General features: G+C 33.4%; 13 protein-coding genes and 1 long non-coding RNA gene across 20 annotated transcripts in view; 7 read left to right on the forward strand and 7 right to left on the reverse strand.

The window, feature by feature from the left end:
* LOC133670875 (mannose/glucose-specific lectin-like) overlaps positions 1-1207 on the reverse strand; it is a 2828-nt gene extending 1621 nt beyond the window's left edge. Inside the window, exons 1-3 of the mRNA XM_062091469.1 lie at positions 1074-1207; positions 779-988; positions 322-558 (exon numbers count right to left, since the gene is read on the reverse strand). Of these exons, the coding sequence (XP_061947453.1) occupies positions 322-558; positions 779-988; positions 1074-1076 (450 nt within the window). The 5' untranslated portion in view covers positions 1077-1207. The remainder of the gene's footprint in view (positions 1-321; positions 559-778; positions 989-1073) is intronic.
* Positions 1208-7106: 5899 nt separating this feature from the next.
* Positions 7107-8587, forward strand: LOC133670568 (putative F-box protein At3g24700). The gene has a single exon (XM_062091083.1). It carries the CDS (start codon positions 7236-7238, stop codon positions 8397-8399), a length of 1164 nt encoding a protein of 387 aa, XP_061947067.1. The 5' UTR covers positions 7107-7235; the 3' UTR covers positions 8400-8587.
* Positions 8588-10633: 2046 nt separating this feature from the next.
* LOC133671085 (early nodulin-like protein 4) lies at positions 10634-11688 on the reverse strand. Its single transcript, XM_062091716.1, has 2 exons — positions 11307-11688; positions 10634-11215 (listed from the first exon to the last, which is right to left on the reverse strand). The coding sequence occupies exons 1-2, from the start codon at positions 11482-11484 to the stop codon at positions 10755-10757; spliced, it is 639 nt and encodes a 212-aa protein (XP_061947700.1). The 5' UTR covers positions 11485-11688; the 3' UTR covers positions 10634-10754.
* A 4118-nt stretch (positions 11689-15806) lies between these two features.
* Positions 15807-20869, forward strand: LOC133671306 (switch 2). Its single transcript, XM_062092024.1, has 8 exons — positions 15807-16453; positions 16849-16955; positions 17286-18213; positions 18319-18566; positions 18881-19007; positions 19085-19360; positions 19473-19746; positions 20300-20869. Exons 1-8 carry the CDS (start codon positions 16010-16012, stop codon positions 20617-20619), a joined length of 2724 nt encoding a protein of 907 aa, XP_061948008.1. The 5' UTR covers positions 15807-16009; the 3' UTR covers positions 20620-20869.
* A 167-nt stretch (positions 20870-21036) lies between these two features.
* LOC133671308 (uncharacterized) lies at positions 21037-25320 on the reverse strand. The gene is made up of 13 exons (XM_062092025.1): positions 25035-25320; positions 24788-24847; positions 24389-24556; positions 23908-23974; positions 23291-23574; positions 23097-23180; positions 22526-22567; positions 22343-22420; positions 22177-22206; positions 21995-22069; positions 21781-21810; positions 21621-21692; positions 21037-21541 (listed from the first exon to the last, which is right to left on the reverse strand). The coding sequence occupies exons 1-13, from the start codon at positions 25245-25247 to the stop codon at positions 21485-21487; spliced, it is 1260 nt and encodes a 419-aa protein (XP_061948009.1). The 5' UTR covers positions 25248-25320; the 3' UTR covers positions 21037-21484.
* Positions 25321-28732: 3412 nt separating this feature from the next.
* LOC133671395 (transmembrane E3 ubiquitin-protein ligase FLY2-like) lies at positions 28733-35289 on the forward strand. The gene is made up of 15 exons (XM_062092157.1): positions 28733-29397; positions 29992-30064; positions 30298-30425; positions 30589-30704; positions 31062-31122; positions 31679-31745; positions 31827-31904; positions 32302-32459; positions 32554-32613; positions 32714-32807; positions 33557-33724; positions 34017-34345; positions 34584-34700; positions 34790-34957; positions 35110-35289. Exons 1-14 carry the CDS (start codon positions 29227-29229, stop codon positions 34889-34891), a joined length of 1722 nt encoding a protein of 573 aa, XP_061948141.1. The 5' UTR covers positions 28733-29226; the 3' UTR covers positions 34892-34957; positions 35110-35289.
* Positions 35290-40674: 5385 nt separating this feature from the next.
* Positions 40675-41641, reverse strand: LOC133670580 (pollen-specific leucine-rich repeat extensin-like protein 1). The gene has a single exon (XM_062091102.1). It carries the CDS (start codon positions 41553-41555, stop codon positions 40989-40991), a length of 567 nt encoding a protein of 188 aa, XP_061947086.1. The 5' UTR covers positions 41556-41641; the 3' UTR covers positions 40675-40988.
* Positions 41642-45002: 3361 nt separating this feature from the next.
* LOC133671398 (ADP,ATP carrier protein 3, mitochondrial-like) lies at positions 45003-48100 on the reverse strand. Of its 3 annotated transcripts, none has more exons than XM_062092161.1 (4): positions 47961-48100; positions 46372-46861; positions 45882-46253; positions 45003-45534 (listed from the first exon to the last, which is right to left on the reverse strand). In XM_062092161.1, the coding sequence occupies exons 2-4, from the start codon at positions 46840-46842 to the stop codon at positions 45235-45237; spliced, it is 1143 nt and encodes a 380-aa protein (XP_061948145.1). In that variant the 5' UTR covers positions 46843-46861; positions 47961-48100; the 3' UTR covers positions 45003-45234. The 3 variants fall into 3 exon arrangements, with proteins under 3 accessions (XP_061948145.1, XP_061948144.1, XP_061948146.1); XM_062092160.1 differs by having other exon boundaries at positions 47892-48092; XM_062092162.1 differs by having other exon boundaries at positions 48003-48080.
* A 14333-nt stretch (positions 48101-62433) lies between these two features.
* Positions 62434-68591, forward strand: LOC133671184 (putative E3 ubiquitin-protein ligase RING1a). The gene is made up of 10 exons (XM_062091842.1): positions 62434-62881; positions 62997-63066; positions 64025-64083; positions 64837-64918; positions 65068-65188; positions 65318-65359; positions 65841-66350; positions 67030-67137; positions 67805-67984; positions 68117-68591. Exons 1-10 carry the CDS (start codon positions 62599-62601, stop codon positions 68153-68155), a joined length of 1494 nt encoding a protein of 497 aa, XP_061947826.1. The 5' UTR covers positions 62434-62598; the 3' UTR covers positions 68156-68591.
* A 21-nt stretch (positions 68592-68612) lies between these two features.
* LOC133671183 (protein TPX2) lies at positions 68613-73904 on the reverse strand. 2 transcript variants are annotated; one of them, XM_062091841.1, is made up of 20 exons: positions 73537-73904; positions 72771-72853; positions 72524-72676; positions 72366-72436; positions 71952-72188; positions 71763-71859; positions 71550-71666; positions 71334-71453; positions 71039-71215; positions 70869-70931; positions 70705-70785; positions 70450-70608; positions 70214-70345; positions 70037-70117; positions 69834-69953; positions 69568-69734; positions 69376-69484; positions 69217-69276; positions 69050-69144; positions 68613-68976 (listed from the first exon to the last, which is right to left on the reverse strand). In XM_062091841.1, exons 1-20 carry the CDS (start codon positions 73724-73726, stop codon positions 68856-68858), a joined length of 2433 nt encoding a protein of 810 aa, XP_061947825.1. In that variant the 5' UTR covers positions 73727-73904; the 3' UTR covers positions 68613-68855. The 2 variants fall into 2 exon arrangements, with proteins under 2 accessions (XP_061947825.1, XP_061947824.1); XM_062091840.1 differs by having other exon boundaries at positions 72521-72676.
* A 4910-nt stretch (positions 73905-78814) lies between these two features.
* On the forward strand, positions 78815-81834 carry LOC133670927 (probable protein phosphatase 2C 58). The gene is made up of 6 exons (XM_062091530.1): positions 78815-78928; positions 79770-80021; positions 80340-80616; positions 80941-81095; positions 81255-81456; positions 81575-81834. The coding sequence occupies exons 1-5, from the start codon at positions 78890-78892 to the stop codon at positions 81390-81392; spliced, it is 861 nt and encodes a 286-aa protein (XP_061947514.1). The 5' UTR covers positions 78815-78889; the 3' UTR covers positions 81393-81456; positions 81575-81834.
* Positions 81835-85082: 3248 nt separating this feature from the next.
* LOC133671648 (zinc finger CCCH domain-containing protein 2) lies at positions 85083-86929 on the forward strand. Its single transcript, XM_062092458.1, has one exon. The coding sequence runs from the start codon at positions 85417-85419 to the stop codon at positions 86563-86565; it is 1149 nt and encodes a 382-aa protein (XP_061948442.1). The 5' UTR covers positions 85083-85416; the 3' UTR covers positions 86566-86929.
* Positions 86930-90884: 3955 nt separating this feature from the next.
* Positions 90885-105168, reverse strand: LOC133671232 (phospholipid-transporting ATPase 2). 2 transcript variants are annotated; one of them, XM_062091919.1, is made up of 24 exons: positions 104836-105168; positions 104392-104605; positions 104183-104299; positions 103203-103295; positions 102936-103110; positions 102564-102730; positions 101775-101879; positions 101074-101171; positions 100832-100974; positions 99462-99558; positions 99189-99298; positions 98940-99104; positions 97697-97851; positions 97506-97586; positions 97297-97417; positions 96841-96947; positions 96249-96380; positions 94828-94981; positions 93783-93900; positions 93473-93646; positions 93313-93364; positions 92606-92733; positions 92009-92159; positions 90885-91484 (listed from the first exon to the last, which is right to left on the reverse strand). In XM_062091919.1, the coding sequence occupies exons 1-24, from the start codon at positions 104964-104966 to the stop codon at positions 91149-91151; spliced, it is 3324 nt and encodes a 1107-aa protein (XP_061947903.1). In that variant the 5' UTR covers positions 104967-105168; the 3' UTR covers positions 90885-91148. The 2 variants fall into 2 exon arrangements, with proteins under 2 accessions (XP_061947903.1, XP_061947904.1); XM_062091920.1 differs by lacking the exons at positions 104392-104605; positions 104836-105168 and having other exon boundaries at positions 103203-103323.
* Positions 105169-105431: 263 nt separating this feature from the next.
* On the forward strand, positions 105432-108776 carry LOC133671013 (uncharacterized). Of its 3 annotated transcripts, none has more exons than XR_009834197.1 (7): positions 105432-105671; positions 105762-105956; positions 106275-106452; positions 106581-106668; positions 106847-106934; positions 107023-107091; positions 108281-108776. It is a non-coding gene; the product is annotated as an uncharacterized LOC133671013 (long non-coding RNA). The 3 variants fall into 3 exon arrangements; XR_009834196.1 differs by having other exon boundaries at positions 105762-105948; positions 108253-108776; XR_009834195.1 differs by having other exon boundaries at positions 105762-105948.
* The last annotated feature ends 10268 nt before the right edge of the window (positions 108777-119044 follow it).

Here is a 119044-nt window from a genome sequence, read left to right on the forward strand (position 1 = left end):
GCAATAGTCATAGTCAATTATTTCTGTTGTTGCTAGCCATATGGCTCGACTCACCTGCATTGCCACACTTGCCGAATGTCTCAAAAGGATACATGTCTAAGAAATACTAGACGAGGCTGTAAAATGTCACAGCAAAATGTCGTACTGATATATAGAAGAGGACGCTAGCTTAAAAGAAAACAATATTCATAAAATTCATCTATATATATTCATCCAAAGAGAAGTGTAACTTTAAGACTCAGACGAGGACGCATCCTTAAAAAGAAAACAAGCAACAATAATAACCATATTTACTGATAAAATATAGTCGAATGAGCTTACCGGTGTCACAAAAACACCGAGTGCATCAAGGTAGTAACCACATCTCCCATGGAACCCAACCACGACGCCATCTGCTATAGGGATAGAGAAAGGTTCACCAGGAGCTGTTCCAAAAGGTCCATATGTCGTGAGATTTGTAGTGAACGATAGGGAAGTGATCACTGCTAATACTCCTTTGTATCTTCCATAAGTTCCGCTTATAGATTTCAAATACTCTGTAGGCCATTGGATTGCAATCTATACATGACACAACGCATAAAATACAAGGTAAGTAAAATATCCAAGGGCTGCTGATCTATTATTTATTTAAAAAAGCATAACGCATTAAAATTATAAAGGGAAATGAATTACAAAAACATTCAGCAAGAAACATAACAGACAGACTATAAAGGATCTACAAAAATGCTATGGAATTAGCCTCCCTGTAAATGTCTTAATATATGAATAGCTAAGTCACCTTTTTCTCTTCACCCCTGTCATTAGGGTCGTTGCCAGTGCCACCGAATGTCCCAGAAACCAGGCCTCTGGTATCTTTGAAGGAAATGGACTTGATATTTCCTTCTACACGGAGGACTATCCCAGTTATCCCATCGCTTGCCCTGTAACACCAGCGGTCGCCACCTAAACCTCCCCATGGTCCCAATTTAACGTCTCCTCCCGAGGATGCCTGAGCGCAAACCAGCAGTCATCATCAAAACACATGTATCTATTAGCATTAGATGAAAATATACCTTAATTAGATAGTTTCATACCATTTGCTTAGACGAATCTGTTGAATGTTGGAATGTATCTGTCCTTAATTTATGTGGTTAATGCAATTGTGTAGGAGGTATATATAGACAGATTAGATACGGAGGGGGGTATATATATTTGTTTATTTCAAATATCCAAACAATGAGGAAAAAAACAAAATTATCATACTGGAAGAAAAACGTGCAATATAAACTTTAATAATGCAATCCAAAAATTTATATGTCATGGGCCACTACAGAATATGACAATTAGCATTGTCTAGGACTTATCGTCAGAAAGATTTCTTACAATATGTGTTACTAGATGATAAAACTTGAGTAGTACATCAAGCGATCTAGAGAGACTTCAAGCGCTAAATATAGTGATTGATGTAACACAATTTGGATTAAAATGATATTAAAACCGATAAGGCGTTTGAGTGTCATCACTGATATTGGTGTACGTGCTTTGTTAAAAAAAAAAAACCAATTCTTAGGTCAAAATGATGTCCACTCAAGTGAGCATTTGGTGCACTACCAATTCTTAGTTTTACCAATAGAATTTTTCTTTGATATTTATATAATCATTCCACCATCAATGAATTTATTGACAAGCTTATGAACAGAAATGATATGTTGATAAAATCTTCATCTGTAATATTTTATATGTCGGTAAAAAATTACTAATGAATTTACTGACAGAAAAAACATGTTAAAAAAAATTATTAGGCATAAATAATTAAATATTAATATTTTTAATCATTCTATTGGTGATTCTGTCGGTATTATTTAATTTAAATTTTTAATTTAATCAAAAATTTTTAAAAACCTCTCAAATATCACCGACAACTTTTCAATTTGTTAGTGATTCTATATGTAATATTTAATTTAAATGTTCAATTTAATCAGAAATTTTCAGAAACCCCCCAAATATCACCGATAATTTTTCATCAATCCGTCGGTGATTTCATCTGTAAAGGATGGTAATTAACAGTGCAAATGAGAAGTGAACAATTCTAGAGTTCTCTGAAAAATACCGACAGAGTTAATCCATAGGTGATTCTGTATGTAATTGACAACATGAACAATGGCAATTGATAAGTGAACAGTTCTAGAACCCTATGAAATGTACCGATGGAATTAATCCGTAGGTGATATCATCTGTAATTAGCATAATGAACATTGTCAGGAAAAAGAAAACAAGTTACCAACAGGTTTACAGACGGATTTTACTAATGGTATTTAATATTGTTCGTAATGTCGTCAATGATATATCATTGTACTTTTTATTTTATTTTTAATTCTTTTTTTCCCATTGTAATTCCCCTAGTATATACCGAGGGGATAGTTCTGTCGTTGTTTACCAACGAATATAGCGAGGAAATATTATGTTGGTAAAATTGACTACAAACTACCGACGAAAACATTCCGTCAGTGTTTCCGTATGTATTTATCAATTTTCTGATAGTGTGGTTCGCTCAAAATATACCCAAAAACAAATTTATTATTAAAAAAATTAAACAAGTCAAAAATATCAATGAAAACCAAATGAACCAAATCAAATAGGGTCGGTCGATAGCATAATTAACCGATCAAAATTAAAATACCTTATATTTTTTAATAAATAATTATTTTTAATAAAAATAATATAAATAAATTAAATAATATATTTTGTTCATTTATTAGTCGGTTCGGTAGCAAATAATTTACTCCAAAAACCAAATAAATCAAAAATTAAAATTATGCCAAAATCGAACAAATCGAACCAATTTAACTGAATTTGATCAATTTTTTCTATTGGTCTTAACTTTTGTTCACCTCACACACAATTGTCATAGATTCTTGACATGACATCACTTAAACCGCAAGTCATTGCCTATGATAAATGACAACATATCAATTATATTAATTTTTGCTTGTAATCATTTATTATACCCAGCCTGTAATTACGAACTCATGACAAAATGATGTTAAGATTTCATGGTGTTGAATCATTATTAATCATTTTAACCGAACAAAAAAATGAAAATGAAAAATCAAAGAACACAAAAAGAAGTAAAATATATAGTATATAATATAAATAAAATAAAATAAAAATCCGGGGGAGACCATTGACTTTGTGATTTGACGTGGTCCCATTCGGGTCCCTATTTTATTTTTACGCAGAGAAGAGAATTGACTTCACGCCAGTGTAACAGTTTTAAACTAATGCCCAGCATGTGAATCCAAGAAAAATAAAAAGAGAGATTCCCACTAGTCTTTTTAGCGATACAAACTAATTCACATGCTTCAAAGTTTTTTTCAAGCAAGAATTCATATATTTAATGGAGTCATCAATAAAATTCAATTATTAATAAAAAAAGAGAGAGAGAGAGATTCTCATGATTTCTGCCTTAGCATTCATGATTGTCTATTTCAAACTACTGTATAGCATGTGAATGCAGACTCACTTGCATTGTATCACAAATCTCAATCAGGTTTTAAAGCCATGGTTGGATCAATCAAGCATCAAGGGTGGCTCACAAAATGAAGTAAAACTAATATATTGACACGCATTTTACAACGAGTCAATCAAGCTTTTATGATTGTTGATTTCCAGCATATGAATGCAGACTCACTTGCATTGTATCACAAATCCCAATCAGGTTTTAAAGCCATGGTTGGATCAATCAAGCATCAAGGGTGGCTCACATCAAGGGTGGCTCACGAAATGAAGCAATATTGTTTTCAATGGTGGCTCACAAAAATGAAGTAAAACTAATATATTGACGAGTCAATCGAGCTTTTATGATTGTCGATTTCCAGCATGTGAATGCAGACTCACTTGCATTGTATCAGAAATCAGTCAATCAGGTTTTAAAGTCATGGTTGGATCAATCAAGCATCAAGGGTGACTCACAAAATGAAGCAATATTGTTTTCAAGGGTGGCTCACAAAAATGAAGTAAAACTAATATATTGACCCGCATTTTATAACGAGTCACTCAAGCTTTTATGATTGTCGATTTCCAGCATGTGAATGCAGACTCACTTGCATTGTATCAGAAATCAGTCAACCAGGTTTTAAAGCCATGGTTGGATCAATCAAGCATTAAGGGTGGCTCAGATAAGGGTGGCTCCTAAAATGAAGCAATATTGTTTTCAAGGGTGGCTCACAAAAATGAAGCAAAATCGTTGTAAAGCCAAATCGTTTTTTAATAATTAGAAGAAGTTTCAAACTGCTGTCCAGGATGTGAATCGAAGAAAAATGAAAAGAGAGATCCCCACAATTAGTAGTACTGCCCCAGCATTCATGATTGTCGGTTATTATAATATTAATATTATTATAAAAAAAATATTAATGTTAATGTTTATTTGTACATAAATATTTTGAGGTCTGATTATTTTAATGAGATCTTTAATGAGAGGGTAACCATATCTCCAAGAAGAGGTTAATTTGATTTTACTATTTAGGTGGTGTTCCAGTGGTAAGAACTTGAGATTAAGAGATTTGTTTTCTTTATAGTCTCAGGTTCGAACCCTGTGGTTGCTCATATAATGACCACTGGAGGCTTACATGGTCGTTAACTTCAGGGTCCGTGGAATTAGTCGAGGTGAACACAAGCTGGCCCGGACACCCACATTAAACTAAAAAAAAAAAAATGGTTAATTTGATTATTTTGGAAGAACTTTGATACCTTTAATTTATGCAACTTCCTGCTTGTTGTTTTTTTTAAAAAAAAAATATTATGAGCTCTTAGCTAACTAAAATTACCAGGTAAAAGATGATAATAATATTATTTAATTATTTCATACTTCAGAACTGACAAGTTACGACCTCTGAAACCAACTTATTTTGTTCGGCCCTTATTCATCATGACATGACATTATTGTAGCAACCTTAATAAACACGTTACATAATTTACTTAGGAATTTATCTTTTTCACTATGTAAAAACCTCTCTTGATGACAAATATTTCGGGTTGATGTGAACACAAGTGTTCATAATCAACTAGAAGCCTTTATTAGCTTAAAAAAGTAGGTGTCGTGAAGGATACATGCCATAAATCTGTGGTCCTTTCTCCTTGTTTTTCCATGGTGACATTGAAAGTACCATGCATCATGTGTCAATTTTAGACTTATACCACATGATAATCATGGATGGTTCCCAGTCCATGCATGTCCATATTTTATTACTGCTAAATTCTTAAGATTCTTTTTCTTCATTGATACACTAGTAGTTAGGTATGAACATATATGATTTGATTTGAGATATTGGTTTAAATTTAAAATATGCTCTGATGAAAATACCATTTTGTTAATACTGAAGTTAGCACTCTAAAGTAAGTTGAGTAAAGCACTCTTAAGAGAAGCCAGATATATTAGCTCCTCCATAACCCAACATGCTAATGAGTGGAACTCAGAAACAAATTAAGTGCTTTCCAACATGCTAATGGTTTAGGATAAAAGAAGGGTGTTTTTGGATTGAGGAGGGGGTGGGCTTACCAAAAACGTTCTTTTTTGGATGGAAATCTTATCAAATGACAGCGGTTTGCGACGATGAACGACACAGAAGCACCATCATTGTTTTCTAGGTTTAAAGAAAGAAAAGAGAGAAATCAAAGAACAAGAAAGAAAGAAAAAAAAAGATATTTAAATAGTGGTTAAACAGCACCGTTATTTAAAAAACCCATTAATTATATATGTTGTTGATCTGATTTGATAATTTATGTTGTGTTTATTATTGAAATAAGTTGAAAAAGACTGGACATTTATGAGTAGTTGTTAGATGTGTAATGTAAGTTTTGCGGGCATTGTCCTAGTAAACCCTCACGAGTCTACAATTCATCCACTAAATCCACGTGCTCAGTGTCACTGTGAGTCCTACGAAGATGGAGCAGTTTAGGTTAGGTAGTCGTTCTTATTTTGTTTTCTCATTGCCTTGAGGTTCTTGTGCTCGAGAACAAGTAAAAAATAATCTTGAAAGTCATAGATTAATTATTAGGTTTTAAGTTTGGTTTTTAAAAATTATTAGTTCGAATCTCAAAAATTTAAAATCATTAAAAGTTTACATGGTTATTAATTTCAGGATCCATAGAATTAATCGATATATACGCAAGCTGATCTGAATATCCACATTAATAAAAAAAATTACAAAATGACTGAAAAATATACATATTTTAAGTCCTCTATACTTAGTATTTTGATTGTCTTATCATCAATTTTGTGCATATTTATGCTTTATTTTGTGTTTTGGAGGTGATATATACTTGAGTGATGGAATCAAAAGGAAGGAGGAAGATGGGACTCAAAACGAGAAGGACTGGACACAGAACATGTTGTGCCCTAGCTCGAAAGAAGTTGTGCCTAACTCAAAGAAAGTTGTGCCCCGGAACAACTTTAATATTAGATAATATTAATATTTTTAAAATTCTTAATCTGCCTTTTATTCCCTCAATACCTACTATCTATTCAGAGAAATTCTATTTACTACCGTTCTTTTATTCTTCAAAAGAGTTGTTTAATTAAATTGTTTTTCAAACCTTAAATTGAAAGAAATAATCGTATTCTAGGAAAAAGAACAAAACAATAGGAACATATACGGGAAAATACTCTCAATCTCTATGTCAATGGAACATATACGGGAAAATACTATTTTCTATGGAAAATTGATGGAATGATTATAGAGAGGCCCATTGAGCTCCTATCTTGTCTTGGATAACATGTAGAAAAATACCCTTTTCTTATTCGTTTGGTTTTATGGGCTTACTACTAAAAGTCCAAAACTGGGAGACAATGAGACAAACTTTTTTTAGGGTCTATAAAAATAAGCTACATATTAGGGTATCCGGCATGGGAGCCTTGTTTTAACTATCAAACTCGGAGGTTTGTTTCCTTCAACCTTAAATCTGTCTGAGGTTTGCTTTCTTTAACCTTATACATTAATTTTTCACGTTTCAACTTCAATTTTATTCTTTCTTTTTTTTGTTATTACAATATTACGTACGTTTGTTGTTTCGTTCTCTTCTTCTTCGTACTTCTAGGACATAATTGTGAAGATTATAATTGATTGTGTAGGGTGTAGGGTGACACTTTCCTTAGATACGTTAGCAAAAGGGTTTTCAGTTATATTTTAAAAGCAAGGTGACAATGATTTTATCTCTGACTTTTATATATACAAGGTTGCAGAAGCCAAAAGGGAGAGATGTTGAAAGGAAAGGCAATCAAGATCGAAGATCCATTACCTGAAGATTTGATAACTGAGATTCTATCATGGCTGCCGGTGAAAGCTCTACTGCAACTCAAGTGCGTTTGCAAGTCATGGTATGCGATCATTACAAGCCAAGCTTTCATATCCAAGCATCTTAATAATTACTATGACAACTATGACGATAGTGATACTTTCCTTGCTCAGTATTTCGTAACGAAATTAGGAGAACTTGCGTTGTATGAATTCTTGGTAGATGAAACATCTACAATTTTATCATACGAAGAACTGCGTGATAGGCCCATATATAATTCCTTTATCTGTGGTCCTTGCAATGGGATATTCTACCTGGACCGTTATTCTTATAGGGATCATCGTGCTCTGTGGAACCCTGCAACCAATGAACTGAAAACCTTACCTCCACTCATAAGGAAACCCAATCTCCCATCCCTTAGCTTTTATGCTGGTGTCAAGGAAGTTTTTGGCTTTGGATTTGATAGAGTAACTAAAGATTACAAGGTGATTGTTATTAAAAGTTGGAGCAAAACAAATAGCAAAATTCGTTATCCTTTATCAGTCTTTGTGTACTCATTAAGTACTGATTCTTGGAGATATTGGGGAGATTTGCCACAAAATTACAAGTTATTGAGCAACAATAAATGTTACATTTGTTTGGATGGAGTTTGTTACTGGTTGGGATCAGATTATTCTGGTGGGAAAACTTATGACGAAGCCATTATTTCTTTTGATATGGCTACTGATTTGATCCAAGATATGCAGCTACCAGACTATGACAAGCCAGCCAGGGAAACTGTTCTTTCAGTATACCATGACTCCCTTGCTTTGCTTACTGTCCATGACATCAAGCATTTTCTTGAGATATGGACATTGAAGGAGGGATGTTGGACAAAACAATTCACTGTTGGGACTAGTTCATATGAACGAATTTCACCAATTGCACATTGGAAGAATAGTAACTTTATCTTTGAATGTGGCCCTTGTAAGGAACTAACCTTATTTGACATTATTACCCAAGAAATAACCTATCTTGGATATATAAAAGATATTCATTCGTGCGAAGGAATTTTCGTTTATCGGGAGAGCCTAGTCTCATTCAAGGATAGAAATGAACACTGGGAAGCTGAAGCGCTAGCACAATAGACTCGCATAAAGCTGAAGAAAGCATCGCAAGGTATGAAACAGTTTTTTTATCAGTAGAATTTAGAGATTTCAGTTTGAATATGTCGTTGACAAAGAGATGCAGAGTAATATACCGTTGATCCATGTAACTCAAAAGGAGGAGCAGTCATTCTCTGTTTCCTCACATAATAATCAAATAAGAAGTTTCTTTGAGTAATGAATAATGTTTTGTATTTTATTGTGCTATTTATATAATTCTATGATTAATTGTCTTCCTCTTCTGGAAACGAAATCCCATAAATATAGTTGTGGATTCAACACAAACTAATAAATATCAATGAATGTGAATCAAATTTTCTACTATATTGATTGTGATACCCAAATTTCTGAATGCTGAATTTTGAGATCATCAAAGGAGACTGGGTGCACCATTCAATTCTTTGCTTTTGAGCATCTTTCATATATTGTGATTTGGAAAGGAGTATATACTGCAGGCATATGAAAGAGGGTTGATGATGATATTGGTTGCTTGAGAAATCACTTGTTGCTTCAGGATGAAGGTAGCCTAAGTTGTAAAAACTTCAGGATTTGATTGGGTTTTTCATGATTGTATCCTGGCTAAAGTGTGTAGGCTAGAACTTAGATTTTATCTCTGGACTATGTTTCTTATAACATGTTAGATTAAGGAAATCTTTAATGTAACTGTATGAGTAAAAAAATATATAAAAGAGTAAAGAAAGTGAGAGAATATGTGTGAGTGTTCTTGTTAGAACCGAATGTTCAACCATGTTGCTCAGTTGATGTGAAGCAACTTCTGATCATTCAAAGGAACATTCTTTCGAATGCTAGTGCTCTCACATGGTCGATATTGTCCGAGAAATTGAAGGGTTAATCTAATCTTCTGCATAATATTTGTGACTTCCTTTTGTGCCTCTCATTTCAAACTCGGACAAGGTGGAATACAATTTTTCCGACATTAAGTTTTAATATTTTGAAAACATAAAATTATTTTAGTACTGTTTAGAATTGTTAATTTAACAACCCAGCATCCCACTTCTCTCTTCCATCACTGTAGCGAACCCAACACAACCACAACCAGCCCAACGCCCTTCGCTACAATCAGCCACCACAACCCCATAGCCACAAACTCCAATTGAACTAACACCGCTAGATATGACTTGTACACAACACCATCCGGACCAGCAACACCCCCTCTCTCCCTCGCTGGAAAAACAGCTCCAAGCTCACCTGAAATCAGCCACCCTACTTCTCTTATTCGATTTTAGAGGTCGTGACTACTAGGAGAAGGAGATTAGAGGATGAGGTTTTCAATTTAGGAATTGTGGTGGTTCTCTGATTAGAATTGAACTTATTCTTATTATACCAATTGCAATTCTTGAGTTGCTTGCATTCTCGTTTCAATAGCATGTATTTGTTGGAGTAATTGTTTAAGTTGATGTATGAAATGGGGGAGGATTGTTTTTTAAAAATATATATATTAAAATAATATTATTTTTTTATTTTTAACAATAAAATAATCGGAAAATATAAAAAAAATTAATTTAAAATAAAAATAAATAATTTTTAAAAATATATTTTTAAAACACATTAACCAAAAAGCTTAAAGTTGCCTGGTTTTTTTTTAGGTAACGTGTAATTGCATCATGTTTGTGCTCCTTCTACTTTCTCTCCAATTTGGTTTCATTTTGGTGACCATAACAAAATTATTTAGTTTTTCATATAGAAACAAAATTAAACCAATTAATTCTTGAGATCATATTAATCACTGGATCAGAGAATTATTGGGTCTCGCAGAATCAAAGAATTTTGTTAATATTCCTTTGATAAATCAGTGAGGTTAATGTGAAATTAGTATAGATTGAACAAGGTTTAAATTTTATTTCAAATTCATAATTGATCACGTAGAAGCTCATGTAAATATTAAGATTATTAACATTATATTTTAAGAGGTATAACTCAATTGGTTAGATTTTAAATTTATTATCTAGACGTTATCAGTTTAAATTTTACAAACTTCAGGGCCAGACTTATATGATCATTAATTTCAGAACTCATAAGATTAATTGAAGTACGCGTAAGATAGTCCGAACACTCATATTAATTAAAAATAAAAAATAATAATTTTGTGGAACGCCATTTTATATATATATATATATATATATATATATATATATATATATTCTCAAACAATATTGTTAAAATAACTAAAATTTCATAATTGAACATCAAAAATGTGAAAATAAAACAGACACGGTTTTTATTGATAAACCAAACTACAAGAAAACAATAAAGAACAAAACAATACAGAGCGACCCTTGTTCTAACTTCAATCCTCACTAACATCAAGAAACCAACTTAAACAACCCTAAGAAAGCCACCCAATATGAAGCTAACCCCTATGCTAGCACCCAAAACCAACCCAACTGACAATGAACCAGCAGTAAAACCCGACGAACCCGATTTACTATTAGTCGATGGAGCCTGCGCAGGACCAGCGGAATCCGAAGGACTCCGGGCATCCGGAGACACAGCCGGTGGAGAACTAGTAGGTTGAGGTGAAGAAGCTGGTGTTATGGGAGAATAAGGAGTGAGAGGGAGGGGTTTTGGTCTCACAGCCATGACAACGATTATCAGTTTCTTACCCTTATTGCAATCATCAGCATTGCCACTAATAAAACAGAAAGGACCAGAACGATCAAAGATGAAACTTGAGTCACCATCTGTTAAGGATTTTATAGGGTTCTTGGTGTTGCATGAGTAGTAATCATCTTTGCTTACTATCAAGACTGAATCCGTTCCTTTCTTGTACTTGAAAACTGCACCATAAATAAAAGAATTAATTATTTTCTTTAATTCGAAATAATCTTAACATATAATTAGTGAACAATTCGAAGGAATTGAGCTTACAGAGAGTATCATTGACTTGAAACCTGTTTCTTTCAGCCCAATGACTGTATCTCTCAGAAGGGTTTGTAGCCCAACCATCTCTACCACCAACATAGAATTTATAACCCCGAGAAACCCCAAGAAGAAATCCCAAGACCAGCATCACAAACAAAGAACCAGAAAATCTCTTCGACCCCATTTTCGAACAAGAGAAAAATATACTAGAAACCCCACAGCAAGTGCTCAAGCAGCAACCCAAGTTTTGCTAGAGAAAGAATGAGAAAGAATTGATGGGGATTGAGGGTGTGATTGGTGTGAATTATATAGGGAGATTGTGATGATTTTACCGTTGTAAAGCATGAGATCGTTGGTGTCAATGCTTGGCTGGTTTTTGAGTCTACGTGTTAATTAATAAATATTGCATGCGTTTCAGAGAAAAAGAAGAAACTGTTATTTTCTTAATTTCATAGCTAGAGAGTGATTACACGTCTCAGCATGCAAGGGACTTAACGGTTATGAGGTTTAGAGGTATTTTACTGTAGATTGTTTTTTGCTTTTCTTAAATTTTCTTTTTCCTTTTCTTTTTCTTTTTCTTTATCTTTTTCTTTTGCTTTTGCTTTTTACAGAAGAAGAGAACAAGTTTGTGAATTGTAACGTTGTATAATTTTCTGAGCAAAACGGGTTTAGAAGAAGACAGAATTAGTTTTGTTGGGAATGCATGCATGTGATGATTTAAGAAGAACAAATTATAATAAATCAATTGATTTTTTTTATTTTCTTTATTAAACTTTGAAAAGTTTCAAGGTGTTTTCTTCAATATCTTCTTGAAAAGCATTGAAATTCATTGAATTGGAAGTTTGAAATATTCGATACATTATCTAAATAATTTTTTTTATCTTGCAAAAAGGGATTTCTTTATTTATTCATCAACTAAAAGCTAGGAGTTACATCTGTTACGTACGATGCAAGGAGTATTGATTTTAGTTAATTATGGATTTCTAATTAATTATTATTTTTCATATACTAGCTAGTTAGGATACCAATAAAGTATTGGTTTAACGGTTAAAGTACTGTTATATCCCTATAAAAGTGAGAACACAAATTCAATCTCCAATAAGCATACTTATTGGGAGGGGCAGCCATGAATTCTGAACAAAATTAGTCTCATTCTTTAAAAGGATGTGAGAATACCAGAGTAAAAACATATATATATATATATATACACACACACACATACTAGCTAGCTAGGCTCTTCTAATGATTAAAAAAAACATGAAAAATTAATGATTATTTTTCTTCAATTTTCATATAGCAATTAATTGGTAGGAAAGAGAAATTAAGGCTTCCAATAATTAAAATCCCCCTCTTTATTATTGAATTGAATGTGTCATAAATTATCAGATTAAATGATGAAGTCTCACTTATTCTCATATTTGAAAAATTAAAGCTTCCAATAATTAAAATTAAAGCTAGATAAGAGGATGTGTTGAGCGCCTTTTTCTGCAATATTGTGTGATCAAAAGGCAAGTAAAATAGGAGGTTATAAGCAAGGGCATAATGGCCATCGGTCCACCTAGTCTGCCTCTTGGAAATCTCCTGCATGCATGAGAGACAGGCGAGACACGCAGATGGCTAACACGGGATTTTGTGATTGAAGAGAATTGAAGGTGAGATTTTATGTTTTAACTATTAATAATTATGATTTTATCACTATAAAAATTTTCAAGTTGGACTTTATTGAACAAGTTAATAGAATTGGGATCAGCATGGAGAAGTCCGAACCTAGTACGGACTTGGGAGGGGGTAGAAGCTATAGTTTTAATTTTAGGGACCATTTTGTAAGAATGTCTTAAAGATTTTGATAAGTTCTAGGGGGGTTTTCAAAACCCTTAAAACTTTCCTTGGGTCAACTTTAATCACTTGAAACAACTTTAGCTATGAGGAAGATAATTAACTTCAAGATCTTGATTTTGTTCAATTTTGTATTTGCTTTTGTTTTCATGAATGAAAGAAGAGAGGCGAGCACCAAGTTTGATATTATGGTAGATTTTGTGTTTGATATTATGGTAGATTTTGTGTTTGAAATTTAAAAAAAAATAGTTATAATTTTAAAAAAACTATTTTGTTAAAATTATTATGAAATGAATTCTTACATATAAAATAAATTTTTATGAATAAAAAACACATTATTTTGCTTTTACAAAATTAAAGTTTGAAATGTAATTAATATGTGAAACAAGTGAAAAAACATAAATAAACAAATAATTTTTTCTATGTGATTGAGAAAAAAAATTATCAATTTAATGAGTTTGATATTGAAGTAAAAGTGTTTATCTAAAAAAATAAACAATATGATATATTAAAAAAATAAACACATAAAAAAATATCTACAAACAAAATTACCGCAATTTTAATTGAAAAGAGGTTTAGAAGGAGAAAAAGTTTTGTTGGAAATGGCTGGTGATCATGATTGAAGTAAAAAAATAATGCATTTCATCATTGGAATGAACTTTTTTTTTTAATTAGAGACTATAATGAAATTTAATTTGTAATTAAACACTAAATTAATTTGAAATATTCAGGTGAACGCAGATGGATTGGTATTTGTTTTTATACCAATTGTAGCATTAAATTATATTATGATATTGAAAATTCAATTACTAATTTTTAAATTTTTCACATGGATATTGATTTTTACAATTAACATTTTGATCTCGTACATGCAGTTCGATCAAAGCTGGAATTCAGGTCACCATAAATCTTGTTTATTGTAATCTTAAAGTATTAGTCTGATAGAAATTTCTTTCTTGTTGGGAAATTTAAAATTATGATGGAAATTATTTTTTAAAGTGTTTTTTATTTAAAAATATATTAAAATAATATTTTTTATTTTTAAATTTATTTTAACTTTAGCACATCAAAAATATATAAAAATATAAAAAGTTAATTTTTAATCAACCGTCATTTAAGCCGCAATCACAAATGAAGTTATAATCTATTAGCTTAGAATTTTGAAATTAATAATTATAAGAATTTATTCTTCTAAATGCACTAAATACATTAGGGGATGAGTCATTAAGATGGATGGTTAAAAAAGAAAAAAATTACTTTGACCATAGTATAATATAGTTGTTTTTACTTTTACTCTACATGTTTTGAAAAATTATCATTTAAATCATTAATAAATATAAAATAGACTAAACTATACAAAAATTTAGGATGTAAACCATACAACCGTTATAAAGTTTAGGGTATAAATTATAATTTTTTAAAATATAAAGGGTAAGTGTAAAACCAACCAAACTATAGGATAGCTAAGATAAATTTTTTTAAAATTAATTTTAATTCATGAATAAATTAGTTTGAGAATACCATTCACCTTAATAAAAAATTGTTTTTATCATTCATATTGCTATGTTACTATAAAATTGTATATTATGCAAGAGGATAGGGTATCATATATACTTAGCGTTTAGGAACGTGATTGAAATTATATTTTTTAAAAATAATTTTTTATTGTTTTTAAATCATTTTAATATACTGATGTTAAAAATAAATTTTTAAAAAATAAAATAAAAATTATTTTGATAGGTATTAAAAAACAACAATTATGAAACTCTCAAACACCATTTTATTCGTATTTTTTATCGTTTGACAGCTTTGATTAAGAAAATTACTTCTCATGAAGGGGAGATCTTCTCCATGGTAACAAGGCAGGAGTTGCATGTAGCTAAGAGAAACCATAATAAAAGGGAATACGCTACAATATGAGAAGGATTATTGATGATCGATGCTTTATCATTGACTTCTTCGTCACTGAAAAATATGGAAATTGTGTTCTCATAATGGGAGGTAAAAAGTGTATACACTTTTGTTCAAGTGCTTGCCTATTTAAAGAGCTTTAAATTGTACTTTTTTTTAAATGCTTTTTTATTTGATAATGAATTAAATTATTATTATACATTAAAATCATCGCAAAACATTAAAAAATTATTAATTTTATTTTTTTAAAATTAAATATATTTTTAAAATACAATTCTAAATACAAAAATAAACAATGATTCGAACCTTCTATTCAAAATAATGTAAATAATTAACTCAGGTTATTTATAAATTCTAATTTAAAACTTAATTTGAAGTTTTTATAATATTAGTATGATGATTAAAAAATTATATATTCTTACTAGACTTTTTATGTTTGAAAAAATGAAATTAAGATTTAAAAAATTCTATTTTTTTAATAGTAACATAAAAAATATATTATAAGATCATTATTGTTAAAACAACAAAATTATTCACTGTGTAATTTAATAGGATCAAAACTCTATTATTTTGATTAAAAAAAAAGATTTTAACTATGTTTGGCCGAATCAACTAAATTAGCAAGTCAACACTTTTTTTTTTTATCAAGTTAGTTAATTTTTTATTTTTTATTTTTAAAAAAAATTCAGCCAGGAGCCGGTTTAACTTGGTCAGCCGGTCCCCGTTTTGCAACTATAATCGGTACAAGAATACCCGACGGCTGGAAGGGGGAAAAAAGTTGCATGTTCAGCGACGCCGTTCCTCTAAAAACCGGCCCCTCAATCACGAATCACCGAATCAAATAGCTGTTGAGTCTGTTTTCTTGATTTCAAAACCAAGGAAACCACAGACATCAAAAGTACTCATCAGTTCCCACGAACATTGTAAGATTTGCATCAAATTCCTCTCTTTCAAGTCATGTCATGTCTCTTCTCACGAGTTTCAAGGCCTTGAAAGAAATCCTTAAACCCTGCTCAAATCTTTCAACAACAACAACAACATCATCATCATCCTCTTCTTCTTTAACACAGCCATCATTCTCCCAAGAACCAGAACCAGCACTAACCATCTCAAGAAAGCCACCAAAATCCTCTCTTTCAAAGCAACTCCAACGTCTTGGAGAACCTTTTCGTCCTTTATCACAACAGAATGACTCACTAAATGCAAGAACTCAACAACCCCAGAATTCACAAGGGCTTAGAAATGAAGCCCAAGTTGTAAAATTTGAAGATAGGCAGGAAGAAGAGGAGAAGGAGAGGGAGTTTGAGGATCTTGGGAGAACTAAATTGGGTCAGTTTCAGTTTGAACATACTGGACCCTTTGAGCCACTAGTCCTTTCTTTGCTTGGAGAGGTTCCTGTCATACGGGTAATTGATAATTATGCATTTTATGCTTCGAATTGTTTTGACCCAGTTGTTTATTTCTTTTGTAATTGCAGTTTCTGGGTTCGAGTTTTGTTTTTGTGTTGGAAAGTATGTGTCTTGTTGTTGTTTGAATTAGAAAGTTCACTTTTTTCTATGTTAAGGAGTTGTTTCTTCTTTTAGAAGTATGTTATGTGTAGTGCAATTGTTACAGAATTTGATTAACTTTGGAGAAGAGTAAATTTTGAATTGTAATAGCAAAATTGGATTATAGAAGTTAAGAACACATAAAAAACTTGCTTAATCTACATTTAAGAAACACACACACACACACACACACAGAGTTCTTTAATTTTTGGGAATCTGTGGATGATTTTTTTTCCTGCTAATTTTGATTGCAGGTTCCTGCTTCTATTAACTGCAGGTTGCTTGAACATCAAAGGGAGGGAGTAAAATTTTTATATAAGCTATACCTAGACAACCATGGAGGTGTTCTTGGTGATGACATGTCAGTATATTTGTTGTGTTGAAATATGTGATTTCTTGATAAGTTTTGTATTTCACATGTGACAGTTTTACTCTCAGATGATTATGCATGACCCATTTTGACAACAATTTACAGTCCTTGTCAGACACTGAAAGTGTTTTCTTGCCTGAGTCGTTTATCACTTGTAGATATTTGACCAACAATAATGGCATTTTCTTGTTAAGCTAATTTTGAGTTTATGCATGTATGGAGTATGCATTTACGAATTTACATATTATTCCTTGTATGAGTACTCCTGAATTTTCTGGTGGGCTGATATCTGTTGACTTTGTTTTTGAAAAAATGGATCAGGGGACTAGGCAAGACCATTCAGACAATTGCTTTCCTGGCTGCTATCTTTGAAAAAGATGAAGAATCCGGTGAGTCCATAACATTAAAGGGAAACCAAGTAGGTAAAAAAGGCCCTGTCCTTATAATTTGCCCCACTTCTGTTATCCACAATTGGGAAAGTGAATTCTCTAGATGGGCAAGCTTTAGTGTTTCTCTTTACCATGGGACAAACCGTGATTTGATACTTGAGAAACTAAAAGCTGGTGGAGTTGAGATACTGATTACCAGTTTTGACACGTACAGAATTCATGGCAGCATTTTGTCAGAGGTGGATTGGGAGGTTGTGATTGTTGATGAGGCGCATCGGCTTAAAAATGAAAAGTCAAAATTATATCTAGCATGTTTAGAAATTAAAACGAGAAAACGTTTTGGTCTCACAGGAACTGTTATGCAGAATAAAATTATGGAGCTGTTTAATCTCCTTGATTGGGTTGCTCCTGGGTCTCTGGGATCAAGGGAACACTTTCGAGAGTTTTATGATGAACCTCTCAAGCATGGCCAAAGGTCAACTGCACCTGAAAGTTTTGTCCGGAAAGCTGATAAGCGCAAAGAGCACCTGGTGTCAGTTCTTCGTAAGTACATGCTTAGAAGGACAAAGGAGGAGACCATTGGACATCTTATGATGGGAAAGGAAGACAATGTTGTGTTCTGTTCCATGAGTGAATTGCAAAAGCGGGTCTATAGGAGCATGTTGCAACTGCCAGACATCCAGTGCCTTGTAAATAAGGATCTTCCATGTAGTTGTGGCAGCCCTCTAAAACAGGTGGAGTGCTGCAAAAGGATTGTGCCAGATGGAATTATATGGCCCTACCTTCATAGGGATAACCCTGAAGGTTGTGATTCGTGCCCCTATTGCCTTGTTCTTCCCTGCCTTGTGAAACTCCAACAGGTGAAAGGATTTTTCTGTTTTCTATTTCTTGTTTTGTGATGAGTGATCGTTGGAAAGTATACTTCCTGTCTATTTCCTCATACTCACTTTTGGATCCAACAACAGATAAGCAATCACCTCGAGCTGATTAAGCCAAACCCTAGGGATGAACCGGATAAACAGAAGAAGGATGCAGAGTTTGCCTCTGCTGTCTTTGGTGCTGATGTAGATTTGGTGGGAGGAAATGCCCAAAGTGAAAATTTCATGGGCTTGAGCGATGTCAAACATTGTGGGAAAATGCAAGCATTAGAAAAGTTAATGTTTTCCTGGGCTTCACGAGGTGACAAAATTCTTCTCTTCAGCTATTCTGTCAGGTAATGCTTCATAACTTTGCAAACCTGCCTGTGGTGCGACTATTTATTTTTCTCGTTATACTAGATGTTTCTCTCATAGTGACATAATAAATTTGATCAACACATGTTTTTTTCTGTTCAGAAATTCAATATATAAATCTAAGAAAATAAAATTTTTCATCTTGCCCGTTGATGTATATTATTCTGTCATAAAGTGACTGTTTATGTAGTTAGTATTTGATTTTGTAGAATAGCTGTAATAAATGATTTTCATAACTCCTATTGTTCGAGCATCCTGGTTTTACCACTTCTAAAGTTAAACTCTTTTTTTCCAGGATGCTGGACATACTGGAAAAATTTCTGATACGCAAAGGGCATAGCTTCTCGAGACTTGATGGTTCTACTCCAACTAACTTGCGTCAATCTTTGGTTGATGACTTCAACTCTAGTCCAAGCAAACAGGTAGCTTTCAAGTAAAAAGATGACTAAAAAGTTTGTTCCCCAAATTTCTTGCAACTTTAATCCTTTTTTTTTTTCAGGTGTTCCTTATATCAACTCGAGCTGGTGGGCTTGGATTGAATCTTGTCAGCGCAAATCGTGTAGTTATATTTGATCCAAACTGGAATCCTGCCCAAGACTTGCAGGCCCAAGACAGGTCGTTTCGTTTTGGACAGAAGCGGCATGTTGTGGTTTTCCGCCTTCTTGCAGCTGGTTCTTTTGAGGAACTTGTTTATTCCCGTCAAGTGTACAAACAGCAGCTGTCAAATATTGCTGTTTCAGGGAAGATAGAAAACCGGTATTTTGAAGGCGTTCAGGTACCCTTTTTTCAATGGAAAGGCTGGTGTGTGGGTCTCATATTTCCTTGGGGTTTTTCTATTTGTACTGAAAAATTCAGAGTTTCTCCCTTTGTTTTGTTGGGATTTTCAGGATTGCAAAGAATTTCAGGGTGAGCTTTTTGGTATCTGCAATCTGTTCCGTGATCTATCTGATAAGCTTTTTACCAGTGAAATCATTGAACTACATGAGAAACAGGGAAAGGGTGATGGACAATGCTCTACTACAATGCAAGAGTTGCCTGAACTTGGGACCTGTTTCCTTCATCCTGACCAAGCAGCTGTAACAACTTCATCAGTATGCGAAACCAGTGACAATGGGAATCATGAGAGTGTTACAAGGAAGAAACCTGTTCTTGAAGAGTTAGGTAAGTATATTTGTTTGTATCTTCTTCTACTTATCATTTGTTTTCTTCAGATTGGTTAATATTCAAATGCACTGCATCAATCTATACCTCAAAATGTTGTTATAAAGTTTTACACTTAAATTCACATGGTATTAGATACTACTGCACAATTTAGCAGTCATTTTCATTCAGCAGTGATTTTTCTATGAGAATATATTGGCATAAGAATAAAGCTATCTGTAAAAAAGGTGCAAGTTTTGCTGCAATTGAGGTAGATGAGAATTTGCTAAGATGGATTTGTCATAAATGGCCATTGATTCAAGTTTTTTAACTGATATAGTTCTTAGATAAGAACTAAAATAAACCGATAAAACAAAAAAAATAAACTAGAAGATAGTATGTAAGGGATGAAGGTAGCCAACCGCAAAAGTTTTGAGTGTTTCGTATCCGGAGAATTTCCTATTTTACTACTAGATAGCTTGCGGATTTTTTAAAGAATGTGCACGTACACATGCATGTGAGAGAGAGAGATGGTACAAGCTGTTCAATGCGATATAATTTCCTTGCTGTTCAGGTATTCTTTACACTCATCGGAACGAGGACATTGTCAATATTGGACCTGGAATTAGAAAGAACACAGAAGAAAGCATCCCTGGTAAAGATAGCATAAACAACCCTCCTGTTAAGCGGCGAAGGAAACCAGATGATGTAGGTGGGAAAAGGAATGATTTGCCATCCAAGGATTGGAAAAAGATCCAATATAGTCTCCTTGCTCAGTTCATGGGAATGGGGGAGGTTGAATTTAGCAAATGGGTTCTATCAGCAACCACTTCAGAGAGAGAAAATGCGCTTCGGGACTACAAGAAGAGGAAGGAGAAGATGCCTGACGGTTGAAAATAGCAAAATAGCTTCCCTTGTAAATTTCTACTCTGCATATTTTAGCAATATTGTACAGGTAGATAGATGTAAAGGAAGAAAAAGATGGTGGAAGTGAAAAAGCATTGTTTCATTTCCGCCCTCTGTATTAGCTGTTAGGTTGCCATCAATTAAATATATTAAAAGTTAAATAATGAGAAATTGGTGGCATTTCTAGCTTCCTTCCGAAGACAATAGATTCAGAAGATATGATTGACTTGTGTTTCAAGATATTTGTATGGGATTTTGGGATCCTGGGTTGATTTTAAAATTTGTCCAACTGGCGGATGTGATTGTTCATCCAATTTCAGAGGAATTGAAGGAAAACCTAACAACCAGATAATTTACTTTCTTAAGTTAGGTTTGTTGGACAGGGAACAGCAAGGCAAGGAGGCATGAGAAAGCTAGGCCATCACCATTAGGCACCTTCCATTAGACCAGTCATTGGTATGACGATCAATATTACACTATACCAGTCATTAGTATGACAAAAAACAAAAACAGAATTCCATTAGACACAGCATAGCGTTCATAGACTAGCCAGAAGCATGAGGCATCTATAAACACATCAATATTGTACTACACTATCAACAGCACTTCAACTTGCCTCTGGTTTCCGGAGCCGATGACCCATGTCAAGTTGCCAACTAGAACAAAATATACCAGCGGAGAGCAGAGGGGTCACACGAGAAGCCTTTCACGCAAATATCAAATACATGCAAGGATGGATTCTGTTTGGACCATTAATGTTGTTCTAGCTTAACACAAGCGGATCTCCAAAAACTGCTCAAAGACAGAATATGCGTGTGGTTTCTCAATTTACACATTTCTATAACAATGGCAGCTAAGATCTCCGTATCTTGAATCTGGAAACTGGCTTTGAAGGTTGAGAGCTGGATGACTGCAAAGTTCAATAACAATTGTGATCGGTAGATAATGGCTTGTTGTACAGCATTGTTATCCAAATAGATCAACAATACCTGTGATGAAATGGCATCTTGTCCTGATGTTGGTAAGTTGTATGTGCGCTCCACAACAGAACCTGTAAAGGCCTGTACAGTAGATGAATGATCGATTAGGGCTACATAACTACTAACTACAGTTCACTTCAACCAACTGACAAGTTAACTGTAAACAAACCTTGGAACTGTCAAATGCTGGTTTTGAAGCCTGCAGGTGTGTTTGATGGAAAAAACACATTAAGCAATTATGATTAAAAACAATGAAAAGACACTTGATAGGGTGTTATTATGAACCAATTAGTGACACTCATGATCATCACATCCCACCCCCCACAACCCCAACTTCTCACAAACACACACACACACACATTTTAAGAAAGAAAGAAACATACCTGGGATGAAGTCGCAGCCTGTTGTGAATTTTTGGGAATAGTGTCAGCTCTCTCCACAATGGAACCTATGATAGCCTGCATGGTAAATAGTAAGTAGTGATAATTAGCAAGGTCAGCTAATAATCAATTTGTGTTCATTTTAACTAATCGATGAGACAAGGATTGCAATTGCAAAAGGATACCTTGGAACTGTCAAATGCTGGTTCTGAAGCCTGCGTGCGTATTTGAGGGGGAAGGGGGAGACATATTAAGCAGTTCAGATTCAGATACGTGAGCATTATCATGGATCAATTTGTGCCCGTCTGCCCAGTGCCAACCAAAAAACATATTAAGAAAGGAAGTCTATACCTGTGATGAAGTCACAGCCTGTTGTCTGGAATTTGTTGAAACAGCGTCAGCACTCTCCGCAATTGAGCCTGTGAAAGCCTGCACAAGAAATAGTGTGTAATAACTAGAAGATGCCAGCTAATAATCAAATACTATTCATTTCAACCAATCAACTAGACATGGTTAAGAGGTGCAAAAACATACCTTGGAACTATTGAATCCTGATTTTGGAGTCTGCATGAGCACCTACGAGAAAGAAAATAAAGATGCGTTGTTAAGAAGACTGTATATGCAAAACTGGGAATGCATATTATTGTGGAAACAGCATTTTTGTTGGGACAATCAAATTTCTTTTTTTGTTCCCTCCCAGAAAAATGCTTGCTGAAAAATGTCCATTAACAATATGACATGCAAATTGTTCTAATACCACAAGACCGTTGCCACATTAGGCTTGCAATTCTAGCATTTGCACTAGCATAAATCATCTTCCTATCAAACTTTACACGACAAACATAAAAAGCAAGGTTTCACTGAGAGAGAGCATCCATGACATGTTTCACCATTTAGAGAGATGTGAAAAAAAAGTGGTTTCGATGGAAAAAGGTGTCTCACCACCTCTTCCTAAAATATTTGAAAACCATATACTTCAAAACAAGAAGTCAATGGTTGAGAGATTTCTCATAGCGCACCAGAGCCGCATACCCCATATAGAATAATCACACTTCACGTAATGCTAACTTACAAGAAAGAAAGAGGAAAGGACTTTATCTCTTACATTTGATGTATCAGTAATACTTTGTTGAGGAAGATACTTATTTGATAATGCTTCGGCAGTTGTCTGCTGCAGTGGTTTCCTTATCTGTAATTCATATTAGTCAAGTGATTGAACTACACTCGTATTTAGTTAATGAAACATGGCAACAATATCATTGAGTAATTAATTCATCAAAGCCAGATACTAACACTTACCTCTGAATGAATCTGATGCGGAAATTGATTGAATTTAGCTTTAGGTTGTGTGTTATCATGGTTTTCACTATTACTTTCACCTGCATCAGTTTGTTCATCCGTATCACTCTCATCGTCGTTTTCAGCTGCATCAGGTTGCTCAACAGCACTCTCATCATCATCTTCAGCATCCACTTCTTCATCTTCAGCTTCTAGTTCTTCTTTCTCCAGCTCATCCAACCTAGACATTATGCGGGCATATTCATCATCTTCAAATGCAACTTTTTTGTCATTATTCTTGTCATCTGCGTCATGAAAAGAAAAGTTGATATCTCAAATTTAGAATGGTGAATCGGTGATTAAATGTGATCTATTACAAATCATCAAAACAACAGCAGGAAATCTTTTAAACTGTAAGTATAAATTCTTGTGTAGAGAGCATGAGTTCTGTGTGCCAACAGAAAGCAGAAGCAACATATAACTTGAAAGTTACATGGACCAGACAATAATAATATATCAGTTCCAAGGTGATCCAAAACATGAGAATTTATCTTGTATGCCAAAAAAACTTTAACTTGCATTTGTCACTCCACCGAAACAAAGCTACTGATGAAAAGGTTGAGAAGCAAGAGACTTGCCTGATATGGAATGTTTTTCCCAAGAATTTTCCTCCACGTAATCTTCCCTTATTTCCACAAGACCCTCCTTTTGCACATATTGAAAAAAAAAAGAAAAAAAGAAGAAGAAGCAATTAACAAGTAGCATAGAAGATATACACATGTTCTAAAAATGGAATAAAAAATAGCATACAAATCTATGAGTTTGCTCCAAACAGATATTGGTAGAAAATGGAAAAACTGATGCTGTTGTAATGTTTAGAATAAAATGCACACAAATGCAACACCTGTATCTTTCTTTCAAAAACCAACCATATCAAAAGAACACTTTACAGACTAGCTACCCTAAAATGAATTATTTTGGAGCACATTTGTATAGGATGACAATAAAGTATTCAAAATGTTCAGAAAGATCATGTACTGTAAAATCTATTCATGGTTCTTTCAATTACAAGCATGGATTAAGCCTCATAAAAAAATAATCAAATTCTGCAAAACCTACAGCAGCCTCAGAAGCCGTAACATCAAAAAATGAAGCCTCGGCTTTAAGATCCTTCATATTTGCCATAAGAGATTCAACTTGAGAATCCAAAGCTTTCCCTCTCCTTGTCAAAATCTCCACAGTTTGCTTAGCTGTTCTTTCAGCATAATAACCATCTCCTAAAAGAACCTTCACACAAAAACAACACATAACCATCACCTCTAAATTCACAATGTTCATAAACAAAAAAAAGGTCTTCCTCTAATCATCTATTTCAACCAAAAAATACGAAAGGATTCTCTTCTAACCCTCTGATTCAAGTAAAATCCGCATAAAACTACAACAGGGTTCTCTTATTATCATCCAATTCAACAAAATTCTCCATTATCTACAAAGCAAAAAAAAAAAAGCTTTGCTTACCATGAACTCATTAGTGTGTATCAATCTACCAGGAAAAAACGCAGCTTTCCCAAATGGCACCTATAAAAAAACAATCCCACAACAAAAACAACATTAACTACACAAGAAACTAAAAGATTGTTCACTCTCTTTCATTTCAAAAAAAAGTTCCTCTTCTTTTTGTTTTTTAAGGGAAAGAAAACAAGAAACTGAAAAGAACCCACACAAAAAACTATTGATTATTAAGTGATTAGTGATACTTGCTTACCATAATATCATGATTAAGTTCTTCAGGTAATCTAGAGACAAGGTTAATAAGATTGGTGTTTTCAGTAACATATTCTTTGATACAGTCTAACTCTTTTTGCTTCTCTCCAATCTTCTCTTCAACTCGTTTCGCTGCCTTTTGTGCTTCGTTCACTGGAAACATTGACGCTAATGGCGTCACTGTTCCCTTCCCTCCTGCTGCTGCCTGTTCCATTTTTTTTAAAGAGAAATCAAGCAAGAGGGATAGGGGGAGGGAGGAGAGTTTAAAGGGGAAGGGTTTTGCAGGGGAAAGCGAGCTTGCAACGCTGCGTTTTATTTATGAAAGCAAACCTTTTTTCCCTAATTTTTCCACCCAATTTATTTTCCACGTGATCAACTTATATATCTAGTAGGGGTATTTAAAAAAACCGATCAACCGATAAATAAAAAAAACTGAATCGATAAAAAAAACCAAATAAACCAATTAAAAAATAAAAAATCACCCGATCTAATTCGGTTTCAGTTTAAAAAAGCTTAAACCGATTGAACCAAACCAAACCGAACCGACTTAATTGAATCTAAAAAAAAGTATAAAAGGAAACATCCTAAACCTAAATAACCTAACCCTACCTTTCCAGCTGCCCCACCCCTCCCTCCCACTCCCTCTTCTCTGTGCTCTTTTCTCTCATATTGTTGTCTTTCTACTCTCTACTTTAGTTTCTGGCAGAAAACTTGAACAAAATCCTTGTTTTTGGTTTTATTAACATGTAGCTGTACTAATGAGATTCTAGTATTCAGCCCAATAGTTTGTGGGATGCTATTGGAATCTTTGTTAACATGTAGATGTGCTAACTTGGATAAATCTAGTGTCTTTGATTCGGCTAAGGGAGGTCTTTCAAATCTCAATCGAATGGCCCGAATTCAAAGTTTTTAACAAGGATTTTATCCAAGTTTTCTTTTATTTAATTGGTTTCGGTTTTCTGGTTTTTAATGCTAAAAAACCGAACCAAATCGAACAAAACCAGTTTGGTTTGAACCAGTTCTCAGTTCGGTCCAGGTTATATTAACAAGAAATACTATTTTCCAGTTTAGTTAAATTTTTAGGTTAAAACCGGACCAAACCAGACCATAAACACCCCTAATATTTAGTTTTAAAATTTGGAATAGCTTGACAGGGCAACTTGGTATATAGTTGATCCAGGATTTGAAAAAGTCCAGGTTCAAGAAAAAAATTTTAGTTAACTTGATCAAAAACTTGGATTAACATAGTGATCTTGTTGACTAAAGCTTAACCCGATCAAAACTCAACTATTAGCTCATTGTTTATTAAAAAAAAACATAGTTAAAATAATATTGTTTTGATTTAAAAAAAAAATTAAGTCAATCCTTCCAATACATGACATTAGATTTCTCTGGATCGAGTTTTAAAATTATACTTATATATATTAAAAAAAATCTTTAATGTGTAGGGGTAAGTTTGAAAATATATGGAAATTACAAGGATTTTATTATATTAAATTTTAGAATAGAGACATAAATACAATATTCTTCAACTTATGAAAAATTGTCTTTATATTATCATATAGGATTTAAATTTTAGAATATGTTATATAAGATAGGAGTGTAAAGATATTGACGAATATATATAAAATAGACTTGAAAAAACCTTCAAAATAGACTTAAAACATTCTCCTAAAATAAACTCAACAAGAACATTCATTAGACTTAAGCTTGGTATCTTGAGCCTAAAGTACAATAGGGAGGGGCAATAAAAGTGGGCTCGGGTATGGTAGCTCGACCCCAACTCCCTAAAGGGCATGAGCTCAGGTAAGAAGTCCGGGCCCATACAAGGGGGCACGCTATGCTTGGTGTACACACATTTTAGGTATGCTATCACGCCTAGCGCATGTGTGACATGCCCAAAGCCCTTGATATAGTTCCTTAATATTTTATATTAATCTAATACATATTATTTTAATTAGAATAAAACTTAAAATATAACAAAAGTAAAATTACATTCCAGCATCTCTTCTCCATAAAAAGATAAGATTTATGGGTTATAAATATACTATGAATCTTTCAAATCAAAGGTTCATAATCTCTTCATTTTCTACTACATATATATTTTCAAAGCACTTCTCTCTAGAATATTATTATATTTTCTCTCTCTATAAAGTTATTGACTTTATCATCAGAGAGTTCCCATGTTCATTAAAGGAGATCTTTTACAGATACTAGTTACCGGTCACCTGACTTACCAGACATCAATTGCTATCTATTCCAACCCTATAAACTTTTCATATCAATTCACTAGATACCTTAACCATGGAGAATGAATCAAATTGTTTGAACTAAGAGATCAATTAATTATCCAACAAATCACCTTATTTTTAAGCACCTTAAATTTTATGACTCATCAAATATCATATTAAAATTTTAAAAGAAATGACTATATTTAATTCATAAGAGTTGATTTTGAAATTTCAATGCTTGAAAAAACAACAACTTGATTCAGCAACCCTGATTATAAGACTGAGATAGCCCTGTAAAATAAAAAAAATAACTTGAACAAAATTCTTAACTATAAAAAAAGAAAACAAATAGTAATTAAAACAATGAGGCTCAAAACTAGTATAAAAACTAATAAAAGAAAATAATAAAACACTTAATCAAGAAATAAAATAAAAAGGAGCAATTAAAAGAATGAGGATCAAAATTAAAAAAAATAAATGAAATAAAATATTGAGGGATAAAATTGAAAGAAAAAACAAATTAGAAAAGGGATAAAACAGAGCAATTAAAAGAATGAAGACCAAAATTATATAAAAAACAAATAAAATAAAATGTTTTAAGAAAAGGATAAAAAAGAGTAATTAAAAGAATGATAAATAAATCTAGAAACAAAAAAGAAATGAAATAAAATGTTGAGAGACAAAATTGAAAGAAAAAAAAAATCAAGAAAAGAATAAAAAAACAACAATAAAAAGAATGAATGCCATATTTGATATAAAAACAAAACAAAATCAAATGGAAATGGATAAAATTTTAAAAAATAATCTAAAAAGGAATCCAAAACAAATAAAAATCAATCAAAAGAAAGAAAAAAGAGCATAATTGAAAGACAAAATAAATGGAAGGAGAATTCTGATCTAACTGACCTAACATGAATTCTAAGAAAAGAAGAGAACAAATAGAGAAGGAGAAAAACTCAATCGTTATTACACTGTCGTGATTTGAGCAACACACAATGCTCTAACAGCTACACCTTTATCTAACAACACGATAGTAGAGAAATTTTGGTCGTCGTACGATGTTAAACGCGCTGCTTAAAAGGCATGAGTGACGTCCAATCATTGACACATGTGACGCAAACACCAATAACTTTTTCTTTATGATTATTTTTTTATTTATAAAAAATATTAATTTGCTCTTTATCTAAATAGAGTATATAAAAAAAATCATACGAAAAAAAACTAATAAATTATCCGTAATTAATTTGAAAATAACTTTTGAATCTCAAAAAACACCATTTTATCCCGCTAGCTGGGCAAAAAAAATTGTATTAAAAAAGGCAAAATAATAATTATATTGTAGAATTACATTACGGTACCTTATAGAGTCTTTTATAATTTATAATAATGATACAAACTAACTTATTGCCTTATTGGATGCGGCTAGATTGATACACAATAAAATTTCTCATGTTAACCCCGATGTGGTAAGAGCGTGATTCTCACCTCCCATTTTCACGCGTAGCCCGACCAGAAATCAAACAGAACACAGAGCCTTCAACCTTTTCTCTTGACCTCCATTTTACCAAAACAAAACACAAGAAATTGACATGTCAACATTTACGAAAATCTTCATCTTTGTTTCTTAATGATCGCATCTTTATCAGTCTTACATGGTTTTTAACTGGTGAAGGGCTGCTAAGTATTGTTTGGTGTGCGTTTGTTTAATTAATTAGAGGAGTTAGTATTTTACTGTTTGAGGGATTAATTTTTTATTAATTTCAGAAGTTTTATTTAAGTTGTTGAGCTCTCACTTTCTTGTTCAGGTTGTTTGTTAGTACTTCTCTACAAAAATGGGGGTTTGACTCCATTTGAAGCAAACCCTTTTTATCTTGTTTGTTTTACACTCATGGGTTGTTTTCGTTTTGTGACTAAGAGTCATTTTGTGGAGAAAGTTTCAGTCTTTGAACTTAATTGGAGTTGATGGTTTTTGGGTTTTTTGATATGGTTAATTCAGAGGGATTTTCGTGGAGGAGAGGGTTAGGGTTTGTGGTTTGGATTGTTTTTTGGTTATGGTTTGTGTTTTTGGGTTTGTTACAGCCTGTGGTGGGGTTAAGGCCATTGAGAGAGCGTGCTCAGTCATGGGGCGATGAGGTTTGTATTGGAATTTGATGTTTTTGTTTTTGATTGATTGTGGGTTGGATTTTGATTTTGATTGGAGTTTGTTAGCAAGAATGTGAATTTGGATTCTAAAGAATGTAACTCTGATTGGTGAAGTTTGTTGTTGCTTTTGCTTTCATGGGATTTTCAATGAGATTGAGTGATGATATTTGTGTTTAGCTTTGTCGAAGTTAGCTCAATTGCTTTCTTGACGTGTAGTTTTGATGGGGTTTGACTTGTGAATTCTATTGTGCTGCATTTAGGTGTTTGTGTTAGTGTATCCTTGAAAATGATCTAAGGCAGTGAAAACAGGAAGTGACATGTTTGATAGCTTATAATGTAATGTTGTAGTGTTGATCATCAAAAACCAATGAGTTTTTCACAGTGAAAGATGGTAAATAAGAACTAAGGTCATGTTGCGTGAGTAGGATTGGCACTTGATGTCTCAGTAATTCATTGAGTAGAATTTATTACTTAGCATGAAATTTAGCTCAATTTGATTGCCAAGGATGCTGAAATGCAATTATTTTATATTATGACTATAATTGGTCCTAATTTTTTTCTTGTCAATGTTTTTGCTTCTCACAGTGGTTATTTATTAGAAAAGATGAAAATGATTTGGGTCCATTTTCTATGTGGAACATAACGGGAACTTACCGAGGTTTGTCTTCAGTGACTCATGCACTCACATACTTTTGAAAATTATTTGCATTCATTGATGTAGAACTTGCAGAAAAGTAATTGACTGTTTTTTCCTTCATGATGCATTCACAAAATTATAAGTTAACTTGGTTAGTTTCATAAATATATTTATCCTGTTCAGCAATGCACACTCAATTGGTTTAGGTCTTCTATGCTATCTCAGTGAACATGTTTTGGACATGTGAATTCTAGGGTCATGGAAATTTCTCGATTCTACAAATAGCTCTTCCAAGTTCCCGGATCTTGGGAAATCTAATGGTGATTCTGTCATTGAATTATTCAGCAGACCAACGAAGATAAATGGTGTACATTATGTTCAGGTGAGGGTTTATTTTTTTTCCCAGCTAGGGTTTAAATTCTCGTATTTTCACTCCTGGGAAGAAAAATTCTTGATTGATTCAAATGTTTTTGGTTCTTCAAGGTATGGTCATGGCTTTAAGAAAGAAAACTTTTATATTTTGTTGCTTGTGGTGTTGACAACAGGGTGTAATAATTTTCCATGATGTGTTCAACAATGAACACAATGTTGGTGGTGCTCAAATAAGGGTAGAAGGTGTTTATATATGGCCTTTTAGACAACTTCGAATGGTAACTAACAGGTAAATATCTAACAACATTAGAAAATGTTTTTTTCCCTGTTCTTCCCATGTATGGACTGTCTAGTGGTTAGTAAGAGGGATGCTTGTGTAGTAAGAAGTGTAAAATTTCCTTTATGTCACTGCTTATTACAGTTGAAGGGCATGCAAGTTGCACATGCTTTGTTCAACACTACATTAAAAATTACAATTGATGATAAAATTTATCATCTTCTTCTCTGTCCTTGTTTCTGGAGATACAGAACTGTAATTTCATTTTTTTTTGTTTACTCGCATCATTTTTTGAGTTGATAGATGTCATGAGTTGGTTTGTCTGTTGCATTTTAGCTCTAATAGTTTTCTTTTAATGCACTATGACAGTGGTAAAGAGGGAGAATTGAGCCAAGAAGAAGAATATATCTTATCTAACCCATATCATCTGGTAACCCTTCCCACTCAGCTTTTGTGTGATATATTTGTTATTTATATTGATTGTATAGCATTTGTCTGCAGCTCAGCTTGTCATCTTTTTTATATTGCCTTAAGTTTTTGCTGTTTGGTTATTTGCTGCCTATTCGTTTCTTATGTGAACTTTTAGAGTACCTTAAGGATAGGCACATAAGCAGTGGTATGTTTAATATCTGTAAAGTTGTAGATTCATTACTTGACTGGCTGATTTTTTTGGCCTCAGAAGGAACTCGTATTATTACTTTGCACAGTTTGATATTATTCATAAAGTATGGGGAGGGGGTGGGAGTGGGGATGCATGCTTGTGATGGTTTTGAAAACTGTATGCTGTTTGGGACTGGTAGTTCTTAATGCTTCACATGGTTCCAGTTAGATCCTCTTAAGCTTGGCCACAGGTTGACAAGTCTTGCAATAAGGATATATACATTGAGCAGGAAAAAGAAAGTGTCATCTTTCTATATAATCTTCTATTGTTGATGGATTCTCTGAGGTCTAACTTCTAGCCTGTGTTTGCTACTTTGTTTGAACAGCTTGGAGTATTTTCATCTCAGGTGTTCCAAGATTCTCCCCGAGATAAAATATGGAGAAGGAAAAATTGTAATGTTCTGTACCTCACTTTGCCTTTTCAAGTTTAAGCTAACATAGAAGTTTTGTAAATTTTACCTCATGATATTGCAGCACCAATATATGACATGGAGAAGCATTGTAGTATTGAAATTGCAGCCCAAATTACACGCTTGTCATCTGCCCAAAGTGGTACCTGAGTTCTCCCAGCTTTATGATTTTTTTCTTTTAACTTAATATCCTTGTGTTGTTCCCAAATAAATTTCGAAATATCTATGAATTATTTCCTTTATGTGTAGAGGTTGGTGTTGATATTGTAACATCGCCAGGACTTATTCTTGATAATTTGGAAACAATGCCTTGTACAAATCATTCTCATTTTGAGCTAGTGGAGAAGAAATTTTTACCTATTATTCTCCATGAAGTATTGAGAAAATCTAATTTAATTGATCGGTCATATTTATGGTATCTGGAGCAATTTTTTGTCTGGTTTCAACCATTCTACTTGATATTACAGACTTTTGGATAATAAAGTATTATAATAAAAATCATGTGTCTTGTTTACTAAAATCTCTGACCTCTCTTGTAGATGGAGATCGTGACCGTTTCCATATTGAAGGAATAATGGAGAGTCCTGCCACAGACGATGAAGGGGAATGCTTCTCACCTTTACTACTAAATGCTACTTCTGTGAACATTGAGGTCTACTATAACAAAGCAGTGAACTATACCTTGATGGTCACCTTTGTATCCTTTATATGTTATATATCATCAATCTTGTTGATTCATCCTAATGTTCCATTAGCTAGATTTGGGGGGATTCCTTAACATTTTGCATCAGGTCTCGTTCCTTCAAGTTCTTTTGTTGATTCGGCAAATGGAACATGGCAACACTCAATCAGTAAGACATTTTACTTTAGACATCCATTTCAATCAATGTTTTCTTTTGATTATCCTTAGCATTTAGTGGTTGATAATGGTTTTGATGTGCCTCTTATCAGGGAGCTGCCAAAGTTTCGATTTTAATGATCGGGCAGCAAGCCATCATGGATGCTTATCTTTGTCTTCTACACCTAACAGCAGGAATACTAGTTGGTAAGTAAAATTCCAGTTTATGCAGTTTACTAGATTGGTTTTGCTTTCAGATGCAATGGAATTTGTATATTATGTTTTGCAGGAAGCTTATTGCAATTATTTGAAAAATAGATCTGTTTAAGTAAAGGCATGATTAGGAATTTAGATTCGCAGTGGATATATTTCAGAAAAAAATATCTCTACACTTTGTGAACACAAAAATTTGTAAGGATTCCATTTGTCTGGTGATCTACCTATATTTTAATTTTATCATGTAGCGATACTTGATGGGTATTTTCCATTTGCTGGCAAAATCATTTGCAAACTACAAAATGGACAAGTTTTTCAATTCTCTGCATTGACTCTCTTGGAAACCATCAGACTACTTGAGTGGTAGAAGAACTGCCCAATTTGTGTTCACTTCTGATACAACAATTAGTTCTCCAACCTTTCAAATTTCAAAATTAAAGTATACTAGTAGGTATCATTTGAAAAAACTCACAACCAGCAACCTGGCCTAAGTTACTCATGTCATTTCAAAATTAAATTATACCAGTGGTTTTACTTTTCTTAATTAGTATTCTTCTGTCTCGTTGTGCATGAATTGTGCCCTTTTTTTTTCATGCATATGCTTATCATACCGAATCAGTGTAACTCTATTCTTGTTGTACACTGTGAAATTTAATTTGTGCGCCTACTGCACAGTGTTGTTAAGCACTGGCTTGTTCTCTGTCTCTGTTAAGCAAATACTTTTGCACTTTCCTCCGCAGAATCCTTGTTTAATGCTTTTGCAACTGCCGCATTTTTCAAGTTTGTAGTCTTCTCAATTTTTGAGATGAGATATCTTCTTGCTATATGGAAGGCAAGCAGGCCTATGAATAGTGGTGAAGGTTGGGAGACAATGAGGCGTGAGCTATCAGTTCTATACAGTCGTTTCTGTAAGTACTCTTTTGGAAATCAATCTGTAGGTCAAATTATATCTCTAGGATTCATTGGAAATGATCTGGTGTTGATTAAATACTCTAGCATGTTTCTTGCTTTCAGTTACTCCTTTGAATGAGTAACCAGCTAGAAATTTTCAAAATATTCATCTCTTGATCTCCTGAATTCTTTGCCACATGCTTGCGATCATCAATTGGCTTATTATGGATTCAACTACTTGCGTTAAAATATAAAATTCCTTCTTTTATGTCTGGTGCAGTTGGATCTAACTGCTACAATTATTTGCAGATGGGATCCTGTTGGGAGGCATTCTGTTTATGTACGAGTTCCATAATTATCTTCGACCCATTCTTCTCTTGATGTACTCCTTTTGGATACCTCAAATAATTACCAATGTTATTCGTGACTCAAGAAAACCTTTGCATCCTCATTACATCTTAGGCATGACTGTTACTCGTCTAGCAATCCCATTGTATATATTTGGATGTCCTTACAACTTTATGCGCATTGAGCCTGACAAGACTTGGTGTATATGTTTGAGTATATTCATTGGATTGCAAGCATCAATTCTTCTTCTTCAACACTATCTTGGGTCTCGGTGTTTCATTCCTCGACAGGTTGGTGCAGTTTTTTCTCTCCTTTTTCCCACCCAAACCCTTTTTTTTTCTTTTCCCAGTTTCCAATAATTTATGACACACTGATTGCTGTGTTAAGTTGGTAAATTACCTTGGTTAAACAGCCATGCAGACCTATGCTGACCAAGGGGCAGTTAACAGTCACAAATATGTCATCTTTTTCTTTTCACATAAAGCATGCTGTGACTGCTTTACATCACTTTACTACGCTTGTTTGCAGATCCTACCTGAGAAATATTGCTACTATAGAAGGTTTGATAAGGATGCAAATCATGCTACAGACTGTGTCATCTGCATGACTTCCATTGATCTCACTCATCGTTCTAATGATTGCATGGTACATACCAGGATTTTCTTTTTTCTTCCACCCTTCCTTTACTTTGTTGGCACCTGCACCTAAGCCACTAAATTGCAAATCTCTGGCAGGTAACTCCATGTGATCATTTCTTTCATTCTGGTTGTCTACAAAGGTGGATGGATATCAAGATGGAATGTCCAACTTGCCGGCGTCCACTACCACCAGCCTAGGGATATTAGTACACTCTTGTTTATATTACTTAGGATTGATTGACATTGCCCAACTTGTTGATTCTGGTAATGAGCTGATGCAAAAACTTGCATTTACTAAACATTTCTGATTCCCTATTGCATCATTCCATTTTTTTTCTGAAATTATGATTGAGCTGTATTTTGGATCCTGTTTTTGATATATCTTTTGTATTTATTTTATTTCTGTTTTATTTCAGGTTGGGAAAAGCCGATATTACGCCTGATACAGCTTCAGAAGATACCTGATATAGAGCCATAAGCAATGCCGACGTTACCTGATGCTGCCACACTTTGTATTTGACACCACCTTTTGTTAATCGTATAATGTTATCAGTACGCAGAAATTTCACAAATGCAAATTATTTTCAATTCTATAATTGGCACACAAGATTTTTTGCTCTCTTGCAAATAAATTAACCCTTGTAGCATTTATATGAATCATGAAATTGGCAATAGGAAGGCAAAACGACTGATTTCCCCTGATAAAGAATTGTTGTCGATTTTTTTTCTCTGGTTATATGAATCAGTTTATTTAGGTAAATGAACGTGTCTGCCCTGATAATTTTTATCCGGATACAAGTTTTTTGGTAATCAAGCAGGAAATTTCTAAACATTGTTCATGTTGGCATGAAATGATGGATCAAATGGACACAATCAAGTCAATCCTTTTTCTGTACTTTATTTACAAGACTTTTGAAGAGACCATATGGTTTCTCAATGGTTTTTGCTTTAATTAGAATATAATAGTTGTAGATGAATAATAGACATTTTTGTATGATAGTTTTGCTTCTAAAGGTTTAAAACCAACTTGTACAGCTTGTGCTATTTCTATGTAATGAAAATTCTATACCGAGAGAGAAGGAAGGTTTTTTCTTCAAAGCTCTCCAAGTTTATCATGGTATCAATGCCACAATTCTAAATCATCAAGTGTCTCTTGCTCTCAAACCTAGTTCAATTCTTCATCTTTTATTATTCTTTATTAGTTCTCTTGACATCATATCAGCAGACAAGTCTGATACTTTCTTGATTTGGTTGAATGACAAAAATTACTTAGCCTGGGAATTCCACATCAAGGTTTTTATCAAAGCAAATGGTTTGTGAGGCCATGTTGATGTCAACAACCCTACTCCTCACAAAGACAGACAAAGATCAAGACATGTACGCTAAGTAGGAAGTTAAGGATGCCTAAGTTGTTGCATGGATTCTTGGGTCTATAAAACCCAACACGTCTTGAACCTCATACCCTTTAAAATTATTGCTGAAATGTGGATTTACCTGAAGAAGTTGTACAGTTAGCACAACACCGCCCAACATTTTTAGCTTGAACTTGAATTGGCCATACTTCACTAGGCAATCTCTTTATCTCTGATTTTTTACTCTAACTTCACGAGTCTTTGGGTCAAGTATAATTTAATGTGTCTATAAAACTACTAAGAAAGACTAGTTTCTTATGAATTAAGATCTAAATTTGAAGTCACTCGTTCTAATCTTATGAATTAAGAGCTTATCCCTTCCTTAAATACATGCCTCAATGAGTTTTTTTTATGAAGAGAAATGCTTCCTCAATCAAACCACTATGGAGCAACATAGCTCGATCTCTTATTTTGTTCACATGACTTATACAGTACAAGACAAGCCAAAAGGCTGAGACATGAGTATTTTCCAATGCTTTTGTTGCAAAAGATTTGGTCATTTTGCTTTAAATTGTTCTAAAACATTCTATAACTACTGAAAAAATAATAGTCATATTATCAAGGAATGTCTTACCCAACCTCCAAAGAAATTTAAAATGACATATACAGCCTCAATTGACTCTTTTCATGTTAATGGATTTGTGGTTACAACATCCATGACAGAAAATGCTTCTAGTTTTGTTTAATTTATGACCGCTGAAATGATCTGATTATTTATGTATTTATTGATTTAAGACTTTTAGATAAATATTTTTCTGCATCTTCTCCTTAGTATTTTGATTTTGTGGCTTCCAATCATATGATAAACATTGTTAAATCTCTTACTTATGTGCACGTATGTTTTTATAATCTCAATATTCTTACTATTAATGGCAATTTTGTACCTATTATAACAATCAATGATGTTTCTCCTTCTTTAATTAATGTCTTTATCTCTCTTAACCTTACTAGTAGTCTTGTTTAAGTCGGCTAGTTAGTTGACAATGATTTTCTGCCAACATAAAAACCCTACACCCTTACAATAGAGGTGAGTACATGCCTAATTTGTTTTAAGAATTTCTACAAACACATTGTATAATCTTTCAATTGTCTTGTCCTTCAACCCCCCAGTAAACTGAGGTGGCTAAAAAAAAGAACCCTCACCTTTTTGATGTTGTTTGCACTCTCTTATTAGAGTCATATATGCCATCTCGGATCTAGTATGAAGCTCACTCCACTATTATCCATTTTATAAATAGATTTCCTTCTCCCTCATTGCACCATGAGTCTCATTTCACTTTATTATTTGGTCATACTTCGAATTATTCTAACTTCTTACTTTTGGTTGTATGTGTTATATTCACCTTTCCATACATAAACGCACAAAATTCACAACTTAGTCTACCAAATATATCTTTCTAGGATATTCTATACACCATAAAGGTTTTCTTTGTTATGATCCAAATTTACATCATATTTGGGTTTCTAGAAATGTAATCTTTCTATAAAACTAGTATATTTTTTACCACTCACCACCATCGTATTTCCCTTTCATTTTTTATTCCTCCTTTACTCACTAACCATCTTACAAATTTGATAACTCTTAAACCTCTCTTAGTGTACTAGAGATGACCTCACTGCCTATTCACTCAAATTCCAACACCTCTCGATCATTCTCCAACTCATCCCTTAATTATTGATCTTGTTCCAACAACATTACTAGTTCTTTTCAAACACAATACTAAGATCCATAGACCCCTATATAGTTTTGGTTTTGACATTCCTTTATCTTTTACAGCTACCTTGTCTTTTATTCATATTCTTTTAAGTTATAAACATGTCATGGTGCATGAGTGTTAGTGGAAAGCTATTGAAACAAAACTTCTAGCACTTGAAGATAACCACAAACAGGATGTTGTTCTGTGCCCCCCTTCTATGAAACTTATTGAGAGTAAGTGGGTGTTTTTTATTAAGCTTTCATTCTAATAGTTATGATCGTTACAAGGTTCAGTTAGTGGATCTTGGCAATAGGCAAAAGTATGACCTAGACTATAATGAGACATTTATATTGATCGTTAAGATGGCCATCGTGCATATAATCATAACCCTTGTTGTCTATCAATCTTGGTCTTTACATCAAATAGATGTTAATAATACATTTTTACATGGTGATCTCAAGGAGAAAGCTTATATAAAACTTCTTTCTAGTATGTTTATTTCAACACATGTTGATATTTGCAAACTAAATCATTCTTTGTATGGTTTGAAGTAGACATTAAAAGCATGGTTTGAAAAATCTCAAACCACTCTCCTTGTCTTTTTATTAACTCAAAGTCAATATGGCTATTTTCCTTTTCTATATAAGACACCTAATAAGATAGTCATCCTCCTTGTTTATGCAAATAACATCATTGTCACTAGTCCTGATATGGTGACCATTTCTAAGATTCAAAAATTGTTGAATTCTACTTTCCACATGAAAGACCTTGGGCAGCTCACCTATTTCTTGGGTTTAGAGGTGCATTGTCGGTCTCGAGGTATTATTTTTTAATCAAAACAAGTATATTCAGGATTTAGTTCAATTACCATGACTCACAAATACCATTATATTGACACCCTCATGAAAAATATAAAATATCAATGTGACGAAGGAGGGCTTCTTGAGGATCCCATTCTTTATAGGATATTATTTGGTAGTCTTATCTACCTAACCATCACCCGACTTGACATCTCATATGTTGTCCATATTGTCAGCAAGCTCATGCAAGCCCCTCAACATCTCTTCCTCATTGTTATCCACCTTATCATTCAATACATCTTTGGCATACTTAGTTGTAGCTTATTCTTCCCTACTGGTTCTTCACTCTAATTACAAACCAACTATGATGCTAATTGGGTAGGCTACCCGGACACAAGGAAATCCACCATCATATGGTGTTTGTTTCTTGAAAATATAAGAAGCAGGATTGTGTATTTAAATCATCCACTGAGGCCATGTACCATGCCATGTTTATTACTTATTCCAAGATCATTTGGTTGTGTGGTCTCCTCATAAAGTTTGGTTTCTTTTGGGTTCACCCTACTCCACTGACAACGCACCATTAAAATTATTATCAACCCAGTCTACCATGAGCGCATGAAGACTACCACTTTATTTGGGAGGCATTTGACCATTAAGTTATTACTTTTCCACACATCTTTTCCATTCTATATATTACAAATATCTTCACCAAATCCATGACACATTAGTGCCATCATTTCTTTGTTAGCAAATTGATGCTTGAAGACCTACCAACATCAATTTAAAGGAGATGTCAAAGGAAAGTTTTTCTCTATTAGCCAAACATTTAAAATTAGTAGATTATATATCTTATAAAGTTTTGACAACTAATTTATTTGTTTTAAATCTTTTCTTTAATTAGGATATACTAGCTTTAAGTTGATATTTTTGTATATGGTAGTTGTGTTGATCTAAATGCCAATAATTAACTTATACAACCTGTACTCTTTCTATACAATGAAAATTCTCCATTGAAATAAGTAACGTTTTTCCATTGAAGCTCTTTGAGTTTATAAATAAAAAGGTGTTGTAGCATACACTAGTGTAGGAGAAATACTTGATGTAGTCGGGCTTTCGATAATTGATGATTATAAGAAGTCAGGTATGAATTTACCATAATTAGATAAAGATTTGCCCCTGACAAATTATATGAATGGCCTAGCAGATATATTTATAGATCAATGGAACATGTTTAGGTTCAAGGGGAGGTCTAGTCATGCCATACTAAAATAGTGACTCAAAATGACCGTAACTTTTGATCCGATTGTTGAATCGGACTAAAAAATTTACAAGAGTTTCTAGAGGCTATTTTCCCTAAAGCCACAAGCATGTCACTTTGTGGACCATCAAATCTTTATATATTAAACATCTCGTCCAAACCTCTAGTTTTGGCAATTTTGTTATTTTCCAAATGTTTTCGGATTTCTTGCTAGCTTAATTTTGAATTTTATGTTTCTTCCATTTGTATTTTTGATATTTTGAAATTTTCGTTTTTTAGTTTATTTAAAATTTTGTAAACTTATAAGATGACATACTTCATTGTTATTATTTTAAAGAGAACGATCTTGTGAATTTAAAGTTCATATTTGTAGCTTTTTTCACTCATCAAAATTCTGTATTATTTGTGTGTTGTTGTCTTTTGCTTATCAATACCACCTCCAGCACCGGCTACACAGTGTTGCTGAAAGTAGTCCACATGATACTCGAGGGTATCGTTGCAGTCTTTCTGGCTCCTCTGGAGTGGTTTCTTTGGCAAACAATTATGGCGATCGTCATACTTGATGCCTTTAGATGTAAGATGCATACAAATGCCCTCTTTCTCACAAAAGAAGTTATAGGAGAAAGTAAAATTAACCAAATTTAGAAGCACGCAAATTCCCTTTGATACAACCCAGTCATTAGATTGTGTGCTAAATTTATCTGATCCAAATGAGTAAGTCCTGCCAGGATATATGGTATAGGACCAACTATCTAGTTTTGGCTTACATCCAACACCTTCAGTTTGTAGAGATACACAACTTCTGGTGGCAAACAACCTATCAAGTTTGTGTTGTTCATCAGCAATTCCTCTAAAGTATCTGCAAAGTTGGCTATACTTGGTGGCAGGCGCCAGCCTTAAAGTTATTGTTGGCAATGACCACCATACAGTAGCTTAAGTTCCACCTAAGATCGGAGGAACTGCGTTAACACCTTCAGTTTGTAGAGATACACAACTTTTGGTGGCAAACAACCTGTCAAGTTTGTGTTCATCAGCAATTCCTCTAAAGTATCTGCAAAGTTGGCTATACTTGGCGACAAGCGCCAGCCTCAAAGTTATTGTTGGCAATGACCACCATACAGTAGCTTAAGTTCCATCTAAGATCGCAGAAATTGCGTTAGTGAAGCGATTATTATTGACGGATATCGCTTCGATTTTTTTTTTTTTTTGGAAAAGCTGAGGTAATGGTCCTTCAAACTCATTGTAACAATGGTCAAGACATTTTAGCATAGGAAGAGAGAGCAGACCAGAAGGGAAAGTGCCTACAAATCTGTTGTTAATTACCGAGATCAAGCTTATATAGAAGTGAAAGGTTAGAGTTTGTGGGATAATACCACAAAATCTGTTGCTATTCAAATGAATGAGTTCTAAGCCAGTGAGGAGGCCTAAATATTCATCAGGAAGGAAACCTGCTATATCAGCAAAGTTGAGGTCACTGCCAGCGACAACTCTGATTTTGGGATCATCAAGCGCGAATGTACAGTATACTGCTTTATAGCTACCTACATCAGGACCAACCCAATTGGCGGTGAAGTTGTATGGGTCAGAGTACGTAGATGACTCTTTTTCATGCATGGAGGGCAATATAAGCTTGGTGAAGCCTCGGGTTTGAGGTGGGAGAATGGCTGTGCGAGCGATGGCGGTGATAACCATGGTAGTTATGCTTTGCAGCTAGATAGCTAGACAAGAGAAGTAAAGCACGGCCATTGATAGAACAAAGCAGAGACGAAGCCATTTGATTTTCGTGGGTTTAAGGTAGTATTCTTGGTTGCTTATGCAAGGAGTTACTTTCCTTGTCAAAGGCATCTTTCAGTCTTATGATTAATCATGTTGTTCATGTCCAATGGAAGACATTGATTTCTTTGCTGATACTAGCATCTGAAGAAAGTATCACAACGACCCGGTACAGCGACAGTTAACCATAACCTATGATCCTAATTAAGCATGGCCATTTCTAGATAAGCTTGAAGATTTCGAAGTGTACCAAACATCTTGTCTCAATCCCTGCTGTCCATGTTGTCCTTTGGAGGTTTAGGACACGTCTTATGCTATAGAATAACATGGAGATTAGTTGCAGACTATGCATGTTGGGAACGCGGTTCAACCCGCGTTTTTAAAAAATTTGAATTTTTTTTTGTTAAAATTTAATATGGTTTGTATGTTTTGGATCGTTTTGATGTGCTGATATCAAAAATAATTTTTAAATAATAAAAAAATATCATTAACATATATTTTAGCATGAAAAGTTATTTAAAAAATATCCACAACCACACTGCAAAACAAGTTCTAATTGAAAAAATGATGTAATGCGCACGATGGACTCACCTCCTTCCAAGTAGCTTTCGCGGTTGTTTCAAGTGGAGCAGGAAAAAGACAGCAAAAATGGTGTAAACGGAGGACGATGCGCACGATAAGGACTCGCCTCCTTAAATGTAGCTTTTGCAGTTGTTTCAAGTGAAGCTAGAAAAAGAGTAGAATTCCTTCAAAATTAAGGGATCAGCGGATTTTTAGGATAATGATAATAGTTATTTTTTAATATGTTTTTGTTTAAAATACATTAAATAATATATTTTTAAAAAAAAATTATTTTTATATTAATACATTAAAACAATTCAAAAACATAAAAATATAAATTTTTATTAATCTTGATGTAAGACGTAATTTCAAACAGATACAAATTACCAGGTGTGACACACTAGTTAAAAAATATATATATCATGATTATAGTTATAAAACCCGACTAAAGTTGTATTTGTTTCCCGGAAAATAGTTTTCGGGAAATCACTTTCCAAACTTTCATGTGTTTGTTTGCCATTAGAAAAGTTGGTCAACGAAAAACACTTTCCAGTCAAAGAAAAATTTTGCTTGGTTTCTAGGAAAGTGTTTTCCTTTTAGTTTGAGCGAAAAACACTTTCCGAAAGTTATGAAAAATTTAGAAATGTCATATTATTTGTTGATTATATAAAATTTGATCCTCAATTTTTTTATTGCTATATATATTTTGTTTTGAATATTTATTTTTCAATTTTATCCCTTAGAATTTAATTTTTATATTAATTTTGGTCCTCATTTTTATAATTTTTATTTGCTTTTCTCTTATTATTTTTTAATTGAAATTTTTTATCTATCAAATTTGATCCTCATTATTTTGATTGTTACTTATTTTATTTGAAATTATTTATGAAATGTTAATTATTATTATTTTACTTTCTTCATCTTTTAATTTTTAATTTTTTAAATTTGATCTCTATTATTTTGATTATTTTTTATTTTATTTGAGATAATTTATGAAATTATATATTTTTTTTCAATTTCATTCTCGTTCAACCTTTTAATTTGTAAGATTTGTTTCTCATTATTTTAATAAACTTGTAAAAAATAAAACATTAATAAGTTATTTTCCAGCTCATTTTTCATGACATAAGCAAATAGTGGAAAATATTTTCCAACTTATTTTCCATTACACTACCAAACATTAAAAAATAATTTACTTTTAAAAAAAAAACTACTTTTCAGCAAACAAACGACGCCTAAGATATTACTCTTAAGCAAAGCCCTTGAAGTAGAAGGGTCAACTTTCAAAAAGATTTTATTAAAAAATATGAATTAAATATTATTTTGAAAAAAAAAAGTTAATAGATTCTAACCGAGTTTTTAATTATATCAAACTAGATTTTTTTTTAATTTAAATTGATTTCAATCTTCAATCAATTATGACTCGCGTTAACTCACCGAACCACCTTAAATTTAGAGCTAAGGTAGATACTAACAATTTATGGCTGAAAGTTCCATAAACTAACAATTTGTGGCTGAAAGTTCCATAACCTGTACACGATCAAAGGAATTGACTGCAAAAAATAAGAGTACCAAACCCTAATCCTCCGCTGAAAACGTTCTAATTCATTGAATGAATGAGAAACTCCCATCAAATTTCTGCTGCAACTGCATCTTATACGAGACCAGCACGCCCAAGAACCATACTGAAATTCTTCCCATTAAATAAGCACTAGGTTCTTCCTAGATTTCTACCCAATGGGAATCAAAAGTTTTTGGAACATCATGCTGACCATAACCACAAACTGGTAAGAGTAAAATTCTGCATCAATCCCAAACAAGATCACGCTAGCGACACAGCCAGGGGAAGCTCAACAAAATCTGCAGCAGTGGCATTGAAGCAGGCACCGATCATCCTTTGAATAACTTTTTTCAGTAAAAGGATGGCAAAACATAATAGATTTCCACAGGACACTTTCCTTCCAAAAACAAAGCGCATTTGTGAGAATATTATCTAACTATTTCCATTAGAGGTGTTCAAAAAAACAAATTAATTAATTAATTAAACTGAAAAAATCAAACTGGAAGAAAAAAATCATTGAAACCGATTTAAAAACCAGAAAAACCACTTTGTTCGATTCAGTTTTAGTTCTAAGAAATTAAAACTAATTAAACCGACTTAAAAAAGAAGAAGGTATAAATAAAAACTTGATCTAATTCTAAAATATTTCTCTTTTGATTATTGTTTCTGTTGTCCCTCCCCTTTCCCACCCTCTTTCGTTTTCTCCTGTGACTCGTTTCTCTATCTCTCTGACTTGTTTCTCTGTCTTTTTTTCTCGATGTTCTCTTGCAAAGTTAGATATTGCGCTTCAACGTTACAAAGTAAAGAGTGGGTTAAAGGATTTACCTTTTTGTTTTCACAACAAAACAAGTTGGAGCAGTTCCTATTACAAGGTAAAGGCTCTGCATCCTGAATTTAAAATTTCAGAGTAATAAACCATTTGAAATCTTGTATTTCTGGGTTTGTTGTTTTGTTCTCTGTGATTATTTAATATTTATTGTTGGATTTAAGAGAAAATAGCGTGATGGTGCTTGTTTGATTTGCTGTACTGGACTAAGTTATCTGTAAATTTTATTTTCTTGTTGGTATAATTTTCTCCTGGTGTAACTTTAATAGAGCTATCAGTTTTTCTGGTTTTTAAAGTAAATAAACCGAACCAGACCAAATCAAACCAGTTTTGAACTGATTTTCAGTTTGTTCCAGGCTAAATTTTTCAGAAATTACAGCTTCCAGTTTGGTTAGATTTTTTTGCCTGAACCAGCCCAGACTCTGAACTCCCCTGATTCTCATCATGACACAAACAAACATCGTTTAAGCTGAACCACTAATTACAACACTCAAAATCGAAGATGGTCCAGACTACATATTTTTATACGAAATCCCAAGAGAGCACTAACATTCCTCGAAAAAATATTCGAAGTTGGGAAAAGAACCCTAACAAAAGCATTAACTTTTATCATCATCGTCGTCTTCATGGCTGCAGTATCACCAATCATATTAGCCGCCGCCGCCAGATCCATATTTCTTGCCAAAGACAATGACCTGCAGCTTGTCATATCCAGCAAGCACACCAGCACCTGCCACTGCACGCAGAATGTTTGCACCAGCACCCTTGAAGAGTGATTTAGGTCCTTCATTCTTGATGATCTGTTTAAATGCATCCAACGAGCTCTTATACTTTACGGCTTCTCCTGAAGTCATCATCATCCTTCTACGGACTGTATCAATGGGGTAAGAGGCCAACCCCGCACCTATTGTAATTCCCCATCCTAACATGAAACTTGCAAAGAAACTATCCTGTAGAGACCAAACAAAGCAATATTAACGATTTGATCATGTTAAATTTCATAAAATATAGGAGAATCAACATAGGCCCACATAAAAAAATTAAGATAGCTCAATTTGACTTTGTTTGATCAAACGGTGGTAAATACAAGACAGCAGTTTTACACGTACAATACTTAGCACATGGTAGCATAAATCCACAAGATAAGTAGTCCATTTCATGTTGCATTTTGTGCCGCCAACATAGTTGGTCGTGATCAAACACCATATTTTTCGTGTAAAACCATTAACAGGAAAGAAGACTTGAAAGCGGGAGAAAAGAGATTGACAGAGATGCAATAAGAAAACATGGCACATACCTGCAAATCACCAACCAAAACCACAGGCTTAAGAGAATCGTACATTCCAAAGTAGAGCCCACGGTACACAATAATTCCAACACATGATATGTTAAATCCACGATAAAGTCCAGCAACACCATCGGACTGGAGGGTTTTCTTATAAACATCAATCAACCCATTAAACTGCCTCCCGCCACCCTTTTTAGCTGCCTTTGCATCATTAGCCAAACGAGTACGGGCATAATCCAAGGAGTAAACAAATAGAAGAGATGAAGCACCAGCAGCTCCACCAGACGCCAAGTTCCCAGCAAACCACTTCCAATAGCCATCCCTTTCCTTCTTGAAATTAAACAACCTCTTGAAGTAATCTTTGAATGCAAAGTTCAGGGCCTGGTATTTCATGTGTACAAAGGTGTCAAGTGATATACACAATGCCACAGTCAAGCACAGCTATTAAAACTATTAAAAAGGAGAGAAAAAAACTCAAGAAATTTTGAAGTGAAATGACCTGGGTGGGGAAGTATCTGATAACATTAGCAGTGTTGCCTCTCCAAAGAGCAAGGATGCCCTCCTCCTTGATGGTTCTGGCAAAGCAGTCAGTGATACCCTTGTATGGTTCAGATAATCGACCAGCCTTGATCATTTCATCCTGATTTTGAATCAAGAGTTTAACCCGCTCAATTGGAGCAGCAGCTGTCTTTGAAACAGCAGCTGACACTCCTCCCATGAGAAAATCAATCATAAATCCTTTAGCACCTTTCTCGGATGGTGCTTCAGCAAATATTGGGGAAACATGTGGCACAAGTGCCAGACCAGTTCCCTGAATTGCAGGATGCAAATGGCCATGGAAACCATTAGAGAGTGCACCACTAGTCATGTTATAATTCCTGGTGTGCAAGTTTGAGGAAAGCTTTGAAATGAGAGATGACTGCCCATGTATATTCCTGAAAACCGATGGATTCCCAGATCCATCCGCCATGTTTACTCAAGATGGTGATCTGAACATAAGGTAAAAAAAACAAAAAAAAAATTGTTAGGCTTCAAAAGCAGCTTTCTTAGCACATTTTCACAATGCAAAAATATGAACCCACACAAGTACACGTTAATCCAACAGAGAACCATGATCGCCATTACAAATCTACTTAACTTTCACCTAACAACAACACAAAGCATCAAAAAAATAAAACCATACCACATGAATCAGGAACTACAACCATTCAAACACTAGAAAACAAGCAATTGCCTTACTCACAATTTGAGTGTCAACAAAGACCTCATTTCCAACATAATCCAAAGTTAGCAATCATTTCTCGCTATCGAGCATGCCTTAGTTTAGACAGAAGCTTTGGGTAGTGCCTATGCAGAATGGGCCATTATCATTGTCGAAGACACCTTTTTCCATACCCTGTTTCGTCTATTGGAGCTATTGAACTAGACTGAAGTGGGGAACTTCCTCAAGCATGTGAGACCTCCAAGTTTTGGGTGTTCATTATTCCCAACATAACCCAATCTTAGAAACGACCAATACAGCTAAAACCTACAATTTGAATGTCAAAAACCATCTCATTTCCAACATAATCCAATCTTAGAAACGACTAAAACAGCTAAAAACCACAATTTGGATGTCAAAACCCATCTCATTTCCGACATAATCCAACGTTAGTAACGACTAAAACAGATAAAACCCAAAATTTGAATGTTAAAACCCATCTCATTTCCAACATAATCCAACGTTAGCAACGACTAAAACAGCTAAAAACCACAATTTGAATGTCAAAACTCATCTCATTTCCAACATAATCCAACGTTAGTGACAACTAAAACAACCAAAACCTACAATTTGAGTGTCAAAACCTAAGCCATTTCTAACATAATCTAATGCTACTAACAAGTCAACATAAAAAAAGGCAAAAAAAAAATCCAATCTAAACAGATAAGAAAAACAGCTAAAACATAAAACAAATACTTCAAATTTTCTTTCAGTTTCTCAGTAACCAAACAGAAAAGAAAAGAAAGAGGCAGAAAAACCTGAGTGAAAACAGTAACTGCCTCCTGATACTAAAGCAGATAGGTTTTTCTAATATTGGTCCTTTATACCTGAGAGCAAGAAAAGTTTCTAGGGTTTTTCTATTAAATTACCACCTTGACCTTTTTCCTGCCCATCTCTCTCTGCCTCTTCATTTCTGTTTGACCCTGACACTGTCACTGCAGTGTAGAAACTCCATTGGTGCGAAGTCAAGGGAGTTTCATATTTTGTGGGCTTTATGCCTTATTTAAAGCAGGGTTTTTAAAGGCCCAATAATGAATTTTCTTTTTAAGGAAAAAAAATGGTTCAAGGGAAATGAAGGAAATATAGTTATATTTATTTGAGCATGTTGAAAAAAAATATAAAGAAAAATGATTTTTTGAAGATATTATGAAAAAAATTTATATTTTATTTTATTTTCTTAGCTTCTCTAAATAGAAAATATTTGTGTATCATAAAGGAAAATTAAAAATTTATTTTCTCATTTTCCCTTCCTTCCTTTCTTTTTTTTATTCTTAATTTTACCATCAAAATTATAGTTTTAAAACTCGGATTAACCCGTGCAAGTCAACCCTAGGCTTGAATTGTCCACGTTGAAGAAAAAATATAAATGCAACTCGGTTGACATGAACATTAGCCCATTGAATCTCTTTTAAAAAAAAATTAGTCAAAACAACATCATTTTGATTTTTTAAAAACAATTGGGATCCACCCTCCTAATTCAAACAAAGAAGATTGACTTAATTTATTTTCCATTCTTTTATTTCCCCTACTTTTCTTCAAAATATATATGATGTTAATCTTAATTTATGACACACAAGTTAATCCAGAAATAATTTTTACTTTCCATCTAAGAATACTCTTTATCAATAAAATAAAAAAAATCATTGAAAAAACCATGTTGATGATTCAGCTTTTCATCAATCGATTTGATTTGCATGTTATAATTTTAGGCTTAATTTAAATAAAGAATAAGAGATATAAGATATTTGGTGGATGAACTAATTGATTGAGAATGATATGCTGAGATCTTATCAAAAAGCAGTTGGTGTTGAAGGCCAGTCACCATTTGTTTTTGCATTTGAAATTATATTTAGTTATGTTTTAAAAGTATTTTTTACTTGAAAATACATCAAAAAAAATACCTTTTTTAATGGTTTTTATGTACTGATGTAAAAAATAAATAAAAAATCTAAAGAGAAAATTCATTTTCATGTATTTTCAAGGAAAAATCACTTTTGAAATGAATCCTGCACCATAATATAAAGCACACACTAAGGCTATATGATGTGACCTAGCTTTAGATAGTCATTTAGTGTCCATGTTGTGGATTAATTAAAGAAATTTGCTCATGCTTCCATGTTAATTTTGCATATTGCATTAAGGCTATATGACATTTCCATCAAATATTAGTTTAGTCGTTATTAAGTTAGTCCCCTTATATGTGTTTAGCATCAACCTCAAATTAATAAACGTATGAGCTCAAAAGAAAGGATAGAAACATGCCTAAAACAATCATATCTAAAGTTATGTTTGGTTAGTCTTTTGATATATAAGGAATAAAAATATGTTTGATTACAGAGACAGAGTCGAAAACATAACAATAAATTGGTCTTCATAGTTTTGAAATATTTTTTTTTGTTTCAAAACATAAAAGACAAGGGACATATTTTCTATGTCCCAGCTATCTCATTTTTTTTTATCTCAAAATAATAACCAAACACTATTTAATATACCGAATTAAAAAAATTATAAGATGTTTTTACAAACTTTGTTATTAAGCAAACAACATTTACATTTATTTAAGAATTGTGATTTCTAGCTTTGGAAACTTATTAGTTATTTGAATACATTTATTTACCTAATAATCACATATAAGCATTATTTCTTTCTTAGATAGCATGTTAATGTTTGCAAGAATGCTCTAGCATTATGATTATATATGTTTTAACTGATTAATTCATAAGAAAGTAAGATTTTAGAATAAACAAGGAACCAAATAGTTTACAAGAGATGGATATGCGAATTATATTCTACCTTCTAGCATGAGTTTAGCTATGTTGTATATAAATAAGAAAAGTATCTAAAGGAATGGTCCAAGAAAGGCACCAAGTAGAACACAAAAGGAGCATTTTCTTAGCCAACAACTCATTTAGTTTCTTTTAGAAGTTTATCATTAGAGTGAAAGTAATCATCAACTTGGAGGTCTTGTTTTTTGTTTTTTTACCACCAATTTCAGCATGATCCAATCTATTTAAGATTTTTAGAGGTTAAAGGAATCTATAGTCCCCATCACTATTTTGAAAAACGAGTGAATTTAGGGAATAACCCAGAATTGGGTTATGACAACTATGAATAGGAACAATCTCGCACTCAATGATATAAGACACACCTAATTCTCCAAACCAACTACTTGCCATCATCAACCCCATTAAACCTTACCATGTTTCAATCTCTTTTTGTCCATTCTAATAATCAGTCCCACTCACCCTATATAACCAATATCATCTCACCACATCACCAAGCTATCAACACTTCTCACCTACCAAATCACTATCACTCTGCATGAAAAACCAAGCATCATGTCTAACATTTATAAAAGTACATATATGAAGGTTAGATTCACCAATCGAATAACTCAAGAACACTAAAACCTATTAGTTTGTCCAAATGGCAAGATGTTATGTGTTGATAGTCATGTGGAGAAGGTCCTTTAGGTGTAACAGATCATTGTTTAATAGCAAAACATTGTTCCGTTTAAAAATCAAAATGGTACACAAAACCTAACACATTGCACACACAATTTAACAACAATTTTCACCCTTCATTAAAGCCTTCCCTATGTACAACAAAACAAAACCATGCTTAAATGGGAAAAGAGGTAGAAAAAAAGAGTAAGAGAAACTATAAAAATAAAGTTTGTGGTTATGGTCTTAGGCTCTTGTCTCTAACTCCTTTTGGCTTTCTTATTCTTAATTACAACTACTATAGTTCCCACCTAAAGTATATGTTTTTTCTCTTTTTTTTTCTTTCTTTGGACCTTCACTTTTTAAAACTAATTTTTCTTTTTTATTTCTAAAAAATGGAAGGTAAATTGAAGCAAATTAGGATGGTGATGGGAAGGGTAATAATAAAGAAGGAAAGTGTTAATGAGTCATCGAATGATAAGGGGTATAAGAAAAACAAGGTTGAATTTATAAAAGATGAATTTTTTGAAAGGAACAGGAAAAAAATAATGGTGGTTACTAGTGGTTGTGGTAGTGTAAGAAAGGTGTTAGATGGTGGTGAAGGGATGAGGTGTTGTCAAGTAGAGAATTGTATAGTTGATTTGACTTATGCAAAGCAATATCACAATAAGCATAAGGTTTTTGAATACATACCAAAGGCCCAGGTTATGCTTGTAACTGGAAATAGGCAGAGGTTTTGCCAGCAATATAGCAAGCTGGAATTGAGCAACCATTTTATTTTCTTGTCATTGTTTTTTTCATGAATATCTAGAAAAATATTGATTTTTATGTTTAATTGTGGCCAATAATATTGAAAAAAATTTATATATTGTTGTTTTAATAAATAATTGTATAGTTTTAAGTGTCCTCTCTCTCTCTCTCTCACACACACACACATATTTTATTTACACTAACTTAACTGTGTGAAAGAAGAAATGACAAAAGAACAAAAAAAAACACATTCATAGGGTTTGTCACATATATGTGGCATCGGAGCGATATTCATATAGCTTATCACACATGTGCGGTGTCATGACGATCGTCCTCCTGAACAAGGATCTTTGTAGTGATGAGTGGAAAGAACAAGGAACTCTTGTCTTTTATTAGTAAAAAAAAAAAGGATAGAGTCGCCACCTAGTATTTTGGTTACTAGAAACCCTAATTGGTCTCGAAATCTTGATAAAGGAATTGATTGTGTATAGGAAAGATGTATACCTCATCGTACATCTTACTTAAGGTAAGCTGCATTGTTTCTCTATCTGATATAAACTAAAACACTGTTGTATTTTCTAATTGTTGATTTGTCTAATAATTAAAGTCGATCCATCATAATAGAGCAGACCATAACTTTAAGGGTCAGGTCTAGCCATTATAGAGTCAAAACATGAAAAAAAAGTTTTTCTTTTTAATATTGAAATATGTCTTACATATAAGTTTATAATGTCGTATATTAAAAGAAATAAAATTTATTTTTGGGGTTTTTGAAATGTAGACCAAATTCTCAAAACTTTAATAAACTAGTTATTAAATTCAAAAATAGATGCAAAGATATCAACAAAACTATTTTTCTTGAATTTTGATATTTAAAGATGCTAAATGATGCCACGTGTTTATTATTATTATTATTATTTATGCAAATATGGTTTTTTTAGAGAATTAGCCATATACAATTAAAAACATAAAGAACAATTTTTTTTATTATTTGTTTTTTAATAAAACCAAAAAAATATACAACTCATGTAAACAAACATAGATACACCCAACCTATGACATGAACTAATTTAGCCTAAAAGAAACAAAGGAAACATACCATGTTAGGCCCATATAATCAAACAAAAAGCATACCATGTTCATCCCCTCCCCTATGTAAAAACCCAAAACAACAATGTTCTTCCGGGAGTGTGAAGAATCTCTGCAGCTATGTCATGAAAAAAAAAAGGAGGAGCTAATAAAATTCAAGTTGAAAATTTATTAGAAAGCATGTGAGCAGTAGACTAGAGAAAAGAAATAGACAAGCTAGACATTTCCCTTTATCACATGCATCCAATGACATTTAAACCAAATCCTTGAGTTTACTCCCTACTGTCCAAAAATCCATCATGTGCAGGGTTTCCTTAAAGGCTAAGATTTCATTCATGCACAGACTAGTAAGAGGAAGCTAAAAGACCTTAGGTCGCGATCCATGCTTAACCTTTACTTACCATGATAGAGGATAAAAAAAAATAAAAGAAAAGGGTTGTTGGTCCTTAAGATTCCTATTTCTTGATAGGTTCCTTATAACTCACAAAGCAATAAAATCGTAGTGAATACATATCATAGTGAGCACGGACCAAGAGGAGCATTTTTATTATAATGAACTAAGGCGTGAAAAGAAAGAAAAGGAAAAGGAAAAAGAAGCAGAAGTTTTTGTACCTTTGAATGCAAGAGGGATGTTAACATGAAATTGGACTTATTTTACCTTTTAGATCTTGAGGTTTAGATTGAGTGATATTGTTGATTAAGGCTACCAACACCGTGACAAGTCTCAGCTAGTGTGAAGTGGTAAGGATAAGAAAAGAGAGTTAAAGACGTTATTGGTGCAGAGTTTGGAGCTGTCAGCTTGCTACCAGTTGAAGGCTGAAACTAAAGCTCTGTTGTTGTGATTCAGTTACTGGAGAGGATTGAGGACATGAAACCTCTTCTAGCAATGGAAACTTCTGCTAGACTAAAATTGACCCTCTACTAGTGATGAGAACTTCTGCTGAACTAAAGCTAATCCTTCACTTAGTAATGGCATGATTTTATAGGTGGTGCAAAGAAGTTAAAATCATTGGAAAAAGAAATTGTCATGGCTGTTGTTTGAAGGTCCTTCTCTATTGCTGGAATAATTGAAGATGAGATAAAGGCTGAAGAAAATACTTCAAGAACGTTCTTGGTACACCACCGTGATTGAGAAGAAATTTTTGTTGTCAAAGTTGCTCATTGTTATAGCTGTTGGAGTGGCTGAAACCATAACCACTACTACTCATAAGTGAGAAGATGATGGATGCTGGTATTGGAAAATAGATGAGCATGGTAAAGTTTTTTGTCAGGGGCTGAATATTGAGCTAAGAGATAATGTTTATGACAATGCTTTTTTTTCTCTCTGGGCTGCTTGAGTTAGGGTTTTATGGGATTTTTATAGGAGAAATGGAGAGGTTCTAAAGTTTATGGGTTAATGGGATCTCAATCCTTGATGTTAAAGAATAGATCTTAGTCATTCATTAAAGCTAAAGATAAAAATTTATTCTGCTCTACAACTGACAAAGGAAAAACATAAGGCTGTTTTTGCAGGCAACACAATATTAGGTGGTGTTTTCGACATAAAATCTACAAGTATTTTTAGTACAATAAAAGCTGGAATTTTAGCTTAGATTTAAGTATAAGTACCAAAGTGTATGTTAAAACAAGATTTGTGTGGTGTGGTGCAAAGATAAGGGAGAAATTAGGGTTAAAAAGTAGGTACTTAGACATCTTTTCTTTTGTTTTTGGGAAGATGATAATGAATAGTAAAATTATAATCTTTTTTAATTTGGTCCCTAAACCTTTGGAACTTTGCAATGGAGCCTTCAATCAATCATAATCTTCTGAACTCCTTACAATTTCACCTTAGCCTTATTTAATTGAACATTTAAATTCTAGTGTTTTTTACAAACTAGTCCTTAGTTTTGGATTTTTCAAGGTGATCCTCAATTGAATTACATACTTCAAATTTCTTTTAATTAAGACCATGAATGTACCAAATTAGCCTTTCAAAGTTTCAATTGTGTCCTATAATCTTTTAATCTTTGTGAATTAATCTGAATTAAGCCTCTAAACTTGATTTTTCTTCAATTGAGTCCTTGATTGAATCCGCAAAACCCACTAGAAGTTTAATTAAGTCCTTAAACTTAAATTAATTCTTTCAATTTTTGCCCAATTGACTTTTAAACTTAGTTTTTGCTTCAATTAAGTCCTTAAAAAAGTCAATTAAACTTGTTAGAAGTTTAATTATGTCCTTAAACTTAATCGATTCTTTCAATTTTGGTCGTGATTGGTCTCAACCTCAATTTTCTTTCTTTCTTCATCCCATCGTGTTGAAATCTTCTAATCTAGCTATTGTTCTGGTATTTTGGTCTTTTACAGCTTAAAATCTTTTCTCCTTGTGTACCAAGAATATTTTTAATTTTTGATATTTTTGGATTTTTTAATATGTATTTTTCTAAAATAATTTTAGAAAATCCAAAATTATATTATGACGGATCCCAACTTGGTTTCCAAGTAATTGGGAGTTTTAGACTTCTTGTTATGTCCTAATTATTGTTTAATGTATAGACTTTGATAAAGTAGTCTCGTGTTCTTTTCTCTTTGTTTCCCTTCTTGCTAAAACTTGGGTAACTGGTTAGGGTTGTCAAAGTTAATTGTTATTGATCATCTATTTTCCCTTAGCTGTGATTTGATTTAACAAGAAAATAAGCTATTTTTGGAATAATATTGATGGTGAGCTCTCTTTATCTCTAGTTATTTCCAAAAAAAAAAAACATTTGGATTTAATAGTTTTCTTAATTAAACTAATTTAGTAATTAATAAGGGGAGAACCTCAAATGTATTGACTTCATAACTTTGTTAGGTGAAAAAAAGATAGTGGTAGAACAAGATAATTGAGCAACTATTAAAAAATAATTTCAAAACAATTAGTTTGTCTTAGTCTATTAAAATATTTGTGTTTACTTAGGGTTTTAGGATAATATTTTATTATATGAGTAGATCCCTATTGAAAGGTTATGGTAAGAGCAAGAAGATTAGATTTTCTTTTTACCTGTATTAATATCCAAGCGATTCTATCAATTTGGACTTTTTATTGTAGGATTCTAGTCAACTTTAATTAATCTTAATGTCATGTCTTCTTGTTCTTATAATTGAAAGATTCCATGATCTTGAAAGATTCCATGATCTTGTTTTGTCTAGCATATTGCAGGATTCTAGCTATGGATTTTATCACAACTATTCTTTATGTTTAAATTGAAATTATTTATTAATAAAGATAGAATCTACTGTTTTTGCTCCCTTATTTTATGAAGTTTTCAGCACTTTTCCCTTGTGTTCTTGTTTCATATTAGTTAACACGGACTCACATATGTACATACATGTTAAGTATCTTAATCAAATTACATATATCTGCATGAATTACAAATTTATAATGTTTTTGACCTTTCTAATGTTATAGATCATCAAGATGTATCTTAATTGAGGATGGTTGTGATGCAGATGGTTTGTGGATAACTTGATGAAATGGAAAAATTAAGATAATTATCCAAGAAAATACCAATTATCAGCCAAACCGATTATTCCTTCTCTTATGTCATCCTAAGGATGTAGTGATAGTGATACTCTTTCCTATATTTATTATTTATTTAATACCCTGTTTTTAGGTTAAACACCTGTTGATGTCATATCGTGACAATCATATGTGGTGGTAGGGTTACTAGTTATGGCATTAGGTATATGTTATTGTGTGGCTTAATAAAAACATTAGGTTTTGTCTGAATGCTTTTTAATAGAAAGTTCCTTCCATTATATCAAACCAAATAGCAAAATACATCTCTAATTACAAGGCTGATTTCTAGCTCTAACCTAGCTAAATATAGAAACCATATATACAACTATATAATTAGAACCTTATAATTAATATGGCCTTAAATAATGCCAACCTATATCTGACTGATACCCCTTTTAAATTGATGTTGGTCGATCAAAAAGCATCAATTTACCAACCAGAAATTGATGGTGTTGTCAGGTTATAGCCTTGGCAAATATGTTGGCAAGCTGAAGATTAGTGGAAACATGCAGAAAGTGATGATCCAGGTATCCACAACTTCTCGAATAGAATGACAGTTTACTTCAAAGTGTTTCATACACTCATAAAAAATAAGATTAACCCCAATTTAATGGCACTTGTGTTGTTGTCATAAAGAAGAGTGGGGTTGAAGGGAGAGAAACCGAGCTCAATTAATAGACCATATAACTAAATAATCTCAAAACAAGCAACAGACATAGCATGATATTCGGATTCTATAGAGGTCCGGACACATACACTACTTCTTACTATTTCAAAAGATCAAAGATTCATCAAGAAACATGCATCATCTAGTAATAGAACAATGAGTATTAAGACATCCAGCCCAATCAACATCACTAAATGCAATAAAGCGAAGGGAAGTACAGGTAAGAAAGAACAACTCATGGCTAGGTGAGCCTCTGAGATATTGAATGATATGATGAATAGAAGCTAAATGGATATAACATGGAGATTGCATAACTGGCTAACATGTCAAATCATAAAAGAGATATCATGAAATGTGATCATTAAATAATCCAACTCTCAACTAGTTGATGAAAAGCAATGGGATCAAGAAGGAGGTCGTTTTTCTCATGATGATATTTCATGTTAACCTTCAAAAGAGTATCCATAGATGAGGTATCCTAAAAACTTGCCAAAGTAATCAAACATTGTGTATATTTATGTTGATTCAGGAATTTACCAGAGGGATCAGTGAGAGCCTATAACCCTAAGAAGAATGTTAGTAGATCAAGATCCTTCATATAAAACGAGGCATGAAGATGCTATTGGAGATGGGTAATCAAATTGGAATCTATCCCAGTAATAAAAATATCATTAGTATAGACAATGAGAAGAATAATACTCGTAGATGTTTTATAAAGAAACAAGAAAGAGTCATACTTGTTTTGCTGGGAAAAAAATTGAAGCAAGGTGGCTTGATATTTATCAAATTAAGCTTGAGGAGCCTGTTTTAGTCCATATAAAGAGTGCTTCAATTTATAGACATCAAAGGAAGAGTTGGAGATTAGACTATGAGGTAGTGTCATGTAAGCTTTCTCTTTGAGATCACCATGAGAAAACGTGTTTTTGATATCTATTTTATGAAACAGCCAACCTTGTGAAGCAATAATCAAAATAATAGTCTGTATTGTAGTCATCTTAGCAACCAGAGCAAAACTATCCTCATAGTCCACCCTATATTCTTGTTTGTTATCAAGAGTAACAAATTGTGCTTTATATCAATCCAAAGTCCCATTAGAACAATGTTTGATCGAATAAACCCACCTATAACCATTAGCTTTAACAATTGTTGGGCAAGGACAACATCTCATGTATGATTATCTTAAGAGCACGAAGCTTATCTACCATGGCCTCCCACCAATATTCATGCTTAATTGCCTTAAAATAACATGTAAGAATTGGAATAGATGATAGAGTAGCTTGAAATGATGTAGGAGAAAATCCATATTGATCAAAAGGATGGAGAGTCTGGTAGAATGATGAGGAATAGGGCTAGAATCCAGCTCAATCATGGAAAGCATCATTTGAATAGGTTAGATAGCGGGTCAGACTCAAGAAGAGACAAAGTTAGGCAACATCTTTCATACACAATTCTAGGCTTGAAACATTCAGGAATAAAAGGCAAGTCATCAAAGTATATAAGAACAGGTATCTCAGACACAGAGGCAACATGAATGGGAAAAAGATATTGATTTTTAAAGAAAATAACATGACGAGATATATAAAATCTATTAGATCATGGATTGTAGCAAACATAACCTTTGTGAGAAATATTATAACTATAAAAGCACATCTAACATATTGAACAAATAATTTATGGTGTTTATGAAAAGGCAAATGAACAAAACGAACACCACCAAAGGTATGCATGTCAAGATAACAAGGATGTTATTAATAAAGATGATAATAAAGAGTCTTAAACTTCAAAACACTAAAGGGTAATCTATTAATTAGATGGACTATCATGGATACAACTTCAACCTAGATTTTAATGGAAACAAAATATTCAAGCAATAATATATAAGTAACATCTAGCAAATGATGATTTTTACGTTCAATAACATCATTTTATTAATATGTATAGGTACAAAAACATTGGGAGGCAATGCCTTTTTGGTTAAGAAACTCATGAAATTCATAAGACATATATTCCTCGCATGATTCAAACCTTAACACTTTAATACCAGAAGAAAATTGAGTTCCAACATAAGGAACATATCGTTAAAAGATAGAAAATACCTCAGATTTAGAACGAAGAAAACAAATCTAGGTATATTTGTTGTAATCATCGATGAATGTAACAAAGTATTTATAATTCGCACGAGATATAACTGAAGAAATACCCATATGTCACCATGAAGCAAATCAAAATATTTTTAACATAAGTGCTATGAGAAGGAAAGGAAAGACATGTACTCTTACCTAATTTACATATGGAACAATCAAAAGAAATATAAGATGAAAATTGATATTTATTGCCCAATAAATCGAAGTTTATTAAATGAGATAAGACAACAGGGTTGGATGACCTAAACATTTGTGCCATATTTCCCTTTTATGGTCTATACTAGTTAAGCCATATAAAAAACTAGAGGAAAGAGAAAGTGCAGAAATAATAATCGTCCAACTTTAGGTCCCTTTCACAAGTATCTTTTTCAATACCTGATCTTGTACAAGACAACCATAACAAGAAAACAAAACATCACAATCATCATCAACCAACTAGCTTACTAATATAAGACCAGTGAAAAGTTCAAGAGATATAAATACATATCTAACAAAGGAGTTAACATCTCTAACATCTTGAATAGGTAATTGACTACCATTATCAATCATAATTTATAATGATCTTGAATATTGATGAATATTATGAAGAGTGCCAGCAGAATTAGTCGTATGATTAGATGCACTAGAATCAACAAGTCAAGATGTTAATGGTAGGATACCTTGAAGTCCCAATATTGAAAAGACATAAATAATCATCTACTTGACTATCTCAGGAGTAAGGACAAATGAATCACCAATAATAAAAAGATGAAAAACTAATTATAGCCTGATACGTTAGCTTGATTCTAAGAATGGATAGGGAAGTCTCTAATAATATGTCGTGGCCTTTTAAAATAATTAAAATACTTCTTCACACAATGGGTATCAATATATCTATATTCCTTGCAACTATAACATTGAACTTTTTATGTCTTTTCCTTTTCCTTTTACACAATGGTGTGCCATTTATATTTTGAAATGATAGAAATTCACTTCAAGTTGTTTAAAATATATATTTATTTTATGTTCTTATCCCCATCTTTCAATCATCAAATACATTATATATACACCAAATCATCAATCAATCACAATGTTAATTGAAAATTCTAATAAAAATCAATTCCTTAAGCAGGATAGCAGCCTTTGCAACTGCACAATGTCATGCTTACCTAGGGGTGGTAATTTAACCTGAGTCTAATGGATACCAATCTGACTCGTTCGAATAGATGAATATTTTTTAAATAGTTACCTTACCTGATGGATAATGGATAGTGTATGTATATTGTCAAATCTGACTCAAAACCCACTGATAATGGATAATGTATGTATATTGTCAAATCTGACTCAAAACCCACTTAAGCCTAACCCAAAATGTATATTTATATTATATTGATATATTAGTAAAACATTTATATTTTTTTAATACAACACTATATATATATATATATATATATGTACATATATATACTTCAAATATATATTAACTATTTTATTTTTAATATCAATATATAAAAACGATCTAAAAATATTAAAAAAACATTAATTTCATACAAACAGCAAATTAAAAATTAAAAAATATAATTTTAGCGGCAAAAACAAACAACTCACGGTAAAACAGTGGAGTCAGTATAAGAATCAACCTGGGATGCTTGACATTGATTATAGTAATAGTAAACGCATCATTACCAACATGGGATTCCGTTGGAGGGCAATTTCTTTGTCTTTAACAGTTAACTGCCAAATATTGAATAATTAATCATTTTGTGGGCCAAAAAAGGTAAAAGATTCCCTAGGGTCAGGCCCAGATCAAGTTAGGGTATGGTCAAAAGGGACCAATCATATGTCAACTCAATTCTATTCAATTTTGTGTAGAATTTTTCGAAGTTCAGAGGTGCAAATGGACTGAATAGGGCCAAGTGGGATCGTTGACCTAAACTCCATGCCCAGAACGAGTCATCAGCATGACCTACCATGTGTTGGTTTTCGTACCGTTCAGTCTGAAACGTGATAATATCATTTTATTTTCAAAAAAATAATTTATTTTTAAATAAATCAATTTAAATAAATATATAATCTGATGAAACTCGATTAAAGAAATATTTTTTTCTAAAAAAAATACAAAATTACCATGAATGTTTCAACTTCGCTTCACGGTGAAGTCTCCCTTTAATTTCATAATTTCTATGGAATATTTAAGAAATTCAAGTTTGAGAAGAACAATAAGTTGAGATTAGGTAAATTCATAATTATAATAACAAGTAGTAGGTTGAATGGATTGATGATGACAAACTCTCAAGTTTTTTTTTTAAAAAATAAAAATAATTTAATAAAAAAATAATTTTATTTATTTAATTCAATACAGATCACAGTTCTAAAATAATATGATGAACTGAAACTTATAATTATAGATAATTTTTTTTGTTGTAAATATATCCGAGTTTTAAATAATTTTGGATTGATGTAAATAATTTGTTTAAGTTCAAAATCAACAAAAACAATGAAAACTATTTAATCAAATGACTTATTTTGTCACAAAAGCTAGCTTTGGTATTATTTCATTCATGAAAAATGAAGAAAACATAAAGAAAAAAGTAAAAGTAAAAGGAATTAAAATAGCTGCATAAAATTAAAAAGGGAGAGGGAAAGGGGCAAAGTGAAGAGACAGAAGGACACTCACCAAGGCAAAATGTTCTTCTTCTTTTGGTGGCATAATATCAGATTCTCATCTCTCTTTCCCTATATTAGAATAAATAAATTCCAAAACACTAATTTTTTTTTTTAAAAAAAACATAAAGTATTTGGCTTAAAATTGAGATTTTTTTTTGTTCTTGTGTAAATACAAAGAAAAACTCTCGTCTCCAAATTTAAAAGGAAGTCTTTTTTTTTACTAAAATTATTTATATTCTTCAATTAATTTTTGTATTTCAAAATTAAATTATTTATTTTTTTTACTCAATTAGCTAATAAATCTATATAGTATCAAAGAATCAATTTAACCTAATAGCTTAAGTTGTTAAGTGAAATTCGAACCCATCACCACTTGATTATCTAACCTATAATATATTCAATTTCTCTTTGTCAAATATGGGGTTTAAATTATAGTTTTTAAACCTTACTTGATGGGTTCAATTAGCAAACCATCGATACAGAATCTAGTTTGAGTTATTTTAATTTTTTAATCAAAGTGGATGTTGACCTAGTTAAAATCGATTAATCTAACAGGAAACTCGTGATATTGTTAACTTGATCAAACCATATATGAATCGATTGAGATAACTTTAAGAATTGTTTTTTTAATTTTTTTATTTAAAATTATGTACTTTTAGTTTTTTTATAATTTTTTTATTAAAAATAATATCAATTTAAAATAAATATAAATTAATCTTTCAGGTTAATCTATCAAACTCACAATATTATTAAAATAACCTAATTACGAAGAAAGAATATATATATATATATATATTCTTACAAATCTTGATACATGAATAATTGAATTAATAAATTTAAAAATAGTGGTTTTTAATGGTTTTTTTTTTTTTAAGATTCAAACCTTCAAACTTGCCAACAACTCCTGGATGCAAGCATTCAAGATGTTGAAATTTCATTATTATAAATAAAAAATAAAAGAAAAAAAGTATAAAAAAGAAAACAAAATAACACTAAAAAGTAATATAAAAAAGGTATAAAAATAACAAATAAAAAAGCGAACAAATCTCTCCCATCTTCCTCTTCCTCTTCCTCTCTCCTTTACACATACACACAACACGCAGCAGACCACAACGAAAAAGATATATATATTTTAGGATCCAACAAAATCACATATTTACAGAGAGACACACACAGAAGAAGCATCCATCAATGCCTGCCGACAACACCCCTCCTTCTTCACCACACAACATTAATCCCCACAATGAAGAACAACAACATCAGCAGCAGCAACAACAAGACTTGTCTGAGCTGTCTCCTCCTCGACAAAACGGTCATCCAACTGACCAAGAACCACACCACCTTCAAAACGGCCAGCATCAAGAAGAAGGGGAAGAGGGAGAGGAAGAAGTAGACATCAAAGAACAAGAGGTTAAAAAAGAAGAAGAGGGAGTGGAAGGAGGAGGAGGAGGGGATGGGGAAGAAGGGAAAGAAGGTGCTTTCTTTTTCTTATTCTTGTTTCTTTAAGCGTGTTTAAGCGTTTCTTGACGTGTAATGTGAAAAACAATTGATTAATCGAAGCTATTTTTTTGTTTACTTGTTTTTTTCAGAATCTGATGGAACCCAGTCTTTTTCTTCGTCATCTTCTTCTTCCAGTTGTGAAGATGAGGAAAAGCCCGAGTATGCTTTCTTTCTTACACGTTTCTTGCTTTTTGTTTCTGTAATTTAGTCAAGTGCATCTTTTTGGTTGTGTTTCTTATATGGGTTTTTGGGATTTTTGGGTTTGATTTGGTGCTTGATGGGGTTTTAGTTACAAGGGGATTTGCTTTCTTGTTTTGGAGGTTGATGGGATTTTTTTGGAGGTTTAGTTTCGGAGTGATTAAATGCGTTAAAGGTTGGTTGGTGCATGCTTACGATCTATGTTTCTTGGTGGGGTTGAAGTCAAAGGTTAAATTTTTACGAGGAATTTGCACCAAGTTGATAACATTTGCAGTATTGCTGGTTTGCTAGTGTCTTTTAGTGGTACTGATTGGTGGTTCCTAAGTTGGTGACTGAACAATGAGAAATGTAGTTACCTTTACATTTTTGAAACATTTATGTAAGATGATGAGTTAGGGGTCGAGTTTAGCTCAACTGTATTCACCGTGTATACATGTCTGTGATCTTAGTGAAGCTTTTCTGTTTTGGAGTGTTTGTGGAATGAATTTGCATCTGCGAGCAGTATGTATCGTGATGCACAGTGTTGGAATCTTCTAAGTAACGCAGCCTTGTATGTGTAACTTGGCTATGAAGATCAAAGCCAGCAGTGTCTTGCTGGTTGGCCTCCATAAGCAGTTGTCAGGGGAAATTTCTATCCACAATTTTTCTTTCTTTGGGCTAACATTTACTTACTCATCTGCCTGTAAAGATGTGCATATGCACATTTACTGCATATCTTGATGTACTCTGAAGTCCATATCTTTTCAAAGTTATTTTCATCTCTATGAAAAGAAAAGAAATGAAATAGGTATGTATATTCTTCCTGGAAACAAATAGCTTATGCTCTATTCCAACAGCTAGCTTATGTTTGTGTTCTACTGTACTAGTATATATAAATGAGCATGCTTAGAGGGCCACTCTCATCTTATTTAGTTTGCAGATTTGTCTTTGTGGAACTTCCGGACATTCGTAAAGATGTGCAGTGTCCCATATGTTTAGGTACTCTCATTGCTTGCAATTTTTCTTCTCTTTTCCTTTTTGCTAAACATGTGTCAAAATGTTGTCAATTTTCTGTTTGCTAGATGTGATTTAAATTGTTGGAAAAATATTTTAGGCAGAGGCACATTTTTTTTCTTGAGAATAGAGAACTCCATGGAAACCTATTGCCATGATGCATCTGACTCATAAAATTTGGCTTTATTAAACTGTGATGAATATAGTTCCATGTTCAAAAGTATGCATGGCAGCCCGAGGAAGAGGAAGGTATGCTTATAACCCTTGCTCAGTGTTCAAAGCAAAATGTTGGTTGGTTCTATGGCCTGCTTTCATAAAAATCATTAGGTGCCATGTATGAAATTCTAATATGCAATGCAATCTATTATTCCTTCAATTTTCAACAAGGAGCCAAGAATGCTCAGTTCATCTCCTATATGTAACTCAAGTGATGTTTGGACTAGATTGTGTATTATCAATTGACCAACCGCTTTGTGGTCAGCTTGAAGATTTATTTGTGGAGGGTTGCAGTATCTCCAAAATCAGTGCTCAGTTTATTTGTGCTTTTATTTCTACCATATTTAAGGTTGTATACTTATGCAGTATACTATTTTGTTTGATATGCTATCTGCTACATAGTTATCTTGTTCAGGATTTTGATTAATCTGCAATACCTGCATTATTTGCACCTACAAGTTGCCTTGTTATCCATGGTTGGCTGAAACTTTTAGTAAATTATTCATGCTGGTGGCTGAACAGGGATCATAAAGAAAACACGAACTGTAATGGAATGCCTGCACCGTTTTTGCAGGGAATGTATTGATAAATCAATGCGAATGGGGTATGTAAAACTCACTCTTTTCTTGATCTGTGTTTTTTGTAGCCCGACATCATGTTTCATTAATTATATCATATTTTGGGCTAATCTTGTGATAATTCCATATTCCGTGTACCATCAACATTTCTTACTGAATTGGTAATATATTGCAGGAACAATGAGTGCCCTGCTTGCCGCACACATTGTGCAAGTCGGCGGTCCTTGAGAGACGATCCAAATTATGATGCCCTAATTGCAGCTTTATATCCAGACATTGATAAGTATGAGGAGGAGGTAGAAGTGATTTTGCTTATCTACTTTCATATCTAATGCTTTTGAAAGTATTCATCTAATCAAGCAACTGGTTTGATTGGTTTAAAAATAAAAGGACAACTGGTTTTCTGAGTCAATATTTGGTCTCAGGAATTGGCTTTTCACGAAGAGGAAATGACTCGGAACAAACAGGTGTGTTAATTTGTGTTTTATTCCCTTGCCTGCATGCGTATGTAATAACCTTCATTTTCATTTCACTGGGAATAAAGTTAAGAAAAACAGTGATTAAGATAACTATGATGATGTTGCTTTGTAGAGCCTTTGATTGTCATATGCTTGGAACGAAGCATACAGCATGGAAATTTCACCTGACAGTCCACGTTGATTTTTTTCATTAATTCAATTTCTGAGTTTATGGTCCGTGAGATGAAAATCCCAGAGATTGTTGCCCTTTGAGTGGAGAGTTTTGATTCCATAATGCAGAAGACTACTGGTTCTTTTACAATGGACACTGTTGGCTCACTTACTTTGTTCAGCAGGCCTCTAATTACATGCATTTTTTGTCTTTAAGGATTGTGATTTGTAGAATTATTCAAGCCACTATTGCTTTGGGACAGAGCCATTGTCTAAACTCAATATGCTGTCCCTTGTTTCTGCCTGCTGTTTTGGACAGATTCAAGCTTCAATTGCCCAAATAATTCAAAGACAGTCAGAAGCACTAGTTAAGAGACGCACAATGGGTAAAGAGTCAACTTTCATGACACGAACACGTCGGACTATTACAAGGAGGCGACGGAACAGTCGGAGCAGTGATTTTCAAGGATCTGAAGACATTGAGGATGAAAATGATGACAACATAGGCAAGGATTCATCTTCTGCTGATGAGCGCTCCACTGAAGTTAGGCATAGGAGGCCTAAGAGACGGTGGCCCTCCCAGCCTTCTTCTTCAGCAGTCAATTCAGAGGGTGGAGGTGCTGAAAATGATTTAGATTCAAACAGGGAAAACAGGGGATTATCTCCTGGGCTTGCGTGGAACACAGAAATGCTTGCTTGGGGCAGGGGTGGTACTCGGAGTCACACACGACATGGCAATCCTAGTGGTTGCAACAACAAGAATTCACGAAATACTCGCTTATCCAAGCTAGTAGAATATCTCAGAAGCTTAGATGAAAAAAATGACGAGGTATGTTAGGATGCTGTCACTTTTATTGATTTGTGTTAAGATCACCTTTTTTTGCAATGTGAAACATCTTGCATGAGTATGAAATTGATGTAGGAAATATTTTTGTTGTCTGTCTACTTGTGCCATTCTGTTAGGCTAGAGATTATAAAATTTGGATTTTCAGGATAGACTTTATTGATGAACAGTTTGGGTTTGTAGCCCAGAGGATGTGCAAGTAGGTATTAGTGGAAACGAAAGGTCCAGATTGACGATTTGGATCTGGTTGCATGGATTTAGGGGTTTGGATCTGGTTGCATGGATTTGGAAAACTTGTTTGAATGTGTTAATTTTAACGATGGGAAGGGTAAGCAAAACTATATTGTGTTTAGAGGATTTGGTGGTGTCAAGTCACTGCTTACAAGATAGTCTATAACTCCAAAGTGACTGATCAAAATACTAAACTGAAAACGACATGAACTACATGGCAATAATTGCTTCCCCAATGGACAATTGCCTGAACTATTAAAAATGTCAAGAGTAATTTCAATAACTGATGGAATTAAGTACTTTTTTTTTTTTTTTTGCTTTCAATCATCACTGAATGACCTAATTAGTTTCAAACCCCCTCAAGCCCCTTTTGCTTTTTCCTCATATGCTATTTGGGCATCCCGTATAATATAATCCTGCTATGTGTTTGCAGTTGGATATCCATCTCAAGCTTATTACCTTGGGCAATCAAAGTACACCAAGCTTGCAGCAGCCCTACCTTTGTTGCCGGCCCAGTTTGTCAGTTAAACACCTATGTGAAGTGAGATTTCTCTCTCACCACCTGAATTCTTTAAATAAATTTTTTTCTTGAGAAGCAAATTTTTCAAGTTATTATTCCTCAAATGGTTTATTTTCTCTTATAGAACACTATAATTGTATTTCTCCAACTTGAAAATCAATTAGTCAAGATAGATGTTGTTTTTGGTAGCAGTGGCAGGCAAGCCTCATTTTGTCAATAATTATTCTATTCTATGCATCAGTGGAACATAGTAAAACTTGTAAAACTGGCTAAATTTGACCATGATTCTAATCTGCTATGCTGAATGACCTATGTGAAGCCCAATTAATGTGAAATTCTGGAAATGTTCAAGAGTGCCTTCATGCATAAGCATGTTGAGCATGATGCTTCAAATTCCACCATGGGGTTGTTACAATACTCGGAAGTATTTGAGCCAGAACATATATGACCTGCCTTTTCCATAACCAGTATTGATTTATAATCTTGAATCGATGCCAGTAAGTTGTCTTTGTGCTTAAAATTTTTGCTAAATAGCATCAACATGTGATCTGAACTGAACTGTTATACGGATCTCTTTTATTGGCCTCGATTTCTTTACATGCAGAGGCCCATCTTGACAATATATTTAGTGTTTACTGAATTTTTGTGATGCTATCTGATTTTGTGGTGTTAAACATGCTGTATGCAGTATGTTGCTCACCAGACGACTTTGCAAGCTGAGGAAGTTGAACTCTTGTTAATCAAGGGGAAGGCTGAAAATTTGTCAGCCAAACATTCTCAGATCCCTATGGATGAGCTGCAAATTTTGAAGGGACAAGAAACAGTTGCAGGTCTTAAAGCAAGTTGCTCTTCCAGTAGAGATCATTTGGTGAGTGCTATTCTTGCTGCATGGCAATCTTCTACACATATCATGAACCCTAATTTATGGCTGTGATTGATATTTTCCCAATCATCGTGTGCAAAATTTCTTCGCTCACTTCATGTTTCTCTGGTTTTGCAGATACTAGCATATCGGCAGAAGGAGATCATCAAAAGTTGACGTTATGGCTCCATTGGAAGAAAAACAAAAGGCATCTCATTGGGAGATTTTGGACTGCCAACATTGTTTTGTTTTAAAGCAAGTCTCGCTGCTGAGAATGGAAATCTTAGTTTTTTTTTTTTTTTAAACTTTTTCAAGTTTTTTAGATTAGCCTTTTAATTTATTCCTACTACTTCCTTTCCTGAACCCAAAGCCCTGTATACGAGTTTTATACGAGAAAAGTTATGTTTATTGTTAGCAGAGAGGTTCATTTCATCTGCAAAATTCTCCTCGATTGTGTCTCGAAGGAGGTTTCCATGCCCACCAACAGTAATAACCTAGCATTTGGTTACTGTCTCGAGAAGACAGCTGTCGACATTGAAACTGTTCGGGGAACATGTAAGAAAATATATTTGTTGTCTGTTTTTGTTCAATCAATATTCTGTGTTGAAAGCAATTTGGTTACCATGAGAACATATTTGGGCATCCAGGAATCCGAATACAACTGTTATATTAATTTTGAGGAATCCTTAAAACATCTTACTCACACCCAATCCAAGTTCTCTCATCTTGGTAAGAAGGGTTATGAGTTGTTTGTTTTGGTTACATTCCTGAATTGATGTTACAACGAATGATTAGCAGCGCAAGGATGCTGAAAAGAATGAATTAATGTGGTTCAAGGGTTCTTGAACAGCCAGCTGCTTTAACACAGGAAAGAAAATCATCTCATGCCAGAAGCGGCGGCAGACGAAGCAGCGTTCACCATCATCATCTTCCTTCTCTCTCTTCTCTGGAGCACTCTTAAATTAGGTGACTTTGCCTTTGTAGCTTCCTTGGATGACCTGTAACATTAATCAATCATCACCGAGATCTTTGGTTAAAAGAAAGAAGAGCGGTGTGAGTGATTTTTCATACTTCTGGGGGCAGAATGGATGGTTAAAATTCGGTACTGGCCGGGCATGGGGAACCATCGTTCTCCGCAGCTGTTTCAACGCCTTTTCCTCCTCCATCTGCAATCAGTGGATCAATTAAGCAATCCAGTATGTGCAGCAAGAGAATGCAGGACAAAATAAGGTACATACCATCTTTGCAGTTTCACTCTCCTCTCTGTATCTCTTGTACACCATTTCTTTCTCCTTCACCTGAAAAAACAAAAAAAAAGGTGCTTTCCTGTTAAAATCTACCACAGAGAGGCCAGAATCTACCAGCCTGCTGTGCTAGGCTCGGATGTTCCTACTCACCTTGTGGTCAAATTCTGCCCTTTCAACAGCCCTCTGATCTGCATGGAGATTGAATTGTTGAACCTGTGTGAGTGGTTTTCGCGCTTTCTCTGGTACTGGAATTGGGTCCCTGCATGAGATCATGGGAAAGAATGATCAACTTGTACATATTAATAGGCACCGGAAAGTTTTGCGGTCTTCCACATTGCATACTCTTTAAGGACTGGCTGTGCTCTGAATATCCTCATCTGGGCCTCTTCTTTTTCCTTCCTTTCTCTTTCTTCCATTTCCCTTTGCATTTCCTCCTCATGCCTTACTAAACTCTCCAATTGGAAAGGTTCTGGTTTTGTGCATGGTTTGGGCTCTGGTCTTGGTGGAACCTGTGTGTGATGAAGTAATTATCAGATATAGAACCATTATTTTCTGCATAAAAGAGCTTATGATGTTTGCAATGAGATGCATATTGTTGAATTTCTTACCACAGGATAGTCAGTGGTATAAGGATAAGGATTGGCTCTAGGAACTCTAGCTCTTTCCTCTTCCATCTGTTTCTGCACGAGTTCAATCAAGAATTTCCTCTCTTTTTCGGCCCCTCTTTCCTGGAGATAAAGGAATAAAAAAAAATGAACGAACAGGTTGTTACCTGATTTTGCTCCATTGACCAAGGAATGAATGCACATACCTCTGTGTGGAGATGGAATGGATTTGGCTTTGTGTTTCTTGGAATCGGGTAGTCAAGGATAGGTTCTGACCTCAGTGAGAGCTGAAAAGAAGACCAACAGTATGATGAGATGCGGCTACTGCTTTTATTCATATGCTACAGCTACAATTAGTTGTAGGATCAACGAGATGTATCTACCTTGTCAAACATATCAGCAACAGCAGCTTGTGGTGGAATCCTCTCGTTTGTGGCAAAGTGAAATTCTTGAGGTACGGTGACTTGCTTCTTTGCATGGCAGAAAACCCCCATCGCTCCTTTACTTTCAAATATCTACACCAGATACAATGTTAATATCATTTCAAAACTATGGTTACTACTACTATAAGCAGCAGACTGAATGGCTGATTAAGAAAACGACGTATAGTTATTATTACCTTCTTATTCAGAGGTCTTGCTTTAAATTTAGGGATCTTTTCTATCTCCTCTTTCTCCAGTTCTAAAGAACTTTTCACCCTTGCTGGACGGGCCCTTAAAGATGTATGAAGAACAGGGGTTTTGGGCTCTGTAAGATGATGAGGTTTCCATAGATTACTCTGTCGTAGAAAGTAGCAAAGGAGCAGTAAGTGAGTAAATCTGAACTAGTGCTGCTGGGACAAAGAAAAGGGCCACGTTTGAAATGATGCTCCAACCTGATGAGACACTTCTGTTGAAGCCACTGAAGTTGATTCTGCATTCTGATTTGCCCTTGCTGCTGTCTCTAAGTGAAACTCCTACAGAAATTAAGAAATATTAAGCCTGCGACCAATGCCATCTTGAGTAAATTTTTTATTGACCGTTATTTCTTATAGCTTACCAGGAACTCAGGTGGCTGTGGAATGCTTCTTGGTAATGCAGGTAATGTTGCAGCTTCCAGAATCTATATCCAACAAAAAACGTTAAAAAACAAGAATATTGCAAAAGAAGCAAGTTGTGCTGGACCTAGTAGGACGGAAGAAGTCATAAATAGTTTCCAAGCAGGAAAACCTTCTTGTTCAGTGGTCTAGCTTTGAACTTGGGAATTTTGGCCATCATCTCTTCTTCAATCTCAGCAGAACTTTTTATTTTGACTGAGCGAACGCGCTGAGCTGTTTCAAATTCAGGCTCCTTAGGCCTTGTCAGTGTGAGCTTAGGCTTCCTCTGGATAACAGATGCAGGACCATCCTGAATATTAAAGATGAGGGAAATTTTAATAGGATAAACAATAGCGAAGGAAGGAAATACACACATTTGGAGCAACCAAATTTCACAAAGCATGAGTAAAACGGGCTTTTGTTATTACATGTGAGATAGAATTGTTAAGGTGTGGCAATGACAATCCTCTAGTATTTGATTGAAACTTTTTCATCATTTCTGCCGTTGAAACAAATGGACCTGGAGCTGCTTGTTCCCGAACATAAACCTTTGAATAAATATAACACAAGTACGTTCAACAAGTTAATACCTTGCAGTTTCAAAAGAATAGAATGGATTAAGAAGCTTGACAAAAGTAGCATACCTTTCTCTCCTCTTTCTTCATTTTATTAGCAACAGATGAACACAAGTTAGAACTGCCACTGCTAAGTCCCAGTTTGGACTTGTGTGTCAATGGTTGTGGGGGCTTGGCATTAAGAATCTGGAAATTTTTTTAAAAAAGGAAAATGTTCAAGTAAAATGCATCACCAGACAACTATGGTTAAAAAAGAGGAACATGGCAATAGTAATCAATCACCTGTCTGGATCTCCCTCCCTCCAGCTTCTGTTTCTTAATCGCCTGGTTCTCTTGGGCTAAATTGGTAGTCCCAGCAGCATTTTTCACATTAGGTGGTCTACAATAAAAGCATGTCAGAAGGCCTCGTTAATATGGTAATTACCAAACGCGTATATTTCAACACAGAAATCAACAACGAAGTCAGTGTACTTTTTGACACTTGCTGGTTTGATTCCCTTAACTTGTGAAGACTCTGATTGATTCTTTGGCTTCAGCAAAGATGGATTCTTTACCAAGCTAGCTATGTGTCTAGCTGACTGATTCTTCTTGGAATCAGTCAACGGGCCTCTGTTCCGAGAAGACATTGGTGGCTTAGGGGTGCAGTAAGCTTCATTTTTACTGCTCTCTTTACCATCAGTGTTCTCAGTTTGCAGAGAAGAAGTGCTTCTGATAGAAAAACTGAAGTCAGCAGAAAGGAATGCAACATACACACAAAATCACATTAAGCTTTCAGAATAACAGCATAAATTATCTTCTTCACAAGTGCAGTCATCGTTTTATTTTTCTTTGGCCATTTTAGTCTTGAAAAATTGACAAAGAGAAGAGAGTAACAAAATAACACACCTTTCATTTCCTTCAGCACATGCAAACCCCACCTTCTTCTCTTTTTCACAAGTAACCTCACCAGCAGAAATCTGAAATGCGCACAACTTCATGAGAACACATCAAATTCCCAAAAGACAGTATCAACAGGTGAGAAAAATGCATCAACTACTCACTACATTGACAAGGTTAGCATTGTTTTCTTTGTTATCCTCGTCAGAAGTTTTTTCTTCTTTCCCCTTTCCAATAGGTGCTGCTGCTTCTGCCGGTGGTGGCATGACCTCTGATTGAGAGTTACTGTCTGAAGCTTTTGAATCAGATGATTCTGCCACCTGCAATTCAATGTCAATGGGAAAAATTCACAAAAATAAATATAGATACAGGAAGTAGTAATGGTTTAAATGAAAAGAGCAGTCATCATTTTACCTTGTGAAACTGGTCTGCTTGGCTAAAATCACATAAGGTCTCTACCTTAAATGATCTACCAGTCTTAATTCTAGGCATAAAAGCTGCAACATATCAAACAAAAACACAAAAGAATCACTCATCCACTAAACTCTTTAATCTCCAACACACACACAAGAAACAAGAACAAGCAACAACAGTAGCAGCAAAAACCTACAAAGATTCAATTCAGTTCCCTAATTTGCATTATTAATTAATTAGCTCCCTCAAATTATAGTTATCTCTTTTTAATAACTTAATTAATCGAAATCAAACACAAATTCCTCTCAACTCCTCCTAATTCTCCATTCCCCCTTCAAAAACCCTCAAAATCATGATCAAGCTTCTCTCCCCTCTCTAATCTCCCTCAAAATCCCAAATCAGAACCAATTAATACACAACGTGGCCCTAAAAATCACAAACAACCACTCTACCTTCCCTTAATTGCTTAATTCCACTCCCGAAGTTCCTATTCAGAACCAACAAAACCCTAATTTAACCCTAAAATCGCAGAACAAATCTAACAAAATCCTAATTACACACAAAAGGTAAATTAATCCAATAAAAACTAAAATATCATCCTTCTTCAAGATTAAAATCACGTCTAAAATAGAAATAATCTTCAATAAAAACCTAAAAAATAAATAATAATCCTCTTTTCAGCGTCTCGACTGTGAATCAAAACTAACAGAGAATAAACTAAAAGAACCATGGACCGGTCAATCGAGAGAGAGAGATAGAGGCATACGAGAAGGAGCGTAGGACGCCGTAACATCGAACCAAAGCTCAGCGTTTCTAGAATCTTCATCCGATTCTCCTTTCACAAAATCATAAAACTTCGGAGCCGAAAACTCGTACGCCTCATCTACAAACATCATCAACGTCGTCGTATTCGTCATTGTCGTTGCAGTTGAAGAATCCTCACTCTCCGCTGCCATTTTTCTAACCGCAAAAAAGTCTCTTTAGTTATGTTTTTTCTAGAGAGGAGAGAGATATTGGGAAATTAAGGTTTTCTTTTTTTCTTAATGAAGAGAGAGTGGAGATCAATGGAAGAGAGAGAGAGGAGTATAAACGATGAGAGGTGATGAAGGGAATGGAGGTTTAACGGTCGGATTGTTTGAAATTTGGTCACTTGACTAATCAGGAGATGGCAGAGAAGGCTCTTCGCCTTGTTGTTTTTCTAACGGCTATATTTCTTTGTAACGGTGTCGTTTTTATGACTTTGTTATTTATTTGTTTGTTTTTCCAATTTTTATAATTTATGACCCCTTATTTATTTCAATTTATTTCCATGAGTCGTTTGTAATAAAGTGTGTATTATATTAATTTAACTTTATATAAAATTACTTGATTTATACACGATAACATGCTTTTATTACGATGTAGAATTATTTTAAAATCTAATCTAATAAATTAACCTAAATAATTTGATATTTATTGGAATGAGTTTTAATAAAAATAAAAATAAATTGATGGTGTGATCCATTTAAAACTCAAGTTGTTCCATAACTTGGTTAGCTTAGAAAAAACTCGGTCAAAACTTGATGATTTTTTTTATTTTTGTTTTTTTAAATGATATCATTTTTATTTTTTTATAAAACAAAAAACCTGACCCAAATCAACCCACTTGATTCATGACACGGTACTTCCTTTAGGTAGACTCACATGTCGGATTACATGGTATCCACTTGATGAATATTAAATTCTAAATCCTAAATTTATTATTTATTATTCTAAAAATAAAATCTAATAATATCTGTTAAAGATTTACAATGTCTTTTAAATATATTAGAAAACCAACCTAGTTTAGATAATAAAATTATAATCCTAAAACATACAAAAAAATAATATGAAATCTGAAATAACAAAATAAATTCAGAAAAAAAAAAACTTGCAAAAACAAGAATTTTGCGAGCCTAATTTAAGGAAATTAGCTTCAAGAACTTTTTATAAAAATTTAAACCTGATTTAATAATAAAGTAAAAAATTATAATTTTTTTAAGTTATTATATTAATTTGACACGACGAGATCTTCTTTTTGATCTAACCTTCTCTTACAAAACCAAAAAAAATATCATATAATTTGTTGGAGACAGATCCTTGTCTAGCCATTTATACCACTGATCCTTATTTCCTGGTTTCCAGACTAAACATTTTCCTTGCTTCTTAGTTTGTTTCAGTCACAGTGAGTTGCTCCCGCAAGTATATAAGCCAGCAGGTTCTTGCGTACAAGCAGCAGATTCCTTACATGAGAGAATTCTAACCAGCAAGAGCAGCGTCTCATGATATTTGCATGACAATGAAGCCAAGTAAAACTCCTATTGGATTCAGTGGTATAAAGGGCGACGATATCTTTGGCATTTCCAGCTTCCAACAATACCAGCTAGCTCCTGCTTGAACCAGCAATGCTGCGTTTCGCTGGGTGCTGCTTACTAGTCCTCCTGGCTTCTGGGCTAGATATTGCTTATTCGGAGAGTAAATGCGAGCCTGTGTTCGAGTACTTCCCTTACTGCCTGGATTTTCTCACAGGCTATTACAATGAACCATCAAAAAGATGTTGTGATCATATCTATAAACTCAACAGATTAGCGAAGCGTGGACTGGGAGCACAGTTGATCTGTTGGTGCATTGAATACATGGTGAGGGGCACAGAGCCTCGAATAAGGGCTGATCGGATAAGTGAACTTCCTACCAAGTGCCAAACACATCTTAGTTTCCCCATTTCTGAGTGGAAGGACTGCAATACGTATAGAATCTTATCATTTTCATTCAGCTTCCCTCACTCCTAAACTTTTTACTGACCAATTGTTCTTGGATCGATGCAGGATTGTATAAGAGGTTGAAGATCTGGGGATAACAGGACAGCATGCCTTGTTGATTGAGAAGTATAAACTATAAAGCCAGTCTTAAATGGTGTGTGTTAAACAACGCAGTCTAATGATATCAGATTGGTATATCTCAATAAATTTTCATAGCAGCAGAATTTTGATAACAAGAACTACATGTATGATTCTGTTTTCTTGTTTTCTTGGAGATGGAAAATTTATTATGACTGTAGCCATTCACCACACTGCTGACAATCTGCGTCTGGCTACCATGCATGCATCCACTGTCATTAGCTGCTTAAGTTTGGTAATCACAGCTTAATATTTGTGAGAGGCAGAGTTCATGAACTTAATTAATCTAAAACAGTCCTGTTTCTGGATGAACATGAACTTAATTAATCTAAAACAGTCCTATTCCTGGATCAACACTCAATGTTTAACTGATGCTGAGCGATATTATGTTGTTTTGACTTTTGAATCAGAGAACTTGAGTGCGAAAGCAAGTTCCCCTGAACCTTAATTTCCGCGCCGTAGCATAAAGCGAATGAAAAGCGACAGGATTGGCATGAAAATTCCTGTCAAGAACTTTGTTCGAAGACAGTTTCTACAACTAGGCTGTCCATGAACCGGTTACTGAGATCTTAAACCTGAAAGTTTGCCATGTCTGAAAACACCTGGTTATAATTATTTTTTAAAGTAATTTTTTATTTTAAAATTTATTAAATATTTATTAAATTTTTAAATTTATTTGTATCATTAATATATTAATACAAATACTAAAAAATATTAATTTAAATAAAAAAAATATTTTTTAAAAAATATTTTTAAACCCAGAAACAAGTTAGAAACAAGTGAATTTTGCATCACAAGTCGGTATCATTACATACCATGATGACTAAGGCTAGGGCCTAGCTTCATTATTTTTTTCCCGCGTTTTATCGTATGCTATCTCTTATCACATATATTATTTTTTCCGTATGCCTTGGTAAGCATCTCATACTTTCAATTTTGGTGGGAAAAAAAAAAATAGAGCACGCCTTGTTCAATGGGAAATGATTTGAAAATAAACTATGCATACTAAGATTTCATATCAATTGTTGTATTAATTACGTTTCATAAATAAACAACTGATCTCTCATGAGAATTTTAATTATTACATATATTAACATGAGAATTTTGTGTGATTTATTTTCTTGAATAATAGTCTTAGTTATAAACATTCTCCATCATTATGATTGCTCCCTCCTCGTACATGATAGATGGAGTTTAACTGGTCAGGTTTTAAATTTGTTCCTTAAAGATTATCAATTCGAGTCTTATAAATTTCGGGACCACTGAAGACTTACATAGTCATTAATTTAAGGGTTCGTGGAATCAGTCGAGGTGCGCACAAACTGACCCGAACATTCACATTAAGTCTCAAAACAAGAGCAAAAACATATTTAATTGAAGAAACAACAACAAAAATATAATAGAACAAATCAATTTCTAGATAAATTTTAGAATAAAATGTTATACTTTTTTTAAGTATAAAAAAACAATAACTAATTAACGCTACTAATAATATACAAATAATTGTTTCCACTATTGAATCAAAAGAAGAATCTAATTGGGAGCCAATCAAACCTTATCTAAGATTTAAAGATGGAGAACTCAACTTGTCAAATTGGCCACATTGACTTTAAGATAAATGGATTAAAAATTGAACATATGGACTTAATTAAATGTTTTTTTTTCTTTTCTGACCTAATTTGATGCTACGGGGAAAGAATCAAAACATAGACGACAAGCTATACCCTATGATGAAGCAGACATCTTCGAATCACAGTTATTCTGCTTAAAAAATATTTTAAAAATAATTGTTATTATAATATTATCTCAAAAACCTAAAATAATATAATGTTATATACAGACAGGGATGGAAGTACCAGATTTGGTTGATATATGATTTTCTAGGAGTTGGGATTGCAAGACCTGCATTTTATATATAAAATAAATTTTAAATTAAAGGATATAATTAACAAAAAATTAAAGTTTAAAGAAGCCATGTCACTTAGTTATAGATTTATTATATATATATATATATATATAATTGTTTTGTTTTTCTAGTTTTTTTAATATATATATTTGTCATTTATATGCAAACCCAACAATAATTAAAGCATTAAAGATAATATTAAGAAAAATGCATGCACATAAATTATTTGGGGTGAAAAAAAAAATCAATAGCTCATGTGATAACTCATGATTTATTGGATCAAGATTTTAATTTTATACCTAATGATGGGCTTTACTAATTCAATACCTCATGAGTTTTTTTTTTAATTTCTTTTTTTATTATTATTTATTATGTGTTTGGTATTGTTATATAGAATAAAAATATTTTTGTTTGATAATATAGTATAATAAATTTTTATATTGTTTTTTATTTTTAACACTAGTATATTAAAATCTCAACAATAATTGAAGCATTAAAGATAATATTATGAAAAAAATGCATGCACATAAATTATTGGAGTAAAAAACAATTCAATAGCTCATGCTGATTTATTGGATCAAGATTTTAATTTGATACCTAATGATGGGCTTGACTAATTCAATATCTCATGTATTGTTTTTAATTTTTTAATTATTTACTATGTATATGTATTTGGTATTGTTTTATAAAACAAAAAATATTTTTTTGTTTGATAATATACTAAAATAATTTTTTATAGATTTTTTTATATCAATATATTAAAATTATTAAAAATACTAAAAATAATCAATTTAATATTTTTTTCATGACAAATACACTTGAGTTTGCAATTAATCAATATTTTCAATAATAAATACCCTAATAATGCAATCTAGTCTCATTAACAAAAACAAAAGGAAATCATATATTCTCCTAATGCGTATTTTTAGTTTCATTTTTTTATATAAATATATTTTTTGGAATTAATATAAAAATTAAATCAATAATAAATCTGACCATTAAAATGATAAAAAAAGAACTCAAAAAATTGCAAATATTTAAATAGAGAGAAATAATAATAATAATAATAATAATAATAATGCATGCAAGAAAAGGTCGTCGGCAAGAGCGCGTACTTTTGTAGAAGAAGAAGAAGAAACGCGCCAAAAGAGAAAGATAAAAGTGACACGCATGTCACGTGTGCTTATTGGTCAAACCTCACCTATATATATAAATATACGCCAACCACGTCGTCCCTTCGATCCTCTAAAAAACTTAACAGGAAGAAAGTCATCTCTCTCTCTAAAGAGCACAACACCATGACTAGTACGGGCAGGGAGATTCTCCACAAGATGAAGGTTAGTGGAAGCCTTTTCTTTTCTTTGATATGTACTTCGTACCTTTTGGTGTTATTTGTAGTAGGTAAAGAGATTATCTTTGTGTTGTTAATGTATATGCAGTTCATGTTAGTATTCGAAATTTTGAGCTGTTTTGGAAACTGGGTATGTAGTTTTTTTTTGTTTTTCCATTTTGAAGAGAAGGGTGTTGTTGAACAAGTCTTAAAGTTTCTTACTTGGAATCTTTATTCGATGTATAGTATGATTCATTGCGGAAAATGAGAATTTTGAATTAATGATGAAAATTATAGGCTTTTCATAATTTGCTTCAATATATATTATCACATGGGATGTGAATCATATTGGGATGACAACCTTGATGAGTCTTGGATGTGTTTGTTGGGGGGTTTGATAAGTCTTGGAGTAGTAATTTTTGGATGATTTTGGATATGAAAATGTCAAAATTACTGAAAAACAACTAAAAATGCATCGAATATTGAACTTTTAGCTCAAAATCATCTTTGCAATAGCATCTGCACCGCGTTACTAAACACGAATTTAGGCTTTGTTTGTTAACATGATCAACTGCGCAGTTGACCGCGTTAACAAATACACGCCTGGACTGATGAAAGTTAGGGTGGTTCATGAGTACCTATACTATGGTAACAAAGAATTTTCATAGGTTGTCGTCCAAATTGAATTGATAACTCAAACCGATGAGAACTAAGGTAATTGTTGGCAAATGGCTATGGAGCATCTAATTATGAAACTCCCTGAAATTGTAGTTTGGTTGATTCTTAGTGATCCTATCAATTCACTATATAATATAGTTCCATTGGTTAATTATTGGTCGGTCCTATAGGTGAAGGCTGGATTGAGTTCATCTGCATCTGGTGACACAGGGAAAGGCAAGAGCAAGATGTCGAAGCATATTACACATGGTTATCATACAGTGGAGGGAAAATCAAATCATGCCATGGAAGATTATGTAGTCTCTGATTTCAAGCAAGTGCATGACAAAGAGTTGGGCTTATTTGCTATATTTGATGGTCATTTGGGACATGATGTTGCAAGCTACTTACAAACACATTTGTTCGATAATATCTTGAAAGAGGTAATTATATATGCCATATGATTTCATTTTTCTCGCATTTGGCGTGTGAATATATATTAAACCCGGCTTGTCACGGCTGGTCAACTTAGCGTGACCTGCTTATTCGATACTTGGCCAGGTTAGGTTTCAAAATAAACTATGTGAGAGTTCACTCGACCAAAACCCGGTTTGATTTAAAAAAATAATAACCAAAACAACATCGTTTTTTATTGATCTAAATCTTGCTCGATCACTCCATGCGTCATTGATTTATATGCAGGCTGCAGCTAGCTATTGGAAGCAGATTTTTATTGTTATTGTTTTTTTTTCCTCAAGCAGCATGACTTCTGGACTGATACGGAGAGTGCAATAAGGAGAGCTTATCGTGCAACGGATGCTGAGATATTGGAGAATGCGATTGCCTTAGGAAAGGGAGGATCAACTGCTGTTACAGCAATACTGATCAATGGCCAGAAGCTAGTAGTAGCAAATGTGGGAGATTCTCGAGCAGTTATGTGCAAGAATGGTGTGGCCGAACAGCTGTCTGTTGATCATGAGCCAAGCAGGGAAAAGGGAATGATCGAGAGTCGAGGTGGTTTTGTGTCAAATATTCCTGGTAGGTAGCCATGCATATACCACTGGTTTCTGTTTCACATCAAAACAGTTTGAATCTATGAGAAAAACAAAAACTAGGTTAGCTTAGTTGAAATTGATTCTTGGATGGTTGTCCAGCAGTGAGGTTATTATTGGGGGAATCTTTGTTAAGAAGTAATTTGAGCATATATCCATCTTTGGTGACGATAGATTATGCTATGTGAACATTATATTAATTTACCAGCCTGGTTTCAATAATGACGCAATCAAACTGGGTTTGTAGAACACACTCGCTAAATAACCAAAAATGCCATAGAATAAACTTCTCGGCCTATGTTACTTGCAGGGGATGTCCCACGAGTCGATGGACAGCTTGCTGTAGCGAGGGCATTTGGTAACAAGAGCTTGAAGATACACCTCAGTTCAGAACCTGATATGTCCGAGCAGATGATTCACAATGATATAGAGTTTCTCATTCTGGCAAGTGATGGCATATGGAAGGTTGGCCTCTGTCACTCTTTGATGTATTGCCTGCATGTTCTTTCTGTTTAACTTTCTAGGAAAGATGAGAGAATAGACTTGTAAATTATGAAAAATCTTCATGCACAATTTCTGAACGAGCTAGCATATTTTTCTAATGCCTTCTCAACCTCCGAGCAGGTGATGTCAAACCAAGAAGCAGTAGATTGTATAAAGCACATTAAGGATTCTCATTCAGCAGCAAAGAACCTGGTAGAAGAGGCACTTTCCAGGAAAAGTAAGGATGACATATCTTGCATAGTTGTAAGGTTTCGATGATAACTATCTTTGGGAAAGCAGAATCTGAGATTTCCATTAACGGTGGAAATGCTAGCTAATATGTGTATGTATACTTTACATAGACCTTTTCCCCTTCTGTTATATAGAATGTTGTAATCATTGTTGCATTTACAATTGAGAAATTAAATAAAGTTCACTTATTACTTGAAATTCTTCCTCAGATGCTGAAATTAATAGCTGAATTGCATGGAGAGTGGAATCTGTAAAACTATGTCTGTATTATTGTTTTATTCATATTACATTTCTATCAAACTATGGTAGCACAATCTGTCAGAGTGAAAGTTGTTACAGTAGCAATGCTAAGGAATGGTAGTGGGAGGGGTGAGGATCGACAATGGACTCTATTTTAAGCTTTTCTTCTTAGGAAAATCATGTATCAACAGGATGGAATCCAATGAGCTCCACCCCTTTTCTGTTTTTACTTTCTTCCCTAACACAGCGTATAGCGAAAAGATTGAAAATCGTAGAGAAAATGTATGTTTTTATGAATTCTGAATAATATCAAATCTCTTATAAAAAAAATTACACACAGAGTTGTTTAAATGAAAGCCAAGACCTGGGTAAAGAAACCTAAACCAAATAAAAATTTAAAACCTAACCAGAAAAGAAATCCTAGAATTACGACAAAAATAAAGAATAATTTTGAAAACAATTTCTAGCTTAATTTGGACATGAAAATGAAAGCCAGTCGATCCTCGTATAACACCCAATCCAATGAACAATGAGATTAAAAATTAGGTTCTTTTCATAAGAAAGGTCATTTGACTCATCTAGGTTTCTTTTTTCGAGATGTTTTCGGCGTCATTATTGGAGGACAGAAACTAGAGAATTTTCTGTTCCCATTCTGTTACCCTGGCCCTGGCTCAAATTGTAAAGAGCTGAGATTGCAAGGTTCAAGTTGGTCAAAAGCTTTGTATCTTGGCTGTTGGGGGCAGGGAGATATCTATCTTCTTCAACTGCAATGGGAAAACTCACGACTGGCAGTCCTCAGCTGCTTTCGTTTGGTGATTTCATGAAAGACTTTTGGTTACGAATACTACTGTTTAATTTTATAGCATCTTATTTAGTGGGAGAAAAGAACTACTGGGTTCATTTCCTTTCTTCGATTCTTATGCGCAAAACATTCATCGCCATATGCTTCTCTGGTTTTCATCTTCGCTAAAATCAACTTCCTTGTCCGAGTTCAGCACATTAGGCAGCTGCACTAGGAATTCTTACCGTTGTTGCCCAGAAATCTGTGGGCTCATGCTGCAGAAAGGGAGATAGAAATCAATGCTGTTGTCTGTTTTACGCGTGTGAATGTGTGTTGAGACTTGAGAGAGAGAGAGAGAGTTGCAAGTAACAGTCCTGGTAATTAGCAATGGGCAAAGTAGGCTGCACACCACAGTGGTGTGGAAGGGCAGCCATACGAGAGGAACTGAGCTCACCTTCATCAGCAGCTATGTCTTATAAAATTTTATCTCTTACATTATAATGTATATAGTTTTTAATGATAAATCCACAAAGGAGGTCTGCATGATTACACGAGTTTCAGGATATTTGTGGAGTAGCTAAAATGCAAATTTCGTAAATGTTGTTTTTTTCTAAATATGTTAAAATAATATTTTTTTATATAAATTTATTTTTATATTATTATATCAAAACGATTAAAAAAATCATTTTAAAACTAAAAAAATATTAAAACTTTTTAAAAATATGATTAAACTAAAATGCCAAATACCGTCTAAAAATCTAACTTAACCACGAGTCAGCTTAGAATCTAGCTAACATGGCTTTCAGTTTAAGTTGGGTTTTTAAAAAATTTAACTTGAAATTAACATAGTTTTAAAAAAAATTAAATATATCCTCGAGTTGTAAAATGATTTTTTTTTATATCAATTTTATCTAGAAATTATTTTGATTTCTCAATTAAAGATTTTGCTATAATTATTCAACAAAAATCATTATTTTTTTTTATACAACGATATTGTTTTTTTATCAAAATTAATAAAAATAAATTTTGAATGAAAATATAGATGAAAAATCTTTAAGAATGGATAGTTAATCATTTTTTAAAATTTAAGAATGAAATTAAAAGAAAAAGTTTTATGAAAATATTGAAAATACCTATATGATCACGTAATTAAAGGTATTGATGAGATTTCCGTTTGTTTTCTTTGTTTTGTTTTCTTAAAAACAAAAGAGTACTTTAAAATTGATTCCTCGCATTAATTTTCTTCTTCTTCTTCTTTGAAAATTGCATTAACTACAGGGGTTGCCATTGATGGAGAAGAGGACAAAAAGAGGAGGTTTAGGGCATATTTTCCTAGGAAAGGATGGGCCTGGAACTAATCTAATGGGCTTGGGCCTGTAGAGACCAATGAAGCATGGTTCCTCTTGGAAGAAACTAACTGCACAATTTTGCCACCAATAAAAGAAGTTCCACTGTCGGCAACCAACCAAGAATGAATTGCTCGGCAATATCTGCCTTAATCTCAAACAAGGTATTTATTACACCCGGTCTGTTCCGGCTAGTTGATATGAAATTAGTACTGGTTTGAGCAACGCGGTACAAATCATGTTTTTTATAAATTTAATATTTTAATTTTTGTTAAAAATTAATTTTGTCTGTATTTTGAATTGTTTTAATACGCTGATCTCAAAAATAATTTTTATAAAATAAAAAATATCATTTTAATACATTTCGGCATGAAAAGCATTTTAAAAAGCAATTGCAACTACACTCTCAAACAGGCCAAACCAGAAAAGTTGATCACCGGTGATCTGAGTAAAAACTCAAATTACCCTATGGCTGGTTTGGTCCAGTGAAAACCACGTCAAAAACTTGTTAATTTTTTAAAAAAAGTTATTTTCAAATGATGTTGTTTACGATTTAAAAAAAAAAAGAATAATTCAGGTTACTCCATCCAAATTGTAACTCAAACTTTGTGTTATGTCAACTTCTAAGTCAAGTTAATTGCTGATTAAACAAGTTGACAAGCATACCAATAATTAATGCAATAATATGAAAAAATACAAATTAATTATAATTACCTTCTTATTAATATAGTAATTTTTATATATCTTACCTTGAACATTTAATTAATTAGATTTTACAACTGGATGGAGTTGAATTATAAACCATAATCAATATAGAATATTTTTGTGAATAAAATCTTAGAGGATTAACCCAAATCAATATATTTATGTCTATTCTATGGTCCCAGGAAAAGTTTAATCATAAAAAATTTGTGCTTGGGACACTAGTTGTAACAAGCTTACAGTCCAACTCTTGTGAGCAATGAGCCTTTTAAAGTAAATAATTATTTGTGGCCTTCTGGTGAAATCAAAAGCTTGTTTGTTTGGTATTAGGTTTTTAATTTTAGTTGATGTGTTTATTTTGAAAAAATATCAAATTAATATTTTATTTTAGTATTTTTTTAATAATTTTGATATGTTAATATAAAAAATTTTAAAAATCTAAAATATATTATTTTTTAATATTTCCAAACAAATAATATTTTAAAAAAACTTTCTGGATACCGATTCTTTTGGCATCTAGTTGAGTGGACTCTTACATTTTTATTTTTTTTGGATAAATTTTTACACCTATATCTAAATTAAGCAATATATATATATATATATATATATGCAACCTAGCTACTCTTCAATCAATGCCACCACAACATTACCAAAAGAAAATCCAAACCCTAGTGAATACACATAGCAAAGCATTGTGGGCTATGAATTGTGAGAAGATGCCACCTCCTCTTTTTGCATGATGAACCCTAATACTATGAAGCCACGTGTTTCTTTTCCCATACCTTAATTACCTCCATCCTTCAACATTTCTCTCCCTTTCTCCCTCCCCTAACCACCTATATATCCAGCCCCACCATTTGTTTCCTTCTCCCTCAACATCTTCTCCTTGTTCCCCTTCCTCCTCTCTTACTTTCATATCACCCTCTTCGATAGATCACTAACTAGTAACTATTATACCCTTTAGGTTATACTTAGCCACGAGATGAGCACCATTTGTGCCGAGCAACACAAGCCCTACACTCCTCACCAACTTCTTTATCCCAAGAGACCCTTCAGAGATCTTGAGATTCTACCAGGAAAACTCCTTACAAAGAAAACCCATCAAGAAACCCTAGACATGTCTCCATATGAGACTAATCTTCAGAGATTCCTTCCTTCTAATGACTACAGCAATGAGAAGGTTCTTGATGGGGAGCTAGATCCGTACTCTTCTGACCATTTCCGCATGTATGAGTTCAAAGTTCGTCGCTGCACGCGCAGCCGTAGCCATGACTGGACCGACTGCCCCTTTGCTCATCCTGGCGAAAAGGCTCGTAGGAGAGACCCTCGTAGGTTTCACTACTCTGGAACTGTTTGCCCTGAGTTTAAGCGTGGAGGGTGTAGCCGTGGAGAGAATTGTGAGTTTTCTCATGGTGTTTTCGAGTGTTGGCTGCACCCTTCTCGTTATCGAACTGAGGCTTGCAAAGATGGCAAGAATTGTAAGCGAAAGGTTTGTTTCTTCGCTCACTCCCCTCGCCAACTTCGCATTTTGCCTGAGGTTTCTTCACGCAATAAGAGCTTGGCTTCACCATGCTCATCTCTCAATCATAGCCATTGTTGTGTTGTTCGCCATTCCATGACTTCCTCCCCGACCTCTACTCTCCTTGGTATGTCCCACATGTCACCGCCATTGTCACCATCATTATCACCACCTCTATCACCGGTGAAACACCAATCCTTATCCGGGTTTTCGCCAATCTCCCGATATAATGAAACGCTGAGCAAGTTTAGGGCTGGAGTTGTGAGTTACAAAGATGTGCTCAGTGAGCTAATGAGTTCTTTAGAAGCCATGAATTTCAACGAAGGATCTAGTGTTTCTTCACCTATGTCCTTATCTACTAATCACAACAGGAATGTCAACAGCACCACTCCATGGAATATTGATGTCTCTTTCAGTGGAGAAGATCAGCCACAATTCATTCTTTCACCTTCAACTCCAACCCCTTCATCAAATTTTTTCAATGGAGATTGTTCAAGCAGTAAGGGCCTGTTCGTTGATGACAAGATTAATGATCATAATAATATTGGTGATGGTGGTTTGGCTTGTACTTCTGATCCTGACCTTGGATGGGTTAATGAGCTCTTAATGTAGAGCAGATGGAGCTGATGATGATGATGATGATGGGAATGGAGATGGAGATGATTGGATCATGTGTACATACAAGTCAGGCCAGCAGCACCAGCCGTACATATGGAGCTTTATAAATGTGTGTGTGTGTGTGGATTTGGTGTAAATTGCTGTTATTATTGCTTTCTCTTTTAAGTTTTTGATTAATTTCCTTTTGATGATGATCATGTTATTATTAATTTAGTTTGTATTTTGAGGTTTAAGTACTTATGTTCTTCAAGTTCTTGAATCTTCAAGTTCTTTTCAAGAAGTGTTAATTAATGTTTGATGAATATATTTGTATTGAAATTTAATTAAATGTTCAATTGGAATGGCTATCTTTTGTTAATTATTTCTTAATTCATTTTTACTCTTTTCAACTTTATTTTAATACTTCTTTTTATTTTATTCTTGGATAATTAAGTTCTTAATTTATATCAAAATTAAGTGAAAGTAAAAAAAAAATCATTTACCATTTTTTACCAATCAAGCTAGAGCTAAATCTTGAAGGGTTTTATAGGGTTCATGAATTCTTCTATGAATAATAGCAACATATATATATATATATATATATATATATATATATATATATATATATATATATATATATATATATATATTGCATGTACGGGTAGAGGTATAATATTTAATTAATTTGGTGATTATATAAAATGCTTAGGTGGCATAGTGAATAATGGATACGTGGCAAATATGCATGCAGGGAAGGTGAGGATTTTGAGGCTAAGCTAAAGTGATCTAATCGTATCATCAGATATTTTTTTGGCTTTTTCTACATGTCTGAAGATGCTTGTCCCAGGGCGATGAATGATTCCTTCATACTCTATTTCTTAGCTACCAAAAAAATAAAATAATAAACTTATATAGTTGTAATTAACATTAAATAGGTTTCTTCAAACTTATATTAGTTATTTTCTTTCTTGTTATAGCTAGATCTCGAGTTTACAATTTTTTATCATAGTCGTATTGCTAATAATTAATTTTTTTCAGTGAATTTCTCGTCAACTGTTTTTTTTTTTAAACTTGTAGTGTAATTATTAGATGTTTATAGTACATGAGAGAAAAACAATGTAAAAAAAAAATATATGAGAGAATTAAAAATAATTTTAAAATAGGTGAGAATTTTAAAAAATTTTATGACACTCGGAAATAACTAGTGGTATTATATTAGTTATTTTTCAAATCATATTAAAAAAAAAACACACAAAAAGGAGAGAAAAAACTAAGTCCATGAACCACAAAAAAAATAATGAGAATATATCTATCTAGATATCTCTTTTCTATGAATTTATTTTTTTTCTTTAAAAAGGGTCAAACTAATTAATAGAATATCACTAGTTATTTACTGAGCATCATAAAATTTCTCGAGAATTCTTACCGATTCTTATGGTTTTGAATGCTATTTTTTCATATTATTATGTTTATTTTTATTCTATATTAATAAATATTAATGTTTAATAATTACAGTTCAAAAACTATAAAAAAAAATCCCAGTTGAAGAAGCAATTTTGTTTTTGCGAGGTTGAAAGCTTAAAAGGGAAAGTTGTAGTCTTTTTGGGTTTGTAGACATAAATAGAGCTCAAATAATGCAATTAATTTTAGGGTCTTGAGTAAGTAGAGACAGTAAATTAGAGAGAGCATACATTATGACTTCTTCATAAATTCATGCACCAAACCATTAATTAACCTAAATTTTATTAGAAGCATAAATTAATTGGAGAGCTTACATTATATATATATTATGACTCTTGTAATGTTTCCTACAATGGCAAAAACAAACATAATGTATGCACCAACCATAAATTAATTAATTAATTAATTTTTATTTTCGGTGCTCGTTTATTTTTTCCATTGTAGGGAATGTTGTAAGATCAGTTACATCTTCATCTTTATTGCATCTCAGGTTTTAAATTTTTAATGCAAAATCGAAATGTTGGACTGTGTGTGTGTGTATTTCTTAATTAATTGATAAATGAACTTTAGAGTATTTTTCGTCGTGCAACGGAACTCATCTTCAATACAGAAGGGGCTGGCAGGAGTCCGAGCCTCTATATAAAAAAACATTAATATTATAGAAAAAACTATTTAAAATTTCAGAGCTAGAACTAAATAAATTTAATTTTTTTCTAATCTTGGCCCCTAAGAAACTTTCATGACTCCGGCCCCCTGTCAATATATATATCTCACAATCAAATACCTACAGTATATCATCTTCTAACAAAACCAACATGGGATTTAAGGTCGTTTTACTCTCTCAAGCAATAGACTTTTCAAACATTTTCGAAGATTAATATACTTATTATCTTAGATTAATAACTAAAAAAAACATCATAGGTTCAAAGATCTTAGGTTATGTCTTGATAATTAATAGATGTTACACACACACACACACACACACACACATATATATATATATATGTGATTTAATTTATGCTATATGTCGGTAGATAATATGGTGCCCTTGGAGATAGGATACTTGGACTGAAGATACACTACGATTTAAAATCCCAACCACCATGCATGAAGTGGAGCTAGCTAGGCCCTCTACAGTACATAGAAACCGGTCTACTTTCATCAAAAATGGCTACTCTATTTAATGTCACTGATGATAATCCTAGTTAACGACAATATTTACCATTGGCTTTAATGCAGCCACCTACATTTTTCAGCCATTTAATTATTGGTGGATTACTGCATAAATAAAGCATGAAATAATTGGAAACCATGCTCAAAACCAACCTTATATAGTTAATTCAAAACATCTTAGTTATAAAAAATAAATTAACTTTTACTCGGGTTTTGATCGATTCACTTATATAAATTTTAAATTGTAGAACCTGAAGTTCAAGTTTAATTATCATATACTAGTTAATTCAGATCTTATTAGTTATAAAAATGAATTGATTTTCACTCGGGTTATTGATCATCGAGTATTGAGTTGACCCATCTAGTTAAATCTTGAACTAATCTAATGTAAAACTTGACCCGAAGAAGGTCCTGTGACTCAATCAACGGCTGATCAAGATGCACAGAACTAGATTGATGTGGCCTCAACGATGGCGTAGTATTTGTTTCCTAGGAGGAGTACTCATCTGAAAAGACAGCTATGATGGTAGGGAAAGGACTATAAGGGAGTGTTTGGAATGGTTCTTACTCTAGGGTAGGGTTTGTTGTCTCGGTGCAGTGTAGGGGGTTAGGTGGTGAAGGTTTTCGACTCACAGGAAATGGTGTGTGGAGGTGAGGGAGCAGCCCATGCTAAAATGGCTATGGACGGTGTTTCAGGGTCCCACCACCTCCCCTGAGCTTGGGGATCACAAGTTTCATTTCATTAATGGAGGAATGGAAAGGGACAAGAAGAAGCCCATACTTTGTAATGCCTGCCTGCGACTCCTTCACTTCACGCCAGGTATGGCTGACACCTGTGAAAGTGAGTTCGTTTTTGGATACTCGTTCTTGCTGATCTATTTCTGCACGGTCAGACCCTATGTCCATTATTTTCCCTGCAGTGATAAATTGATTGTCGGAGCTTTGGAGGGAGTACTATCCTTTAGCTGGTGGTGGCTGAATGCTGTATTAATTATACGATTTTAAATTACCTCATCACAGATCTTATACTTGATGTATATATTGATGACGATAAGATTAAAAATTTAAAATCCAAATTTCTTCAAGTATTACAACATTTTACTATACTAGTTAAAACTCAATCTAGTTCACCGAGTTTACGCGGGAAACTTGGTGTCCAAAACCTAACTTCATCTAGGAATTTATTTAACCTAACAAATATTAACATGATAAAATCCGATAGCCCTAATTGGTTTTTTAATGACCCAAATTACTTTCATCCCAACCTAACAACTCGTTAATCTATATCATTGTTTTATAAGGATGTTTGTAAATGTAATATCGGTTGTTTTTTAAAGTGTTTTTTTATTTAAAAATATATTAAAATAATATTTTTTATTTTAAAAAATTATTTTTTAAATCAGTACATTAAAAACATCAAGAATTTATTATTTTAAAATAAAATAAAAATATTTTTAAAACATAAAAAATAAAAAAACATCCACGACCACTATGACATTAACTACCAATAACTATGGACATTGGACAGTGGCTAGACCGACCTCATTAATATCCGGCTAGAGCAGCACAGATCTAGCCGGGCTTCCAGGGATTTTTGAATTTTAAAAACACTGAAGGAAATGAACCCAACATAATTACAAAGGTAGCCAATCACTGAAATATAGTTGATTGAATTCAAGAGGAGCAGATCCACGTGATAATTTCTCGAACTTTACTACAGCTTGAATTTTACTTCATTTAACGTAAAATTTGCTCAATGCGAGTTTTAAACATTTACTGAGGATGAATTGATATCCGATGCAAAAACTTGGGGAAGTGCGCAACAGAATCGGGTAAGGAGGGGGGAATGTATCCTTTACAATCTAGAGACTACAAGTAATGTATAAATAAGCTTCGGCTTACAGCTCGACTATGTCATCTATACGTTGGTTATCGCAACGAAGAAGAAGAACAACCCGTAAAACTCAATTGTCCTTGCAGTTCCTTGTGTAGTTTGAAGATAATCTGGATTGTGATTGAAAGAAATCAAAAGGAGTTCCTGGTCCGAAAGACCTTCTGGTGCTAGGAGAATCGGAGAGAAGAGGTTCATAAACCGGGTTTCTGCTCTTCGATTGAGTAATTGATAATGGAGCAACTTCTTTCTCAATCAATCGTTGTTGTGGTGGCTCGATATTACCGAGAGACAAAATTGGCCCACCCAGACGTTCTGCCTGCTGAAGGGTGTTGATTTTGCTGGGTCTGTATGTATAACGGAAGTACTTTATAGCTAGAATTGGACCCATCCCCGCCACAACGATGAGCTGCAAAAAATGAGCAAACATATGAATCGCGGTTCTGGAAAGAAGTTCCAGGCTATTTCAAAGCTGCTCTCGGGTTTTCTAGCAACCAAAATTGTGTCAAGTCTTTGGGGGGGGGGGGGGGGGGGGGGGGGGGGGGGGTTGTTGAAAACATGCCACTCCCCCATCCTTGACCAGACAACAAACAGATAACTACAGATAGAACGGGAAATGGTTCTCTCTTTGGGGACCATTTTTGGGAGATGCTGCATTTTGGAACATCAACTCTGTCATTGCAGCACCACGCCCAAAAAGAACTGTTACACTAAGATTTTCCTAGAGCACAGCAGCAGCACCCATACCACGGTGCGTCATGCTGTAATGCTAAGATTTCTAACAATTTTCATTCGATCAAAACTCATTTTCATCTGGATTTGTGACTGTTAAGGAATAAAGAAGGGCCTAAGGCTTTTCTATGACCTATATCTATTGGACCAAAGGGGGAGTAAAGGCACAAGAATAAAGCAAAAGATGGAAGAGACACTTACCAGTATAGTTAGCCAATAAGATGGTTGTCTACATAACCGGAACATTATTGTGTACATTCCGGATGATGGAATGGCACTGACAATCCAGTTGATGACATAAAATGCAATCAAGTTCCCCCATATGGCAAGATGTTGCAAAATTGTAAAGGAGCTGCACATGAGCCAAATTCAAGACAGTTACAAACAAATTTATTCAACCATGTTTACAGTCATTGACTTCAATTTTGAAAAGTTTCATGAGAAATGACAGATCTCTCAATGATTTCTTGAGATGACTTGAGCGTTTTCCTCCTCAATGAGGCATGAAATATTGTGATCCGCCATTTCACTCTCTGATTTACAGAATTCAGAAGATTCATATGGTAGATCTTCTATTCCCTAGAAACACCAAATAGATTCATGTGCTCAAAGAAATATAACAACCTAACACAAGCATGCACATCTTCCACTATTAAATAACATAGCGCAGGCCATTCAAGAGACAAAGCCTGTGCAACCTTTGTATGCAGCAGCTATTTTCATCCTTATTTCACTTGTCTAAAAATCAAAAGAAAAGTTTCAAACATTACAAAAGACAGAGGAGAGATGGATGCTCACTTGGTCTCTAATGTTACAACAAAAGCCTGTAACCATATACATCCAGAGAGTGCCACCATCCCAACCTCCTCCATTTTGCTTTTTTCAAATGCATAGGCATGTATGCTGATTACAAATACAACAATCGCCTGCAGGTCATCCCAGTATCAATATACAAGTCACAAGATGAACAAATACTTTATAGAAAATCTTCATATCACTTTGGGGTTTCTTTCATGAAGTAAACTTTCAAAAACATTTTTTAAGATAAAATAACAAAAAAGAAGAATTTTTAATTGTGTAATCACATGATCTAACACACACACTTGTACAAGATCAATATTTTGGAACTTCTACAGTTGAAAAATCTGAAAATGAAGTATATGTATGCAAAACCTTAACACCTAAGAGGCAATTATTTGAGCCATCAGAAAAGGCAATTATTTGAGCATTTAGAAGATCCATAAACCACATCTCGTAGAAAGTTGTGCTTTCAGTTTCACAAGTAAACATTCTCAACCATGGAATCTCACTATTTTAACTAGTTCATTTCCTGTTAAAATTAGCCAAGGAATCAGTTGTCCTTTATACATTGATGTTTCCATCACTGATATAAAGTTTCATCGGTGTCATTTGACATTTCTTCAAATCTCAGTTGCAAGCATTGATTATCCACTAGTCACATGATATTAGCAGAAAGGAAACAAAAGGAATGAAATGGCACTCACATGAAAAAGGGACCGGCCAAACCATCCTGCAAATGTGCTTGGGTTAAGAAGCCTGCATCCAGAATGATCATAACTTGGTTTAATGATTATGTAATAGCAAGAACTGTAGTTACCTATAGATTTGTCAACCTATCTCATTTAAACCAGAGAAAAGGTGTACCTCCCAGCTTGACAGTAAAACAGAATTTGTGGATGCTGCATTACAGTTTCTTCACTAAGATCTTTGTCAAGGACACTAACTAGAACAGGTATGCTGGTGTAAAAAACGTTATAAGCCATCAAACTAACAGAATTGAAAAGACTGGTCCCAGAGACACCTGAAATAAAAGAGAAGCTGAAAATGCACTAATGTCAGCAATGGGAAAACAAAGGCCATAAAGTGCATCCCACCAAAAGTAATGTGCTAACTGTTTACTACCAAGATGGGGAAAGCAACAAAAAAGAAGGCATTGAATGTGGAAAAAACTCACAAGATTTGGATGAAACATATCAGTAGGGATTTATAGAAAGAATACTGGGACAGGAATGCAGTTCGGTTATACGAATACCGGCCATGGACAAGAATCAATCTTTTTAGAAATCTGAATCCTGAAACCAGAAGTGTAGGTCAGGAAAGGCCAAACATGAAGAACTAATTGAAAAGAGAATCAAACTGCGACAACAAAACATACTAAACATAACTTCCTCTATCATTGGTGGTTTGCATGTCACAATTAAATAACATTAAACAATATTTGCATAAAATTAATCAACTAATCTTGCAAAATATACAAGACAAGAAGAGTTGGTGGAAATTCCCCACTTTATGTGATTGATTATAATTTTCAAAAAAATTGTCTCGGGTGATGTCATACATTAAAACAGTCGAAATATTTAAGCTGTCATGATTAAAATTTTACAGTTTCTTCCTCCAACAAAACAAGGAAAGGGAGGGGGGGGGGGGGGTGTGGAACAGGCCCCATGAATACATTGGTCAAGAAAAGTTGCATGTCACATGGCGGCTAACAATATCTCTCATCCAGGCTTTGGTATAGTAATGTTCTTGTAAACCTTGCTTCCAGAAACCATGTGCAAGTTTTTGATCATGTCTTCAAGAAGATCACTGTTTCACAATTACAAATCTGAAGTGCACTAGTAAAATCATGTATCTTAAACTATTAGGTAGTAACCATTAACCAGCATTTAGTTTATTTAATGCTTTCAAGTTTTTAATAAAAAAATTAATGTTCCTAAAATCTAAACAAGTGTCATCAACGCCAACAGCTTGAGAACAGTTATCTTGAAACCATTAGCATCCAAACATGATAGAGGATTTGATTCTAACTGTTGATGCCTGGAAGTACGAGAGTGGTTCCTTAGTAGAAACAAGAAGCAACAGTGTAAGCAGCTAGCAGCAAGTTTTCTAAGTCAAGTCAGTACGTTAAGCATCTAACTTATAATAGTTATATCATGCAATGCAAACCTTATAAAACTGAGACATGACTCGCACATTAAAAAGAATAGGAAAAAACTTACTTCCAATGCTATAATCAGCTGCCCTGGCTGCCTGCAGTCCTTCTCTCCCACTAATGCCAACCCCAATGTCAGCTTGTTGTATCATTCTCACATCATTCCCACCATCGCCAATTGCCAAAGTCCGGTAATCACATGATTTTAAGATCTGTACAAGCTGCAAAAACAAGTTTCCATGAGTCATTGAATTATCTTTTCTACAGTGATTTGGAGAAAGACACAAATAAACATATTACTTGGACATCCATCATATTTTAGAGAGAAAACTAACCATGATGCTGTTTTGTCTGCTAACTAGGGATAGCAAGGAAGATATCACATAGTGCATAGCATTTACTGATAGCATAGCAACAGAAAAAACTAGAGCACAGGTAAACCAAAAGTAAGAGAAATGAAGGACTGGCCTAAATCTAAGAGTTCCAACCTATACAAGATGAACAGAATACAAGCTTGCAATTTTGGTCACATCAACAACAGCAAATGATGTTTCATTTGTTTCAACAGCTGATCAATTTTTTCAAACTGAAATTCTGCCATACAAAGGTAGGGGGCCCTTGAGAATGATATCCCTGTGTAATAAAAGATAAGAGGAGCAAGATAGGAGTGCCATGTGATCATAAAATTCCTCCTAGGTTGATGGAAAGACTTGAGGGAAAGGCAATGAAAGGAAAATTGTTGTAGGTGGGAGTACTTTTATCAGAGAGGGAGGGATTTTGGGCACTCAGAAGAGGTTCCTTACTCCTATCAAACCCACTTTAATTTCCCCATGATGAGAGAATTTAAACAGATAAGACATTGATGAATTGTCTTTGTGATTCCTACAATACACCTTTTCCATTCCATATATATACATCATTTTAGAACAGACAGGAGCAAGACTATCAACAAGGTCGAGGATAACTATTTGTTCTCCTTTAAGCCTTATACCCTCTTCTTCCTCCCTTCAAACTCCCAAACGAAGTGTTCATCTACCCATCTCCATCTTTTTCTGTCCTCCTTTGGTACTGCATGGCTAGTGTCTCTTGAAAAAGTGAGATTCATTCAACGGCTATTGAGCCCTTCAAAGGTAGAAGCAAGACCAGACTAGATCTAGTTATGCCATCAACATCCGCCATAATTAATAGACAGATAACTCATCCGCATACACATACGCATATTTACCTCCACTAAAGATTTTAACAATTCATTTTATTTTTCCAAATGAATGAAGCCTGTATCCTTCTCCGCAATAAAGCTTAGGATGCTATTCAATAGACCTAATTTTTCTTATGTTGACGGTGGCATCAAACTTTAATATATAAAAATTAAAGGATCAAGATAAAAAGGGACTTAATTGAGTAACATTCAAAGTCTCAGTTTAATTTTAAAGTCCAAGTCAGGCATGCAAAGAAATGCCAGCATTACTGAAACCTGCCAAAGATCACCTGTGCTTTTTGAGATGGTGTCACACGGCAACATATGGCAGTTCTTGATAATATTGCTAATTCAGTGAATGCTTTCCAGTAATGCTTCAGTGCAATTTCAAGAGCCCAGCCATCAACAACAAATGCAACATCCTGTAAAGAAAAGTATGTGTCATAAAAATTACTCAAAGCATGCACCATTGAGGATGATGTAAAAAGTAATTCTGCAGTTCATCTGTCTAGTCTCTCTAGAAATTCAGCATACCAAAATCATCGTAATATTTATGGCCAAACAAGGCTCTTTGACTATTACATCCACGAGTACATATGCAAATGTAAATGATAAATGAGTGCATTGTTCTATCGACAATGGCAATAATTACTACAGCAGCTACCAAGGGGCTATAGCTCCTGGTTAGCTAACATTCCTGAAGACAATCTTTAGTACGAACAGAGTGAGCTGCTAATGTGAAATCTACCTAACTAAACCTAATATGTTAGATGGAGGGATCAACATAAATAAGTCTATAAGGGACTATTGAATTTGAGGATAAATGATGGAAAAGGAACTCATCAATGAATTGAAACTGAAAATGGAGTGTGTTGGATGTACCTTTGGTTCTGAAGCTGTTGTCCTCATTGTAAGTAAAACTCTCTCTAAACTTCTACCAACTTCCTCTTCAGTTTTTCCATCAATTAATAGAAGCTGACCTTTTGGCTCTGTTAAGAAATTAGACAAAAGAAATGCAAGATATAGGATTACTTATATTTTGATTGTGGAAAAAAAATGTCATGTGGATTGAGGAAATGTAGAAATAAAGAACCAACAATGGAAACATAGAGAGTTCTAGGTTGCCAACGGATTTTTAGCAGAATGAAAGAGGGAAGATAAATTTAATGTAAACAAGCAGGAAGATCACGGACAAGTGATGGTTGCTGAAGAATGCATCTTACATGTCTCAGCTTTTTGGAACGAATGCATCTACCTTGACAATTATTACTATTGAGAAAATTAAAACAAATGACTTCCACATGACAAGAAAATGGACTACAAAGAATTTCAATCAACCTGGTGAAATGAAGTTGCATGAGAGAGCAATTTGTATGGCTGTATTTTGCTTGTCTCCAGTAAGCATCCAAAAATGTATTCCTGCTTTTCTTAAAGTGTAAATTGTTTCTGGAACACCATCCTGAAATATTTGTCAGAAATAGAGATGAAAAATGTGTATCTAAAAGCGAAAGGTTGGATCTCAGTGTCGTAACTCTGAAAATATTCACCTGTAGACGGTCCTCTATGGCAGTAACTCCAAGAACTTCAAGATCACGTTCTAATCTTTGGCAGACCTCAGCTATTCTCCACTGAAGGAAATAGTAACATATAAGACCCAATCATGTGTATTCATTATTGAATTAGTACTCCTTCAAGAAAATTAAGTATGAACAGAGAGATAGTGAGATGTATCCTTTACCTCCCTATCAACTAAAGTACTACTGGCCTCTTTAAACATAAAAGACCACTCCTCATATTCATCTTCTTTTAATTCCCGCCAAGCCAAGCATAATGTGCGCAGCCCCAATTGAGAATATTGTTCCACAGCCTCATTAAATATCCTTGTTTGTTGTCCTGAAATTGATTTGAGATTATCAAATTCAAAGTCAAGCAATGACAAATTGAAATACGGGTTCTACACCCGCAACTATTACAAATTGAAATAGCTGACTAGTAACCACCACTAATAATGTTCACCAACTACTAAAGCAAACTTCTTTCTGTATAGGTAATAGCATCATCCCTGGGGTTATAATCCCAGAACAACCACAGTGATATGGACGAATGCAATCCTATTGATGATAACTATTAGCAAATACACTACAAGCACAACAAAGCTTTCGAGATGAGCGAAGGCAGCTCATGTGCCTTAAAATAATCCTAAACAATTAATGAAAAATATCCAAATAAAATAGGCAATCCTTCAATATGAAAGGTAGGAAGATGCCAACTGATTGCCTGAAAAAATGGGCCAAAACTTAAGAATGACAAGAAAGCAGTCATGTAATAAGAAAACATTTCAAAGTCTTGGTGCAAGGAGTTAGGAAGCTGTGGAGTTCTCAGCTTCAATGAGATCTGAACATGGATCTTAAAAAAAAAAACAAAAGAGAGAGAGAGAGAGAGAGGTGCTTGAATTTTATGGGGAAGCTGGTCCCAAAGTTGTCAATTTGGGCCCTTATCTTTGAATGTAGAGTAGACACTTTATAGACCTTTTTCTAAGACAAGCACAATAAACTCCACAAAGACCCATGGCTCAAGGTCCCAGGCATCCAAGTAAACAAAAAAATCCACTTGGAACACATTATAGAGCAGCTGCACCTAACAAGACATAATATGGTGCCGGATTACCATTAGCGCCCTAAAGCAAAAATGCAATTGCTCAAAGATAAAATGGCTCAAGAAGAACAAGAAGAGTAAAGACTGAAAGAGGTTCATGCTTATAAGTACAGTGTAGGAGCAAGTTGATTTCTGGATTACCTACATTATATAATATAGACAATCAAGAGGGTCTAAATTCATGGAGAATATTATGTGGATGGAAAGGCATCATAATCCATCAAGTGGAGAACATGTATGTGGAAGAATAATTTTATCTATGCATCTTAAAATGTTTTCTTGCTATCCTACAACAATCAATTAGCAGCTCCTATATATAAATTTACCAGGAGAAGCATAAGGAAGAATTGCTTCATCAGCTCCCTTTGACAAAAGCAAAATCTTTCCATTTTGGCAATCTCTCACCACTACTGACATTCTTTTCCTATCAGATGTGAACTCCAGAGTTTCCAGTACTTCATACTGAATTGCTGAAGTATTGAATCGAAGCTCTGCACAACATTAAAATAATTAAACTTATCTTATCATATCCAGTTTTGGAGCCATCTCAACAGCCAGATGAAAATGAGTTTTACCAAGAATATTTCCATTTTTACAGACGAGGACCATGTTTAACTTAGCAGCAGCATGGACAAGTGCGTCCTCATCCTGGGATTGCGCTTTGTACAAGATAGCTCCAGTTTTGCTACAAACAGAAAAGGCCAAGAAGGAATATTTTAGAATGACGAGATGATGTTGCTATCAAGCACATTGATGGGTTTGCACTTGAGGATAAAACCTCAATACAAGGAAAAGAACTTTAAAGAATATAAGGAAAAAAATTTAATCATTAAAAGAATGTGAGTCACCTTTGGACAGGTATAACAGTATTGCATATTGCCATGACTGTGAGAAACCGAACAACATCAGGAGATCCACTAGAAATGGCATTTAACAGTTGCTTATCTGTGCAACAAGAATGGGAACAATTAGAAGCAAAAATCCAAGAATACCCACGTAAGAAAAGTATTTTTGATGCAAGAAAACATGCATGAATTAAAAATAAATAAATAAATTAGAAACACAAATCTAAATATCTGTTGCTCTTTATTATTCATGGCAACATAAGTTCAGAATTCAAAAGTAAGAATATTCAACCAGAAATGTAAGCAATAAATAACCATATATTCTCATGCAAGCTAAATGATTTCCAAGAAAATAGAGGAATAAATTTAAATTCTGATCATACAAAATTTAACTAACTATGAGTTGAAGTAAGCAAGAAATTAATGAATCTAATGATGATGGGGCACTGGTAATGCACTTAAGCATGACAGAACCTGGATAGATTACAGCAGAAATCTAATGTCAAAAAATTCAAACTTAAATTAGTGTGATATGGTCAAGGATTGGAAGTAAAAGGCATTCCCCATCGGATCTAAAATGCAAAATATTTGGAATTTTTGTTCAAAGCATGAGTTACTGAAACAGATGCCAGCATGATGACAATTGTATAGGCCTTTGTGCCTTTTTTCTATTTCAAACCATCTCATAAAAAAAAAACAGTTAAAAGCATGACAGTCGCTTTCTGCTCCAATGAATTCCATTAACTTATATTTTCATTCTTCAGATGCATAGACATAAGAAATATAATAAAGACAAATGACACACATGGATCAAAACATCCATAAAAGTGTATGCATACTTAAGCTTTATCTATTTCTAATTTATGGAACCTTGAAATCATACACACATCTACCTGTAGATCTTGAAAACAGAATGCTTTCTCATAAGCATTCTTCAAAATGAAAACATATTTTACATCGCCAGTCATACAAATGGCAATATGGTGAAGAGTTTGATTCTAGAGATTAAACCAACATATGTCTTGGATCTATGGAGATTGCATAATTAAAATTAACCGGTTGTGGACAAGGTATGCTTTGAAACAACTAATCTCGGCTATTCAGGAAACAAACTTGTAGAAGAAACTCAACTATAAATGCCTATAGAAGTAACTGATCTATATACGACACACATGCAGGCACAAAATTGACTTAACAGCTTCTAACCTGATTCCAAAACTAAGCTTAAAACAGTAAATTCTAAACAACAGAAGGCATTCAAAGTACAGCAACTACAAGTGAAGAAAATGTATTAATTGATTAAGTCTGAATTTGAGGAAAAAAGATGAGCTTGAAAAATCAAGAGAAAGTGTGAGGGGAGGGGGGAAAGAAACCTTTCGAAGCATCCCCAGTCTCATTCCCATAAAAATTGCCACTGATGCAACATATTCTGAAAACCATTTTATTTTCAGTGAGGGTTCCGGTTTTGTCAGTCAAAATGTACTCAACTTGCCCAAGATCCTCACTTATTGCTGTGCTGCCACATAAAACAAATGATACTTCAATTACGTGTTCGAATATCTGGATTTCCATATCTAGTTCAAAACAAGTGCTTTACTTTCATTCTATAACTTACTTTGTCGCGTGGGATGGAGTATCGGTTTCTAGGTCAATCATCTCCCTATCCCAATCAATGAACTTTGCATATAAGCTCTTAACAAGATCCAGAGATACCTGTTGCAGAAAGAAGTTCAGATTTTACACACTGGCCTAGATGGTGATCATAAAAATTCAATAAACTCATCATCACATTGCACCAGAAAAATGATAGATAGTTTGCAGTGTCAACACATAACAGGGCAAAATTTGTTACTTTAAAATTAAGCAGAAAGTATCATTGTAATTTCTTCAGGATTGTAAATCTCACACCAGTGATTGGAAATTTAGACTGATATGGCAATGAGTACAAAAATAAACCCTCCCTTCACAATTTTCCAACAGTTATACAAGATCGATTACCAAAGGCCTCCAAATAATCAAAATCTTTTTTATGAATAAAAATAAATCTGCCATAACAATTTATAGCTTCTCTAGAGTTCATACATGGGATAATAGAGAAATCTTCAGCTTCTAGCTGAAAGGAGCAGAAAAATCAGTTTGTTATTTTTTTAGTTTTTCTCCCTCTAAGATCTCATCCATCCTTTTACAGTCCTTAGTTGCTCAAACTGGACTATGATTCTTCCAGCATTCATGAGGCATGAGTGAAATCGAAGCCAAACCATCAAAACAACAATAATATGGGTGCTCTAAAATAATTACCACATTATGCAAAATTACCTTAATCGATATCGGAATCATGATGGAACAGAGAAGCTCGAACCGTAGAGGGATCACTAGTAGCTCATACCAAGGACCCTCATCTGGATATAAAACATACCATAGCTGCAAAGGATGCAAAATCATAACTTGAGTACGTGTTTGAGAGCTAACATTTTCATACACAAAAAACATAGAAAAAAAATTCACTACAAGATAAAACTTCCACGTTATGGGATGGAAATAAGAGGCAAATTGAGCTATTATTGTGAAACCAGTATGTTTCCTGGTTAAGGCAATGTTATTCAAAATCAACATTCTTAAGAGGTGCAAACGACTGAATAGAGACCTCAAGTTCAGCTTAATAATTATACAGCGTATATTAATTATTAGGCTATGGTGGTGAATATGAAGTATTTGCAAGTACAATGGCTGATTGTATGCTGATCACATTTGGTATTTGAGAGAAGGATTTGAGGTTTTACGACAATGCGCAATCAGTGCAATTTTTGGTGCATTTGATTAGAGAGAAATGCAAGAGTTTTTTAGAACCAGTATACTTCTAGAAATTTGATATGGTATCTTTATGGCGCCATGCTTCCTGTCACTTCTAAGGGTTATCCATGGTTGACATTCTATGGGATAGCAGTGCCCAATTTAGAAGTGTTCTGTTTTGTTATTGTGCTTCCATGGAGAATGACTTGACTTCATTTGTCTTTCTATTCTTTTACATTTTCATTAATATAGCATTTTCTTTTATCTGAAAAATAATAATAGAGCATCATAGTCTGGCAAGCACAACAACGTTACCTTTCTAGCTTCAGTGTCCTTCCAGACATTCCCGGCTATCCCTAGAACCATAACAACCACTATTTGAAAAACAAATATAGCTCCAGTCAACTTGTCAATCATGGCATCCATAGCTGTCAGCTTTGGTTCAGGTATACCCCTACTCATACCCAGCTTAGTCTCATTACCTGAAAAGGAAGTATCAAATACAGAAATTGCATAATTTAACTCTGCTGCAATTGATATTGAATACATTCACTGAGACAATTGGAAATGCATCAATAATCTAATCCATACCATGGCACTGTGCATAAAAGGTTATGCAAGTTGAGAATAATAAACTAATAACACAAAATAGTTAAGCTCACTGCATTTCAATAAGTAGGAAATTGCCTGTGTAGACAGCAACTCCACACGCCCACTCAGTGTTACGCAAGTAGCATGACTGAAGAATTGTGTTTTTTATGGTCAATGGGCATACATCATTATCAATAAATGGAGGAAACAAGCGTAAATTTGCATCAAGTCGTCGGATGTCCTTATCTGGATTGGGGCATTCAATGACACCCTAAGGATAAACAAGGAAACAATGAATGATTGGCCAATGGAATACAAACAAATGACTTTTACATGAAATCTTAATTAAAAAAAAAAGCTTGCCTTAATTTTGTGCAATAATTCAAAATCTATCCCCATGCAGGCAGAGGGTGTTACCCTTGTCTTCAAATCAGTTTCACCATCTAGAGCGGCTGTCTGCAAAGTATGTTATATTATCAGGATCCTGAAATGTTTGGAAAAAGAATACTTCAAAAGTCATACTACAATCTTTCACCATATTGAACATTGCAGTTACCATTTGGACAGGGGAAGGGGTAATTTTGAGTTTCTAATCAAGGGTCAGGTCTAGATATTTGATGGGGGGGGGGGGGGGGGAACAAGAGTTAGAATATGCTATAGGAGGCTTAGCTAGAACGTGCAAGGATATTTATACAAAAACTGAAAGCTTACACTTTAGATGAATTAAGGCATACATATACATTAAAAAAAAATCTAACAATGGGTGTGAAAGAAGCTTCATACAGAAAAAGATATCTCTCCAACAATGGAGCTTCCACCCATCACTCCAATATAAACAAAAGAACCTTTAACATATATATTAACAATAATGTCAGAGGAAAGCAAGAAATCAATTCAAGAAAAGTGTCAAACAAAGAACTTTGGTAAGTTGAAGCTCCTACAAAGGGAGAAAGATGGTTTTCATGACTCGAGAACATCCATCCTGCAGCTGCTTAGAAGGCTTAATCACAGGAATGTTCTAAAATACTTTATTGAAATTAAGAAACTATTTGTATAACACCTTGTTCTTGTTGTTGTTGTTATAGCCTAATTCATCTTCCTTAACCTTATGCAGTCAAACTATTTCAATCTTGAAAGAGACCAAAAATTGTATGCAATCTAATATACAGGAAGTCATATCCCAGCTAGAAAACGTAGATGTTAAATTATCAACACAGCTCTAAAGCTGTGAATATCCCGACATTTGTTAACATATGTTATCCATACTTCCCTGCAGATGCAACAACGAAACAACGATCACTACAAAATTTTAACAACACTGATCAATATAAAGAACCATTTACCTCTATATAACAAAGCCCTTGAGGATCTGATGTACCAATCAAAACAAGATCGCACGGCACTTCATCATTCTCACGAAGCCACACTAAATTACCGACACATATATCCTGCGCTTGAATCTACAAATCACACACAACAAACACATCAAAAAATCGACAACCACATCAATCCTAAAGCCCAAAGCATCCAAAAGTAAGTAGCCTTTCCATACATGTTTCTTGATCCCCTTCCTAACAATCCAAACTTGCTTCTCATTCGCCTTCTTATCAGACAAATATCTATTATAATCATCCCAAGCCTCTTTCGTCGCAGACACAGCAAATATAAAAATCAACGGCCCCCAAGTGCTCGCCGGATTCACAGGGGTAATAAGCGACCATAATTGAAGACACGCAATCAACAAGAAATACTGGTTCATAAACCGACTGCAAAATCAAACCCTAATCAAATCAACAACATCTCCTCACAAAATTGCATAGATAACAAGATAACCTTTATTTCAGGTGAAATTACAAAATTAGCAATCATAATTTTCATTTCTGATTCTTCTGAAAAATAATATTATAAAAAACGATCAAATTGTATCGATCAGATACCGAAAGGCCTATGTAGCTAACGTGGAATTACAAATTGAAATTTAAAGAAGAGAGAGGACCTAAACTGCTCCATGAGATTTTTAGGGAGGAAATTGAGGAGAGTATATTTCCGATTGGAAATGCGGTTGTCGCAGTAAAGATCATGTGTAGGCGATGACTCATCGTCGTTGATGTAGACGAACCGCTTCATTTTCTTTGATTGACTTTGATTGATTGATTTACATCATCAACTCCAGACGACTACGCATTCGTTACCGTAACTGACTTTTGGATAGGAGGAGGAGGAGGAGGAGGAGGAGGAGAGAGGAGAGAGGAGAGGTGGGGGGGGGGGGGGGAGGTGTTTGGGTGTGTACGTTAGCAGTGTTTGACTTGTGAGGGAGAAGAAAAAGCCGTTGGATGAAATGAGGAAGTTTCCTGTTCGTAAATGCTGCTTTGTATAAAAAGAAAAGAAAATGTTAACCCACCCTGGACCCGGTTTGGTTATTGGGCCTGATAGGCCCGCTAAAGGGAATGGGTATGCCAGATTTGAGAGAAGACTGCCCGTGGTCGGTGGCTCGAGATGGATGGCTATGTTGGGGTGTGAAATGACTATACTGACCTTTTCTATAAATATAAAAATTTAGTTATCTTTTCTTCATCTCTGTATATCTGTTGCCGTAAAAAAACACTCTCATTTCTCTTCAAAAATGGATTCTCTCAGACAACAGTCACTGATCCCTAGCTTCCTCTATTCTTCTTCTTCCTCCGCTAAACCTTTCTCCCTCTCTAACCTCCTCCACTCCGAACAACCATCGCTTTCTCCGTCTTCATCGTCGTCAACGACCACAATGGACAGCAAGAGCAGTGGCAGATTTGTGGTCCCGGCACCGAGTGAGCCTGGGAAGAAGATCGAGATGTACTAACCTGCTTTCTATGCTGCTTGCAATGCTCGTGGTTCAGTTACTGTGTTTGTTTGTGATTTTGATATTTGAATCTTTAATTACAGTTAACGAATAAGGATCCTATCATGGGCTGCTATCAATGCTGGGGATCGGGTTAATAGTTCCTTGAAAGACAGGGCAGTGGTGATGAAGCAATTGGATGGAGGTGATGAGGCGATCAAATCTTTTCGTCATCTCTACCCCTATGATTCTCGGGAATCTATTGAGAATGTGCTAGTTGAACTCTACAAGGTGAAATGGTGCTTTTTCTATCTTTGCAAACTGTAGTATTTTGGCAATAATTGACTCTGATGATTTGGTAGTGTGATTTGTCCATTAGCATATTGACATTTCATTAGGAAAATCTACGTAAAGAACCATCGTGTAGTTCATTCATGAGTTGTTGAAGGAATCATCTGTTGCGGTGGTGCTTTTTTAAACAAAATGGAACTCATTCAGTTTGAAATGTAGCTAAACTCTGAAAATTAGCTAGAGTTAGAAATGTGCTTTTTTAAATGACATCATTTATTTTTTCTATCATAAGATTGAATCTGGTTTTGTATGATCTCAATCTTCAGGGCTTCAGGGGAACATGAATCATCTCGAAGGGTCAAATCTGAACTTCTGGTTCAGGTAGATGGTGTAAACAATAGTCCCACTTGTGAAGATGGCCATCGGAAAATAGTGATGGTTTTGGCAGCTACAAACTTTTCTTGGGACATAGATGAGGCACTAAGATTGGTTCGTTGTCTTCTGGTAAATATTTTTGAGATTTTTTTGCCTTCTGGAATTCTTTGATCCATCCTAAATGGCTATCTATCCAAGATGTAATACAGCATCCTCATTACTCGGGCTTTATCTTATGTGATATAAATGCAATGCAGGAGGAGGTTGGAAAAGCATATTTATATTCCATTTCCAAATTTTGAGATTCGTAAAGAGCTTATTAGGATCAATTTGAAAACTATTGAGGTAAATTGACTATACCAACTGATATTATATCTAGCAGTATTGTTGGATTAAGGTATATTTTTGAGATTTTTTTGCCTTCTGGAATTCTTAGATCCATCCTAAATGGCAATCTATCCAAGATGTAATACAGCATCCTCATTACTCGGGCTTTATCTTATGTGATATAAATGCAATGCAGGAGGAGGTTGGAAAATCATATTTATATTCCATTTCCAAATTTTGAGAGTCGTAAAGAGCTTATTAGGATCAATTTGAAAACTATTGAGGTAAATTGACTATACCAACTGATATTATATCTAGCAGTATTGTTGGATTAAGGTCTTTCTCCATTTTGATTCATGGTGTATATTACAGATCTTGGATCAAATCAAATCATTCTTTGAGTTGTTATTGTTAGGCCCCACTTCGCCTTGTCACCTAGAGGTATTGATCTATGATACCTTTGTTCTGTTCCTCTTTTTTGTTAAGAATAAAGACTATTGTGAATATAATTCTTTTAAACAACGTTACTTAACTTAATAATAAACCATGTAATTGAGCATGTAGTAAAAATCTATATGATGGTTTGAAGGGAATTCCTTCACGTAATAATAAACTATGTAATTGAGCATTGGGGTTAAACTGCCATGCTAAGCAGCATAAGGTGGCAAACGGAAACTGAAAGTGGACAATTGCTAAGAAGGGATCTGCATAATTCCAATTTGAATTATTCACAAGTGACAGTTTTTAGTTTCTAGGTTGTTTTTTTGGAATGAAAGAATAGAATATAAGTAAAATCAGAATCTTACGAATAGTTTGCCTGATTCACTTGTCTATGGTACCAACTCCGGTCAAATAACAAAGAGTTGAATGAAAGGGCTGCAATTTTAATGATCCGCATAAAGGTTTCATATTATTTTTTTTTTTTTAACTTGCCTTTGCAAAGAATCTCAAGCCAACATTATCTGTCATTTGTAAATTTTGTGAGGCCTTTTGTTACCTAACCTAGGTAGCCAGAAAGTGGGATGTTTGGAAAGAGAGTAGTGCGCCAGAGGTGCAAGTTGATTAGCCATTGTAGATTTATTGCAAGACCTTCCGACCAATTTCTGTAGGCTAATCATTTGAATACCTCTTGACTTTGGGATCATAACTCGTGTAACACGTATCATATCTAAACATCGATTTAGCAATTTAGGACATAAATGTACACATTCACTGGAGCATATTTGATATATCTTCACAATTCCATGCTACAACATTGATACTATGAAGCCATTGTGATGATTTACAATAATTCCTCGGTTATGAAATGGCTTAATATATCATTTCTTGATCATATGATCTGCACTCCTATACTTTGCTGCATGACTACTTATTCTGCCTGTGTGACTAGTATCATTTAATTCAAGATATATGAAGTTTTACTTCCAGGAATAAGATCTTTGATTTATGTAGAGCTCAAGTTGTTTTGGGGTTTGCTTCCATTCCCTTATTTTGCCATGTGGTGTTGTTGTTACAAAGGTTCCCTGTAAATAGCAATCTCAACCATGCTAGTCCATTTGATTCCATAGAGAGTACACGTTGGTTATCATTGTTATTATACAGGTGGCCACTGACGTAGATATTGATGAAGTTGCTTGCAGGACGGAGGGATACAGTGAAGATGCTCTAACTAATGTTTGCAGAGATGCTTCTTTGAATGGCATGAGGTGAAAGATAACAAGCAAGGCACGAGATGAGATTAAGAACATGCCTAAGGATGAGATTTCAAATGATCCTGTTGCAATGTGTGATTTTGAAGAAGCCTTGTGGAAGGTTCAGCGCAGTCTTTCCCAAGCAGATATGGAGAAGCATGGGGAGTGGTTCCCGGAATTTGAATCAGCCCAAGGGAGATGAGACCCATCTTATGATGAAGACTACTGCTGATTGGTATTTTCTTTGCATGTTTTTCACCAAGAACCTGGCTTTTTTATTGTAGCTTACACATACGATTTCATTCATGGCTGAGAATCTAACCATGGTGATCCATATGTTGAATTGCGTGTTTGGATATTGTCAGCATGCTTGTAGCAAAAGTTGGGTGAGTAAGAACTGTTTGCCAAAATGATATCCAATCCCTTCTTTCTTTCTTCTTTCTTATAGAGAAGTTTTTATTTCTTCTCAGATAGTCTTGAAAACTCGATGTCAATCAATTTTTTGATAGCTATGTTTATTTCAACATAATCTGTGTTTTTCATAAGTTTATGAGATATACAAGACAGTATTGGCTATAAATAAGTGATGACTTGATATTAAAAATAAAAAGAAATCAAAGAATTGAAAATTTTCTCTTGGAGTTGTTTCGAAAATCCAAATATAAGATAATTTTAAGCAGTTACAAGTGCTTTCAAGTTAGTTGATTATTAAAAAACGTGTTAATTAACATAAAAAAATATAGATTTTGTTCAATATAAAATAATATTTAAATAAATATTAATATTGCTTTCCTGAAAAACATTATTTATATATTATATTAAAAGAAAACAAATTATTTTTTCTTGATTAAAACATATGTTATAACCTCCACTCCAAACATTAAACAAGACAAGGAAGACAAGTGTATTATTATCATTACACTATGTTGTTCTATTTTGCCCGATGTCTACCAAACACAAAAATATAATAAATTGTTCAATCCAGTCCACTGCATACAAAACACAAGACAAGACATTTATTTGTTCAGTCCAGTCTTATCTAGTCCAATCCAATTAATACTATTTAGTATATCAAACACTATTTTATGTATGATAAAGGTTTTGTTTGTTTTTAAAAAGCAACTTATACCATGTTAACAAAGTATATTCTTGAATTAGCTCGTGTGTTGATTGAGATTAGTTTTTATATTTGATAAATTTTAAAAAAATTTAAAGTAAGCATATCTTCTTAATCATCAGAATGATCCTTTGAAGTTTCTAAATATATGTATTTTGTTGTGAAATTAAACACATAAGTTGTTCGGTAACAAACTAGTGTTATGTTGTTGATAAAATTACTTGAATTAAATAAATAATTTCTCTAAAAAATAAATTATAGAAGTAGTAGAAGTAATTTAGATGTTTTAGTAAATAGAATGTAAACAGCTTAATCGAACACTGGCTGCGCAGGAAATAAACCCAAGAGACTGAAGTCCTGGGGAAAGTTAGAGTTAATCAAATCCAACGGTTTAGCTTCTCTATAGCACCGGATGATGACACGTCAACTGGAGCGGCTTACAGCTGGATTTGAATAGCTAAAAAGGGCAACGTCGGTGAAATAATAAAAACGTCAATTAGGGCGGGCGTTTTGTCTTGGTCATTTATTAAGGGTTATAAACCCTATTAATTTATATGATGCACGATTCGATAAAATAAATGGGAGATTTATGAATTGTTTTCTCACCGATTCTCGAATTGATCACCAAATTTGTTTCTTCTCATTTTATTACAGTCAATTGGATTTTGCAATCAACCCAATTTTATTAATAAAATTCATGTGAAATTCAGCCCTTGTCTCCAAATTCTCTTTAGAGCGTGTTCGGCACAATTTTTACTTTCATTTTTATATATTTTTAAAAAATATTTCTATTTAAAAAATATTAAATTAATAATTTCTTTGTATTTTCTAATAATTTTGACGTCCTGATATTAAAAATAAAAAAAATCTAAAAATAAATATTTTATTGTATTTTCAAGAAAAAAAATTATTTTAAAAAAGACTTTACACTACAATTTCAAACACTCTTTTAATTATCTATCAAGTTACAAATTGAAACGTGTTTGTGAGTGTGGTTACAATTGTTTTTCAAAATATTTTTACTTGAAAATGTATTAAAATGATATGAAAACAACAAAAAAATATTAATTTGAAGTAAATAAAAAAATTTTAATTTTTTTAAAACTACTTTTAAAACGCTAAAACAAACGGGACCTATAGTACAAAAAAATGTGATTTATACATGAAATCACTAAATAACTCGATTAAGATCCATGCAAATATAACATACTTGAAATAAGAAAGATTAATGTTAGTTAGTTTTAAAATATTTTAGCTTTTGAATGAAATAAGCTCTATTTTTTTAGAGCTCTAAATTTTATCATTGTTAGAGCATCTCCAACCGGAGATGCAAATGGAGAGGTAAATTTAAATACGTGTCCTTTCAACTTTTATTTTTTTATTTTACCATTCCAACGCAGTAAGCAAAAGAGAAGCTCAAATGGCTATTCAATTTGGGAAGAGCTATTTCTACAGGTTTCTGTAGAATAGCTAAAACGGAATTAACGTTGCCAACAGCTATTTTTATAGTCGTTAGTCAACAGTGTTTTTTTTTTAAAGCAAGGAAAGAAACTTGTTTTTTTAAAAAAAAATCTTGTATTGTGCCTCACTTTTCTCTCAAATTTAGAAAAACAAGAATCAATTATTCTCTAGTTAATTAATAATATCAGTGTTAATTAGCTGAAATTAAAAGGTATATTTATTTAAAAGCTTTTTATATTTTCTCTTTAATATCTCTTGATTTTGTAGATCTTTTGTTGTTAATTTGATATTTATGATGATTTTTATTTCTTTGTTATTTTATGTTTTTGATATGGGTTAAGGAAAACAATTTTTTATTTATGTTGTTATCTTTGACAAAATTAAGAAGAAGTAATAATGGTAACTGATATTGATAAAAATATAGAGTGACATATTTAAAATTTATTTTTGATTGTCTGTTTTAATTTGAGGTTAATTATATTTTGTCTTGTTAAAAATGCAATTAAACCAGTATATCAATCCTCTCTTAGTTCTAAAAAATAGTCAAATTGTAATGTTAGAACAAGTAGGATGCAATGCTTGTTATTAATTCACATTTATGTAAACTATAAAATTGCTAGACATTGAATGTGCACTTCTTTTACACTCTCCTATAAGGTTTTAACTTGAGGTTTTTTTTTTAATGTAGATGGATTTAAATTTTCCAAACTCTTTCACCAACTTTCTTATGAGTGAGTCAGAAAATATTCTCTTTCAACCAAGTAATTCTAATTAATTAATTGATGACTTAACATACTCGGATTTAAATGTCCATACAATAAAAAAAATCACAAAGAAGTAAAAACTTCTCACCAGAGGAAGATTGTTTACTTGTCTCTGCATGGCTAAATACAAGTAAAGATCCAATTACAGGAGTTGAACAACAAACAAAACAGTTCTGGGCTCGAGTACATGCTTACTTTGTTGAGAATGGAGGAAACTTGAATAATCGTTCCCAAATAAGCATCTCAAATAGATGGCAAGAAATAAATAGAGAAGTCGGTAAATTTGTTAGATTTGTTACTCAAATTGAAAATCGTCAGCAAACTGGAATGACCGAAGAATCAAGGGTAATTTTAATATTCGTTTTCATGTTAAATTGTTTAACATATATTTTAACATTATTTAATTTCTCTAATTTTTTACTTACCAGATTAATGATGCTCGACAAATGTATGCTTCTTGCGTTGGCAAACGATTTCAACTAGAACATTGTTGGGTTATCTTAAGAAAAGAACTCAAATGGCAATTTGAGTGTGCAAGTCAACATCAAAGGTCAAACAAGAAACAAAAAAGTCATATCAATGCAAGTTCGACTTCATCAGCTCCGTCTACCCTGATTCTGTTAGTTTAGGAGAAGACAGTGAACCGTTGATTTATCAAGATAGACCAATTGGTCAGAAGGCTGCAAAGGAACGACTTAAATGTAAACAAAGAAAAGATAAAGTTGGGAAGACAACTGTGACAAATCTCTTACAACAATTCATGGATACTCTAGTTGAAATTGAGGAGCAGAAGAAACAAGACAGAAAAATTATGTTAGAGCAACAAGCTATGATGATTCAACAAAGTCAAGAGAAACAAGAATTGGACAGGATTAAGAAAGAAGAACAAATTATGAAAATGGATATTTCTAATTTGGATCCAATTTTTGTAGCGTATTTTCAAAATAGAAAGTTAGAAATTATGCAAAAGAGGGGGTTTAATTTTTAATTAACTAGATTTATTTATTGTTTAATGTAATGTATTTTTAATTATTTTATTTATTGTTTAATGTAATGTATTTTTAATTAAATATTTAGAAATTTATTGGTTATTTTAAATATATTGTTATAAAAGTGGTATCAATTCATAATACTTTTTTGAAGTTCTTCTAACACTTAACAACAATAAGTAGGATTAATTAACTTAAAAGATAACAACCATAATAAAAAAAAACATAAAAAACTTGAAAATTATGATGACATAAGAAGTTCAAAGCTAATGATTCTACTCGTTACCATATTGTTCCCATAAATATTCAACCAAATCTTCTTGTAGTTGAGAGCTAGTTGCTCTATCCCTGATTCGATTATGAGTTTGAAGAAAATCATGTAGTTCTGGTATTTCACCATGTGACACTGATATAAAGGAATTGACTTCACGTTCATGATCAAATCCAAGGTTCACTGCTCCTTCATCCTCAATAATCATATTATGCATTATTATGCAAGCTTTCATAATATTTACAAGCGTTTCTTCATCCTGGTATAAAAAAGGTCCACGTATAATTGCAAAATGAGATTGGAGCACCCCAAATGCCTGTTTTACATCCTTTCTTGCAGACTCTTGCTTACTTGCAAAATATTTTCTCTTTGCTCCTAATGGCCTTGAGATTGTCTTAACAAAAGTTGACCAATTAGGATAAATCTCATCTGCTAAATAGTATCACATTGTATATTCATGCCCATTAATTGTATAATTGACAAGAGCAGTATTACCTTCAGCAAGTGCAGTGAAGATAGGTGACCGATCAAGAATATTAATATAATTTAATGATCCAGGCATTCCAAAAAAGGCATGTCATATCCAAAGATCTTGTGAAGTCACCGCCTCTAGAATTATAATTGATTCACGACAATGACCAGTACACATCTCATGCCATGCAATTGGACATTTCTTCCATTTCCAATGCATACAATCAATGCTCCCTAACATCCCTGGAAATCCACGTTGCTCTCCAATTGATAATAATCGACAAATATCGGCCTTGTTTGGTGCCCTTAGATACCAATCACTACAAACTTCTACGATTGCTTTGACGAAAACTCTAAGACTTTCTATCGCAAGTGCTTTCTTCAATTTCAAGATATTCATCAGTAAGATCTGCAGTAATACCATATGCAAGTATTTTGTGAGTTGCAATTACCTTTTGAAGACAAGATAAACCAAGAACACTAAGAGCATTTGTCCTTTGTTTGAAATATGGATTATAAGCTTCCACTGCATTTGCGATTTAAAGAAAATGACTACTCCTCATCTTAAATCTTCTTCGAAATTGAGTTTTAGTAAATTTAGAATTTTCAACAAAATAATCATTATATAACCTTAACTCACATTCCTTTCTATTACGATTGACAATATGGTGACCAAGAATAGAGCCACGATACCTTGTTCTCCGCCCTTGATTATTCGATTCTTCTTCAACAACCACAACAGCAGCAACTTGAAAAGCGAACACAGGAGTGTCATCATCAAAATCAAAAGCATCATAAAAATTAGAATTAGAATGATTCATGATGAATTTTAATGAAATATATTTTTGATTGGAGAGAAAACAATGGAATGATGAGAAAAAATGTTAAGATATATGAGAATATTTATAGATAGATTATTTTTTAAAATTTTGAAATCTCAGAATGTTGGCTGTCATTTTTTTTTAAAATTTAAAATTTAAAAATTTAAAATATTGGCAGTTATTTTTTCAAAATTTGAAATTTTAAAATTTAAAATGATAGCGGTTATTTTTTCAAAGCATGAATTTTTTTAAAAAAAATTGAAAAGCAAAATTTAAAATATTGACGGTTTTTTTCAAAGTTTGAATTTGAATTTACTTTTAAAAAATTAAATTTTTAACAGTAACATATAAAATTAAAAATTAAAAATATTCATATAAATAAATTTTAAGTTTAATTTTAAATTATATCTTTTAACTTTCATATTATTTCATTAAATTTTATATTATTTTTATAAATTACTCATATTAATTATATAATTAATAACATCATATTTATATTATATATAAAATATCTAAATTAGTTATATAATTATATAAAAATAAATTTAACATGAAATATATTAAAATATAAATGGTTTTTTTAAATATTTTTTTGTCATTGAAATACACATAATTAAAAAAATTATATTTATAGTATTCAAAAAGTTGTTTTATTAATTAGGCTTTTTAATATAACTTTTTGTATTGATGGTGCTATTTATATGTGTGATGGATGTAGATATATTTATTATTATATTCTTCATCAAGCTTAAGCATCAAGATTCAAGACTAGTAATATTGAACTTGACGAAAAGGAGACAAAAGGGATTCTCTAAAGGGCAGAGATGGCCATCGTCATTACACCTTAGCTAGCAATTAGGCGAGCCCGAAGCCAGCCATGGTCATAGGGAAACTACATATGTCGTGACTGAAAAGCCATCCCTGGGGCCCAGCATGATGTTTGGCTTAGAGGGAAAGATCCCGAGCGTGCTGGCAAGATGTGAGCTTGTGCGCTGGTAGGTCCCACCGCCGAACTTGAGGAAATAAAAGTCCAAAACAGTGGCGGCAGGAATGCAGGCGCCAAGGTAGATTTGTTTTTTATTTTTTAAATTAATTTCTTTTTATATTTGTTAACAGTTTTTATATACTAATATAAAAATTAACCTTAAAAAATTAAAAAAATATTATTTAATATATTTAAATAAAACATTTTAAAAAATAATCACCACCATACTTTTAAAATTTTCTTTTATTGATTATTTAGGTTAATTTTTTATCAAAAGTTTTAGCAGATTTTAAAAAAAATGAAATTATTTTGTTGTGTTTATTTATTATTTTGTTATTATAAAATTTTTAAAAATATTATTTTTATATAAAAATATTTAAAAAATAACTTCAACCGTAACATTTGTCTCTGTGATCTCGACACGTCACAATTACCTCGCGGCTTCTCTACGCCGTAAGTCACCGTTTCACGTGCTGTCATGGCTCCACGTTGTCCCCTCTCACCCGACTTTCAATTTCCCACCCGCCACTCCTAACACAGTTGCCCGTCGCCATTAAGGATGGTAAAGCGGGCGCGCGCGCGCCAATATATATATATATATATATATATATATATATATATATATATATATATATATATATATATATATATATATTATTAAATAATATTATTTTATGTATTTTTCTTCCACATTAATGCTAAGAGGTTTTACATGTGCAATTCACGAGAAGATGAATATCAATATTTGTATGCTGTCTCTGCCGTTATCTAAATTTTTCTTTTAGTTTGATATTGGTGTCCGGACTAGCTTGTACATACCTCGACTAATCCTACGAACTCTGAATTTAACAACCATGTAAACCTCCAGTGATTATCATATGATCAACCACAGGGCTCGAACCTGAGACCACAGAGGGAGCAAACCTTTTAGTCTCAAACTCTTACCACTAGGCTACCACCTAAATGGTTACGTGGAATCATGTCATGTCACTATGCTATTTCACATTTGAACTAGCCTTTGTATAAATTTTAAGGATTTTATCTCATTTTTAAAAATATTTTTTTAATTTAAAATATATCAAAATAATAATATTATTTTTATTTTTAATATAAACACATCAAAATCATCTAAAAACACTTAATAAACAACAATTTAATGTTTTTTCAAGCAAAAATATTTTTTTATAAAATGTTGTAAATAAAAAACAAACACTCACAAATCTTTACCGATGTAAATAGCGTTTATATAATAATATATATATTTTTTAATTTCATCTTCCACATGTATAAAGACCATCTAATAGGTTGTCCAGTGGTAAGAGTCTGTAACTAAGAGGTTTGCTCCCCCTGTGATCTCAGGTTCGAGTCATGTGGTTGTTAATATGATGGTCACTTGAGGTTTACATGGTTATTAACTTTAGGACTCATGAGATTAGTTAGAATGAATCCAAGCTGGTCCGGATACCTAGTTAAACATTATCTTTTTATCATAAACAGGACTCTATAATATAATTAATAATAATAAAAATCAAAAGGTTATCGCAATTGTGATTAAATTAATAATCGTTGTGATAGAATCAAAATCCTTCCAAGGATGCATATTAATCAATGAATTAATAAAGACTTGGAGCAAGCATGCAAGATACACAATGCATGAATTAAGCGAGATCCCCTCCACATATTCCGTTGGAGGCAGGTGTCTGGCCCCACCGGAAGCGACAGCGGCGGCAACAACGACCTCTAAAATTTCTCGGTAGGTCCGCCGTAACTAAAGTCTGTCCCCTCTCAGTCTCCTCCACGCCTCCCTCTCTTTACCTGCAAAACTACTTTATAAATAAAGTTTTCTTTAATAAAGTAGTGGCAATAAAAAAGATGTGGTATGTAAACTCCGTTTTGCCTCTTGTTATTTCCACAAGATTTCATTCTCATCCCACTCGTAAAAGGATGAGATATTATCTATAAAGGGCATTGGTCATCCATTTCTTTTCAAGTGAGAATCAAGATTGATTGTCATGTGCATGGAAAATATCATATGCTTTTTACTGAAAACTATTTTTTAATTTTTTTCTTTATCTTTTAAAAAAAATAGCTAATAAAAAATATTTTTCAACCAAAAAATATTTGGCTAAGTTTTTAAAAAGTGTTTTTGTTATATTTTAAGCGGAATGTATTTTCTAAAAGTTGCGAATAAAAATAAAGTGACGTGACTAAAATATCATTAAAAAATTATTGAAAATTTTATTTTGTTTTAAGTTTTTTTATATATTTTTATTTTATCCCTTAGAATTTTGTTAATTTGATTTTTATATCAACTTTGGTTCTTATTTTTTTATTGTTATTTGTTTTTCTCTTATTATTTTATTAATTAAAATTTATTTATTTATCATATTTAATCCTCGTTCTTTTAATTTCTATTCGTTTTATTTAAAATAATTTATGAAGTTGAATTTTTTTTAATTTCATCCTCTTTCAACTTTTTAGCTGTCAGATTTGATCATTGTTTTTTCTATTATTATTTATTTTATTTAAAATAATTTATGAAAATAATTTTACTTTTAATTTTATTTTTCTTCAACCTTTTCACCTGGCATATTTGATCCACGTTGCTTTGATAAACTTTAAAAAATAAAGCATTAATGAATTATTTTCTAGTTTTTTTCCTATTACATGGTCAAATATTAAGAGTATTTTTCAATTTATTTTTCATAATATTGTCTAATATTTAACAAGTTATTAGCAAGAAGTTAGAAAAAGAGTTTACTAATCCCCCCACTCTCTTACATGTTCATTGATATTGTTTATTGGATCTAATGTTGGCCACCAAACCCGACAAGGTTTAATGAATGTGATTATAACATTCCAATGTACAATACACATTAAAACACTAGAAGAAACTTCAAATTAATATTGAGAGAAAATAAATAAATAAAAACGTAAGGATTGAAGTGAGGAGTTGATAAATTATAGGGCCAAATGGGGTAGCTTGCTCCAAAATATTTTACATTGATTTGTCATTGAAATTGGACGGCGAAAGTACGCGCGGCGTCCAATAATCAAGACATTTACATTATTCCTCCCCGTCAACACGGAATTCCTGGCCGGGCCCCACCGGTATCCGTCGGTGCTGCTGCCTGCTGCCGCCGCTAACAAGTAGGTAATTTAAAACTAATCCATCCTCTTAATCCTATCAATTTTTTCCTTCGCGAGAATAAATTTAAATCAATCTTCCAATGCCTATATATCCCAGAAATAGTAATATTTATCAACATTCTTATTTTTGAAGAAAAGCTTTGCTGGAGTGGTCAATTGCTTAGTTGTTGTGATGCACTAACCATACATCTACCGAGTGAAGCAGTTTAGCTAATTTAGGAGTCCAAGTTGAGAGGGTTTCTTTATGATTAAGGGACGTCTTTCCTCTTAATCATCATGATTTAGTTTAAATTATGCTAATTAATTTTCTAACCTAAAAATAAATAACTTATTTTTGTATGTTTTTTTTTTACATAAACACAGGGTTGATAGAAAAAAAATTATAATTATTAAACATGATTTTTTTTTCCACCATTAGCAACTTACCGAGTCTCATTTTAATTAATTTCATGTTTTATTTTGATTAGTTTAGAATATTGAATTGGTCATATTTATAATAAAGCTAATTAAGTTAATCCGAGTCTCACTTCAAAAAATTTAGGATATTACCTTTATTGTATTTAAATAACTAAATTAGTTAATTCGTGATTTGATTAAGTAAATATTTAGATAAATCAATTTTAATAATTTTTTTTAATAAAAATTTACAACATCATTTTGGATTAAATAACTGA

The sequence above is a fragment of the Populus nigra genome, chromosome 13 (assembly GCF_951802175.1).
Source record: "Populus nigra chromosome 13, ddPopNigr1.1, whole genome shotgun sequence".
Lineage (NCBI taxonomy): Eukaryota > Viridiplantae > Streptophyta > Magnoliopsida > Malpighiales > Salicaceae > Populus > Populus nigra.

Excerpts from the sequence above, each read along its gene's own strand:
- LOC133670568 (XM_062091083.1), top strand. The coding sequence starts at position 7,236 with ATGTTGAAAGGAAAGGCAATCAAGATCGAAGATCCATTACCTGAAGAT.
- LOC133671085 (XM_062091716.1), bottom strand. The coding sequence starts at position 11,484 with ATGGGGTCGAAGAGATTTTCTGGTTCTTTGTTTGTGATGCTGGTCTTG. Across the intron at positions 11,216-11,306 it reads TCAAGTCAATGATACTCTCT|TTTTCAAGTACAAGAAAGGA; the intron begins GTAAGCTCAATT and ends TTTATGGTGCAG.
- LOC133671306 (XM_062092024.1), top strand. The coding sequence starts at position 16,010 with ATGTCTCTTCTCACGAGTTTCAAGGCCTTGAAAGAAATCCTTAAACCC. Across the intron at positions 16,956-17,285 it reads GGTGTTCTTGGTGATGACAT|GGGACTAGGCAAGACCATTC; the intron begins GTCAGTATATTT and ends AAAATGGATCAG. Across the intron at positions 18,214-18,318 it reads GCCTTGTGAAACTCCAACAG|ATAAGCAATCACCTCGAGCT; the intron begins GTGAAAGGATTT and ends ATCCAACAACAG.
- LOC133671308 (XM_062092025.1), bottom strand. The coding sequence starts at position 25,247 with ATGGAACAGGCAGCAGCAGGAGGGAAGGGAACAGTGACGCCATTAGCG. Across the intron at positions 24,557-24,787 it reads TACACACTAATGAGTTCATG|GTTCTTTTAGGAGATGGTTA; the intron begins GTAAGCAAAGCT and ends TTTTGTGTGAAG. Across the intron at positions 22,070-22,176 it reads CAGCATTTGACAGTTCCAAG|GCTATCATAGGTTCCATTGT; the intron begins GTATCCTTTTGC and ends TTTACCATGCAG.
- LOC133671395 (XM_062092157.1), top strand. The coding sequence starts at position 29,227 with ATGGTTTTTGGGTTTTTTGATATGGTTAATTCAGAGGGATTTTCGTGG. Across the intron at positions 29,398-29,991 it reads CTCAGTCATGGGGCGATGAG|TGGTTATTTATTAGAAAAGA; the intron begins GTTTGTATTGGA and ends TGCTTCTCACAG. Across the intron at positions 31,746-31,826 it reads AATATGGAGAAGGAAAAATT|CACCAATATATGACATGGAG; the intron begins GTAATGTTCTGT and ends ATGATATTGCAG.
- LOC133670580 (XM_062091102.1), bottom strand. The coding sequence starts at position 41,555 with ATGGTTATCACCGCCATCGCTCGCACAGCCATTCTCCCACCTCAAACC.
- LOC133671398 (XM_062092161.1), bottom strand. The coding sequence starts at position 46,842 with ATGGCGGATGGATCTGGGAATCCATCGGTTTTCAGGAATATACATGGG. Across the intron at positions 46,254-46,371 it reads TCAGATACTTCCCCACCCAG|GCCCTGAACTTTGCATTCAA; the intron begins GTCATTTCACTT and ends ATGAAATACCAG. Across the intron at positions 45,535-45,881 it reads TTTTGGTTGGTGATTTGCAG|GATAGTTTCTTTGCAAGTTT; the intron begins GTATGTGCCATG and ends TGGTCTCTACAG.
- LOC133671184 (XM_062091842.1), top strand. The coding sequence starts at position 62,599 with ATGCCTGCCGACAACACCCCTCCTTCTTCACCACACAACATTAATCCC. Across the intron at positions 65,360-65,840 it reads AAATGACTCGGAACAAACAG|ATTCAAGCTTCAATTGCCCA; the intron begins GTGTGTTAATTT and ends TGTTTTGGACAG. Across the intron at positions 67,138-67,804 it reads CAGTTAAACACCTATGTGAA|TATGTTGCTCACCAGACGAC; the intron begins GTGAGATTTCTC and ends TGCTGTATGCAG.
- LOC133671183 (XM_062091840.1), bottom strand. The coding sequence starts at position 73,726 with ATGGCAGCGGAGAGTGAGGATTCTTCAACTGCAACGACAATGACGAAT. Across the intron at positions 70,609-70,704 it reads CAACAGAAGTGTCTCATCAG|AGTAATCTATGGAAACCTCA; the intron begins GTTGGAGCATCA and ends TTTCTACGACAG. Across the intron at positions 69,485-69,567 it reads GCACAGCCAGTCCTTAAAGA|GGACCCAATTCCAGTACCAG; the intron begins GTATGCAATGTG and ends GATCTCATGCAG.
- LOC133670927 (XM_062091530.1), top strand. The coding sequence starts at position 78,890 with ATGACTAGTACGGGCAGGGAGATTCTCCACAAGATGAAG. Across the intron at positions 78,929-79,769 it reads AGATTCTCCACAAGATGAAG|GTGAAGGCTGGATTGAGTTC; the intron begins GTTAGTGGAAGC and ends TCGGTCCTATAG. Across the intron at positions 80,617-80,940 it reads TTTTGTGTCAAATATTCCTG|GGGATGTCCCACGAGTCGAT; the intron begins GTAGGTAGCCAT and ends TGTTACTTGCAG.
- LOC133671648 (XM_062092458.1), top strand. The coding sequence starts at position 85,417 with ATGAGCACCATTTGTGCCGAGCAACACAAGCCCTACACTCCTCACCAA.
- LOC133671232 (XM_062091919.1), bottom strand. The coding sequence starts at position 104,966 with ATGAAGCGGTTCGTCTACATCAACGACGATGAGTCATCGCCTACACAT. Across the intron at positions 101,880-102,563 it reads AGGACACTGAAGCTAGAAAG|CTATGGTATGTTTTATATCC; the intron begins GTAACGTTGTTG and ends CATCCTTTGCAG. Across the intron at positions 92,734-93,312 it reads TTGGCCGGTCCCTTTTTCAT|GCGATTGTTGTATTTGTAAT; the intron begins GTGAGTGCCATT and ends GATGACCTGCAG.